General features: G+C 45.0%; 2 protein-coding genes and 1 long non-coding RNA gene across 3 annotated transcripts in view; all 3 read right to left on the bottom strand.

Annotated features, from left to right (window-relative positions):
- The window catches only part of cimap1b (ciliary microtubule associated protein 1B), a gene marked incomplete at both ends in the record, with an annotated part of 34180 nt that extends 26140 nt beyond the window's left edge, over positions 1-8040 (bottom strand). The window contains 4 exons of the mRNA XM_084335240.1: positions 1244-1347; positions 2900-3001; positions 5907-6113; positions 7923-8040. Of these exons, the coding sequence (XP_084191366.1) occupies positions 1244-1347; positions 2900-3001; positions 5907-6113; positions 7923-8040 (531 nt within the window). The remainder of the gene's footprint in view (positions 1-1243; positions 1348-2899; positions 3002-5906; positions 6114-7922) is intronic.
- Positions 8041-38382: 30342 nt separating this feature from the next.
- Positions 38383-97325, bottom strand: LOC311245396 (protein tyrosine phosphatase domain-containing protein 1; the record flags this gene model as incomplete). The annotated part of the gene is made up of 11 exons (XM_084335239.1): positions 38383-38439; positions 39490-39600; positions 39702-39782; positions 40455-40556; positions 41072-41188; positions 58195-58497; positions 63420-63691; positions 67187-67324; positions 87500-87618; positions 88740-88820; positions 97138-97325. 11 exons carry the CDS (start codon positions 97323-97325, stop codon positions 38383-38385), a joined length of 1569 nt encoding a protein of 522 aa, XP_084191365.1.
- A 40062-nt stretch (positions 97326-137387) lies between these two features.
- On the bottom strand, positions 137388-139094 carry LOC311245699. The gene is made up of 3 exons (XR_014620759.1): positions 139046-139094; positions 138765-138873; positions 137388-137851 (listed from the first exon to the last, which is right to left on the bottom strand). It is a non-coding gene; the product is annotated as an uncharacterized lncRNA (long non-coding RNA).
- Between the last annotated feature and the right edge of the window lie 5085 nt (positions 139095-144179).

Genomic DNA, 144179 nt, shown 5'->3' with positions numbered 1-144179 from the left:
CTCTCTGTGCACTTTGTGCTCTCAAAAGGCCACTGGCACTTATATGCATATGTATTGGGATTGCCCACCAGTGGCCCGCTTCTGGAGGTCAATAACTGACAAACTTTCAGACCTGTGTGGCTTAACTATCCCATTCACAGCTGTTACGCTACTCCTGAACGATATAACGACACTACCTGCGTCCGTTCAACTAAAAAGGGTTGTCCTAGCGGGTGTCACAGCAGCGAAGAAGCTAATAGCAATGAGATGGAAGGAGCCTGAGAAGCTTACAGTGATTAACTGGTCCCTAACACTATTGGATGTGATTTATCTTGAGATATCCACGGCGCGGGTGATTGGGGTAGGACAGGCTGGCATTGACCTGTGGTTCGCAGCAGCTGAGAAGGTAAGGACCGCCGTGTGCGGCTGAGCGGGGTTGGGGTGCTTGATCGGGGGGGTCCGGCGGTCTCTTGGGAGGGGGAGGAGGAAATGTTTTGTCTGTCTTGTCTTTTGTCTTGTCCTCTTGAGTTTAGCTGGGGATTTAATGGGGGGGCAGCTATTTAACTATTTCTTCACTGTTTGGTCACTTTTACACGGTCTCTGTGAGTCTATGGAACACCTCTACAGGTTTTTGTTTTTTCATGAAGGTTCATTGCTCTGTTTTCGGGTTGTGTTCTCAAAAAGTGGTCCTTGTGGTGAATTGGAGATGTACGTTTTATTAATATAAGGTCACACGGCCGGGAATCGGGGCTGAACACTGGGAAAGACCATTTATTAGATAGTACCCCTTGGATTTAGAAATTAGAAGGTTGAACTCTGTTTTCTTTTCTCTTTGTCTGTATAAATTGTTATTCTGTATTATTATTGTTTTTATTATTTTCTTGTGGAGTTCTATGTATTGTGATTGTGTTTAATGTGTTTTGTTTCATGTGAATAATAATAAAAAATTTGATCAAAAAAAAAAGAAAGACTTCGCTGTGGAAGAGAAATAAACCATTTGGATATCCTTGTTTTACACTGGAGCGGCTGTGGACATTATTTTTCTTTATCAACGAACGTACTACTCACGAGTAAGCAATTTTAACCAGTAGAGTGGAACGTCGGCCCTCATAAACACTGTTTGACGAACATTGTTACTCAGCTGAAAGAGTTGTACCCTTCCTGCTGACCTGTTGTACAGAACTTGTAAGTTGCTTTGGATAAAAGCGTTCAGCTAAATTACTAAATGTATGATTTTTGAAAGTGTCAGGTGGGTCATATTAACCTTCTGCAAGTCTTCGTTGAAGCTGCCAGTGGCGATGCGCCCCCGGAGAGAGAAGCTAGGGGCTTTCGGCCCAATCACAGAGGGCAGCATGTAGGCTGCTGGACCTGAGGGCCACAGGGAGAGAACAAGGGTTAGGGTTAGGGTTAGGGTTGAACAAGTCAAAACAGTCGCCCATTCCACACTTAACACACTCATTTTGTTTCCAGTCATTTGTACATTTGTTCATTTGTGTCAGTGTAGCGGTTGTGACATTGTCACCTTATACTTCGATGCCCCGAGGGAGTTTCGAACCCGGGTCTCCCACGTCGCGGGCAACAGCACAGACCGCTATACCAAGAGTAGAATTCATTGCTTTGTAACGTGTCTATGTGTCTTTTGAGGATGAGAGTGAGTTTAACCCATAGCACCACTACTCACCCCAGCCCTTCGTGACTGCGCTTCACGATACCATCCGTTACATCAGTATCTTTGTGAATACTCTTCTAATTCAGTCAAGTGAGTGTTCAGTAAACCAGAGCTTGAAATGAAAGGTGCTCTAAGTGGTATTTTCTTTGTTAAAATAACTGGTCTACATTTTTAAATAGCTCTACATTGTGTTTGGTCAGTAGCATGGGTCTCCCACTCCCTCAATAGATTGTCTGGTATCCTGTTCCCACTTTATAGTTTTAAGCAAATAATCTTCCAGCAAATTTGGCTTGGCAAGATTTCCTGAAATAAATAAAAAAATATCTAGGGTTCTCTCTCCTCCTGATTGAGTGTGAACGGGATCCCAGAACATGTATTTTGTGTTTACTGCAAAGCGGAGGGACTGGGAGACCCATGCTACTGACCAGACACTCTACTGCAGTGTTTCTCAACTGGTGGGTTGATTGATTGGTGATTGGTGGGCCATTTTGGTGGGCCATTTTGAGTGGGTCGCGGATGTGTGTAAAAAAAATTAAAAAAGGAAAAAAATATATATATATTTTTTTTTATATATATTTTTTTTTCACTACATATCTTTGTGAAAGTGGCTTCTCAGCTCTGGTCCAGCTGAAGACAAAGCAGAGGAAAAGATTGGACATTGAGCATGACCTCAGAGTTGCTTTGTCTACCATCACCCCAGACTTAGACTCTTGTCAGGAGCAAACAACATCCCCAGTTATCCCATTAGTTCCCTGGGATGTTAAGCTAAGAAGTCTGCTAAGAATATATTATTTATTATTATTATTATTATTTTATTTCATTGTGTTTTTAGCCCTAGTTGCACTTTTGTTGCAACCCCAGTTATCCCATTAGTTCCCCCAAACTTAGGTCTGTTATGTTAAGCTAAGAAATCTGCTAAGAAGCATATTATTTATTATTATTTTATTTCATTGGGTTTTTAGCCCTAGTTGCACTTTTGTTGCACTTTTTTGTGTTTATTTCATGTTTTTAATAGTGCATGAAAGATTGTGTATTACTGCAAAAAAATCATAGTGGTTCAAAAATGTGGGTCGCGACGTAATGACTAGGGAAAATGTTGGGTCCCGAGGCTAGACCAGTTGAGAACCACTGCTCTACTGTATATCAGTGATGGTTGTCGGAATGTATAGCTACTTAACACTTATTTGAACAAAAAAATATCACTTACAGCTCCTTTAAAAACTATAATAATGCAATGTTGAAGAATGTTACCTGGTGTTTTGTCATTAGGAAATTCTCTGTTCCTGGCAGACATGGAATAAACAGGAGCCATGTAACGGGTCGACATCCCTGACCGCTCAGGGGCGTATGAGCCTGGAACACCAACAAGAGAGTCAACGTTCATTATGTCACATCTACATTTTCCACGTCTTAAGAGTGTGTTTTTGATTGAGTGCATGTGTGGGCAAGGGTGGTCGCACATTAAAAGGTATTAAAAGGTTATTTCATCCCTAATACATCTGAACTCTATTTTGCCTAAGCCATAGACAATGGAATAATGTCAGCCGTCAATGTGATCGATTCTCCAGGAACGATTTTCATTATGGCCTTTCATTTACTACATTTGGTTGCACCTAAATAAGTCAAGTCAAGTGTTCCTTTATTAATCCGGTGTTAGGTGTCATAGCAACATGGGAAGGGTGGGTGTACAAGCAGAAAAGATAATGATAGCAATAGAAATAATAGAACATAGTAATAATAGTAGAACATGGTAATTCGACTTTTAGAAAGAAAAATGTATTGTAATGAAAATCATGTTTTTCAATCTTGTCACATTGTTTAACAGAAGGCCTGTCCTGAATTTCCCCAAGGGGATAAATAAAGGAATATCTTATCTTATATCAATGTACATTTACTCAAAATGTTATAACAGTGAGTATTGAATATCGAGTATCGCTACCTTCTTCAACACACTGAGTATTGAATATGACTAAATCCCCTTGAGAAACTATCCTCCTGGGTGTCATCACAACAAATTGATTTGTTGTTTCATTGATTTGTTTACATTTGAAAGCTTCGCGTATTATGACACTTCACATCTTGTTTCAATGAATGGAGAGTTTGCTGTGCTCAGAGAGGGTGCACTAAAACAATAACAATGACTCTCTTAACATTGACATTTTCACAATAAGCTTTTTCGGACTGAATTATCACCATTACGCTGGTTCTTTAAATAAATAAAAATATTCATTTGTAGGCGGCTGGGTGGCGCAGCGGACATTGGGCTCGTCGTCACCAACGCAAGAGACACCGGGTTCGAATCCGGCTGTCGGCGTTGCCTCCGGCTTGGGCCGGCCGTCATACTAACTCAATTGGCAGAGTCAGCAGGTGGAAGTCGATGGGTGGTAATCTGGACGTTGTGGACAGCGACTCCTACAGGTCAGTTGGGGGGCGCCTGCACAGCAGAGACAGGAAATGGCGGGGGTAGTGTGAGCCTCCCACACGTTACACCTCGCCAATGAGAGTCTGCGCTGGCAGGTGAAAAGATGTGACAGGCTGCCTCCTAGTGTATCGGAGGGGACACGTGATGCAAGGCTTCTATCCTCCCTACAACCGGCCAGTGGGGGGCATATGCGAGCAACGTTCAAGACAGGGGGGGGAGAATTGGCACAGTGAAATTGGGATGGGAGAAAAAGAGGAAAAAGAGGAGAAAAAGTGGATCAAAAAAATATATATATTCATTTGTAAACTATATTTTACTAACATTATTCTTTCATAAAACTTTGACCCGACATGATACTATTCTTACATCTACAATACTTCACTGAGCTGTAATTAACACAAAATATGATTGTGCTCCAATTACATCTGCATATAACCCATATAACTCTGTATGATAGCATGTACAATAATGCTGTATATACTGTATATACATATACATTTATTTATTCTTACTGTATATATATATATATATATTAGGGGTGTAACGGTACACAAAAACCACGGTACGGTACGTACCTCGGTTTTGAAGTCAAGGTTCGGTACGGGTTTTCGGTACAGTGGGGGAAAGTTTAGCTTTCCATGTTCCACTCAGGGGTGATGTAGTGTGCAGTAACTAATTGTACTTGTAGGGCTGTCAACGAATATTTTTTTTTTTTTATCAAATTTGTCTACCATCCCAATTTAGTCGTTATGCCAATTCCCCCCTCCCCTTCCTGGTCGTTGCGCGCATTTGCCCCCCACTTGCCGGTCTAGGGAGCCCTGAAGTCTATCACATGCTTCCTCCGACACATGTGGAGACAGCCAGCCGCTTCTTTTTTCACCTGACAGCGAGGACTCTCACTGGGGAGGTGTAACGCGTGGGAGGATCACACTACCCTCCCCAGTTCCCTCCCTCGCTGTGCAGGCGCCCTGACTGACCTGTAGGAGTCGCTGTTTACAACGACCAGGACCCACCCCACCGGCTTTCCCCTCGCTGACACCGCCAATTGTGTCAGTATGGACGACCGACAAGCCGGAGGCACCGCTGGCAGTTGGATCCGATCCCACTGTCTCTGCGGTGGTAGACAGACGCTTAGTCCGCTGCGCTACCAGGCCGCACTTGTCAACGAATATTCTATATTGAAATTAATCATCAACTTGTACATTTAAAAAAAAAACAATAATAATTATATTAGATTGTGAAAAAAAAAACGGCCCCCGGTGGGCGGTCGTTAGTGGTTAACATACCATTGTATTCTTTCGGTACACTAGCTGTTCGGTACGGTACGGTACACACTGACACAGTTCGGTTCGGTACAGATATGTGTACCTTTACACCCCTAATATATATATATATATATATATATATATATATCCACATATGTCTGTATACCTGCATATAATCCTTTTTACATATCTTACTTATGCTGCTGGCCAGTATGACTTACTACCATAGTGTCTTTATACGTGTATCACTGTACATACTACAACTCTGTACATCTGATTAGCACTATTAATTAACTATAAAATTAGTAGTACTAATTTATATATTTTATACCCAGTTTAATCACTTGTACATTGTATATCACTATTGCACTTTACTGTTACATTTGCACTCTGGTTGGATGCCAAACTTCTTTTTGTTGTACTGTATAATGACAATAAACTGTTTTTTAGTTTTAGGGATATGCGAGAAGTGAAAAAGACAGTGTTGACCGTGTCAGACCACCAACACTTCATTTGGATACAGCTTTTTTCTTTTGACTGGATTTACTGTGTGAAAATAGATGTTCCTGACCTGGTCCAGGGGTCTTGAACAACTGCGGGTCCTTGGGACGGCTGTACAGTGAGTATGCAGGAGTTCCATCTTTGCCCACCCTGGTGATGTTTGAAGGCAACAGATAGCTGCCTGGTCCAGGAGAGCCGTTGGAACTAAACAGGCAATGAAGACTCCCAAAACTGAATGCAGGCGCCTTCCTTTTGCTGGGGTCATGGAGGTCAAGACCTATATGAAGGAAACAAGCGCATTCGATTTGATTCAAATGTATTGTCATTATACAGCACAAGTACAGTACAACGAAAATAAGTTTGGCATCCAACCATAGTGCAAATGTAACTGTAAAGTGCAATAGTAATATAGAATGTTAAACTGGGTAGGAAATATATAAATTGGTACTACTGAGTAATAATAGTGCTAATCAGATGTGTACAGAGTTGTAGTATTAATATGTTCAGTGATACAGGTATAAGGTACAGGTAGTAAGTCATACTGGCCAGTAGCGTAACTTGTAAGAATAGGTAAGGGATATAGATATAGTATCTACAGATTCTCCTAGATCTATCTGCAGCCTTCGACACAGTCAACCATCAGATCCTCCTCGCGGCCCTCGCAGGAATGGGAGTGGCTGGCTCTGCGCTGACATGGCTGACATCATACCTCAATGACCGCTCCTACCAAGTATCATGGAGAGGGACCCTGTCGGCCACCCGCCCCCTGCGGACGGGTGTCCCCCAGGGCTCGGTCATAGGACCCCTTCTCTTCTCCCTCTACACTAAATCACTGGGTGTAACATTATCACGTCTCATGGCTTCTCGTATCATTGTTATGCCGATGATACTCAACTCTTCCTCTCCTTCCCTCCCTCAGATATCCACGTCTCTGAGCAGATCTCGGCCTGTCTGTCCAACATCTCCGCCTGGATGACGACCAACCACCTCAAACTGAACCTAAGCTAAACAGAATTGCTCCACCTGCCGGCCAAATCCTCCCCCCTGACAGACCTTTCCATCACAGTCGAGAATGCAGCTGTGACCGCGTCCCCGACCGCCAAGAACCTTGGTGTTGTCCTCGACGACCAGTTGAACTTCTCTGCTCACATCGCAGCGACAACCAGAACCTGCAGATTCCTCCTGAGCAACGTCAGAAGGATCCGCCCCTTCCTGACAAAAGAAGCCACCCAACTCCTCGTCCAATCAACAGTCATCTCCCGCCTCGACTACTGCAACACACTGCTCCCTGGCCTCCCGGCCACTGCCACCAAGCCTCTTCAACTCATTCAGAATGCAGCGGCCCGCCTGATCTCAAACCTACCGAAGTCGGCCCATGTCACCCCACTTCTTAGGGACCTGCACTGGCTCCCCATTGCTGCACGAATCCGCTTCAAGGCCCTCGACCTAGCATACCGTGCGGCAAAGGGAACCGCTCCCGCCTACCTCCGGTCAATGGTCTCTAACTACACACCCTCAAGACCCCTACGCTCTGCATCTTCTGGCCGCCTCAGACCTACTCCTATCCGAGCTCCGGGAGGGTCATCAAAGAGAAGAGAAGTCGCCTATTCTCAGTCCTTGCCCCACAATGGGGCACCCAGTTAGGACAGCCGAAACTCGTCCAATCTTTTGCCGTCGACTAAAGATGCACTTCTTCAACCATTATCTGAAAAAAAAATAATAATAATAATAATAATAATAATAATAATAATAATAAATAAAAATATCTAACCCTACTGTCATGCACTTGTCCTAATAAACTAACCTACACTGTAGCACGCAACACTTTGATGAACATTGTTACTCAGCTGATAGAGTTGTACCCTTCCTGATGACTTGTCGTACAGAACTTGTAAGTCGCTTTGGATAAAAGCGTCAGCTAAATGACTAAATGTAAATGTAAATGTAGATATGTAAAAAGGATTATATGCGGGTATGTACAGACACATTTGGATAGATATATACAGTAAGAATAAATATAGGCTATATACAGTATACAGCATTATTGTACTGCATTATATATATGATGACAGTTGATAGAAGTTACCTGTAAGTCCGGGCAGGCCATATTTAGGCCCTGGGCTGTTATAAAGGGCAGCTATGGGACCTCTGGGCTTGTGTGGTCTCCAGGTACCAACCCAAACATCAGCAGCGTTGTCTGTCATGCTAGCCTACTCTGAGAAAGACAGGATACTCGAGTTTGTTCCAGTAAAGTAGTCATTCGTTTGCTGAATTGTCAATTATATATAGCGCTATACATAAACACAGGCTATCAACAGTTCAAATATTAAATGTAACCTTAGGACAAGATAGACTATAATGGTTTTGCCTTGCACACCACAAAATGACTGCCTGCTATAGTTTCATATTATGTACAGTTTATTATGAATGTAGGCCTACTTACAGGTATTTATATACAGGTAAGGTAAACAAAATTTCGGAGAGATATTGGCACAATGCGAGGTCAAATGTATGTATTACACAATACTAAATACCTTACCGAACTCATCCACTTTGTTTACCTTACCTGTATATAAATACCTGTATATAAGTACATTAATATGAAACTGTACATTCATATTAAACTGTGGTACAATCACAATAACACTTTATAATACTCAGTGACTGACGGACGAACATTTCCCCATAGCAGCGGACCATTCACGCGAACGGTCACGTGGGGGCAGTCGGATTTCGGCAGGCAGTAATTTTGTGTGCAAGGCAAAACCATTCTCCAAGACACTGATGTCACGAGACCGCGGCCTTATTGGTATGAGGGAAAACAAACTGATTTCTACGATCAAATGTATGCAAGCTCTGTTTTTATTACATGTTTTATCACATTCTTGTTCATTTCATAAAACTTTCATACGATTTGTTTTGAAAATATTGAGGCCAACATGGCATTTCACTATTTCGAAAGCCTTTCTGGTGATTCTAAGGCGAGATATGAGTCAAAGAAGCTCGCCCTGATTGACTTGACATCATGTCCATACAAGACACCTGCAGACATGGCCATCTCTCGAATACCCAAATTGAAGCTGCTGTGTTACGTTTTGTACTAATAACAAACACAGAAATCCAAATCACAAGTTTTATATAATACCAGCTGAGGCATCACAGAGGAAAAAGTGGCTGGCGGCTAACGTTCGGCTAACTCCCTGGCCTCTGGTGTTGTGGTCGTGGTAGCTACATGCTAAGCTAACGTTAATTACATCATATCGAACCGATAGGAGCTTATCTTATCTAATCTTACGTGGTGGTACCACGTGTGCCAGTACCCGATCAAACATCCACGTAAGATTAGATAAGATAAGCTCCTATCGGTTCGATATGATATAATTAACGTTAGCTTAGCATGTAGCTATTTGTCAGGGTTAACGTAGCTAACGTTAGCTGCCAGCCACTTTTTCCCAATAGGGTCCAGCTGCATCCCTGGAGAATCCGCTCACTGGCAACTTCCGCCAGCCCCAGGACGCGCCTGCCAGCGAAGTACGTCTGCGCTGACATTGGGCCTAGCCCCTCCCCCTTGACCAAGCACGGTTGAGACGTGCGGTTGTAGAGAGTGATTGATTGAAAACTTTATTAACAGATTGCAGAATTGGTACAATACGGTTGGAGAGAGGGTCGCGGTCTGGAATTTATTGAAAACTTTATTAACAGATTGCAGAATGGGTATTTTTTAGCATGGTGTTATTCACAGTCAAAGATAACATATACAAAATAAATAGAATTGATATTCTCCTTTGGTTCATTACAATCAGTGATGCCACAGATTACTTGTAAAATGCCACAACATAAGAATGACAATTTGTTTTCTCTCTCTCTACCAAATCCATTCTGAGACTGTATGAATGAATGAATGAATGAATGAATGAATGAATGAATGAATGAATGAATGAATGAATGAATGAATGAATGAATGAATGAATGAATGAATGAATGAATGAATGAATGAATGAATGAATGAATGAATGAATGAATGAATGAAAACTTTATTTAACAGATTGCAGAATGGGTACAATACAGTACGGCTCAATACACACAATTGTTAAGGGGATACATTCCCTAAGATCCATAGATGTCCCTAGATAAGAGGTTAATGGTGTTACCCAGTGTCTCAAAATACTGAGGATAAGGTGTAACAAATACAAACATAGTTCAGTTATTGGGTTGTAATGCTAAAATGCGTTTCAAATCTAATGGCGTTACATAACTATTTACAGCTTTTAGGTAACACATATGTTATTGATCTAAGCGATAGTTATTTCAACATGTAAATGCAATAATAAACTGCAGAAGAAATCAGTCGACAGTGTTTTCAGCAATTTGTAAAACATTTTTTATTTCCATTGCCGAGAACCAGTCCCATGGCCAAATGATGGTTGAAGGCGTTATCTAGAAGAAAGCACAAACATAATTTCTGTTAGGCCAGTACAGCTCTTGTGCATTAATCTCTTCAAATAAGGGACAATAATAGGACAAGTAATATTTCTGTTGCACACAACTATTTGGCCGCGGATGACGTAATATTGTTCATGCAAAACCCTAACACCTCAATGCCTCATCTTCTCAAGTTGATTGATGACTTTGGCAATCTATCGGGATTTAGGATAAATTGGCCAAAGTCGGCTTTCCTTCCACTTAATGCCCCTGCAAAGAATATACTCCTTCCAGAAAAAATACCAATCGTTAAACACTTCAGATGTTTAGGAATTGAGGTATTCCCTACTATAAGCCAAACGGTGAAGTACAATTACACAAAATTCCAAGATAAGATCAAATATGACTTTGACAGGTGGTCCAAACTTAAAAACTCAGTACAGGCACGAGTATCAATAGTTAAGATGGATGTTTTACCTAGAATCAACTTCATTAGCTCAATGTTACCGTTACCCCCTCCTGATGGTTACTGGAAAAAATTACACTCCACCGCATATAAATTTATTTGGAATAACAAACCTCCACGAATACAAATATCCACCGCACAGAGAAACAAAGCCGATGGAGGTTTGGCATTTCCAGACTTTTACCACTATTTTAAAGCGTACTCTTTAAGACCACTGACAACCTGGTTTGACTCCCAAGCATCTGTATCCTGTAGAAACTTAGAAGAAAATATAGTAGCACCACATAGACTGCAGGACATAGTATACACCATATTATCAATTAAGCAATGCGAATTGAAATTTGGCCCCCTTATTACACATGTGATCCGGATATGGCGTGAAACACAAAGAAAATATTCTAACCAACATAAATGGCATAGCCATACTCCCCTATTCAATAACAATGCACTCCTTATTGGAAAACAACCTATAAGATACCCCAAATGGGAAAAGCAGGGCATACACACATTGGGAGATGTTTTCAACAAACAGGGTTTTTGTAGCTATCAAGATATACATAAAAAATGTAACCTCACCAGTTCCACATATTATTTTTACGCACAGTTATTGGATTGTTTGAAGGCTCATGAGTCCCATTAAGGATACCAATTGAGCACCACAGATATCACAAATTCTTCTATGAAAGAGAGACATCGAGAGGCTTCGTATCTGATTTTTATCATCACTTACTAACGTCTTCGTATGGAATCCTCCCCCTATACTCAGTCTGGAGGAGGGATATACCAGACTTGGAAATAGATTTTGATTGGCAAGAAGTCTGGGCAAACGTTCGAATTGCGTCACGTAACCCGGACCATCAACAAATTAATCTTAATTATATTCATAGGACATACCTGACTCCTATAAGATTGAACAGAATGGGACTTAAACAAGACTCCCTATGTTCCTTATGTACAAATGGGGATGAGGGTACATTCATGCACATGTATTGGGATTGCCCACCGGTTAAGATATTTTGGAAAGAAGTGTCCCAGCAATTATCAGTATTCTTATTTCTGAACATACCTGTACATCCCTCTGTCTTGCTGTTGAATGATGTATTTCAGTTTGTAGCCCCAATACAGCTAAAGGGACTAGTTTTATCCGGTCTCACAGCTGCTAAAAAGCTGATAGCATCACGATGGATTCAACCGGAAAAAATGTGCCGGAAGGTATGGGTTCTTACCTATGTCGATGTGATTTATCTAGAAATATCTACAGCAAGAATTTTAGGTGTCAGTGAAACCAACATTGCAATCTGGTTAGAAGTGGTGGAGAGAATAAAAGCTAGCATATGAAGTGTAGTGCCTGGTTAGAAACGAATGAAAATAGCTGGATTATCCAAGTGGGGGTCCGGGGGGGGGGTGAGCGAGCAAGAGCATATGTATGTAGGGTATTAGATAGCAAGTATTGGGTATATATCTCGTAAACTACATTTATAATGATTCAAATGTTGATTTCATTGGATGTTTACTGTTAATGCTTGTGTGTCTAATTTGTTGTTATGTTTATGTTTATGTTTAAAAAATAATAAAAAAAAATTAAAAAAGAATTGACCGCTCACCACCACAGATCAAACTGAGGTTGAGAAAGGGCAGGGACATCTCCACATTCTTAAAAGGTTATCATAAATCTGAAGTGGACCCAACACACAACTTGGCACGCATAACAACATGGCCTAAGCTAATATTCAAACCTATGATTGTGAAGGAAGTAGGCAAAAGCACTACCTACCAAATGTGCCATGGTCTCCCTTCCTTCTTCATTTGTTTGTTTATCCTCCGGTCAAATTCCTCCACCTCACCAAACAATACAAAAGGACAACATAATACATTTTATTTATATAGCACTTTATTAGAAGTAATCTCGAATTGCTTCACAAAAGATACATGCATAATATAATAATGAATACAATACATACATAATTATATAATTATTATTAGTAATAAATAGAAAAATACAAAATTATCATAGAATTAGCAGTAAGATAATGTACCACCAAGTTAAAAACCAAAACATATCACTGTTGGGTAAACAGAAATATTGTATTGCAATGTGTGAAAAATTTACATTCTCGATTCTTACCTGCGATCGTAAACGGGACCAGAGAGGAAGACCTGTTCTGCTTCCTGCAGTGAGACCGTCTTCAGAACAGCCAGGGCCTGTATGATGGACTACCAAAAGAAAAAGGATACGTTTAGAAAAACAAATACAATTTAAATATAACGTTATACCTGTGTAGGACAGCAAGTTATTATACACAGGTCTGTACACAAGTAGCACCATGGTAGGTGTATGTTCAGGTAATACTACAATGTATGCTTAGGATAGTGCAGGAGCAGGAACACACAAAAACAACAATGAAATAGTTAGGCCTACCTCCGGGAATAGCACATTGAGGATGAAGTTCACCTCATCCATGAAGCTTGGTTGTGGTCGAGGTGCTTTCTGCAGGACCGTCTTAAGGTAGTAGAAAAGGGCGTCCTGTTGTTTCTCACTGTCGAGGTATACAGGCACCTGGAAAGAGGACTTCTTCCTAACTAGAGTACATTACAGTACAGTGCGGGAGGGGAGGGGAGGGGATATTTTGGTTAATTAAGAATTGTGATAATTAATCACCAACTAACCATGTAGCGACCAGTAGTAATCACCAATAATCCCCTTAGCAACCACACAGGCTCTGCCATACCTAAACGTAATCTCACAAGTTGCAAAAACACTTCTCAAGAACAGATAATCACCCAGACACAAAAACCATGCTACATATGCATTACTGACATAGAAAGTCTAACAGAAAGACATAAACAGTCACTTTGCACAGGGTGTCCAGTTGTATGCGTTTATCATTTTGATTATATATTAGTGTCATGGTTCCTGCCAGGCAGCGGTTCCTCCCTCTCTCTCCATCTCTCTATATTGGGTTCCAAACACAACCGTGATAATTAGATAATTTAGGATTAGATTTAGACTATTGGATTATTAGATTATATATTGCAACTATATTTATTGTAGGGCAAAATAACTGATATACATACCCTCATCTCACACCTTGTTGATCATATGCACATGTCCAACCTGTTCCACCCCAGGTGAAAATCTGCATAAAATGTATACCTAGGTAAATGGAATATTGCTCCACTTCTACAAGGGCTATTTGCATATTCTTGGTATCTAGGAACATCTATGGACCTCAATGAATGTATTCTCAGTGTCAGAAATATTGTGTCTATTACTAGGCTTGCTTAAATTGTGATGAAACAAAGGAAAATATTAATTATGATTTTTCTTTTTATCTTTGACAGTGAATAAAACCATGATAATAATGACCAAACTTAAAAAACTGCCACTGAGCTCATTCAGTACCCTCTTGAGATCATGTGTACAAAAGATCTAAGGAAATTAATAAAGGGAAGATGATCAAACTGAAGGTTCTGTATATACAGTACTGAATTCTCCCATCCGGACCAATGCAATTTGAAATATTATTATAGAATATAGAATATATGCTTATACATTACCTTATTATAGCCAATTCGCACATTTATATATATATACATTATAGTATCTTTCAAATGGCCGAGTTCAATTTGGATATAGTATCACCAGGCTTGCATAATAACAGATACTGATATTTACTGTAATCGACTGTACTATTTTATTTCCCCCACAGTGTAACCATTTTTAAACTAATTTCAGATCTAATTGTTCCTACATGCTAACAATAGTGTGGAGAAACTGACTGCGTTTCAATATTTGTCAAAAACGTTACCTTTTGTAGCTTATTATCGCGAATCATAACAATTATTGATATGATTCATTCAGAACGCTGAACTTTGAACCACCATAGTATGTGACAGGAAGTGTAGATCGGAGAAATTTCAATGCTGGAAGATAGCTAGCGATCTCCTCTACAATAACTACAATTCCCATGGTTCAACATTTCCATTTCCGGTTCCGGGTCAAAATAGACGATCGCAAATAGAAAACTTAAAATGATATAAGTACACTTTTAACCTATTGCTAAACTATTGCCAACCTAACGTTTTACATTCTACATGTATTTGTGACATAGTAGTGATGTTTCTACTTGAAAACGGTTGATTTTAAAATCACAAATTATTTTCATCTTCATAAAAATATGCCTATATGATAATAAGGTCAAAAGGGGTCGGTACCGCCCCCGTCGAGTGGAACAGGTTTTAATAATAGTGTATATTGTTTACACTGCCTTTTTATTCTATTTTTACTTCTCCACTGTACTATAATTATGTGACCTGTACCTTCTTCTTCTGGCGTGTGTCTTTAGACCTGCAGCTCCGTTGAGGTAAGCCAGGCCAACGTTTCATCGTCCAGTTCCATCAGACCGCGTTCTCCATATGGTGGCCGGTGTTTGGGGCAACTGGTGATGATATGTTCCACAGTCTGTGCAGGGGCTCCACACTCACATGAGGCACTGTCCTTAAGGCCCCACCTCTTCATTGAGGCGCTGTAGCGTCTGACGCCGGTCCTTAGGCGGTTGAGGGTTGTCCACTGCTTCCGGGGCAAGTCCTGACCAGGGACGTCCAGAGGTTCATTGATGTAGAGGTGCAACCTGGATGGTTCTGCTGACCTCCACTGGTCCCTCCATCTCATCCTGACCCAGGAGGCCTTGGAAGTGTCAGATGGTGTTGTGTGGAGTAGCCTGTAGGCTTGCATGGAAAAGGGGCGCCGTGACTTTAGGCGCACACGTTGTGGTGTCTGCACATGTCCAGAGTTAACCTGTTCCACCCCAGGTGAAAATCTGCATAAAATGTATACCTAGGTAAATGGAATATTGCTCCACTTCTACAAGGGCTATTTGCATATTCTTGGTATCTAGGCGGTTGAGGGTTGAGGGTTGTCCACTGCTTCCGGGGCAAGTCCTGACCAGGGACGTCCAGAGGTTCATTGATGTAGAGGTGCAACCTGGATGGTTCTGCTGACCTCCACTCGTCCCTCCATCTCATCCTGACCCAGGAGGCCTTGGAAGTGTCAGATGGTGTTGTGTGGAGTTGCATGGAAAAGTGGCGCCGTGACTTTGGGGCGCACACGTTGTGGTGTCTCTGTGGTGGTATTGTGAAGGAGGTGGGATGCACTGATCTGTGCCTTGCGGGAAAGGGCCAGTGTGGCTGCTTCTCGTCTGATGGTAGCCGGGGCAATACCAGCGAGTACGGGCAGGTTTACCGGTGTGGCTTGTAGGCAACCAGAGACTGTCCGCAGACCTGTACCTGTATGTCTTCTACTACCTGTACCTCCCCTCCCCCCTCCCCATGCTGCTGAATTTATCTTATCTTATAAATGAATACAAGGTAATATAATAAGGCTAATAAAGGAATATCTTATCTTATGTTATAAATTAATACAAGGTAATAATAAGGCTTACCTTGTAATTGCATTTCTCCATCTTTGTTAAAGTTGTTTGCTAACGAACTGCGTGCTAACTAACTGCGTCTGCTTTTGACGTTCAATTAACGTTCGCTAACGTAGAGAAACGTCCGTAGTTTTACGCCAGACGTACTGCGAGAAACGTCCGTACTTTCCGCGAATCAGCGCGCGTCCTGTGGCTGGCAGGCGCGTCCGCGTCTATACTTTCCGTAGCCGCATTTCTGGCAGACGTTTCTGGTCATGTGACATGTGCGCCCAATAGCGTGACGAGCTGTGTCTTTGCCCATTTCCACGTCAAACAGCCTGCAAACTACCTGGCGTTCTATCGCCATGCTCTAAGACAAACTCTAACCTTAACCAACTTCGAAAGAGTGCCTAAGCTTAACCGTCGAAAGAACTTGCCTAACCATAACCAACTTCGAAGATTGTCTAAGCTTAACCAGTGTAGAAACTGACGTCGGCCAATCAGAGAGCGTCTGTCAGAAATGCGGCTGCGGAAAGTATACAGGCGGCGCGTCCTGTGGCTGGCGGAAGTTGCCAGTGAGCGGATTCTCCGGGGATGCAGAGCGTTCTTTTTTTTCGTAGCCGCATTTCTGGCAGGTCTGATTGGCCACTGACTGACGCTCCCTGATTGGCCACTGACGCGTTTGCCCAATCGCGTGACGAGCTGTGTCGCGTCTCTACTTTTCGTAGCTCCATTTCTGCAGACCCCTCTCTGATTGGTTGAGCCCATTTCTGCAGACCCCTCTCTGATTGGTTGAGCGAAGCCCCTCTCTGATTGGTTGAGCGAAGCCCCTCTCTGATGGCAAAAGGCGGATGTAATGTTATCATATCAAGAAGATAAAAAGAAATGTACTACCAGATTCGCGTATAACGTTATTTCGCGGTTTATTCATAACGTTATGCACATTTCACAACACAGCCAGCTGTCAGAAACTGTACATTGTAATGTTATATAACATTTATATAACATAACGTTATGTTATTTCGCGGTTTATTCACATAACGTTATTTCACGTGACAAGTTCAACACAGCCCAGCTGTCAGAAACTGTACATTGAGGGGGTTTGAATCACTGTTTAGTGTTTACACTCCCCACTTACTGTAACTGTACCATGACGCACTCCCCACTTACTGTAACTGTACCATGTTCTACATATAACCTCATCTCATCATGCACCTTGTTGTGTATCCTGTTTATTTTTCCTCATTATTATATTCAGAGTTAATTATATTGTTTACACTGTCTTTCTTCTATTATAACCCTGCCCATTTGATGTTCCCAAATCATATTCAGAAAGTATCACAGAGACTTCTCTCTCTGGAGCTTAACAGAGTTTCGATTCCTGGCTGCGTGTACCACTTCCGCAACGGATTTGATTTCCGGGGTTGGCCTGATTGGCCACTAAGCCCACGTGACCCTACACTAGCACGCCCCCCTTACTCCGCTTACGCCTGAGAGTCACACACCAGCTAACGGCAGCCACTCCAGAGAGCCTTGCTACTACTAGCCGAGTTATGAAAGAAGCTCTATCTGTTTCACCTAACAGCACTATTGCTCCGTGATCATAGCCATCCATCGCTAAAGCTAACCACTATTTGTAAAAGCCACAACCACGTTACCATATGTAATAATGTAAATCATTGTGTCGTTGTACATATTGTGTACACCGTTAGAAGCTAACGCAGCTTAGCCTGGTAGCTATTGTTGTGCTAACAACATCCCGATACCCAGCTTGTTAGCCAGCATGAATGCCCGATGTAGAAGGCATAGACGTAGGTCGCTTGTTGGCCGGCATGAGTGCCCGATTTGGGGTGGTTCTCTCCTCTTTGTGTGCCTTTGTCCTTGCGGGTGTTTTGCCGGGGGAGCTTGTGGACGCGACAATAGTGGTGGTTGTAGGGTGTTTGAGCTTGTAGCGCTAGTTAGCTCATAGCTACCCAGCTTGTTAGCCAGCATGAATACCCGATTTAAAATGGTTCTCTCCTCCTTGTATACCCTTGTCCTCACAAGTATTCTGCCAGGGAACTTATAGACAGGACAATAGTATTTATAAGGTGTTTGATCATTGTGTCGTTGTACATATTGTGTATACACCGTTGCGTTAGAAGCTAACGATAGCTGCGAGCTAACTAGGCTACAAGCTCAAACACCCTACAACCACCACTATTGTCGCGTCCACAAGCTCCCCCGGCAGAACACCCGCAAGGACAAAGGCACACAAAGAGGAGAGAACCACCCCAAATCGGGCACTCATGCCGGCCAACAAGCGACCTGCGTCTATGCCTTCTACATCAGGCATTCATGCTGGCTAACAAGCTGGGTATCGGGATGTTGTTAGCACAACAATAGCTACCAGGCTAAGCTGCGTTAGCTTCTAACGGTGTACACAATATGTACAACGACACAATGATTTACATTATTACATATGGTAACGTGGTTGTGGCTTTTACAAATAGTGGTTAGCTTTAGAGATGGATGGCTATGATCACGGAGCAATAGTGCTGTTAGGTGAAACAGATAGAGCTTCATTCATCACTCGGCTAGTAGTAGCAAGGCTCTCTGGCTGCCGCTAGCTGGTGTGTGACTCTCAGGCGTAAGCGGGGTAAGGGGGGCGTGCTAGCGTAGGGTCACGTGGGCTTAGTGGCCAATCAGGCCAACCCCGGAAATCAAATCCGTTGCGGAAGTGGTACACGCTTCCTGGCTAGAGGCGCTTGTCGCGGCTCATGCGCATGCGCGCGCTCGGCCAATCAGAGAGGGGTCTGCAGAAATGGGCTCAACCAATCAGAGAGGGGTCTGCAGAAATGGAGCTACGAAAAGTAGAGACGCAGCTGTGTCTTTGCCCATTTCTGCGTCAAACAGCCTGCAAACTACCTGGCGGCGTGAATCATAGATATCTATATAGAACATTAGATAGCTTACCCGTGCTGCCGGCCAATGTAGAGCGACGTCGTCGTAGGGCGGCCATCTTGCTCGAGGCAGCTCAGCTACTGATAACATTCATGTCTACTTTTTTTACTTAAAGGCAGTTTTTTTTTATTTATTTTTTTACAAACCGATTGAATCATAGCCACGTTAATAATGCTTGTAATAAACCAACCTGTTTGTAAATCCGTCAATATTTCAGCAAGTTATGAGTATTTTTGTCTGTGCAGATCACTCACCCTCACTCAAGGCTGACTCGAGCAAGATGGCGGCGGTTCAGTGACGCTGGTGACTCCGCCTTAAGCTATCTTTTAGTGTTCTATATAGATATCTATGGCGTGAATGCCATAGATATATATCTATGGTGAATGCCACCTACAACGTAACTGTACAGAACTGCGTTTCCGCAGTTGCTCTGATTGGCCACTGACCCCACGTGACCCTACCCTATTACACGCCCCCTTATCGACGCGTGTTATGCGACGCTGCACAGCTCTTTCGCTCACAGAACAGCTGTTTTCGTATTTATAATATTGGAAACGCCGCGCTGTGAAGCACCTCTGTATTAAATGCCGACTCATAAATCAATCAATAACAACATTAACGATAACGCCGCGCTGCAATAGTCTCGCGTCTATCTGCTAACGTATTTATAATATTGGAAACGCCGCGCTGTGAAGAACCTCTACTGTCTTTAACTATGAACAAACACAACACTCTAACTTACCATCTTTAGATAATAAAGTACTCAACCTCTACTGTCTAAAAATTGTAACGTCAATTAACGACTGATGGCTGTTTGTTGTAGAGGGCGCGGTGGCAGACTTTGTCCGATACAGAATGCAGGAAATTAAGTCTATGTAACAAAAGAAATCCTCGTGTGCCCCATGTAAAATATTTAAACAACCATTAAGCAGTGTTGGGCAAGTTACTCAGGAAGTATAGGAGTATTTTGTTTTTAGCGCCTTTGAGGTGCTTTGGTACCATGAGGTGCAAGCATAGTCATAGTACCCTTGAATGAGTGCTCCTGCCAGAGTCTTCAGGGTATTCTTGTTTACCAGAGAGGAGATCCGGTACAAGAATCATGTCAAAAGAGACACTGAAAGGGAGTTTTCTTAGGTTTGGACTTACATGTGCTATAGATCATTCAGCCACTCAATGTTGACCACTAGGAGCTGCCCAGTACAACTACAGTCTGACACTATTGACCACTAGGAGCTGCCCAGTACAACCAGTCTGATACTATTGACCACTAGAAGCTGCCCAGTACAACCAGTCTGATACTATTGACCACTAGGAGCTGCCCAGTACAACCACAGTCTGACACTGTTGACCACTAGGAGCTGCCCAGTGCAACCAGTCTGATACTATTGACCACTAGAAGCTGCCCAGTACAACCAGTCTAACACTGTTGACCACTAGGAGCTGCCCAGTGCAACCAGTCTGACATTGTTGACCACTAAGAGCTGCCCAGTACAACCAGTCTGACCCTGTTGACTACTAGGAGCTGCCCAGTACAAAGGATTTATTTTGTTACGTAGACTTAATTTCCTGCATTCTGTATCGGACAAAGTCTGCCACCGCGCCCTCCACAACAAACAGCCATCACTCGTTAATTGACTTTACAATTTTTAGACAGTAGAGGTTGAGTACTTTATTATCTAAAGATGGTAAGTTAGAGTGTTATGTTTGTTCATAGTTAAAGACAGTAGAGGTTCTTCACAGCGCGGCGGTTCCAATATTATAAATACGTTAGCAGATAGACGCGAGACTATTGCAGCGTGGCGTTTGCGAGCGAAAGAGCTGTGCAGCGTCGCATAACACGTGTCGATAAGGGGGCGTGTAATAGGGTAGGGTCACGTGGGGTCAGTGGCCAATCAGAGCAACTGCGGAAACGCAGTTCTGTACAGTTACGTTGTAGGTGGCATTCACGCTACCTGGCATTCTATCGCCATGCTCTAAGACAAACTCTAACCTTAACCAACTTCGAAAGAGTGCCTAAGCTTAACCATCGAAAGAACTTGCCGTCACGCTCTAAGACAAACTCTAACCCAATCTAATTAAAACCCAATGGAAAAACATGCACAACAACAGATCGCTAACGCTGTGGTGTCCTTGACGAAGACGGACAGGAGCACTTGGATTGGTCCCCGGGGCGCGGCTCACGTTGACGCCCTATCTGCTCCCGGCTGCCCATGGGGGGAAGGACGACGGGATGGGTCAAGCGCAGAGACTCAATCGCATCGGCGACTGAGGAAAGACAATGCATGTGTGTGTGTGTGTATCCCGGTGTGTGTGTGCCGCTCCAATTGCATGTCCAGTTCGTTGCATGCCGAATAAAGACGCCCCTAAAGAGGTCCTGCATTATTATATTAACCTTAACCAACTTCGAAAGAGTGCCTAAGCTTAAAGTGGAAATGAAGCAGTGCGATAAATACATATTCATAGCATCACATTAGTATTTAGATAAGCCACAGAAGAAATCACGTTATAAAAATAAGCAGTTTCTAAGAAAAAACGATTTGTTGTGTGCATTTCTGAAGCATTTAGCATTATGGGCGCGGCCATTTTGTTGCTGACGTCATGGAGCTTGTTTGGTGTATACACTGCTGGTTAGTTGCCTATAGTGAATGGGTCAGTCGGTAAATAAAATGTTGCCTACAAAACAACGGGACCGCGGTGGTTCTGTTTGTATTGCTCCTGGCTGTTCAAACTAATTTTACCATGTGAGAGAGAGGAAAGTTGGTTAATTTCCACAAACTACCAGTGAAAAAAACAGTGTTGTTGGCATGTTGGCTCAGGCTGGCTGCACTCAGGCGGCGTGATCAGCCTGTTGGACAGGGAATGAAGATCCCCAGAGAACACTTCATTGCCTCGGATTATGTTGTCGGGGGTGGAAGGTTTGTCCAGAAGACCACTAATCAGCTGAAGCCTGATGCGGTTCCCTCGGTCTTCGACAGACAGACCGGCGTTAGCAACCGGGAGCGTCGCGGAGCATTCAGCCTGCTGGCTACACAGCTTGTCGGTGTGCTAATAGCCTCTGCAAGCTAACGGTAGCTGGCTACACAGCTTGTCGGTGTGCTGGAGCCTCTGCAAGCTAACGGTAGCTGGCTCCAGGCTATTAGCACATCGACAAGCTGCTGGAGCTCCCGACGCTCGGCTGGTTGAAGTGGATCTAGGTAGCCAGCAGGCTGAATGCTCCGCGACGCTCCCGGTTGCTAACGCCGGTCCCCGGCTGGTGCTAACTAGCTAGCGATCGCTCCCGAGAGCTAACGCCGGTCCCCGGCTGGTGCCAACTAGCTAGCGATCGCTCCCGAGAGCTAACGCCGGTCTGTCTGTCGAAGACCGAGGGAACCGCATCAGGCTTCAGCTGATTAGTGGTCTTCTGGACAAACCTTCCACCCCCAACAACATAATCCGAGGCAATGAAGTGTTCTCTGGGGATCTTCATTCCCTGTCCAACAGGCTGATCACGCCGCCTGAGTGCAGCCAGCCTGAGCCAACATGCCAACAACACTGTTTTTTTCACTGGTAGTTTGTGGAAATTAACCAACTTTCCTCTCTCTCACATGGTAAAATTAGTTTGAACAGCCAGGAGCAATACAAACAGAACCACCGCGGGCCCGTTGTTTTGTAGGCAACATTTTATTTACCGACTGACCCATTCACTATAAGCAACTAACCAGCAGTGTATACACCAAACAAGCTCCATGACGTCAGCCATGACGTCAGCAACAAAATGGCGGCGCCCATGTTGAAAACAGGGATATTATATTTGATTTTTCAGACAAATAAGATAGATTTCACATTTGATTATAGAACCCTGTCTTACACAAGGTACACAACAAACAAACTAGGATCACATTGCTCACTGCTTCATTTCCACCAGTGTAGAAACAGGCGTCGGCCAATCAGAGAGAGTCTTGCCAGAAATGCAGCTACGAAAAAAAATAACGCGGATGCAGCTGGAGGCTACTCCTTTTTCCTCCGTGACTGATGGTATAAAACTTGCGATTTGGATTTCTGTTTTTGTTATTAGTACAAAACGTAACACAGCAGCTATTTGGCGATGCACTGAAGAAAATTACCCTCGATTGTGTATAATTTGCCGCTTTTCCGATCCATTTCTGCACTAAATGAAGCGTTCACAATGTAACCGGATGGGGCGTGTTTCCCCCACGCCGCAGTTGCGTAGCAACAACAGACAGGAAGTTGACTTCGAGAATTATAGTCTAACACCTGGAACTAGCTAATTGTTTGGCATAACTTACTGTTTGGTAGCGATCTTTCATGATTGTGAGCAGAATTTAGATGTTTACAATGTTTGAATGATCACATGCATTTAATCACTTAGCATTGCATTGACGCATCAGTAGAATATTGCTCGTTAGATTCAACTCAAGTACAGCGCAAGTGTCTGACCAAAATCTGTAGACTTCAGAATGTGGAAATGCTCGCCTGGAGTGCACTCTGACAAAGGCGTTGGTGGACATGGGCAATGCCTCTTTTATTTAGCCCCCTGCAGATAAAGTGAGATTGTTGCCAACAAATACACATATTATATTATTCTATATAGTAGCAGCTGGTTGATTGATTGATACAGTTAACTTGTCAAGCGCCAAATGCGCCATGCCCGTACAATATGGATATGGGATATATAGCAGGTGATCGCCTGGTCGGAGGAAATAAGTACCTCCAAACCCAACCTAATTTATGCAAATTACATCATGTCGTCAGCTTGTGACAGTGACTGCAACTTGTTCCTGTTTGCGGACGACTCAGCCCTGCTGGTCTCTCTGACAAGAACAAGTTACAGGTTGAAAAAACCCTCAGCTCGGAACTAGGCAAAATCTGCATATATGGCTCGCCAACAACAAACTATCATTAGGCCTACACATGGGCAAAACAGAGTCCATTCTCTTCGGTTCAAATAACAAGCTTCTCAGTTACAGTAGGTGACAATATTGTCACAACTAGAACATGAAATTACCTACCTAGCTGGGTTCTATCCTAGAGGCTAATCTTTCCTGTGACAAAATGGCATCCAATGTAATAAAAAAAAAGTCAACCAACGAACTCTATTCTTGTTGTACCGGATCTCCTTTCTGGTAAACAAGAATACCCTGAAGACTCTGGCAGTGAGCACTCATTCAAGTGTACTACAACTATGCTTGCACCTCATGGTACCAAAGCACCTCAAAGGCACTAAAAACCAAATTACAAACATCTCAAAACAAACTAGTCAGACTACTGCTTGACCTGACTCCTAGAACCCACCTCACCCCTGCCCACTTTGACAACCTAGGATGGCTTAAAGTAGACGACAGAGTACAGCAACTTGCAATGGGCCTGGTCTACAAGATACACTACACGACCAAGGTACCCATGTACATGTCAAAATACTTCCCAAAGGTCAGTGATTACCACGATCACAACACCAGAGGGAGCTCCACAAATCATGTTAAACCCAGATTCGGCTCAAACAAGGGACTAAACACGTTTCGCAATTATGCCACATCAATGTGGAACGCCCTACCCAAAGCTGTAAAGGAATGTGAATCACTACCCACTTTCAAAAACACTCTCAAAGAACACCTACGGGAGACTGCAATTCGAAACTGGCCCCTACAAATGTCCTAACCCAGTTGTACAGTAAATGACCAAGTATGGCTTTGTCAGTATTCCAATGTACAGTGTACAGTGCCCCCCCCCCCCTACCCAACCCCCCCCCCCCCCACCTCCAATGTACAGCCCCCACCCCCCCCCACCCACCCACCCAACCCCACCCCACCTACCCAACCTCCTCCAATGTACAGTTTCTACATCAAATGTATATACCCTCTTTTTCTGGACACTTTTTGTATCACAAACAATGTATTTGCAAATCTGGTATGTCATAAATGTATAGATGTAGCAGTACTGTCTATCTGTATGTCGTGTGTGTCATATTATGTTATGATGAATTGAAAATGGGGGACCCTGATGTAAACAAGACGAAAGTCTCTCTGGTCTGCATCCCCTTAACAATTGTATGTATTGAGCTGTACTGTACTGTACCCATTCTGCAATCTGTTAATACACTTTTCAATCAATCAATCAATCATATGCCATAAACTCTTTGTCATAAGAATGATAGTCTACTTTATTAACAATTAAAATCTCCGACCTGTTCTGTTGTGCAGCTGCTCCCTAAAACATCACATGGGCACTGAGATTGTTTTTGTCAAGCTCACTATGACAACGTTGCCATAGAAATTGTTTTAATGGACAGACAGTGTGTGTGTGCGTGTGAGTGAGATGTGGGGGGGGCTTCAAGCATAGACACAAAAGGAATTAAACGAGAAAGCTGCCGCTTGCATGTAGGAGGTAATAATACTGTAGATTTTAATAAGCACGTATATGGCTAATTATGCTCAATGGCAATTATATCCACCAACAGGCTATAGAAAATACACAGACGTCTTTCCATTTAAATTTAAATAAATCAAGTTTTTTTTATCACATAATAATGTACATTGCAGTGAAATGTTTGGTTCCGTATGAGCCCCCTGAGATTGTGCTTCATACAGTAAAAAAAAGAATAAAGACCAAACACTATACAAAATATACAATATACAAACTAAAGTACAAACTAAAGTACAACTAAATAGCAGGTTCTTTGCTTTTCAGCATTTTACTGTATTTCAACGTTGGCTAGGCATATTGTATGCTATGCTTTTCTACATCAAGGCCTTCTATTCAGTTCTAATTTGGAACGGTTTGGGTGGAGGCTGCTATCAAGCTTGCTGTCCTCGGAGGCTCTTGTGAGGGGGCTGTGGTGAAGAGTTTCCCTGAAAGTTCTTCAGTGTTTTCATCAAGGTTGCATGGTTCACTATGTCCTCTTGAGGGCGCTGTTGGGTAAAGACAGAATACTCAGATATGCAGAGAGTTGTAGTATTAAATGACAGTTATACAGGGTAAGGTACAGGTAGTAAGTCATACTGGACAGCAGCGTAACTAGTAAGAGTAGGTAAGGGTATATGTATAGATATAGTATCTACAGATATGTAAAAAGGATTATATGCAGGTATGTCATAACCTACAGCCAGGGGCGTAGCTGGGGGGGGGGGTAGTTTAGGATGATTCCAAGGGCCCAGCACTGGGGGGGGGGCCCAATTTTTTTTTTTTTTTTTTTTATTTTTATACTAGACATCACTCAGGTGTATTATTGATGCTCTCATTGATACTATGTTTCTTTCTGAAGTGTGCGTGTGTGTGTGTGTGTGTGTGAGATATATAGAGAGAGAGGGGGGGCTTTGGTAGACTATTGCATTGGTCCATTCATTGAAGATGAACGCAATGCGACATCCTTTACTAGGCTCACCCACCAACAATGCAGGTGCTGAACTGCTGATCCGAATGTATAGGTGAAAACCATATTATGCGTTTTCATCAATAAAAAAATTGCCAAAAAAATTCCCGCTCGCGCGCTTACGCGCGCTCGCATTCACTGGGGGCCTACAAATACATTCTTTCATGGGGCCCAGAATCTGGAACTACACCCCTGCCTACAGCTCCTGGCTCTAACTGAGACCTGGCTAACCCCCATTATTACATGGCGTTTTCACATTCGCCGAAATGCTTGCTTGTGATTGGTCAATAGCGCTCGTCAGAGGTCCGATATTACTCGATAACGGACTTCTGTGGAACAATAATGACCACTGTGCGCAGCTGTGTTCGCAATCAAGGCCACTGACACACTGCATCAGTGCAGCCAATCAGACACACCTGCTGGCTGCACTGACAGCGGAGTGTGTGTGACGATGACAGCGGAGCCAGAACAGAACTGCGTCTGCATTTGATCTCATCTTGTCGATGTAAAATGAATTAGGTATATTGTTAGTAAGTTTGCCATGTAATAAGCGGGATAATGTATAGCTATACTCGATCATTGTCGCAAAATAATTGACCTTCACTGATGTTTAAAACACCTCGGCGCTGCGCCTCAGTATTTTAAACTCCGTGTCGGTCAATTATTTTGCGACAATGACCTCGTTATCCCTTACTTATACGGCATGCAAATTTCTCGATTCTGATTGGCTGAAACAGTCAACTTACACGTAGTTATTTTTCATAATCCCACGCTCTTGGTCCCAGGACCCGCCCACAACCGAATTACTATCACTCCGCGTGCGACTTTTTAGAAAAAAACAAGATGGCGGACAATAATCTTTACGAATGGATATGTTGATAGCGTCATAACGACTAAATGGAAAACGATTCTGTCACGGTGAATGTCTTAGTTGCTTAAACAATGTTGGATGATGTAATTGATGGGTCATGAGTCATTGTGGAACAAAATAAAAATCGCGCGAATTGATTGATTGATTGATTAATTGCAACAAAAAAATTAATTCTTTCTATAGAAGCAGCTGGGAGGTGCGCTGTTTTAAGTGAACATGGACTGAATGGATATGTTGATAGCGTCATAACGACTAAATGGAAAACGATTCTGTCACGGCGAATGTCTTTGTCAGTTTGACTGCCCAAGTTTAATTTCTTATTAGTCCCTTGAATGCCCAAGGCCACTTCAATGTTAACGTTAATATCACCCAATCTATGTTTTAAATTATGGCTATGTGTCTAATCTGCCCGTCGCATTATCAATGACCTATTTCCAGTCAACATTGTCGAAGCAGATTGTTTTTTTATCGGTTAATTTCCGTTTCATAGCATTTAGAAAACCCCTCGTTTTCACGGAGAAAAAAGAGGTTTCCATGATAATCGCCTTTTACTGGAATATTCTAGAACGTTGTCATTGTTCGGCCTATTTATGAATCGTTTTCAAATAAACGCTAGATTATCGATAGTATATGTGTACGCATGCACGCTCGTGGCGCGCGCTGAAAATCGCTTCTCCTATTTCCTGACGGCGCGCATAGTCAAACAGCCATATCACATAATCACATAAAAGCTTATATATCCGTGAAAACGAGTCTGATTATCCTTAGACTTGTAACATAGATTCCTTACCTGAGATCAGATGGTATCCAAATGGATTATTCCAATTCCTGATCGCCATTCGAAAAAATCTATCTTTTTATTGATTCACCGTGTATACAGTAAAACACATATTCCCCGCGGCTCCGAGAGTCCAACATGAAGCTGGTAGATGCCTGCGTGAGTGAGAAGTAAAATGTGGAGTGCAGGTTTTTTTTTCTCATTCATTTCCATTGAGTTCAATCCAAAAGGGTGAATTACCACCTGGGAGACGATAGTGGGAGCTTTTTTCACATCTGAGCGCCTGAGGTAGTTGAATTTCCAACGGTAGACTTGGTTGATGAAATATGATTTCAGATCGCTAAAAAAAAATGTAAACAAAAAATATGAGAATTCTCGTGAGTGGGCATTCAACCGGCGGGGGGTAAACCCGAGAAATCTCGGGCGTGGCATGCAAAGTGTTAAACAATGTTGGATGATGTAATTGATGGGTCATGAGTAATTGTGGAACAAAATAAAAATCGCGCGAATTGATTGATTGATTGATTAATTGCAAATATTTTTTTTTCTTTCTATAGAAGCAGCTTGAGTGACACCTTCTCTGCTCTCCCCCAGATACAGTAACCTCCACCCTCATCTCAGCCCTCTCACCTCCTTCGACTCTGCTCTGTCCCCTCATTGAGAAACCTGCCCACCATTCCCCACCCAGTCCATGGCTGACGGATGCAGTGAGAGAACAAAGACAGGTCCTGAGAGCGGCTGAGAGGAAGTATAGAAAGTCACGCCTCACTGCTGACATCGCCACATATCACAACCTCCTGTTAACATTCTCCAAAACCATTACTACTGCCAAAGCTTCTTTCTTTCTCCATAGGGTTGAGGCCTCTGCCAAGACCCTTTGCAAACTGCATGCTACCATGTCCTCCCTCCTCACTCCCCCCCACCCCCTCCACCCTCATCTCTCTCTGCCGTAGACTTTGTGATCTTCTTTGAGGAAAAAGTGGAGAACATTCGCAACTCCTTCTCCCAACCCACGCCCATTCCAAATACTGAATCGAAAACCTCATCCTTCACTCTGTCATCTTTCTCTCCCATTACAGAAGCTGAGACCCTGACACTGGTGACGTCGAACCGTCCGACTACATGCCAGCTGGATCAGTTACCCTCCCCACTCCTCCAGACCATAGCACCAGACATCCTCCCATTCCTAACTGCAACCATCAACTCCTCCCTCAACTCGGGGGTGGTCCCCACCTCCCTAAAACAAGCCAGAGTCACACCGCTCATAAAAAAAAAACATGATTGCTTTCGCCTCTTTGTTTGTACCCCTGCTCCCGACTACTGTCAGCGACTTCGGGTTATTGAGAAGCGCTATATAAATTAAATGAATTATTATTATTATTATTATGAACCCCACCGTCATACGGCATCATAGGCAACTATCGTCCTGTCTCTTCTCTCCTTCCTTTCTAAAACGCTTGAACGTAATGTATCCAACCAACTTACTGCTTATCTCTTACAGAATGACCTCCTAGACCCTAATCAGTCAGGCTTCAGGACTGGCCACTCCACAGAAACGGCCCTCATTGTGGTCACAGAGGCACTTCACTTAGCAAAAGCGAAAGGCCTCTCCTCTGTCCCGATTCTCCGGACCTAGATCTATCTGCAGCCTTCGACACAGTCAACCATCAGATCCTCCTCGCGGCCCTCGCAGGAATGGGAGTGGCTGGCTCTATGCTGACATGGCTGACATCATACCTCAATGACCGCTCCTACCAAGTGTCATGGAGAGGGACCCTGTCGGCCACCCGCCCCCTGTGGACGGGTGTCCCCCAGGGCTCGGTCCTAGGACCCCTTCTCTTCTCCCTCTACACTAAATCACTGGGTAACATTATCACGTCTCATGCCTTCTCGTATCATTGCTATGCCGATGATACTCAACTCTTCCTCTCCTTCCCTCCCTCAGATATCCACGTCTCTGAGCGGATCTCGGCCTGTCTGTCCGACATCTTTGCCTGGATGACGACCAACCACCTCAAACTGAACCTAAGCAAAACAGAATTGCTCCACCTGCCGGCCAAATCCTCCCCCCTGACCAACCTTTCCATCACAGTCGAGAATGCAGCTGTGACCGCGTCACCAACCGCCAAGAACCTTGGTGTTGTCCTCGACGACCAGTTGAACTTCTCCGCTCACATCACAGCGACAACCAGAACCTGCAGATTCCTCCCGAGCAATGTCAGAAGGATCCGCCCCTTCCTGACAAAAGAAGCCACCCAACTCCTTGTCCAATCAACAGTCATCTCCCACCTCGACTACTGCAATGCACTGCTTGCTGGCCTTCCGACCACTGCCACCAAGCCTCTTCAACTCATTCAGAACGCAGCGGCCGCTTGATCTCAAACCTACCGAAGTCAGCCCATGTCACCACACTTCTTAGGGACCTGCACTGGCTCCCCATTGCTGCACGAAACCGCTTCAAGGCCCTCGACCTGGTATACCGTGCGGCAAAGGGAACCGCTCCCGCTTACCTCCGGTCAATGGTCTCTAACTACACACCCTCAGACCCACTCCTATCCGAGCTCCGGGAGGGTCATCAAGGAGAAGCCGCCTTTTCTCAATCCTTGCCCCACAATGGTGGAATGAACTGCCCACCATAGTTAGGACAGCCGAAACCCGTCCAATCTTTCGCCGTCGACTAAAGACGCACTTCTTCAACCAGGGCAGTGGTGGCCTAAAGGTTAGAGAAGCGGGTTTGTCACCGGACAGTCGCAGGTTCGATCCCCTGGACCGGCAGGAAAAATCTGGGCTGGGGAATTGAATGAATAACTCTCTCCCATACCCTTAACACCAACCGCTGAAGTGCCATTGAGCAAGGCACTAAACCCCCAACTGCTCCAGTGGAGTTGCTCAGTGGCCAATGGTGTCAGACTGTGGCTGTACTGGGCAGCTCCCAGGTGTGAATGGAACGGTGTGAATGGAACTGTGTGAATGTGAAGCAGGGTGTAGCTGAAAAAGAGCTTCCGTGCTCAGCAAACCTACCCTGGGTAAATAAAGGTTAAATAAATAAAATAATCTGAAATGAAAAAAAAATGTCAATAAAAAAAATCTAACCCTAACTAACCTTACTTGTCCTAATATACTTTTTTTTTTGATCAATTATTTTTATTATTATTCACATGAAACAAGACAACACATTAACCACAATCACAATACATAGAACTTCACAAGAAAATAACAAAAACAATAATAATACAGACTAACAATTTATACAGACAAAGAGAAAAGAAAACAGAGTTCAACCTTCTAAATTTAATTCCAAGGGGTACTATCTAATAAATGGTCTTTCCCAGTGTTCAGCCCCGATTCCCGGCCGTGTGACCCTATATTAATAAAACGTACATCTCCAATCCACCACAAGGACCATTTTTTGAGAACACGACCCGAAAACAGAGCAATGAACCTTCATGAAAAAACAAAAACCTGTAGGTGTTCCATAGACTCACAGAGACCGTGTAAAAGTGGCCAAACAGTGAAGAAATAGTTAAATAGCTGCCCCCCCATAATATCCCCAGCTAAACTCAAGATGACAAGACAAAAGACAAGACAGACAAAACATTTCCTCCTCCCCCTCCCAAGAGACCGCCGGACTCACCCGAACACGCACCTCAACCCCGCTCAGCCGCACACGGCGGTCCTGACCTTTTCGGCTGCTGCAAACCACAGGTCAATACCTGCCTGTCCCACCCCAATCACCCGCGCCGTGGATATCTCCAGATAAATCACATCCAATAGTGTTAGGGACCAGTTAATCACTGTAAGCTTCTCAGGCTCCTTCCATCTCATTGCTATTAGCTTCTTCGCTGCTGTGACACCCGCTAGGACAACCCTTTTTAGTTGAACGGACGCAGGTAGTGTCGTTATATCGTTCAGGAGTAGCGTAACAGCTGTGAATGGGATAGTTAAGCCACACAGATCTGAAAGTTTGTCCGTTATTGACCTCCAGAAGTGGGCCACTGGTGGGCAATCCCAATACATATGCATATAAGTGCCAGTGGCCTTTTGAGAGCACAAAGTGCACCGAGAGTCGGTTATCAGTCCCATAGCAAATAGCTTCCTAGGTGTAAGATAGGTCCTATGAATATAATTAAAATTAATTTGCTGGTGACGCCAGATTGTATCCAATGATAGATTTCTATACGTGGATTGAATTAAGAGCATATAAAAGTCTGAGACAAACCCTCTGGAGGTCGTCCTGTCCACTATGAGCCTGAGGAAGGGGTGTGGGTGCAAAGCTTGAGCCCACGGCACGCCATGCGCCCTCAGTGCTGACCTTAGTTGAAGATAAAGAAAAAAGGACTCGCCGGGAAGATCATAAAATTCTCTTAAGTCCTGAAACGCACGGAGGCCGTTCTTATCATAAATATCCTCCAAAGTATGCACCCCCCTCCTTTGCCATTGAGGAATATTAACCGGCTTGTGCCCAACAAGTAATTGCTGGTTATTAAAAATCGGAGAGTCCAGGTGCCATGGGCATTTAACCCCACACGACCTCTGTACATTACGCCACGTTTGGATCACGTGAGTTATGATCGGTCCATACCTCAGCCGGCATTTCGAAATAGAGACAGTGGAGTACACCACATCCTGCAATCTTAGCAGTGAGACCGCCGCCGCTTCTAAGGAGCGCCAAGATACAGCATCTACAGGGTCTAGCCAGCACATCAGAGGTCTCAGTGAGAAGGACCAGAAATAAAGCTTAAAATCAGGGATTGCGAGGCCCCCATCTTGTTTCCTACGTTGAGTAGTAGCTCTTTTGATTCTCGGGCGTTTGTTATTCCAGATAAACTTAGATACCATCAATTGTACCTTGCGCCAGTGGTCTATTGGAGGGGGCAGGGGGAGCATTGAGCTAACAAAATTTATCCTAGGCAGAACGTTCATTTTGATTATGGAAGCTCGGGCTTGTAAGGAGTTAGGAAGGGACGACCATCTGTCTAGATCCTGGCGTATTTTATCATAAGTACCCGTGAAGTTGTACTTAGTAGTTTGACTCAGCGTGGGGAATATCTCTATACCTAAGTATTTAAAATGTTCCACTATGGGGATATCAGCTGGTAATCGCACCGCCTTGGCCAGCTCATTAAGAGGTAGGCAGGCTGATTTGTTCCAGTTAATCTTAAAGCCTGACAATTTACCAAAGTCGTCGATTATTTCCAATAATTTTGTGGCCGACCGGGAAGGGTCATCCATAAAAATCAGTAGGTCATCCGCATAGAGAGCAATTTTGTGTGGTGTATTATTGATCATTATGGGGACGATGTCCTCTGATTGCCTAATAAATTGGGCCAATGGTTCGAGGGAAAGCGCGAATAGTCCCGGGCTCAGAGGACAACCCTGTCTAGAAGATCTGGAGACTGGGAAAAGTGTGGAACAGTTTTTGCCTGTCAGTATCATTGCCAACGGCGAGGCATACAGGACTTTAATCATATGAATAAAATTCTTTCCCAGACCCATGACCTCAAGTACCTTCCACAGGTATGACCATTCTAGTCTGTCAAACGCCTTCATGGCATCCAAAGACAGAACAGTGGACGGAGCTGTATTGTCTTTACTGTTATCGACTACATGCAACAGCCTCCTAAGATTATCTGCAGCCAGGCGCCCCGGGATAAAACCAGTTTGATCGCAGTGTACCAATACCGTCATAAATCTCTGCAGGCGGCGGGCCAGCACCTTGGAAAACACTTTTAAATCGGCCCAGAGAAGACTCAAGGGCCTATAGCTACCACAATCATTGGGATCTTTGTCCTTCTTGAGAAGTAAAGAAATCAGTGCCATGTTGACATCTCTTGAGAACTCCCCCTGTTCGATAGCGTAATTGATCATATCGAGCATCAATGGGCCCAGTTGGTCACAGAAAGCTAAATACACCTCGGGTGGAATACCATCCCAGCCTGGTGCCTTACCCCTCTGCATTTCAGCGATCGTCTCCCTTAGTTCCATAAGGGTGATCGGTTTCCCCAGTTCCTTAGCCTCTTCCTCAGAAATGTGGGGTATCTCAAGCCCGCCAATGAACGATTCAAATTTAGAGTCGTCGAGATTAACCTCTGAGCTATATAACTGTGAGTAAAACTCTTTAAAAGTGTTGTTGATCTTTTTCGAATCAGTAGTGATTGTACCCTGTCGCGTCTTGATCGAGGGGATATCCGAGAAATGATCTTTCGAACGTATTTGCATTGCCAATAGATGGCTAGGCCTGGAGCCGTTAAAGTAGTAATTTTGCCTTGTCCTATGTATCAAGAACTCAGACTGTTGTTTAAGTATGGAGTTTATTTCCTTCTTGACTATCTTACGTTGTGTGTTTAGTCGTTCACTATAGTTAGTTTGCAAAGATGCGTATAGATCCGCATATTATAATGTTTCCAGTCCTTCTAGTTTTTTTGATCGGGATTTACGTAAGTTGGAGGAGAAAAGTGTGACATGACCCCTGATAAATCCTTTCAGTGCGTTCCATAGGACCCTGGGGTCATCGACCGTGCCAACATTGATCTGCAAGAATTCAGCTAGTTTACTCCTGAACTCAGAGCAGAAATCATCGTTCTTTAATAAGGTTGAGTTAAAACGCCACCTGGGAGCTCTCGTGGAGAGCCTGCCAAAGGTTGCCACAAGGAAAATCCCCTTGTGGTCCGAGAGAGCCAGGGGAACCAATGAGACGTCGAAACTATCAAACAAATTAGGGGATGCGAATGCATAGTCTATTCGAGAGAAGGTTTTGTGTCTGGCAGACAGGTGAGAGTAATCCTTGAGGGTGGGATTGGATAAGCGCCATAGGTCTGCGAGCCCAGTGTCCTGGGCCCACATCCTGAGGGCCTTAGAGGACCGTTTTTGGTCGCTTGTTTCAGAGGATCCGGACCTATCCATCTCCGCATCCCAGCACGCATTAAAATCGCCACCCACAATGAGAGTGTATCCAGTAAGTTCCAACATATTCTTCGTGATTGTATTATAGAACGCTGAATCAAATGTGTTAGGGGCATACAATGCTATTATTGCCATCTTCCTATGAGAGAACTCAACTTTTGCTATAGTAATCCTTCCCTCCGTGTCCGACCACACATCCAGGACTTTGATATCAAGGTTACGTCTTGTAACTATGACGACTCCTTTCGTCTTATCATCGGCTGAGGATGAGGAGATAACATGATATTGTCGATTTGCTAGCCTTGACACATCACCCACCAATAAATGCGTCTCACTAAGGAGAGCAATGTCAATATTTCTTCTCTTCAATAACCAAAGGACACTGGCACGCTTGTGTGGGGCGTTAAGACCTCCTGCGTTCCAAATTAAAATATTCAATTTAGCCATGGTCGAGTTTGTCTAAATGCGTAGAGAACATACCAGTGCAGCCAGGCTGAGTACAGAGGCGCTGATCCAGGCGGGCCCAGACGGTCAGTCCCAGGAGTTCAGAGGAGGAACAATTACACACATATAAGACAACAGTACATAAAACACATAAAAATCCCACCCCAGTTACAACCCCCCCTCCTTCTACTCTAAACCCTAACCCACCCGTCCTATTATAAGTCCTCCTATACCCACTCTCCAATACCCTCCCTATGCCCCATCCACTAAGGATGGTCATCTTCCTATCATTTCCCACTGGAGTCATGGATTCAATAAGACGCTCCCCACTCCGACCCCCCTCTAGATAAACCCCTGATTAAACCCCCACTAGTCCAATAAACACAATTAATAATAATAAAAATAAAATTCCAATAAAGATATCGGTCGAAAACCACCTGAGCCTTGGCCCTAACATGAGATAACCATAATGGAAAAAATAGCCATTATTATATAATAACTCAACATCACCCCTGCAACCATCTATTTCCGAGTCTGCGCATCAACGTCGCAATGTTATAGCACAAATGGATAAAGGAAAATTCAAAACAAAATTAAATTAAAGCATACCAGCATATAGTCTAAGGCAGGATCGGATCACAGGTAAATTGTGCAGACAGATGTCATTTAAACAACGACAATAAAATAAAGGGAAAAAAGGGGGATTATGGTCAAAGTGCACACCTGTAAACAGCCCCTCTGAACAGGCACAACGGTTGGAATGACATAACCTATGTAAGAATAGAATTAAACACATTCATTAACCCGGGGATGGTAATGCAATACCTGACACAACCTGTTATCATATATTGTTTCAATAAAGATATCGGTCGAAAACCACCGTGAGCCTTGGCCCTAACATGAGATAACTGTAATGCAAAAAATAGTCATTATTATATAATAACTCAACATAACTTATGTAAGAATAGCATTAAACACATTCATTAACCCGGGGATGGTAATGCAATATCTGACACAACCTGTTATCATATATTGTTTCAATAAAGATATCGGTCGAAAACCACCGTGAGCCTTGGCCCTAACATGAGATAACTATAATGGAAAAAATAGTCATTATTATATAATAACTCAACATAACCTTTGTAAGAATAGAATTAAACACATTCATTAACCCGGGGATGGTAATAAACAATACCTGACACAACCTGTTATCATATATTGTTTATATATATATTCAACCGATCTTCTCCTACCGGAGCCCAAAGCTCAAAACAACCTGGATATAAAAATAAAAGCATACAAGAAGTTAGTTAGGGACCCGATCACCGTTGAATTGTGCGAACCGATGACACTTAAACAGCAACAACAACCAAAGTGTGTAAATATTAACGGGTCTCGAATGTATCAGCGCAGACGTTAGACGCAGCCCGCTAGCTAGCCCGAGGCTAGCGCGTAAGCTAGTGATGAATCCGGATAGCACGTTAGTCTATTATGTACATTGTTCAGCTAGCTCGTTAGCTTCCAAAGAGGCGATACACAAGTACGACCATGAGGTCAGCTTTAGCAAGTAACAGAAGTCATTGGGAAGCCCCGCTAGTTGGATGGGCAGTTAGCAGTTAGCATGTCTGGGCATGACAGCAAGTGTTTGTGAATAGCCGGCCCTAACAATGTATTCCGGCCCACATCGCCAAGTCACTCACCCGATATAGTTATCAAGCTACAGTCTCGGGTATCCCCTCGAGATATTCCTTCGCTTTAGCCAACGACCAAAATGAACGCCGACCATCGACCTTATCCAACACAGATAATTTCGCGGGAGCGAATAGCGTGGGCCTCAGGCCTAGTTTCCATAGCTTGGACAGGACCACTTTGTATTCGCCTCTCTGTGCTTGAACCTCTGGTGTAAAGTCTTCGAAAATGGCCACTTTGTGATCGCCAAGCCTTAGATTACCCCTTCTGGCCCGAGCCGACCGCATGATGAGTTCCCTCTGCTGAAGCCTGTTCAGCTTGACGATGATGGGCCTCGGCTCCTTGTTCACACCAGGAGTGGACCTGCCCGCTCTGTAGGCCGACTCACAGACGGGAGGGGAGGAGAGGACGTCATTCCCCAGTATTTTTTGCAGCAATTCCGGCATGGTCTCAGAGAGACGGCCTTCCCCGTTGCCCTCCGGTACTCCAACAATCCTGATGTTGTAGCGTCTCTCCCGGGACTGCATTTCCACAATTACCGACTGTAGTTTGGTAACTTCAGCCTGCCTAGCCAGCAGGGAGGACTCTAGATCCACCATCTTCTCGCCCTGTAATGATACCTCCGTCGATAGCGCAGCTAGTTCGATAGCATTAGCCGAGGAGACAGCGTGCAGCGACTCCATCTTGTCAGCGGGACGACCGCCAATCTTATTTCTTCTGATATCTCTCGATGAAGGTTATCACAAAAATCCGCCAGCACTTTCTTTTGTGCTTCAGCGAAGCGTGTCTCAGATTCTGCATGGAGCTTGGTCATGACCAAGAGCACAGCTTCGCTTATCTCACCGACACCGGGCGATGGTGCGGCCAGGCCCGGTGGTGGTTTGCCGGCTGGGGCGCTCATGGATCTGGTTTCCACCACCGACATCGCAGAAAGTCGAAAAAAGTCGACTACAGTATTTGAAACACGACGACTCAACAAGCAGACAAAAAACAAATAAAAATAAAATAAGGACTAATGGGGAGAAACGTATATTCTGCACGGTAGAAGGGAGCTCACGTGAAACACGTCTACTCCATGATCGCTCAGCTCCGCCCCCCCACTTGTCCTAATATACTAACCTACACTGTAGCACTCAACACTTTGATGAACATTGTTACTCAGCTGATAGAGTTGTACCTTTCCTGATGACTTGTCGTACAGAATTTGTAAGTCGCTTTGGATGAAAGCGTCAGCTAAATGACTAAATGTAAATGTATTAGTTCTTCAGGGTTTTCATCAAGGTTGCATGGTTCCCCATCTCCTCTTGAGGGCGCTGTTGGGTAAATAATAATAATAAATTCATTTTGTAACGCACTTTATATTTGTGACAATCTCAAAGTGCTACAGGAGATAAATATAAAAAATTAAATGAAATAGATAAACAATTAAAATTAATAAAACAACCAATGAAATGGAAGAAACATACAGATCAAAATCTAAAAAAGTAAAAATAAAAGAATAATTCAGGCAAATGCCTTGTTAAAAGGATATGTTTTTAGGCCCTTTTTATTAAAAACCTCAACGGACTGTGGTGCTCTCAGATGGTCGGGGACGGCATTCCACAGCTGAGGAGCAGCTGAGCAGGTGTGTCCTGTAATAGGTTGGAGTGTGTTTGAGTGTCCAGAGCCGAGGGAGCGGGTAAAGACAGAATAGCTACCGTATATCTATCCACATCTGTCTGTACATACCTGCATATAATTCTTTTTACATATCTGTATACTATATCTATATCCTTATCTATATCTTATATCCTTTTACATATCTGTAGATACTATATATATATGGGGCAACAGTGGCTCGGGAGGTAGAGCAGTCGGAGGTTCCCGGTTCAATTCCCATTCCCCTTGGGCAGCGTGTCTAAGTGTCCTTGAGCAAGACACTTAACTAATTGCTCCTGATGAGCAGGTTGGCACCTTGCATGGTTGCCTGCACTGTGAAATGTGAGGAACAAATTGTAAAGCGCTTTGGATAAAAGCTGCTATATAAATGCAGCCATTTATATCTATACATATCTCTTGCCTACTCTTACCACTTAGTTACGCTGCTGCTGGCATCATGATCAACCTCTCATAATATACCCGTATGTTTGTGGGTTTGTAATGACACACACACACACCACACACACACCACACACCACACACCACACACACACACACACACACACACACACACACACACACACACACACACACACACACACACACACACACACACACACACACACACACACACACACACACACACACACACACACACACACACACACACACACACACACACACACACACACACACACACACAGTATACTCGCTCACACACTTACTCTGGTAAGTGCCCTTATGAGGCGTCGCAGCACACCGTCTTCTCTGTGGGGACACAGGCTGGTCACCGTGGCAACACAGCTCAAAAGACAAGCGGTGGTGTGACGCTGGGGCTGTAAGGAAGCAGATGACTTCAGGTTCTTTGCCACTGAGGTTCCCTCAGCAGAAGGCCACAACTCTAAACATCTAAATATTACCGACTGGGCATCGCTACCTTCTTCAACACACTGAGAGGACTCTGATGGTTTGCTCCTGAAGTCAGCCTGTCGGAATCCTCTGCACTCAGAACAGGCTCCTGGAAAAGAGGAAGGCGAGAGAGGTTGAAGAGACAGGTAAGGTGAGATAGGTAAGATGTCCTATATCACCTCTGGAGTCCTGATGAGATAGGTTAGATGTCCTATATCACCTCTGGAGTCCTGAGGAGATAGGTAAGATGTCCTATATCACCTCTGGAGTCCTGAGGAGATAGCTAAGATGTCCTATATATCACCTCTGGAGTCCTGAGGAGATAGGTAAGATGTCCTGTATATAACCTCTGGAGTCCTGAGGAGTTATGTAAGATGTCCTATATATAACCTCTGGATTCCTGAGGAGATAGGTAAGATGTCCTGTATATAACCTCTGGAGTCACACGACAAAGGCCACAGGCCGAAACGTTGTGTTAAAGTAAATTAAACTTGGGAACGCGGCAGACGGTGTGCTGACTTTTTTTCCACAACCTTACATATCTATTTGAGTCGAGCACCCGTGACTATACTTTGGATGTGCGTGAGTCTTTTCTACTAGAGATAGCTAAGATGTCATAACCTCTGGAGTCCTGAGGAGATAGCTAAGGTGTCCTATATCATCTCTAGAGTTCTGAGGAGATAGGTACAATGTCCTATATATAACCTCTGGTCCTCTGGAGTCCTGAGGAGATAGGTGATGGCTGCGGTTATGGCACTCTATATAATCTGATCCTACTAACCTTTAGCTTCTCCAACCAGGTCCACAGTAAAAAGCTGAGAACCTGAGGATCTGACTCTGTGACTAGCAGAGCCCACCCGCACTCACTGCTGTTCAACTCCTCCTGTTAAAAAACAAAACAAGGGAATATATACAGTAGGTCCAGTCGTTTTGAAATGTAACTAAAAGTCAGTTATTTATTAATCTTCTGTGAACTCTTTTTAAAGGCCCCATGAAATAAAAATAGATGTTTGTATTTTCCTGGAAAACGAAATCCAATGGATGAGTCATCCAGCACAGGGGGGCATATACTAATTTAGCATCCAATGAAATGCTTTCTAGAGTGACATTTACAGCACACTGTAACTGACACTGTAACTCTGCCTCTTTAACTAAAATACAAATGTTCAATGTTAGCTTGCTAGCTAATGTTACCAATGTTGCATCATGTTGCTAACCTATGTTGCTAACATTAGCTTGCTCGACCGTAATGCACATTCAGCACTATTGGCGACTGTAAATGTGAATCAATATCCACGACAAGTCCCTCCCTAGCTTCCTGTTTTTACAGGAAACACATAAATATGTGGAATCAAATAGTATTCTGCTAGCCGTTTCATGGGGACTTTAAAAGTTAACCTGCAGCAGTGTTGTCCTCTGTAGAATGATCTCTCCTGGAGGGTCATGGTCTGCCATCGCCTTGGAAACAGCAAGGGCTACTGTGGATGGTACTGATCTGTGCTGGTTTCTGTGCATCTAGAGAGAGATCAGTGTTCAATCAGTCTGTAAAGCATTCTATCATTGCCTCTTCTTTAGGTAGAAGATAAGATATTCCTTTATTGATCCCCTTGGGGAAATGCAGGTGTCATAGCAGCATGGGGTGTAAAAAGTACCCATAAATTATACTTAAGTGAAAGTATGGGTACTGTCTCAAAATCTGACTCAAGTAAAAGTCAAAGTATCTGGCTAAAAACACACTTGAGTAAAAGTAAAAAAGTCCTACTTTTAAATGTACTTAAGTACTAAAAAGTAAAAGTAATTTTTTTTAAAGGGATAGACCAGGGGTCTCAAACTCATTCCATCGTGGGCCAAGTTTTCATTTTAACTACACATTACACCAGGTGAGTTAGTTGAAGAGGTGAGCCAATTAGTGAAATCATCAGCTAGTGTTTAGGCAAGGCTGGAATGAAACCAAGCATACACTCTGCCCACAATGGAATGTGTTCTGCGATAGACGATTCTGAAATGAAAGAACAGAGGACACTTTTCTTTGCATTTAAATTATTTAATGCACTTCTCCATTGAAGGTAAACTAACATGGACGGCATTCACATCACAGCATGAATAATATCACAATATTAAAAACAGAATGGTGTATCCTGAATAATATCACAATATTAACCACAGCATACTATCCTGAATAATATCACAATATTAAAGACAGAATACTGGAGTACCCTGAATAATATCACAATATTAAAGACAGAATACTGGAGTACCCTGAATAATATCACAATATTAAAGACAGAATACTGGAGTACCCTGAATAATATCACAATATTAAAGACAGAATACTGGAGTACCCTGAATAATATCACAATATTAAAGACAGAATACTGGAGTACCCTGAATAATATCACAATATTAAAGACAGAATACTGGAGTACCCTGAATAATATCACAATATTAACCACAGCATATTCTTCTGATAGCAGGTGTTTAATCAAAGATCCCCGCTTTCTAGTCTTGCACAAGGACCAATCAGCATGGGTATGGGCGGGTTCATTTTCCATTGATTGGCTGTTTACCTGCGGTCGCAGGATTAATAACGTTAACGATAGGTTATGACTATAACCAAGTTCTGTTAATAGTGGTGACGCTCGGCATCACTCATGCACTGTCCTCGCACACGTGCACGCGCACTGAATAAAGACCACAATGTACCTTTATATCCCAATATTTGCCTGACCACACCCCTATCAGCCTACCTACATAAGCAGGTGTGTGGTCACCTGCTCTCCTCCTTCCCAAGCTTTCACCACAATATGAGATCAAGGGCCGCAGCGGCATCGGATGCCGAGCGTCACCACTATTAACAGAACTTGGTTATAGTCATAACCTATCGTTCTGTATCATAGTGGATCCGCTCGGCATCACTCATGCACATAGGGAGGCCGAGCGGAGCCACCGGCCGACAAATACACCCCGCTGAAGGCCCCCCACAACCATCAGAACAGGGAGGGCCGAGCCCCCCCGACCCCCCCTAATGGAGGGCACCCCCCCTATTGGAGGTTTCCCGGGAGGGCGACGGACCGGACCGTGCGAAGAGGCACTCAAGCAACTCAACGCACAGGGTGAGCAGACCGTGGCCTGACCCCACGACTACACACACGCACAACCCGCATGCCACCCGGGAACGAACGGAGGGAACAACCTCGTTACTGCCCCCAGAATCACGGGGTCAAGGGCAAACCCAACCCCGTGGCAAGGCCGTAGCAGCGGAGCGCGAAGGAAGGCCCAGACCCACCAAAGGGACTGGACCCCCTGGAACGGGGGCCCGGAGAGGTCCATGATGCCAGCATCAAGACCCCACCAGGTGGGCACTTAGTGACCCCGCCCCCCACATCGCCAGCGTATTCGGACAAAGGCCCCTCAGCCAAGCGGGCCCTGTCCCTCCAATAGTACACCGCCTGGCACACTGACCCTGCAGAACAGGCAGTCAGCATGGCCGTAAGCACACAAAAAAAGGTTAACCAACGGAAGCAGGCAGCGCACCGGGGAAAAACCAGGCAACAGGCTGTTAACCCGAGCCTGGAGACTGCGGACGAGACAGGCGCCAGAGGGGACGGCTGAACACAGCCGCCCCGGCGGAAGGGGCGTATGCTGGCGTTGTTGCATGACCAAGCCTCCATTTAAAAAAAACCCACCCAGAGGGGTTGAGGCCGAGAAGGCTGACACGATTGGCAGACGTCATGAACGTGCAGGGGCACCCTCAACCGGGTAACCCGGGAGTTGACACTGCTCCAACACACCAGGGAATCAACCACCTTGTCGTTACCCAATGCGGTGGTTGTTCCTATAACCCCTCAAGAAAAAACTCCAAAACACACCTGCGGGTATACACAGGCTATACCGCAGTACAAGTGTTTCAGTTTTCAAAAAAGGGTTATCCCAGGCCTACGGGTCGACAAAACATTACTTCGGACCGGGCCCGGCGATACGGGAAGCACAGGGTCACCAGAGGAGGTCAAAGACCACCCCAACAGGCCCCTCTTCGCCATGCGTGAGAGAGGAGCGAAAATAATGGAGAACCAGCCCCAAGCACACCGTACTTGGTATTCCCAGGCAGTCTCCCAACCAAGTACTAACCAGGACCAACCTGTGTAGCGGCCGAGATCTGACGAGATCGAGCGTGTACAGGTTGGTATGGCCGTAAGCCATTACGACAGTGCTGAGTAAAAAATGTACCCAACCAGGGTCTCCATAGCGCTTAACCCTGTGACACCCGGACCGACCTGGCATTTTCCCCCCTGAAAAAAGCCCAAGTCCCTCAGGGTACCAGAACAGCAGATCTGCATCCCCGGCGGACAACGGGTTTAACTGATCCGGACCAGCGTGACCAGAACCAGTCCCGTGCCCTAACCACGCCGACATGCCTACTCCAGGAGAAGGGGCAGATATGCGTGTTGATCTTAAACATGAAAAGAAGGCGCCACCCAGACGTTCGGGGCGAACCGTGCCCGGTGGCCCACCCCCAGGGCGTGAGACCCCTCTACATATGTTCAGATCCATTCCGTCATCATCCCCCAGATATGAACGAGAATCCATCGACAACCAAACAGGTCGTCGGAAGAGGAAAAACCTCCATCCCAGTTGCTTTATAAAAACGCCGTTTTAACCCCAAGCAACCAAGGCGTGCCAGTCAGTCGCCTGATTACAGAACACCCCGAGCTAGCACTATGCGTGCGTCGGGACACAACCACATCAATGAACAGGCTATTTAGACCTGTCATTGAATCCCCAAGGCGCCCAGGGGAATGACAAGAGGGGTGTGATACTTCCTAACTCCAACTCTTTTTAAAAAAAAAATTTTATTGATCTTTTTCCCCCTCCATTTTCCTCCGATTTTCTCCCATCCCAATGTTAGTCGTATGCCAATTCCCAGTCCCTTCCTGGTCGCTGCGCACTTACCCCCCACAGTCAGATCATCTGGGAGAGTGGAGGCTACCACGTGCTTCCTCCGACACACGTCCAGCCAATCACCGCTTCTTTTCACCTGGCAGCGCGGATTCTCATCGAGAGGGCGTAGCGTGTGGGAGGACCACACTATCCCCCTCAAGTCCTATCCGCGCTTAGCAGGCGCCCCGACCGAACTGTAGGAGTCGCTGTTTACAACGACCCGGACCCACCCCGCCAGCTTCTCCCACCCTCTAATACAGCCAATTGTATTAGTGCAGACGGCCAGCCAAGCTGGTGACAACCCCGGAGCTGTGAGCTGGATTCGAACAGGCGAATCCAGCTCACAGCTCCGGGGTTGGTGACGAACGCAATCTCCGCTCGGCCACCTAACCGCCTAACTCCAACTCTTTTTAATAGAAAAGAAGGAAGCACCAACAGTATGTATCCCAGTCTACACAGCCGGGGGTAAATTTTTTTTACATTTTTACATCCCACCACCCTCCCATAGGAAGGAGACGGAAATCCCCAGAGAGACTTCCCACGCGAGCTGTACAGATTGAAAAGAATATATTGCACCTTGAGCCATGTAAAAGATTGGTTTTAGGGCTCTCCGGGGAGGAGGCACTGAACCCATACGCACTCAATAATCGAATTGAATCGAATACACACACAATAGAGTAGGACTCCTTCTTGAGGTTCCACTCACCTTGACAATCTGAGGAGGAGGCTCTGTACTCTGAAGGAGGCTCCCTCACATGGAAGGAGAGTCCCAACTCACAGAAGGCCCGAATAGGAGCTTCGTGAGGAGGAGCCCTGACCACCCCCCGAAACAGATCCATCACATGGACCTGAACAGCACACGGAAGTCCTACCAACAGAGACGCGCACAGTGACGTACTCTATGGCGGGGGAATTTCTGCGGTGCACACGCCCAATATTCCAGGGCATGGGACCAGGAAACTCCCTCCCCCCCCCCCCCTCACCCTGTAACGTGCCGAACCGCAACGTGACAGGAACCTTGAAGGACAGGTGGGTTTACCCCTGACCAACAGAAAAAAGGGGGAGGAAAGGTTACCAGTTCACCCCTTTACGACCCCACACCCATGATACGATGTAATGACAAAAAGAGAGTATGACACAGTCATAGTCAGCTCCATGAAGCGTCTAACAGCTTCACACAGCGCATGTGCTAACCTGCTATCTGATTTTTACTAAGGAAAAAACACAGAATAGAGAGGGCTCTCCAAGAGCCCCGGTACCAAACTTACACATGTGCTTCTGTGGCCAGCCCAACCCAGTTGTAGGTCACATGACACACACAACCCATCATCACCTACAAAAAATGGCAAAAACACTCTACAGAGGAACGCCGTTTTTCATAATGAGAGAATACATAATTCTCGATTAGTATCGGCCACAGGCCTTGCTAAGCACACACGAAAAGCGACCAAACAATCTTTTCTTTTAGGAAAATAAAGTTTCTCAAGCTGTTTTAGCACAACCTCAGCAATCAAGCTAAGGGTTACATCGTATCCCTACCACACAGTGACACAATGTAGTGTAACAACATGTCTGAGAGGAGGATGAAGAAGTCCCCAGGGAACCGGGGGAAACACAACCCTCCTACTTTACCCTTAATACGGCCAGTTAAACAGGTAAAACCTGTTAATATGTGAACACTGTTCATTGTCATTACAGGCTGAGAAAATAATAATTCTTTACTCATATGTCACTAAGCATAGCTTTATAGGTTAGTTTAACCCCCTTAGTTGTGAGTACACGGTACATAAACACACATGATGTTTCTCAACACAACAAACCAGATTATTTTCACATCTGTAACAAACAACCCGATTTGCATGGAGAAGCTAAATACCAGTGACAAGACAATTCACACATAACTCGCGTCGTATCCTAAATGTAGTGCAGCAACACTCGTTTTGGAAAACATCATTATTTACAAAACATTTAAAAGGGAAAGCAAGAAGAAGTGCTCAAGGTCTGGTCAGGACCTTGCCTACCTTGAGCGCAGATCAAGCGAAACTGCAGTCTCTAACAAGGCACCGTAGTAAACACAGCCGTTCTGTGTTGTCGACCTGGGCAGCGTCTCCGCTCCATCCCGCCGCTACGGTCCCCCTTGTTGACGCAGTCCTTGCCGTCCTGGCTCAGGGCAGGTTCGACGAACATCCTCTGTCAAAGATGACGTCGTAGTCAAGAGTGTTTAAAACATGTTATAATCAAAGCACGTTCAACAGTGTAGCATTAAGCTAACGGCCGCCCTCGGCCGATAGCAGCAAGCTAACGTTTCCTAGCCTAGCCTAGGTAGGCCACAACTAGCACGCAAGCTAACGTTTCCTAGCCTAGTGATCACAACAGGCTAGCGCCGCAGCTAACAGCTGACTGGCTAACAGTAGGCCACCACTAGCACGTAAGCTAAGCAGCTATCACCTGAATTTGTACACAATGATATAACAATCACTCAGACAGGCCGCCGTTCTGAAACCCTCCTCACTGTTTAAGAGAGAAGAGAAACGAGATGTTAACACAGTTTTACAACGGTGATTTTACCAACACCCGGCGGGGCCAGCACAATTCCCATCTGGGCTGTAGCTGACTTGAACACAGATCTTCCACTAACGAACATCCATGCCCATATTTCCTCGTGAGGGAATACTCTCATTTGTATATGAAAGACGGGGCCTCACGGTGACAGAGAAACATCCACTCGTCCAGAAAACACAGGGATCACCAGTGTTACTGGTCGTGGCCCACTAGTTAACTATAATGGGCTTCAGACCAAGGTCCTCTGCCATTGCCTAAGAGGCTTGAACAAAGGACCCTTAATCTGGGGCCGGTGTTCGTAAACATTGTCAGCTAGCCCCCATAGCACTAACAGACAAGTGGAGTTTGCAAGCAAAACATTACTCACCAACCTGGAACGTACCGCTTCTCACAACAGCGGCGCGTCCTACAGTCCAGCTGTGTCGCTGAAAGGTTTTACCGCAACCAGCCACAGCAAGGAACTGCAGTTGGGAGGCATGCAGCGGCGTGCTCCCAATACGAAAACCGGTGGAGGATTTTTAGAATGATCATCATCTTCCAGACACTCCAGTACGAAGACAATATCGCCGTATTTTCTCGAATATAGTGAGAGAGAAAATAAAGATATGATGTCAACGCATCTCTTGTTTTCCAATTCTTCTCCTATCATCACATCCGTCAAGTGGGGATCTACCGAGGCACTTCCTTGTGGTGAAAGCGAGAAGGAGGAGAGCAGGTGACCACACACCTGCTTATGTAGGTAGGCTGATAGGGGTGTGGTCAGGCAAATATTGGGATATAAAGGTACATTGTGGTCTTTATTCAGTGCGTGTGCACGTGTGCGAGGACAGTGCATGAGTGATGCCGAGCGGATCCACTATGATACAGAACGTTAGTTCGTCCAGATAAACAATTAAAATATACTAATTAAAATGGTTGGACCTGTGAGATTTGTACTTTGTAGGTCTGCATTTTAAATGTAAGGAGTAAAAAGTATGTTTTTTTTCTCTGAAATGTAATGGAGTAAAAGTACAAAGTATACAAACCTAATAATACTCGAGTAAAGTACAAATCCCCCAAAACAGTACTTAAGTATTGTAACGAAGTACAATTACTCAAGTACTTTACACAGGTATGGGCAGGGTAATAGTAAGAGACATAAATATAGGCAATACAAGTATAGTAAAGATACAAATAAGCAGTGTAAACTCTAATTAACTCTGAATATGAGCAAGTAAACTGTGATCAAAGGTGCAGATGAGGGTCTGTATGCCCCATCAGTTATATTATACGTTACAAAAAATATGGTCAATAACACTTATAATCTGAATATATACTATGAGTTGCAATATTGCAATTACCTCACTGATGGAGCAGAACTTGGAAAGTGCCCGTGGTTTCTTAGCTGTGCACTTTGACCTCATAACATAGTTGTTCTTGACTGTTGTAGCGCCTGCTGGACTTTTGAGTTTGCCCGTGTCCTCTCTGCTGGTATGGTGGTCTGCTGAAGGCGTGGCGGGGTTTGGACGGACAAGTCTCATATCAACTTTTATCAGGTCCTGTCCACACCCGTCTCTGCTATTCCCCAATACCGAAGTGCAGTATTGACCCAGCCCCCCGTCCTTGAAGAAGGAAAGCATCAAAAACATTAAGTAACATTTAAGTAGACGTACTTGCACTGTTAGTGTTCTGTAACAATAATTCAGAACGTCTGCTTTAATTACTCTCTGACCATGGGAGCAAGTTAAAGAAAGACCCCATCTGTAGAGATGCAGGGGGAAAGGCATGAGAGAAGGTATGAGAAAGACCTACTGTATGGCTCTGACTGTACTAATACATCTAAAATACTGCTGTGGAGTATATGAGAAAGACCTATGGCTCTGACAGTACTAAACTATCTAAAATACGGCTGTGGAGTATATGAGAATGACCTATGGCTCTGACAGTACTTGTTATCACACACATAATAAACCTCTCTATAAAACAGGGACACGTCCCCAAGGACTTCAAAATTGCGAGAGTGACCCCTCTGCACAAAAAAGGCAGTAAATTAGACCCAGGCAACTACCGCCCTGTTTCTATCCTTACCTCCATCTCGAAAGTCATGGAAAAAATTGTATACGAACAGGTCGAAAAATACCTTGCGGAAAAAAATCTAATCTACGAATTCCAATCTGGCTTCAGAACATCCCACTCCACTGACACATGCCTTCTCTATTTAAACGACCACATCAAACAAGAGGTGGACGCGGGCAAATACTGCGGCATGGTCATGCTGGACCTACAAAAGGCCTTCGACACTGTCAATCACACCATTCTGATTGACAAGCTAAAAGCAATTGGTTTTGATAGTCTATCAGTGAGCTGGATGCAATCCTACCTGGAGGGGAGAGAGCAGATGGTGGAGGTAAACGGTACCCTATCCCCCCCCCTCACAGTAAACTGTGGTGTTCCACAAGGAAGCATACTAGGTCCGCTACTGTTCCTAATTTATGCAAATGACATGTCGTCAGCTTGTGACTGCAACTTGTTCCTGTTTGCGGACGACTCAGCCCTGCTGGTCTCTGACAAGAACAAATTACAGGTTGAAAAAACCCTCAGCTCAGAACTAAGCAAAATCTGCATATGGCTCGCTGATAACAAACTATCATTACACATGGGCAAAACAGAGTCCATTCTCTTCGGTTCAAATAAACAAACTCAGCAAGACCGACGGCTTCTCAGTTACAGTGGGTGACAATATTGTCACAAGGAAAGAAGATATTACCTACCTGGGTTCCATCCTAGAGGCAAATCTTTCCTGTGACAAAATGGCATCCAATGTAATAAAAAAAGTCAACCAACGAACTCGTTCTTGTACCGGATCTCCTCACTGGTAAACAAGAATACCCTGAAGACTCTAGCAGGAGCACTCATTCAAGGGTACTACGACTATGCTTGCACCTCATGGTACCAAAGCACCTCAAAGGCGCTAAAAACAAAATTACAAACATCTCAAAACAAACTGGTCAGACTACTGCTTGACCTTACTCCTAGAACCCACCTCACCCCTGCCCACTTTGACAACCTAGGATGGCTTAGAGTAGACGACAGAGTACAGCAACTTGCAATGGGCCTGGTCTACAAGATACACTACACGACCAAGGTACCCATGTACATGACTAAATACTTCCCAAAGGTCAGTGAATACCACGATCACAACACCAGAGGGAGCTCCACAAATCATGTTAAACCCAGATTCGGCTCAAACAAGGGACTAAACACGTTTCGCAATTATGCCACATCAATGTGGAACGCCCCTACCCAAAGCTGTAAAGGAATGTGAAACACTACCCACTTTCAAAAACACTCTCAAAAAACACCTAAGGGAGACTGCAACTCGAAACTGGCCCCTGTAAATGTCCGAACACAACCCCCGCCAACACCCCCCCCCCCCCCCCACTCCCTACCCCCCCCCCCCCCCCCCCCCCCCCCCCCCCAACCACCTCCAATGTACAGTCCCACCCCCACCTACCCAATCCAATGTACAGTTTCTACGCCTAATGTATATACTCTTTTCTGTCTGGACTCTTTTTGTATCACAAATACAGTACTGTAATTGCAAATCTGGTATGTCATAAATGTATAGATGTAGCAGTACTGTCTATCTGTATGTCATGTATGTCATATATGTTACGATGAATTGGAAATGGGGGACCCTGGTGGAAACAAGACGAAAGTCTTTCTCTGGTCTGCATCCCCTTAACAATTGTATGTATTGAGCTGTACTGCACTGTACCCATTCTGCAATCTGTTAATAAAGTTTTCATTCATTCATTCATTCATTCATTCATTCATTCATTCATTCATTCATGTGTACTTTCACATGGTGGAGGGTATACTTACTGTCTGTGGTGTATATGCACATTGTGGTTTTGGTGTCACTAATTGGTGAGGTGTGATTCACACACTGTTGTTTTTCTTGTAATTAACCTGGTTGCTTTCTATGTAATTGATCACAGGTGTGGTGACGAGGCTCCACACCCTACTAAGCAGACCAGAGTGCAGTCACAGTTGTCGCTCGTCACATGTCTCACCAGAGTGCTCTCAGAAGTGCTCTTTCACCTGTGCTCTCACTTTTGTGACCATTTGCTCTTTATTCTATTTTTGCTCCTTGCTATATTTTTGTCCATGTGCTTTCTTTTGTTATATCCTGAACCATGGAGGTTGGAGCACCCAGCTCTCCACTTTTTGTACCTTTAGACTAGCTGTTCAATAAAGTTATTTTTTGGTAAAACGTGTCCGACTTCCTTGCTGTCGCTACAATCAAGGCCTACTGGGGAAACTAGTCATATTACCTGTGACTGTGAAGGCCTTAGTGCAAGTCACTTATACTTGATTGTAACAGTACTAAACACAGAAAATACTGCTGTGGAGTCTATGAAAAAGACCTCTGGATCTGACGGTACTAAACATCAGTGCATGTGAGCGGATCGGAGCGTGAGCGGCGCGGGGCGCGGAGCGGCCGGTTTTGACGTGAGCGAGGAGTGGGTTTTAAAATGAGTCGGCGCGACGTCCGGAGCGAGAGTTCTCCTCCGCTCCAATCCACTCCAGGCCGCTCACAGTGGTTTAACACTGTTGATGTAATATATACATGCAGTACAATGCCAAAGCAACAGATGGCGATGTACAAACATGAAGGCCATTTTCAACCAATGAGAAGGGTGAACCTGTGATATCCCGTTCAGGCTTTGTCACTGTAGAGACGCCCACACTCACTCCAGTTAGAAAAAGTATCGACGCCATTGTTGTTGACGTTAGCTTACATGCTAACGTTAATGGCAGTGACCATAGCATTGTGGCTCGGCTAGCCTATCATCGCTTAATAGAGCTAGTGAATGGATAAACAACGTTATTTAACATTGCAGAATGGCTACAATTACAATGCGGCTCAATAGAAACAATTGTTAAGGGGGTGTAGACTGTTGTAGTTTGAGCTAATTTACACCATGCTCCAAAAAAAAAAAAAAAAAACTGCCGAGCGATCTGGCGCGGGGAGCGGGGAGCGCTCGATTCAAGGTGAGCTGGGAGCGAGCGGAGAGCGACTTGGGGGCGGGGTCAACATGAGCGATTAGCGGAGCGGACCAAGCTTTAAAGAGCGAAGAGCGGATTTCTCGGCCGCGCCGATCCGCTCACGTGGCCTGCTAAACATCTAAAATTCTGGGTTGATAAATGTGGATTTCCACAAGGGGGATAGTTTTCACTGAATATGTTCAATCTTATGATTTTATATGTCTTTTATGCCAATTTTATGTGCATCTGTGACAATCAAACCATAAACAAAGAGGCCTATTAGATGTTAGATCCTAATATGAAAAATTATGTGATTTAATATGTTCTATGCCTTACCTCGACTTTGTCTATTTTGCTGCTGTCCATTTTATACCAGATTTTCTATGTCTGCACTTTATGCATTGCTCTTGATCTGCCAATTTTGTGCTCATTTTATACCCGTATTTCTTACTGCTGTGAAGCACTTTGAGCTGCAATTCTTGTATGAAAGGTGCTACAGTATACAGTGAGGGGTGACAGTGACTCAGAATAATCAATAAGGGTGGGAGAAATAATTGATTCAAGTAATAATCGTGATTCTGGCTTTTGTTGAGTCCAGTTGTTCAGGTGTGTTGGAATTGTATGTTCATTCAACCGTGTAACGGCCAAAATGGACTTAATGTGCAGTGGATTTATGTGACCAGGGGGTGGCGCTTCTTTTATTTAAGCGTCAGGTACACCTGTAGGAGGAGGAGTTTTGACCCGGAAAAGGGCAATGGTTTTTGACCGCACGCACGACGCAGCCCTCAGGTCGAAATGTTTGTATCTAATTAGTTATTGTGTTCATTATTATTTATCAGTTTATGAAGACATCCTGTTTGACGGTGAGGGAAAATAAACACCATTTTCCCAGTAAAGCTGCCTGCACGTATCATTGGGACAAAGGACTGTTTTGGTATGAGATCAGGAGTATAACGGCGCGTCAGCCAGTCTAACTACAGGATCAAAATTGCTCAGTAGCTCCGTATAAGACGGGAGCTCCTTTAATACCTAGTAATCCGGAGGTTCCCGGTTCGATTCACGCTCCTCCCGTGCAGTGTGTCAAAGTGTCCTTGAGCGAGACATTTAACCCCTAACTGCTCCCGATGAGCAGGCTGGCACCTTGCGTGGTTGCCTCTGCCATTGGTGTGTGAGTGAATGGGTAAAATGTGAGGCATAAGTTGTAAAGCACTTTGGATAAATGCACTATAGAAATACAGTCCATTTATAATATTCATTAATCAGATGGATCAGATCATGATGGCGTACGTGGGTTGGTCATTATCATTATTACTGTGTTTGGAAGACCATGTGAACATCAGATTAGTATCATTTGTATGTGTGCGTGTGTGTGAACATGAGAGCTAATGATATCTCTTTTCTCTCCCTGTCAGGTGCTGCCCATTCCTACTGAAGAGTGCTGATTGCCTAATGAATGACAGCTGATGGCAATCACATCAGGAGGGATGGGTAGCCAAATACCTGACAGCACACACACGTCGGGGCGCGTCATGGTGTCATTTTTGCAGTAGTCTCATTGCTGGAAGTCACTTGCCTTATGGTGGAGTGGGGAGGCTGCTGTCTCGCCTGTCTATGGCCTAAAACAACACTGTGTGGCACGGTGCCATTTTATCACATGGAGTGTGGGTTAGACTCCACAGCTGTGGTGGCCTAGGATGGGCCCAAGGTTGTATCGTAACTACTAAGTGTTTGTTTGTGTACCTGTATGTATTGTTTGTCCTCCCTTACCTTTTCCCCTTCTTGCATTATGGTGGAGGTTTGAATTCCTACCACCATAAATATATACTTTACTAATTGGAAAACGTCTTGTGTTGTGTCTTCTTTCACCTACACCTGGGATCTTGATTTTGAACATATTTACTGAGAGGGGCTGCTTTTGCTCATGTGCCGCCCTCCAGTTGTTATTATCAGACCTGCGTACATGACATGGGGGCTCGTTAAGTTTGCGCAATTGTATGGTTCCTTGTTGGTAAAATAACGGGGTGACTTGTCGATTGAAGCATATCAGGTGTAATAAGATAGCGTTTTCTAAATTGGTAAGTTAGTGGGTTCCATTGTTCGTGCTACACAGTTGATTGATGTAAACCATTGTTGTTGTGATGCTCTTAACCATTCTATTTTTCTGCCACATAGGTAACAGGGGGGGGTCACCTGCTTGGCTAGAGGGTGGGGGGCACGAGTCGTGATTCCGGTGGAGCGCGCAATGAAATCGGTAAGCGACTGAAGATATGTGTAGCCTTTATCCAGGTAGTGGAGTAGTTTATCTGGGATAGGCTAGAGTGACACAGGTGACTCCTAGTTGAGTGGTTAGGACCATTTGTTATTGTTTTCATTTGGTAGATGTGGTCAGTTGGATTGTTTGGTTAAGAGGTATAAAAGCAGAAATGTGTCTATTATTATTGCGCACGGTCATGGTTAATTAAGTGAGGACGTGATATATATATATTTTTTTGGTGTATCATAGTCACGCATAAAAACATATTATGGCTGCGTCGGCGTTTGTTTTTGAAGTCTTCGTGGCGGATCCAACAGAGGATCAGGTGGAAGGTTGCACTAAGGCGGAATTATGCCTTATTGCTAAGCATTATAATATTACTGTGCAAAGTTCCCAGTCCAAGGCTGATATGAAGGCGGCTGTAATATCGGGGTTGGTGGAGCAACGGGTGTTCAGCACGGCTCGGGGAGTAGTGAGTCATAGTGACCAGGAGGTTGAAAACACTGGCGAATGGGTTGACTCTCCCTTGCGTGATCTTAACCCAGAGGGTGGTGCTATTAGGAAGAATGGTAGTACGCCCAGAGCTGAAAGTGAGGGCGCGGGGGATTCAGATAAAGAATCCACGTCTTCTGGCCATACGCGCTCTAGTCTGTGTTTTGCCCGTCTCCAGATGGAGGAGAGAACGCTTTTGCGCAGGGAGGAGCGAGACAGAGAGGACAGAGCAGCTGTACAAGACAGAGAGGACAAAGCGGCTGTACGAGACAGAGAGGAGAGGGAGAAAGACAGGGAAGAGCGAGGAAGGGAGAAGGAGAAGGATAGGGAGCTCCAGATTACACTAAAGAGGATGGAACTGGAGAGTGTTGTCTCTTCTTCGCCCTCATCTGAAGGTTACCAAGGCAGTTTTAATGTTGGGCAGCATATTTCGATGGTTCCTGTTTTTCGAGAGTCTGAGGTGGAAGCATTTTTTGTTAATTTTGAGCGGGTAGCGTGGGCTTCGCATTGGCCGGAGGATCAGTGGGCACTATTATTGCAATATAAGCTCACGGGTAGGGCTCAGGACGCATGCCAGTTATTATCGAAGGAGGACAGCATGGTATATGAGAAAGTGAAGGGTGCTGTCTTGCGCGTATATGAACTGGTGCCGGAGGCGTATAGGCAGCGGTTTCGGGGACTAAGTAAAGCTCCCTCGCAAACACATGTGGCATTTTCCCATGAACAACGGACGATGTTCACTCGTTGGTGTGAAGCGTGTAAGGTGGATGGGGTCGAGGCTTTGAGCGAGTTAATCCTCATTGAACAATTTTAAAAATGTGTGCCCGAACACATGATAATACAGTTAGAGGAGCGAAAGGTTTCTACCCTCCAGGAAGCTGCAGTTTTGTGTGACGAGTTGGCAATGATCCACAAAAATGTTTCTGTACGAAATGGTGTGTATGTAGGAGGGGGCGCGTTTTCTCCGTCGGGGCCGCCGTATCGCGGAGGTGACGAGCGACCATTCCGACCTCGCTCACCGCCGTCTCGAAATGCCTTGGGTGACGAGCGAGTGTGTCATTATTGTAAAAAAGAAGGGCATTTTGTGAAGGACTGTCATGCACTAAGGGATCGACAGGAGACCAGGGAGTCAGCCCAGGAACCGAAAGGGGTGGGGTTGATTGGTACGGTGTCATGTCCTGACCAGCATAGCTCTTTTGAGCCCTTTTTGTTTGATGGTTGTGTGTCCCTGTCGGGTAAAGTTGGGGACTACCAACGGGTGAGAATACTCCGTGATACAGGAGCCTCTCAATCGTTCATCCTGGCTGATGTATTACCATTGGATGTGGACTCCTGTCGGTCGAGCGGATTGGTGAGAGGTATTGGCATGGGGTGTGTGCGTGTGCCGTTGCATAAGGTGCATGTACAGTCTGCACTGATCACAGGTTGTTTTCCGGTCGCGGTTCGCCCATGTTTTCCCGTAAAGGGCGTGGATTTCGTCATGGGGAATGATATCGCTGGGGGTAAGGTCGTCCCTGTGTTGGAGGTTGGAGACGCTCCATTTACGAACTTATTGTGTGATGCATTGATTAATAATCACCCCAATGTCCCTTCTATTTGTGCTGTCCCTAGTGCACAGGAGCGGAAGCGAGACCAAGGTCTAGCGTTGGGTGACTCGGTCTGTGGTGAGTTTTGCAAGTTGGCGGTGACGCATTTTGAGGCGGGGGATGAGGTGTTGATTGTGCTGCCCACGCCTAGTACGGTGCTCACTGCCCGGTTCTCAGGACCTTATGTGGTAAGGGGAAAGGTCTCTGCCACTAAGTATATGTTGCATACGCTCGGGCGGCGGAGGAGGACACGCTGGTGTCATGTGAATAGGCTAAGGAAAAGTCCTGCCCGCGTCTCGTCGGAGTTGAGATGTGACAGGACTGTTGTTTCACATGCTGTGTTGTGTTCTAATGTGCCTTACAGGACGCACAGGGTTGATGTTGGGAGTGCGAACACCATTGAGCAATCCGCGTATGGTTGACTACAGTATACCGTCATGGCCTCGGTATGAGGAATGTGCCAGCCACGTCCGGCGGCTGATGCATCTGGTATTGGGTGAGGTGGTGGTTGACCGTGTGGGCCCAACATAGGGGCATGTGGCCTATATGGAGTGTGATTCTATTTATTTTTGTTCTGTTGGTACTAATCGGATGTTGGTTGATAATAAGTGATAATGTTTTGCTAACCCTGCGGGTTCGCTCTTATGGGGGGAGGTGTGACGTACGTGGGTTGGTCATTATCATTATTACTGTGTTTGGAAGACCATGTGAACATCAGATTAGTATCGTTTGTATGTGTGCGTGTGTGTGAACATGAGAGCTAATGATATCTCTTTTCTCTCCCTGTCAGGTGCTGCCCATTCCTACTGAAGAGTGCTGATTGCCTAATGAATGACAGCTGATGGCAATCACATCAGGAGGGATGGGTAGCCAAATACCTGACAGCACACACACGTCGGGGCGCGTCATGGTGTCATTTTTGCAGTAGTCTCATTGCTGGAAGTCACTTGCCTTATGGTGGAGTGGGGAGGCTGCTGTCTCGCCTGTCTATGGCCTAAAACAACACTGTGTGGCACGGTGCCATTTTATCACATGGAGTGTGGGTTAGACTCCACAGCTGTGGTGGCCTAGGATGGGCCCAAGGTTGTATCGTAACTACTAAGTGTTTGTTTGTGTACCTGTATGTATTGTTTGTCCTCTCTTACCTTTTCCCCTTCTTGCATTATGGTGGAGGTTTGAATTCCTACCACCATAAATATATACTTTACTAATTGGAAAACGTCTTGTGTTGTGTCTTCTTTCACCTACACCTGGGATCTTGATTTTGAACATATTTACTGAGAGGGGCTGCTTTTGCTCATGTGCCGCCCTCCAGTTGTTATTATCAGACCTGCGTACATGACAACTTGGTATTGGCCGATTGGATAAAAGAGTTATATAAATGCACCATTTGGGGCGCCCAAGTGGCAAACCACGTAACGTGCTGCGTTGCGGCACGGCCGACCCGGGTTCGATTCCCGGACCCGGCGTTCCTTGCCGAATGTCTGTCTGTCTGTCTGTCTGTCTCTCTCTCTCTCTCTGCCCAGTAGTAAAAAAAAAATGCACCATTTACCATTTATACAAATAAAGTGTATCGGTAAGAAAAGGCTAATTGGCCTGATAATAACAAATGTGGCAATGAGAGAAATGTGACTCAGGTCAGGGTTTGTAAAGGTGACCTGGTTGACTGTGATCTTGCCGAGGTCAGATTCGCTGTAGCTTCGTTTATCCAGCAGCACGTCTCTCTTCCTCTCCAGGAATCCCAGCGGCTCGTCCCAGGAGGTCACCGACCCTGACCTCGCCCCGGAGCCCCCGTGTCCCTCCCTCGACAGGGGCAGGTACCGCTGGGCCACGAGGGTCTCCCTGACCGCCCTGCCAAGGCTCCTCAGTGCCGATCTCCTCTCCAGCTCAGCTCGCACCTCCCGAGGAGCAGGGCGTCCCAAGGCCAGGCAGGACAGACACACACACAGCAGGTACACCACCTAACACCACATATAACAAGAGTATAAAGAACACACACACAGCAGGTACACCACCTAACAGGACCACATAGAAACAAGAGTATAAAGAACACACACACAGCAGGTACACCACCTAACAACACACACAGCAGGTACACCACCTAACATGATCACATATAACAAGAGTATAAAGAATATCAATAATGCAACAATCTATGCAATACTAACCCATCCATCTACATTCATTGCACACACATCCACACACTTTAAACACTCCCCTTTAACATTCACTTAGACACTTTAACACTACACCATATTTGTATCCATTAATAAGCTAAATATTTGCACTACATCCCTACCTCATTTTGCATTTTAAAAAGTTAGCATTTTGTACTTAATTGTTTGCATTTGTACTTAATTTGTACTTTAGGTTGTACTTTAGTTTGTGTTTATACAATGGCATGCAAATTTCTTGATTCTGATTGGCTGAAACAGTTGTTTCAGACGTTGTTATTTCGTATAACGCACTCCACGTGACCCCAGAACCCGCCCACAACCTAATAACTTTTTTTTCGAGTGAATCCGCCGTTCATTCTTTCGTGAATTAAACCAAGATGGCGGACAATAATCTTTATGAATGGATGTATTGATTTCGTCATAACGACTCATTCAAAAAATATACAATCACCTGGAATATGTTAGTTGGTTTACACAATGTTGGATTATGTAATTGGTTTGTCATGACCCATTGTGAAACAAAATATAAATCGCGGGGGGGGGGGGGGGGGGGGGGGGGTTCTGAGTGCTCTCTGTGTCGGTGTCCGTCGCGCAAAAGCTGTCTGAAAACGTATACAGCAGGAGAAGCCAGAGAAGGAAAAAGGACATGCTGACATTGACGAAAACGAACTTATCATTGTACATTTTAATCTATGTACATGTATGGTGTTACCCCGAATATGTAAAGCCGCGGGCACCAACACGATTTACACCAATCATTGTTTAAGAAGCACAGTGAAGTTACCGGTTGTTATTTGATTGATTGATTGATTGATTGATTGATTGATTGATTGATTGAAAATGTTATTAACAGATTGCAGAATGGGTACAATACAGTACAGCTCAATACAATTGTTAAGGGGATGCAGACCAGAGAAAGACTTTCGTCTTGTTTACATCAGGGTCCCCCATTTTCAATTTATCATAACATATATGACATACATGACATACAGATAGACAGTACTGCTACATCTATACATTTATGACATACCAGATTTACAAATACAGTACTGTTTGTGATACAAGAAGAGTCTAAAAGAGAGAGTATATACATTTGATGAAGAAACTGTACATTGGAGGAGGTTGGTAGGTAGGAGATTGGTAGGTGGGGTGGAGGGGGGGGGGGGGGGGGGGGGGGGTATTTCGTATAACACACTCCATGTGACCCCAGAACCTCAATGTAAATAAACCATAATCACCCTACAAAAACAGTACTGTATTTGTAAATCTGGTATGTCATAAATGTATAGATGTAGCAGTACTGTCTATCTGTCATGTATGTCTGTAAACTTGTGCATAACGGAGTGTGGCTCTATAGCAGAGTAATTTTATATGAAGTTTGTTGTTAGATGGCATGCTTTGTAGCAACCTCCCTCTGCTGCAAAAGGACACTGTCGCACGAAGCGATTTCACTGGCTGTCCCGGACACAATGGAAGTATGGATATATTCGTAACAAATAATTAAAAAAAGATAGTCAACTGGAATATGTTAGTTGTTTACACAATGTTGGATTATGTAATTGGTTTGTCATGACCCATTGTCAAAACAATAATACATTGCGGGATTTATATGAAGTTTGTTGTTAGATGGCATGCTTTGAAGCAACCTCCCTCTGCTTCTAGACACGGAGGCAACATTTATTTTTTTACCTACTTTTTCTGCGGATGGTTGTGAATAAATCTCCATTATGCTTCAATTACTGTGTGTTTATTCTATAGCAATAAGGTTGGGTGAATTCGGCCATTGTATAAAAGTATTACACAACTTGAAGTTGTGTGTTATAGGAATTAGATCACAACTATGGGGGTCTAACGACCCTCGGCTGCGCCTCGGGCCTAACAACCACCCATAGGTGTAATATAATTCCTATAACACACTCCGTCGCGTGATGTAATGCTTAAATAGTGTTTGGCCTTTATTATTTTAACTTTTTTACTGTATGAAGCACAATCTCAGAGGGCTCATACAGAACCAAGCATTTCACTGTTCAATGTACACTATATCACTTTATATGTGATAAATAAAACTAAACTTGACTTAACTAATGACTGGTTTATCCTTTTTACATATCTGTAGATACTATATCTGGAGTACATAGTTGGCTGTGCTCAGAGATGGTGCACTAAAACATTATAACCATCAAATCTAAAGTTGAAAGATTACTCTCCTAACATTGACATTTCACAATAAGCCTTTTCTGACTCAATGATCAATGATAAAAAAAAAGTTTAAAACATATTCATTTGTAAACGATATTTTACCAACATTTTTCATTCATAAAGCTTTGACCCGACATGATGCTATTCTTTACATCTACAATACTTCACTGAGCTGTAGTTCAAGTTCAAGTTCAAGTTTCTTTAATAGTTGTCATACAGAAGTACAGAATACTTTTATACAAAATGCTTCTTACTGTTACACTCCAGAGACTGTGCAAGACAAGATAAGATAAGTATGAAATAAAATAACAATGAATTGTCCTCCAATTACATCTGCATATAACCCATATAACTCTGTATGATAGCATACAATAATGCTGTATATACTGTATACATATTTTTATTCTTACCGTATATATATATATTATATCCACATCTGTCTGTACATACCTGCATAATCCTTAAAATATCTGTAGATACTATATCTCTGTACATATCCCTTACCTACTCTTACTAGTTACACTGCTGGCCAGTATGACTTACTACCATACACCAACATAATTATTGCAGTGTTCTGTAAAGTAATTCAGAACTGTTCTGTAACGTAATTCAGAACTGTCCGCTTTAAACTACTCTGACCATAGGAGCAAGTAAAAACAAGACCCCATCTGTAGAGATGCAGGGGGAAAAGGTATATGAGAGTATGAGAAAGACATATGATTCCGACTGTACTAAACTATCTAAAATACTGCTGTAGAGTCTATGAGAGACATATGGTTTCCGACGGTACTAAACATCTAAAATACTGCTGTGGAGTCTATGAGAAAGACCTATTGCTCTGATGGTACTAACTAATCATCTATAATATTGGGTTGATAAATGTTGATTTCCACAAGGGGGATCGTTTTCACTGAATATGTAACATTTCATGATTTTATATGTCTATTTTATGTGTATCTGCCAATCTCATGATTTTATATGTTTATTTTATGCGTATCAGTGACAATGAAACCGTCAACAAAGAGGCGATAGTGGCTCTGGAAGTAGAGCGGTCGTCTGGTAATCGGAAGGTTCCCGGTTCGGTTCCCGGTTTGATTCCCGCTCCTCCCAGGCAGCGTGACGAAGTGTCTTTGAGCGAGACACTTAACCCCTAACTGCTCCAGATGTGCAGGTTTAGTCAGTGAATGGGTCAAATGTGCGTAACAAAAATTGTTAAGCACTTTGGATAAAAGCGATATATAAATGCACCATTGACCGTGGCGGCTACGTGGCGTAGTGGGCAAGGCGCTCGCCACGAAATGCTGGAGACGCTGGGCTTGTCAGTTCGAGCCCAGCGCTCCACATTTGTTTTCAGTTTAGCTGGTCGTCCGTACTAATACACATTGGCCGTATTAGGGGGTGGGAAACTGATGGGTGGGGATCGGGCGTTGTGGACAGCGACTCCTACAGGTCGGTTGGTGCGCCTGCGCAGTAGAATCAGGAAGTGTCGGGGGCAGCGTGAGCCTCACACGCGTTACTCCTCGCCACTGAGAGATCGAGCTGCGCAGGTTAAAAGATGCGACTGCTGTTACCTCTTGTATCGGAGGGGACTCGTGCTATGTATGACTTAGTCCACATTGCAGCCGGCTTGTGGGAGGCAAGAAACAGCGTTCGTGACAGGGGAGGGTTGAATTGGATGATACGAAATTGGGATGGGAGAAAATATAGAAAATGGGAGAAAAAGTGGATAAAAAAAAAATGCACCATTGACCATGTTTTATTAAGATCTTAGATCCTAATATGAAAAACGATTTGATTCAATGTTCTATGCCTTATCTTGACTTCGTCTATTTATACTGGCAGGCTTTGAAATTACGTAAAAAATAAGGCGGAGAGGAAAATAAAGGTTTCTTCGACACCTTGGGTGTGTATCTGAGGGTGTGTGTCTGACACCTTGGGTGTGTGTCTGAGGGTGCGTGTCTGACACCTTGGGTGTGTATCTGAGGGTGTGTGTCTGACACCTTGGGTGTGTGTCTGAGGGTGTGTGTCTGACACCTTGGGTGTGTGTCTGAGGGTGTGTGTCTGACACCTTGGGTGTGTGTCTGAGGGTGCGTGTCTGACACCTTGGGTGTGTGTCTGAGGGTGCGTGTCTGACACCTTGGGTGTGTATCTGAGGGTGTGTGTCTGACACCTTGGGTGTGTGTCTGAGGGTGTGTGTCTGACACCTTGGGTGTGTATCTGAGGGTGCGTGTCTGACACCTTGGGTGTGTGTCTGAGGGTGCGTGTCTGACACCTTGGGTGTGTATCTGAGGGTGTGTGTCTGACACCTTGGGTGTGTGTCTGAGGGTGTGTGTCTGACACCTTGGGTGTGTGTCTGAGGGTGCGTGTCTGACACCTTGGGTGTGTGTCTGAGGGTGTGTGTCTGACACCTTGGGTGTGTGTCTGAGGGTGTGTGTCTGACACCTTGGGTGTGTGTCTGAGGGTGCGTGCAGCAGGAGGGCCTGGCGGTTAGGGAGGGTTAGGGTCACCTTGGGTATGTGTCTGAGGGTGCGTGCCTCCTGCCCGTGCAGCAGGAGGGCCTGGCGGTTCAGGTGGTGCTGCAGGGTGAATGGGGCTCCGTGGCGCAGGCCGAGGCATGGGTACTGTGCCAGCTGTGTGCCCAGCAGACGGGCAAAGTCAAACACCAGACTGATCTGGGCGCGGGTTTGGATGGAGCGTGGCCGCTTGGTGCGCACGTAGTGGACGGCCTCGCTGGGGCTGACGCGCAGGGTGTAGACCAGGTAGCAGGCTATCAGCACGCCTGTGGAGCGGGAAAGGAGGAAGTCAACTCAGGCAAATAGTTTAGTATAGAATGAATGTGCATATTACCAGAATACGTAGACATAATACGGTACAACCTAATTTTATTGCCTATATTTATGTCTTTCTACTACTACCCTGCCCATACCTGTACCTCCCCTCCCCACTCCCTCATGCTGCTATTGACGCCCAAATGTCCCCAAGGGGATCAATAAAGGAATATGTTATCTTATCTTATCCCATTGAATCTTATCCTATCGTGTCGTGTCGTGTCTTGGCTTATCTTAAGACCGAACAGGGTAGCGGTATCAGAGAAGTTCCGCAATGCTAAAATACAGGTGTAATATGTCAGAAATCAAAGCAAAGTGACTTTATGTTTTGCATTTTGAGAGAAGGTTGATAGATTGTAGAATCTCTTTTTTAAGAATAATATGAGAGAGAAAATCCGCCGGACTCCGTTGGTGCATTACAACAAAACCGTATTGATATATACACCAAAATCACCTTTAAAAGATGATGGGACACTGGCAGAAACGTGGAACCTCTCTTGAGTTGTCTACTGTCAAATGCTCTGACCATTCCCTCTATACTTGTGAGACACAGCCCCCAGCTGTCATGAAGTTAATTTCAGTCTCTTTGTTCTTTTCTAGGCAAATTCCTGGCTCTTGGAAAAGAAGTTTATGGTGCATACAAATCACTTAACATACTTAAGTTGAACCTACAGGTTAAAGGAAGGATAGTTAATGTAAGTTCACCACTTCCTCACCAGATGCCCAACAGATAGCCTTGAAGCAGCACAGGCCTGTTGCTTTATATAAATAATACCAACTCTCAAATGGTGTCTCAACACCCCACCCACAAAATAGAACCGGAGTCCTATCCCATTATTCCTAGCTGCAGTATTCGGGCGACCGGGCCTGCTTTGAACACTCACATTTTTTCAAAGTAAACGCTTCGGACCCCGCGAGACACTCAGCTAAGAGCATCGAGGGGCCACCAAGAGGCAGGGGCTGAGACAGGCGGTGACTCGCCTTGCGGCGGACCGCCAGCTCGATCCCGAAATCCAACTACGAGATTTTTAACTGCAGCAACTTTAAGATACGCTATTGGAAATGGAATTACCTGGTCTTGACTTAAACTCAACTGGACCTGGTCTTGGACTTGACTTGGACTCAACTGGACCTGGTCTTGGTCTTGGACTTGACTTAAACTCAACTGGACCTGGTCTTGGACTTGACTTGGATTCAACTGGACCTGGTCTTGGTTGAACTCAACTGGACCTGGTCTTGGACTTGAACTCAACTGGACCTGGTCTTGGACTTGACTTGGACTCAACTGGACCTGGTCTTGGACTTGAACTCAACTGGACCTGGGCCCTCATTCATCAATAGTGTGCGTAGAACATTTCTATTTCCACACGTAAGCACGGAATGTAGAACTAGTGTACGCACAGGGAAGTCGGGATTCATCACACGGTGCGTACGCAGGCTCTATGCTCCTCCGTGTTGATGAATACCACTTTGTTCTACCGTCAATGCTCGTGCATGATTATCCATATATGGTCATGAAAATGAGGAAACACCCCCCATGGGATGTGAAATAATGGACTGACCCGAGCGGGACTCTGAGAAACTCCACGAAGATTGTTCACTGCTGTCGAACCAAGAAGACACTATCGCGTATTATGGGATAAATAAAAGGCGGACTCGTAAACGGTGATGTCAGATATCAACGGCTCCCTAAGACCATTGCTGCAATTCTGCCTGGACAGCTCAAAATACTAAAAGACCGTTCGTTGACCACTGTTTGGCGTTGGTTGTGTGTCATTATAACCGTGCTGTAATATGAATGCCTTTATTAGTTGTGTTCGATTGGCTATATGATTTTTAGAGGCATCTATTTTGTTGTCGGCTAATAAAGACCGCGCTGGAATATGACTGCCTTTTCCCGTGTTGTTTGATTAATACCCAGGGATTAAAGTTCTCCTCAATTTTATTCCAAATCGCGATGGATCTCCCGTCAATTTTCTACCTGCTGCATATGATTTCTAGAGGCATACTACAATCTATTTTGATGTCAGTATTGGGTAGCCTATATAAACAATAATAGAGAGTATATACAAGAACAATGAATCTCACTGCATGTATGATGTAGCCTGCCTTTCAATACATGAACTTGAATTCCATCATGTTTGTGTGCGGGACTCACAAGGCTGTTGTCACAATGGGTGGTACCGGTACAGTAATAATTACAGTCCACACAATATCACGATCCATGCCATGGCCTATGTTCTATTAGGACATGATCTGTGACGACAAATGTTCTAGAATGTTTGATTAAGATATCATACTCTGACAGCATGCCTATGATCAACAAAAACGCGAACTTGAATCCCATCATATACATAGTCTGTCCACTATAGTGTCATTGCAATGCGTTTTCTATTCTTTCTTATACAGTAAAAAGGGGGAAGAACACTATATTCATATGACTTGTATTCTGCTTACAGCTTCGAAATTCCACTTGTTTCGTTTAACGTAAAGCCTTTTAAATATAATCAAACCGTTCCCGTGTTTCTGCGGTCTGCGCAAAATAATAACGAGTTGAGCTTTATGATTTATGATGAATTGAAAATGGGGGACCCTGATGTAAACAAGACGAAAGTTGGTCTGCATCCCCAATTAACAATTGTATGTACTGAGCTGTACTGTACTGTACCCATTCTGCAATCTGTTAATAAAGTTTTCAATCAATCAATCAATCAAGCTACGCGGAGCGCAGTCAGTCAGTAGCCTACACCCCGTATATTCCGATAACGCTATATAAACCATGCTGCATTCATTCTGAGAGAAAGATCTATTATTCCAAATGCTATTTATAGGGTTTTGACCATAATTACACTACTGTTGCTATTTTACAATGAACTATAATGAACTACGGTTCGTAGAGAACATGCCAGTGTTATTATGCACAGAAGCTCATTTCCTTGTTGTAATAATATATTCTACCACTGGGCGCCAGGTACGCCTGACCTGTGCGTAGATGTAAGCACGGAGTCAAGTTCAAATCGAAATTGATGAATCCCACTCTTTGCCTAGAAATGATCGTACGCACAGGGTAAGCACAGATCTGTGCGTAGAACACGTTGATGAATGAGGGCCCTGGTCTTGGTCTTGGATTTGAACTCAACTGGACCTGGTCTTGGACTTGAACTCACCTGGACCTGGTCTTGGACTTGAACTTAACTGGACTTGTTCTTGGTCTTGAACTCAACTGGACCTGGTCTTGAACTTAACTGGACTTGGTCTTGAACTCCACTGGAACTGGTCTTGGACTTGGTCTTGGACTCAACTGGACCTGGTCTTGGACTTGAACTCAACTGGACCTGGTCTTGGACTTCTTGACTTGGACTGAACCAAGGTGGTCTTGACTAATAGGCCTGTGTAGACATAACCACGGCACGGCACACACACACATAATATACACCAATCCTTACCTGTCCTACCCAGGCCTGCATGACAGTGAACAGCCACTCGACCCTCCTTCACCGCATAGGTCAACACCTTCACTCCATCAATCATACCGACCAGAGAGCAGGCAGCGTAATCTGGCATCCCAAAGTTGTAAAAGAAGACTTCACACACACACACACACACACACACACACACACACACACACATATACACATACACACACACACACTTTGATTTAAATACAGTGTAATGAAGCGCATTATACAATATGTAACTGAGGGGTACAATTCCCTGACTGTATTGAGAGTATGGTATCATTAAACCACTACTTAGTTATGTACTTTAATTACTGGCCATACAGTACATGGTATATCTGGTGAACACCCACACAAGAATACGGCAATGACAAAGAAAGTTCTAGTTAGAGGTATTTATTATTAGAGCAGCAACGGTAGGTTACAGATTGAGAATTATGATTGCGCTTGTAAAGCGAAGAACACTTAAAGTAGGTCAAGAGCGTAAGTCCATGAGAATAGTAAGATGGGTATAACTGACGCCACCTGTAGCATAATAATTACATAAGGCACACTCGTAGTCAGCTGGAGACACTAGGGGGTTCCCTCCGGTTGTAAGCCGGCAGGGTAGAGGAATGTTCGGGAGCAAAGTCTGGATCAACGCGGAATAACGAGGCTCCAGATACAGGAGCCAGTGCAATACTCCCTTGGTCCGTAGACAAAGCAACAGCTATACTCCAGTATGCACGACAGCATGGATGAAAGCTAGCCAGCCTCTGTGGTCCTAGAGGCAGGCTCGATGGTGCTCCTCACAGGGTAGATCCCACACAGCAGTGGGGTAGACGGTTCTCTGCTCCAGCAGCCACAGTACCAAAGCAATATAATCCAGCCGGAAAAGGCTCTGCATTCGCCGGTGTAGGTTCTCCGGTGTACATATCCAACGGTTCTCGTCTAGGACTCCTCGGGTGGTGGCGCGAGTTTAGGCCGCCCAGCCTGGATAAGTGCACTAGCTAGAGGTACGACGAACCGGTGGTAATGATGGTCACGGAGAACGGTAGCCGCACGATACACTATAAATAATAGACTATTACTTCACAATAGAATAAGTCGAACTCGACGATACAGCGTTAAACTCTGACACTTTAGCTATCTATTCGCACGCGGTTCTCAAGGCTCTATTCAGGGGCAAAGAGGCCCACTTCACGGCACGTTGTATCGTGGTGAAGGCTTCAACTTTTTGGATACTCTACTGCTGTATCCACCTGCGACGTATTTATACGTAAGGTGAATAATCTAGTGCCAACCTCAGTTCTGTCTCGTATTACTGCGCAAACCTGGACATGTTGAGACATGCCTTGGCGGTGGCTTTGAACTTGCCATTGGGGGTATGGCCGTTGGCGCCTAGGGGTCGCTGTCCAATAGGAGAACGAATATTATGGTCTGGCTTGTACCTAGGTAAAGGGATATTCCGTGTATATATACAAAGAATATACAAGGGGTATCAGACGATATACAAATATTATACAAGGTATCTCAAGTAATAAATATATATATTCGGTTTAATCTGACCCTTTGTAACACAATAGGTATGTAGAATAGCGTGGATTTTGTTCTACTACCCATCAAAGCATTTTCACTAGATGAACAACATACATTGTGTTCTCCACCTGATCTGAAATCAAATGATTGGCTGCATGTATGCATTCCATCATGTACTCTTAAAGGGGCACTTCACCCCGAGAAACAACTGTGGTTTATTTAGCACATAATCTCACACGTATCCCAAGACTCTAAACAGTTTGGCACACATTCATTTAGTTTGACCTGTGATGTCATCCGAGGACACTGAATCCTTGTGTTGTGTTAAATTACAGTTCAATGAAATGATTGTTACATCATTTAATCGAACTGTAATTAACACAACACAAGGATTCAGTGTCCTCTGATGACATCACAGGAGGAGATATTCAAACTCATTAACTCTCAAGCTAAATGAATGTGTGCAAAATAGTACCAGTGCAGAGCCTTGGTTGGGACATGTGTGAGGTTGAAGTCGGTGAAGTGCCCCTTTACGTTTTGGCGCCGCCAATGGAATGCTGAGCATCTTTTGAAAATTCCTAAATCAAACATAGACCGTTTATTGCCAATTTTTAGTCTTGGACTTAAATATAAATTGACTCGCTCAAGACTTGGTTTTGACAAGGGATGCACCGATACCGATTCTGGTCAAAACAGGGTAGCGGTTGTCATATCTATCTCTATCTCTCTATCTCTCTATCTCTCTGTCTCTGTCTCTGTCTCTGTCTCTGTCTCTGTCTCTGTCTCTCTCTCTCTCTCCCTCTCTCTCGGTCTCTCTCTCTCTCTCTCTCTCTCTTCTATACTTATTGTGTACATTGAAAGTATTTCCCATGCACCCTACATCTACCCGGCCACGCCCACTCCCGGTCACGCATATAACCATGCGGCATGGCCGTGCTTCACCCTTCCGAGTCTGAGTTTCATTCGAAAAAGTGCCGCGAAGCAAGACTCTTGCCAGAACTCATATAACTAGGGTTATAGGATAACCCCCGTTATATTTCGTTTGGCTACACATCTTGCTCGCTACTGGACAAGTGGGCAGAGCAAGGCGCGTAGGCCCGATACATGTACCTGCTGAGGCCCCCTCTACGACCACCAATAAAACAGGGAGGGTCCTGGCCCTCACACTCGTCCTAACGAGGAGCGGATGGATAGAACACCGACTATGCAGAAAAAGGGTGCAGTACCCAAAAAACGCATAAAGAGAGTAGACCGCATGAGAAAACCTGCGTCTACCTCACCACGCATCCCGCCCATCTAGCGACGGGATGCAGGGGAGGTTCCAGCCCCATGGACCGGACGAGAAACAGGGCTCTGTGTCAGGTCTGATTGATTGATTGAAAAGTTTATTAACAGATTGCAGAATGGGTACAGTACAGTACAGCTCAATACATACAATTGTTAAGGGGATGCAGACCAGAGAAAGACTTTCGTCTTGTTTACATCCGGGTCCACGAGCTAGAACCCGCCAAAGGGACCTGGCGAGGACAACAAAGCCACGGCATACGTGACCTCCCCAGGCGTTGCTTACGACACCACCTCCCCTTTGTCAGGATCACAGAATTCCATATTGCAAGGAATCGTTGACTGGAAGGTGGGGGTTCAGGATGAGCCCTGAGTCTCTGACGCAGCCGCCCTCCATCACTGGTGACAGGTTCCTTAGCAAGAGCAGAGCTCGACCGTCGCCTGGTGGACATCGGGCTGGACTGATCCGGTCCGGCGCGACCAGAATGAGTCTTGGGTCCCCAATGCTGCCACACCTCTTTTAAAACCAGTTACCCCAGGCGGGGAGGTACACGTTTTGACCGTAAACCACAGGGGGCACTACCGGGACAGACTGCCCAAAAGAAGCTCCACGGTGGCCCACCCGCAGGGTGGGGAAACCCCCCTGTGACGTACGATCTGTCTCGTCATTTCCCCCGAGAAATGTAGGAGACCCTCAAGCTGGCAGATTCCTTAACAAGAGCCTCAGCGGAGCAGAGCTCGACTGCCGCCTGGCGGAGACGCACTCCCTCCCTCCTGACGGCCTGTAGCTGTTCCGCAACCGTTCCTACTTCCGGGGTAGGCCTGATTGGCCGCGACGGCCACGTGACCAGGCGCGGCCACGCCCCACGGCAGAGGCCGCTGTGTTGACGCTAGGCTGCTGTGTTTCCTGGTTGTCGCGCTGCGGTAGTCAGTTAGTTCTGTGTTCCGTGTTGCAATAAACGTTCAACGATGTCAACAAAACGGTATCTTATTACGGCTTTCCTCCCGACGACAAAGAAGAGAAGGTGGCTGAAGCCTGAAGTTGATACAGTAAGTTTGATCGCGGTCTCGTGACCAGAATACAAAACATTACCTGTTGTTATTGTTAAGTCGCTATCTTGTGATAGTAACATGGTCGTTCTTAATGTAGCCTACTGTATATATCCACATGTGTTTGTACATATAACTGCATATAATCCTTTTACATATCTGTAGATACTACGCTATCTATATCTGTACATATCCCTTACCTACTCTTACTAGTTACGCTGCTGGCCAGTATGACTACCATAGTGTCTTTATACCTGCTGCATCAATGTACATAATAATACTACAACTCTGTACATACATATGATCTGATTAGCATTATTACTCAGTAGTACTGATTTATATATTTTAAACAATATAATGAATTAAGGTTTTATTTGTCACATAAGGTACATTACAGTGAAACACTTGGTTCTGTATGAGCCTCCTGAGATTGTGCTTCAGTTTACAATGTATTTTCTTTTTGCAGGCATGATGACTTCACCCCATCTGTACAGTCATTACAAAGGACGCACCACACTTACTGCTCTGATCGGTGTGGCTCCCAATGCAGTTATAACCTTCACCAGTGACCTAGGAAGTACCTCAGACAAGGCGATCACAGCTGTTCTCCCTGTTGTGTGTGTCTTTACAGGTTTCATTCCCCTTCATATAATAAATATCATTTACTTTTGGAAAACGTTGTTTATTTCTGCCGGGACCTGTCCTGTGCTTAAAGCACTCACTGGATGGGCTGGCTTCACAACAGCCCCGTCCAGGTATGTGTTATTATAGACCTTTGTTTGTGACAGTCTGCCACAACATTTTAAAGTGTGTGAAGAAACTTTGTGATTCAAGTGTATTGAATATCAGGTGGATGAGCCTAGATTTGTGAATGTCTTAAGATGCCATGTTTACCTGCACTTCAAGAGGTTTAATCGTCACATACAGTACATACACAATACATAAATGATGATAATAGTGAAATGAAGGTGGCCATGCCTGCCTTCGATTGTGCAAAAATACAATACAAAAATAGAATAGATTGTGGAAGTTAATAAATGAGACGAGCAGAAGAGTATGGAGTCTGCGCTTTACTTCAAAACAACTACTTGGCGACTGGCACGGCAGCAATTAAACCTCATAGCAAGGTCTAGGATGCCACAATTCAGTCGGAGCTTCATCAAAGTCAGGAGTAGCTGATCGATTAGAGGCATAATTCAAGCACCACAACACATGAAGTACTAGGGGTCTGTGTAGCAATGTCAAGGTGGTTTGGGCCTTGTTCAGCTCTTCGTTCATCCTCCACACTCGCAGGGAGCATTTGTTTTTTCCATTTGGTGGGAATGGGATAGCTGATGTGGTCGGGGAAAGCAGTGTTGGCCCAGCTGCTTTGCCATTGGGAAAATGCCACCCACAGACCCGTGAGTTACAGTTTGGGGTGAAGTCATGCCTGCAAAAAGAAAATAAATTGTAAACTGTGATATGAAGATGTAGCAGGTATATAAAATATACTAATGTTGTATTCCACAAAGATCCCTCCCTAACGTTATTACTTTAATTTGTTTATTATTATCTTTTATTCATAGTTTTTTATTTTGAAGCCGTCGTCACTTCCTGCCGAAGTGACGTATTTCCCCTTGCACTTCCCCTTTCGCGCCAGACTATCTGGAATGCTGAAAGGGCCTGCTAGCTGTTTTGGCGCCATCCTGTGGACAAATGATAATGGTGTTATCTGTATTGCCAACAGAATTAAATACTGAAATGGCCACGACTGAGTCTTCACTTCCAATGCACGACGACGACACAGAGGGTGACCTTAGACCAGTTACAGTGGTACCGTTGACCCGGATCGGAAGCATCAACACCAGCTTGATCACCGGAGGTTGCTGCGGACGTCAGAATCACAGAAGAAAAGGAGCTGAGTCATTGGAAAAATGCTGTGATCACTATAAAAAAAATTTGCAATGAGGATCAAGACTAGCTTGATTACCGGAGGTCGGAGGAGGAAGAGGAAGAAGAAGAAAAAAAAGTTCCCTTGGGAGGGTTGTGTCGAAGTGACTGTGTCACAGTTGAAAGGACATTGTGTTCTTTCTGAAAAAGGGGACATTGTGTTCTTTCTGAAAAAGAAGAGGATGTCCAGTGAATGTCCATTTTTCTGTCTCTGTTCTAGAGGACAGTGGAGGTTATTGAAGAGGACTGGTGATCAGTTTTTGTTTTTCTGTTTTTGTTAGAGGTGCTGAAGCATTTGGAGAATTTTTTTTGTGATTAATGGGACATGTATAATTTGTTTCCCTTCTTTCCTGATAGCTCGTTTTGTGGTGAGAGAAGGAAGATGGATCCCTATGTCGTGGAGGGGAGTTCATACATTTTTTTTGATATTGGTTTATATACATGTACATAGTATAATTGGGAATATGGTTATATGGCAGTGAGCAGAGCCTGGAATTTTGTTGTCATGTCACTGGAACTCTCTGCTTTGGTGCAGAGCTGGTGCCCTACAGTACAGAGTCGGGAACTCTCTGTCATGTCACAGGAACTCTGTGCTTTGTGCAGAGGCCAATTTTTTATTTTTTTTGATTTCACGCTCCTTGATTTCCACGTCCTGTGTTTGTATCTTACGTGTTTAGGTTGGAGGGCAGGTTGCCGTAGTTGCTGCAGTTAGCTCACACCGTGTGGTCAAGGGGCAGTATACTATAGTGACTGCGTTAGCCTTTGCAGGGCAGTGTACTGTAGCGGCTGCAGTTAGCTCACACCGTAGAAACCGACGTTGTCTAGGTCAATGGGCAGTATACTGTAGTTGCTGTAGTCAGTGCATATTTGTTTGGTTTGTGTACACTTTGTCTTGCACTGTGACACTGTAAGTGGCGTATTTGCCACATGTGTTCACAGATGAGGTATGGGATTCGAGTGGGCCGGGTAGGTTTGGTGTATAAGGCACCAAGCGATTCTAGGAGGAACATAGGACTGTACACCCTTTTGTTTTCTCTGAACCTGTTTGACAGGTAGCTTCTAGCTGATTCTGAAGATACGTATCTTCAGGTAAACCCGTGCCGGTTCTGACGTGGTGTTGGAGGTCCCAGTTAGTGTGTCCTGTAGGTTCGGGATTTTAGCGGAATTCAGGGGGGGAGTATGTAGCAGGTATATAAAATATACTAATGTTGTATTCCACAAAGATCCCTCCCTAACGTTATTACTTTAATTTGTTTATTATTATCTTTTATTCATAGTCTTTTATTTTGAAGCCGTCGTCACTTCCTGCCGAAGTGACGTATTTCCCCTTGCACTTCCCCTTTCGCGCCAGACTATCTGGAATGCTGAAAGGGCCTGCTAGCTGTTTTGGCGCCATCCTGTGGACAAATGATAATGGTGTTATCTGTATTGCCAACAGAATTAAATACTGAAATGGCCACGACTGAGTCTTCACTTCCAATGCACGACGACGACACAGAGGGTGACCTTAGACCAGTTACAAAGAAACAAACAAATAGATTTCTGTCTACTACAAGCTAAACATGTGATTGCTTTAAAATGGAAGGAGATTCAGAGACCTGACTCAGGTCATTGGATCAAAGAGATGTCTAACTTCTAGAAAGCACAATCTCAGGAGGCTCATACAGAACCAAGTGTTTCACTGTAATGTACGCGTACCTTATGTGACAAATAAAACAAAACCTTAATTCATTATATTGTTTAAAATATATAAATCAGTACTACTGAGTAATAATGCTAATCAGATCATATGTATGTACAGAGTTGTAGTATTATTATGTACATTGATGCAGCAGGTATAAAGACACTATGGTAGTCATACTGGCCAGCAGCGTAACTAGTAAGAGTAGGTAAGGGATATGTACAGATATAGATAGCGTAGTATCTACAGATATGTAAAAGGATTATATGCAGTTATATGTACAAACACATGTGGATATATACAGTAGGCTACATTAAGAACGACCATGTTACTATCACAAGATAGCGACTTAACAATAACAACGGGTAATGTTTTGTATTCTGGTCACGAGACCGCAATCAAACTTACTGTATCAACTTCAGGCTTCAGCCACCTTCTCTTCTCTTTGTCGTCGGGAGGAAAGCCGTAATAAGATACCGTTTTGTTGACATCGTTGAACGTTTATTGCAACACGGAACACAGAACTAACTGAGTACCGCGGCGCGACAACCAGGAAACACAACAGCCTAGCGTCAACACAGCGGCCTCTGCCGCGGGGCGTGGCCGCGCCTGGTCACGTGGCCGTCGCGGCCAATCAGGCCTACCCCGGAAGTAGGAACGGTTGCGGAACAGCTACAGGCCTCCTGACGGGTGAGGGGGGGTAACTACATTGGATTATCGATGAAACCTTACTTGGTCCCAAGAAGAGGGTCTTGTGTATTATTGGGTTAGGACATTTACTGTACATTGGAGGGGGTTGGGTTAGGACATTTACAGGGGCCAGTTTCAAATTGCAGTCTCCCGTAGGTGCTCTTTGAGAGTGGTTTTGAAAGTGGGTAGTGATTCACATTCCTTTACAGCTGTGGGTAGGGTGTTCCACATTGATGTGGCATAATTGCGAAACGTGTTTAGTCCCTTGACCTTTGGGAAGTATTTTGACATGTACATGGGTACCTTAGTCGTATAGTGTATCTTGTAGACCAGGCCCATTGCAAGTTGCTGTACTCTGTCGTCTACTCTGAGCCATCCTAGGTTGTCAAAGTGGGCAGGGGTGAGGTGGGTTCTAGGAGTAAGGTCAAGCAGTAGTCTGACCAGTTTGTTTTGTGATGTTTGTAATTTTGTTTTTAGTGCCTTTGAGGTGCTTTGGTACCAAGAGGTGCAAGCATAGTCGTAGTACCCTTGAATGAGGCGCTGGTCTGAAGAAACTCTGTGACGCGCGACAAGCACCAAGCACCAAGCACCCTTGTTTTCCCTTAGACCGTCTGGGGAAGAGAGAATAAGCTTGGACTGTCTCTTTTCCTCCAGAGTTGCGTCTCGCAGGGTCGTGGCTTGCACGAGAGGGGCCCGCCACGCCGCGAGGGCTCTCATGCCAGGCAGGAGGGGCGCTGGTGGAGCCCTGAAAAGGGCTGCTTCGTGGGTGGTAATGCCATTACCAAACTCGACACGACAGGAACACTATACTAGATATCTGTCTTAGAAACTGCAGTGAGCGACTTCCGGTATGAGAGCAGACGGGTAACACACGGGTGGAGCTCCTGGTCAAATGAGTGAAAAAACGGATAAATAGAGACCCAAAAAGTGATTAAAAATAAAAGATGCACACGAGAAGTAAGGAAGAGATAACGATTGTGAAGGAAAGAGAAATGGAGAACACACGAGAAGAGGAGAATTTGAAGAAACAGAGCCCCCGAAGCGAAGCCGAGAAGGGACAGGCGGAAGAAGGGGGAGGTCCCACTGAGGCAGACACGGGAATGACAGGATGAGACCATAACAGCGGCGATAAAACTGAACACGGACACGATAAGGAACGATATTGGGAAGTTACGGGATGAATTGAGGAAGGAACAGGAGGACTTCAGAGGTGAAATGAATACAGAACTCGAAAGGGTGTATGAGAAGATGGCGGAACAGGACAGAAATGTGACCGAGTTACAGACTAGAACGGCGCAAGCGGAGGAATGGAACACAGAGATACACGAGGTATTAACATGTGCGATTCAAAAACAAGAACAGATGGAGACAAAGATATTGGACATGGAGGGGAGGTCACGGAGAAATAACATCAGAATATGGGGATTGAAAGAAGGAGTCGAAGGGGAATCGGTGACCCAATATGTGGAAACGCTTATCAAGGAACAACTGGAGGAGACGGGACTGGAAAAAATGGAGATACAGAGGGCCCACAGGGCGTTGGCTCCGAGACCGAAACCGGACAGACCTCCGAGGGCGGTGATTATTAACTTTCTGAGATTTGAGATTAAGGAATTGATACTCAGAACCGCGTGGACCAAGAAGATAGAAATTGAGGGGATAAGACTGTCGTTTGATCACGATTACTCGACAGCGGTAGCAATAACACGCATGTCCTACGCGGGACTGAAGAGAATTCTGAAAGAAAACGGAATGAAATTCCAATCACCCATGACCTCGCTAAGGATTCACTGGAAGGAAGGGACGGTGACGTACGCGACGGCGCGGGAGGCGGCGGAGGAGATGAGGCGACGGGGGATGCAGATGGAGGAAGGACGGAGAAGGAAGGGGACAGGAGGGACAGACGCTGAGCCTGCAGCAGAGATTGGAGAAAGCACGCAGATGGACCAGAGTAGGAGATCGAAACCCGGGAGAGGAGGGAGGAGAGAGGAGAAGGCCGAGGTGAGACGTGACAGACCGAAGGCGGAGACGGACGAGGAGGCCAGAGACGGAGAAGGAGGGGAGAGGAGGCGGGAGGAGACGAACGGATGAGTACACGCACAAGAGATTGAAAAAACTATCCAAATAGAGACAAAATATAGAAACTGAAATAACATATACATAAACACACATTCCCAGGTAGAGGCAGGATATAGGAACGAACATAACGTATACATGGACACATAATACACATGCTGATGGAGGAAATAAATGGAAATATAATTAGGTATGATAGACGGAACACAGAACATACTGAAACAAATACACATGCTGCGAGTAACACAGTTGGAAGGGATTAAGGGGATAAATGGACATCACATAGAAAATAGAGGGGAGGAAAAGAAAGTAAAAAGGGATACACAGAAGACACCACACACGGGTTTGGGAGGAAGGAGGGACATTGGAACATATGAGCCACATTGAGAGGGACCTAGGAAATGGGGGTCTTTGATCAGAATGAAGGACAGAGCGCTTTTGACCAGGAGCTCGACCGCAATAAAAACAGTAAGAAGGCTGGACAAATATGACGAGCGGTTGGGGGTAAAGGTTTCAAACCCCCAAGCCGTCAGGAGGAGGCCTCTCACTAGGAGAGCAATTACTCCTCACCCACCAGCAGGGGACAGGGGGGGACACAGGGACCCCCCGAACGCCTTGGGAGCACTTTATGTAAAGTTTATGTTTTTTATTTATGTTAATCATTATATGTATTCGGTGAAGAGAGCGGAGGCTACAACCGGAGGGGGGAATGAATGTGACATGGGGGGGACTGACAGACGAAAGAAGAAGAAAGATGACAATGGTTAAAGGTATAAAAATGATGTCGTTAAACGTTAATGGAATGAATAATACGATAAAGAGGGGCAAAGTTATGTTGAAGTGTAAAAAAAGTGAGATGGAAGTGATTTTTCTGCAGGAGACACATTTGGTAGCACAGGATCATGAGAAACTGAAGAGATTTGGATATGAAAATGCATACTATAGTTCCTTTAAACGGTGCCTGAGGAGGGGAGTAATCACGTTAATCAAAAACAGTCAAATTTGAATTGATCAAGGAAGTAAGAGACAAGGAGGGAAGGTTTGTTCTGGTGAAGGGAAAAATGGAGGGTCAAATGATTACGTTAGTGAATGTTTATGCACCCCCAGAGAGTGAGAGGGATTTGTATGAGACCATTTTTGATATGATAGTGATGGAACTAGAAGGGATATTGATATGCGCGGGAGATTTTAATGTAGTACTGAATCACGACCTAGACACCACGAGTACTAGAAAAGGACGGGCACCAATCAGTAGATATATGAATATTCAGATGACGGAAATGGGAATTACAGATGTTTGGAGGGGGATGCACGCCATGGACAGGGAATACACACATTACTCACACCCGCACGTGACATATGCGAGAATAGACTACTTTTTGATGATGACGGGGGACAGTTACAGGGTACGGGAGAGCAGAATAGGAGTAGCGGACATATCGGATCACAGTGCCATATATCTTTTTTTTTTGATCAAATTTTTTTTTATTATTAATTACATGAAACAGGACAACACAATAACCACAGTAACAAAAAACATAACTTCACAGGAGAATAACAACAATAATACAGAATAATAAATTATAAGACAAAAAGAAAAAGAAACAGCGTCCAACCTATCAAATATAGGTGGCTACTTCAATAACAAAAAGGGGTCTTCAAGACATGGCAACCTTTCCCCACCTTTACAAAGTGGAGTGACTTAAAAGATTGTTTATGAGAGTGTTGTCGCAGATTTACTGTAGATAGCCTAGGTCCCTTACACATGTTCAAGACTGCCAAACTCGCAGACGGTAAAGTGTAAGAAGAAAGAAATTCCTCTTCCAAGTTGGTTGACAGGTCAATCAGTCTGCCAATATTAGTCCCTTGGGGAGATGGCATGTGAATTGACATATAGCGCAGAATAGCTAAATACCAACCCCCCCTAAAATCCCCCCAGCCAAAGTTAAGAAGGACAAGACAAAAACCAAGACAGACAAGACATTTCCTCCTCCCCCTCCCCAGAGACCGCCGGACCCCCCCGATCAAGCACCCCAACCCCGCTCAGCCGCACACGGCGGTCTTTACCTTCTCAGCTGCTGCGAACCACAGGTCAATGCCAGCCTGCCCTACCCCAATCACCCGAGCCGTGGATATCTCAAGATAAATCACATCCAATAGAGTTAGGGACCAGTTGATCATTGTCAGCTTCTCAGGCTCCTTCCATCTCATTGCTATAAGCTTCTTCGCTGCTGTGACGCCCGCTAGGACAACCCTTTTCAGTTGTACGGACGCGGGTAGTGTCGTTATATCGTTCAGGAGTAGCGTAACAGCTGTGAATGGGATAGTTAAGCCACACAGATCTGAAAGTTTGTCCGTTATTGACCTCCAGAAACGGGCCACTGGTGGGCAATCCCAATACATATGCATATAAGTGCCAGTGGCCTTTTGAGAGCACAAAGTGCACCGAGAGTCGGTTATCAGTCCCATAGCAAATAGCTTCCTAGGTGTAAGATAGGTCCTATGAATATAATTAAAATTAATTTGCTGGTGATTGGGGTTGCGGGAAGATAATGCCACATTTGCCCAAACATCATCCCAGTCAAACTCGGGGTCCAACTCCGGGATATCCACACGCCAGATTGTATCCAATGATAAATTTTTATACGTGGATTGAATTAAGAGCGTATAAAAGTCTGAGACAAACCCCCTGGATGTCGTTCTGTCCACTATGAGCCTGAGGAAGGGGTGTGGTTGCAAAGCTTGAGCCCACGGTACGCCATGCGCCCTCAGTGCTGACCTTAGTTGAAGGTAAAGAAAGAAGGACTCGCCGGGAAGATCATAAAATTCTCTTAAGTCCTGAAACGCACGGAGGCCGTTCTTATCATAAATATCCTCCAGAGTATGCACTCCCCTCCTTTGCCATTGAGGAATATTAACCGGCTTGTGTCCAACAAGTAATTGCTGGTTATTAAAAATTGGAGAGTCCAGGTGCCAAGGACATTTAACCCCACACGACCTCTGTACATTACGCCACGTTTGGATCACGTGAGTAATGATCGGTCCATACCTCAGCCGGCATTTCGCAATAGAGACAGTGGAGTACACTACATCCTGCAATCTTAGCGGAGACACCGCCGCCGCTTCTAAGGAGCGCCACGATACAGCCTCTACAGGGTCTAGCCAGCACATCAGAGGTCTCAGTGAAAAGGACCAGAAATAAAGTTTAAAATCAGGGATTGCGAGGCCCCCATCTTGTTTCCTACGTTGAGTAGTAGCCCTTTTGATTCTCGGGCGTTTGTTATTCCAGACAAACTTAGATACCATCGATTGTACCTTGCGCCAGTGGTCTATTGGAGGGGGCAGGGGGAGCATTGAGCTAATAAAATTTATCCTAGGCAGGATGTTCATTTTGACTATGGAAGCCCGGGCTTGTAAGGAGTTAGGAAGGGACGACCACCTGTCTAGATCCTGGCGTATTTTATCATAAGTACCCGTGAAGTTGTACTTAGTAGTTTGGTTCAGCGTGGGGAATATCTCTATGCCCAGGTATTTAAAATGTTCTACTATGGGGATATCAGCTGGTAGTCGTACCGCCTTGGCCAGTTCATTAAGAGGTAGGCAGGCTGATTTGTTCCAGTTAATCTTAAAACCTGACAATTTACCAAAGTCGTCGATTATCCTCAATAATTTTGTGGCCGACCGGGAGGGGTCGTCCATGAAAATCAGCAGGTCATCCGCATAGAGAGCAATTTTGTGTGGAGTATTGTTGACCATTATGGGGACGATGTCCTCCGATTGCCTAATAAATTGGGCCAAAGGTTCGAGGGAAAGCGCGAACAGTCCCGGGCTCAGAGGGCAACCCTGTCTAGAAGATCTGGAGACTGGAAAGAGTGTGGAACAGTTTTTGCCTGTCAGTATCATCGCAGACGGCGAGGCATACAGGACTTTAATCATATGAATAAAACTCTTTCCAAGACCCATGACCTCAAGTACCTTCCACAGGTATGACCACTCAAGTCTGTCAAACGCCTTCATGGCATCCAAAGACAGAACTGTGGATGGAGTTGTATTGTCTTTACTGTTATCGATTACATGCAACAGCCTCCTAAGATTATCTGCAGCCAGACGCCCCGGGATAAAACCAGTTTGATCGCAGTGTACCAATACAGACATAAATCTCTGCAGGCGACGGGCCAGCACCTTGGCAAACACCTTTAAATCGGCCCCGAGAAGACTCAAGGGTCTATAGCTACCACAATCATTGGGATCTTTGTCCTTTTTGAGAAGTAAAGAAATCAACGCCATATTGACATCTCTTGAGAACTCCCCTTGTTCGATAGCGTAATTGATCATATCGAGCATCAATGGACCCAGTTGGTCCCAGAAAGCTAAATACACTTCGGGTGGAATACCATCCCAGCCTGGCGCCTTACCCCTCTGCATTTCAACAATAGTCTCCCTCAATTCTACGAGAGTAATCGGTCTCCCCAGTTCCTTGGCCTCTTCCTCAGAAATGTGGGGTATCTCAAGCCCGCCAATGAACGATTCAAATCTAGAGTCATCCAGATTACCCTCTGAGCTATATAACTGTGAGTAAAACTCTTTAAAAGTGTCATTGATCTTTTTCGAATCAGTAGTGACTGCACCCTGGCTCGTCCTAATCGAGGGGATATCTGAGAAATGATCATTTGAGCGTATTTTCATTGCCAATAGATGGCTAGGTCTGGAGCCGTGAAAATAGTAATTTTGTCTTGTCCTATGTATTAAGAACTCAGACTGTTGTTTAAGTATGGAGTTTATTTCTTTTTTGACTATCTTACGTTGTGTGTTTAGTCGTTCATTATAGTCAGTTTGCAAGGATGCGTATAGGTCCGCATATAATGATTCCAGTCCTTCTAGCTTTTTTGACCGGGATTTTCGCAAATTGGAGGCAAATAGTGTGACATGACCCCTGATGAATCCTTTCAATGCGTTCCACAGGACCCTAGGGTCTTCTACCGTGCCAACGTTGATCTGCAAAAATTCAGCTAGTTTACTCCTGAACTCAGAACAGAAGTCATCGTTCTTTAGCAAGGTCGAATTAAAACGCCATCTGGGAGCTCTTGCGGAGAGCCTGCCAAAGGTTGCCGTAAGGAAAATCCCCTTGTGGTCTGAGAGAGCCAAGGGAACCAATGAGACATCGAAACTATCAAACATATTAGGGGACGCGAATGCATAGTCAATTCGAGAGAAGCTTTTGTGTCTGGCTGACAGGTGAGAGTAATCTCTGAGGGTGGGGTTGCATATGCGCCAGAGGTCTGTGAGCCCCGTGTCTTTGGCCCACATCCTGAGGGCCTTAGAGGCCCGTTTCTGGTCGCTCGTTTCAGAGGGCCCGGACCTATCCATCTCCGCATCCCAGCACGCATTAAAATCGCCACCCACAATGAGAGCGTATCCATTAAGTTCCAACATATTCTTCGTGATTGTATTATAGAACGCTGAATCAAATGTGTTAGGAGCATACAATGCTATTATAGCCATCTTCCTATGCAAGAATTCAACTTTTGCTATAGTAATCCTTCCCTCCGTGTCCGACCATACATCCAAGATTTTGATATCAAGGTTACGTCTTGTAACTATGACTACTCCTTTCGTCTTATCATCGGCTGAGGATGAGGAGATAACGTGATATTGCCGATTTGCCAGTCTTGACACGTCACCTACCATTAAATGCGTCTCACTAAGGAGAGCAAGGTCAATATTTCTCCTCTTCAATAGCCAAAGGACACTGGCACGCTTGTGTGGGGCGTTAAGCCCTCCTGCGTTCCAAATTAAAATATTCAATTTAGCCATGGTCGAGCTTGTATAAGTGCGTAGAGAACATACCCGTGCAGCCAGGCTGAGTACAGAGGTGCCGATCCCGGCGGGCCCGGACGGTCAATCCCAGGAGTTCACAGTGCCATATATCTGACAGTAGATCTAGAAGGGAGACGGAGGAACACGATCTGGAGACTAAATGTAGGAATATTAAATAACAAGGGGGTGGTGAGTCAGATCAAGGAGGAGATAGCCAGGTATAAGGAAGAAAATGACAACGGGGCGGTAGATCCGAACATTCTATGGGACACACTGAAGGTGGTGATAAGGGGGAAATTGATGGAGAAGACAGCAATGCTGAAGAAGGCCAGAACGGAGACATATCACAATCTGATAGGGAAGCTGAAGAAGCTAGAGGGGAGACACCAGATATCAAAAGAACAGGAAACGCTCGGAGAAATCAAAGAAGTAAAGGCCAGGATAAATAGGGAATTATTGACGGAAATAGAAAAGAAAGCGAGGTTCATGAAACAAACGTACTATGAAGGGGGACCAAAAGCGACCAGACTGTTGGCTAGGAGAATTAGGACGCAACAGAAGTTGAACACGATACACACAATAAGGGATACAAAGACTAATGAAATATTGAGAGACCCAGCCGAAATAGAGAGGACATTTAGAGAATACTATGAGAAACTATACACACAGCCAAAAGCAGCGGGAGAAGAGGAAATAGAAGCATATCTGGAGAAGCTAGAGTTACCATCGATAGGGAAAGAACAGAATGAAGAATTAAATAAAATAATTACGTAACGAGAACTGGAAGAGGCAATTAGTAGAGCTAAAAACAACAAATCTCCGGGGAGCGACGGATTCCCATCGGAATTCTACAAGACATTTAGAACGGAATTAGCACCCATGTTAGGGGCGGCGTTCAGACACACGATGGAAGAGGGAAAAATGCCCCCCTCGTGGAAGGAAGCCATAATCACCACGATACCGAAGGAAGGGAAGGATAGAGAATTATGTAGTAGTTTCAGACCTGTGTCCATACTCAACGTGGATTACAAGATGTATACATCGATAATATCAAAGAGATTTGAGACGTTTATGCCAGACATTATAGATGAAGATCAAACTGGATTTATTAAAGGGAGACAGAAGCAGGACAACGTGAGAAAGACATTACACATAGTAGAGGAGATACAAAAACAAGGTGGTAGCGCGGTACTGATTAGCCTAGATGCAGAAAAAGCATTCGACAGTGTGAGCTGGACATTTTTATATAAAACATTGATGAGGTTCGGACTGAACGGGAGGGCGATGAAGATGATCAAGGCGCTATATCAAGAACCGACAGTGAGGGTTAAGGTGAATGGCAGCCTGACGGATAGAATCAGATTAGAGAGGGCTACCAGACAGGGATGTTGTCTCTCACCAACGCTCTTCGCCGTTTTCATAGAACCACTGGCACAACTGATCAGACAGACCGAGGACATTAAGGGAGTAAGGATAAAGGGAACGGAATATAAACTAGGCCTATTTGCGGACGACGTGATAGTATACATGAGGCAACCAGACAAGAGCTTCCCGGCACTGATGGATCTACTGAAGGAATATGGCCACTACTCAGGATACAAACTAAACGTGACAAAGACACAGACCTTAGCATGGAACTATACCCCAACGACGGAAATTAGGGAACAGTACGGGATAAGATGGGACATGGACAAGATTAAATACTTAGGGGTGAACATCACGAGAGGGGTGGGGAAACTGTTTGAGGCGAACTATACACAGATAAATCAGAACATCAAGAGAGACTTGGAGAGATGGACAGTAATGCCCTTGGACTTCAATTCAAGAATAGAGGTCATTAAAATGAACATACTAGCAAGGTTACTGTACCTGTTCCAATCACTACCGATACAAATACCACAGAATCAATTCAGGGAGTGGGACAGACTGATATCGAGGTTCATATGGGCGGGGAGAAGACCACGGGTCAGATATAAAACACTACAACTACCAAAGGAAGAGGGAGGGATGGCAGTACCCAGCCTACAAGATTATTATTATGCAGCGCAACTGAGAGCAGTGACGTGCTGGTGTAACGACAAATATGAGGCAAGATGGAAAGACATTGAAAAAGAAGGGGAGGGATACAAGGTACAAGCTCTGGTGGGAGATAGGGAACTGTTCAAAGAAAAAGAGGGACTGTTAGATCCTATCACCAAATGCACCTTGACCATATGGAACAGAGTAGTAAAAACACACAAATTAGAGAAGCAGTCAGGGGTTCTGAGATGGATAGCACATGACAAGAGATTCAAACCAGGGAGGCTGGACCATGGATTCAGGAGGTGGGAGAGGGGGGGGCAACAGCGATATGCAAAATGATAGAGAAGGGGGAAATGCAAACACTACAAAAATTAAAGGAGAACTTTGGACTAGAAAACAGGGACCACTTCAGATATCTACAGATTAGAGATTACTATAATAAAGAAATAAGAGGGGACAAGGAAGAAGAACAGAATGGAATAATTAGGATGATAGTAAGGGCATACGAAGGAGGGAAAGGAAGGGTAATATCAGCACTGTACCGGGCTATAATGACCAGCAAGGGACACACGACCGATTATATAAGGGAGTAATGGGAGAGAGAACTAGAGATAGGAATAACAGGGAAGGAATGGGGGAACATATGCAAGGTGCAACATTCAACAACAGGATCGAGGATATGGAAAGAGTTTGGATGGAAAAACATAATCAGATTATTTATAACCCCAGAGCTGAAGGAAAAATATGCACCAACACAAAGAGCATGCTGGAGGATGTGTGGGAAGGAGGGGGCAAATCACACACACATATTCTGGGGATGTCAGAAGCTGAAGGGGTATTGGGAGGAGATAGGGGAGGCAATGATCAGAATATTAGGATACGGGTTACCACAAACAGGACTGGTGCTTTACTTTGGAGACCTGACACACGAGGGAATACAAGGGGGGGACAAATATTTAATAAAGATAATGTTGATAGCGGCCAGAAAAGCAATAACAAGACTGTGGTACAAAGAAGACCCACCGACAATAGCACAATGGGTAGGAATAGTGGAGGAGATACAGGATATGGAGAGGATAACACACATGCTGAGGTTACAGGAAGAGAAATTTGGAGAAAGATGGGAAAAGTGGGAGGATTACAAGGGGAACGAAAACGACATCACAGAGGAAGAACCAAATGCATCACAAGAGGGCGAAGGGTAAAGGAGGAAAGAGGTTCAAGGAGGGTCTCTGAACCCATGTCACACACTTTTGACTTAGTTAGCATTTTCTGATTTAATTTTTAATTTTTTGGGGTATTACAATTGTATTATATTTTTTGTACTTTATCATTTATGTCTGTTTAACAATGTTGTATTATGGGTTCCATTTTTGTGTAAGTGTTGTTTGTCTATAAATGTTAATAAAAATGTAAGTTTAAAAAAAAAAGAAACTGCAGTGAGCATATGAGCAAACCCTTTCGAATGAAAGAACGAGGGAGGGTGAAGCACGGCCACGCCGCATGGTTATATGTGTGACCGGGCGTGGGCGTGGCCGGGTAGATGTAGGGTGCATGGGAAATACTTTCAATGTATACAATAAGTATAGACAAGTTCGTCCAGTAGCGAGCAAGACGCGTAGTCAAACGAAATATAACTGCTCTGCCTGTCTGACGATTCTCTGTGCTCTACTCCGTCGTGACACCTGCCTGGCTGACTATCCCGTACCTGCTCTGACCCCCGTCTGTCTGACTCTCTTGCCCCCCTGTGCACACCCTGGTCAATTTTGAGTATCTCCCCATGTGTATCGACCCCTGCCTGGACATTGACCATCCTTATTAAAGCCATTTGCAGGGCGCCCCAGTGGCAAACCCGGGTTCGACTCCCGAACCCGTCGTTATTTGCCGAATGTCTCCCATTCCTCCTCTGTCTCTCCCTACTGGACTGCCCAGTAGAAATAAAGCGATAAAAACGCCAAAAAATAAATCTTAAAAAAAAAATATATATATACCCATTTGGGTTTTATCCAGACCCGTCTGCCTTTTCTCTTTGTCTGCATATTGGGTTCCAAACTATCAGGTATCAGAGAAGTTCCGCAATACAAAAATCCAAGAGCCAAGAACCAGGTGTAATATGTCAGAAATCAAAGCACTTTAAACTTTATGTCATTTACTTGTGTTGTGTAAATGAATGATGAATTAAATTATGTAGATGTAAAAAATAGGTATGTAGAATAGTGGGTGTCAAGTCTTACTGTTGTTCTCCATGAAGGTCTGTGGGGAGTAGGAGAAGCCGCTGCCTGGTTCCAGCGGGGGGCCACAGTGGGCGTGCTCCCCAGGGAACTGCATGTTGAGGACGGACCTGACGTTCAACCTGGAGGAGAGGAGATGAGTATGGTGATGGCCGTCAGAAATGTGCATCATGGAAATAATTCAGATTCTAAGTGTTATTGGCCATATTTATTGTAATGTATAATATAACTGATAGGGCATGCAGACCATTATCTGCACCTTTGATTACACTGCCTACTTGCTCACATGCATATATTCAGAGTTAATTACATTGTTTACACTGCCTATTTTTTACTTTCCTACTTTATAATAAATGTATTGCCTGTATTTATATCTTCTACTATTAACATGCCCACACCTGTACCTCCCCTCCCCCTACCCTCTCCCCCATGCTGCCATGTTGCCTGAATTTCCCCAAGGGGATCAATAAAGGAATATCTTATCTTATCTTACTATTTGTTCCTCACATTTTAACTGCATGTTGAGGACGGACTTGATGTTCAACCTGGGAGGAGAGGGTCGTATGGAGATGGTTGTCAGGAAAGGGGGGGGGGGGGGTTGTTGAACAGGACGCGTCTATACTTTCCGTAGCCGCATTTCTGGCAAGACGCTCTCTGATTAGCCGACGCCTGTTTCTACACTGGTTAATTTTAGGCACTCTTTCGAAGTTGGTTAACAGTGGCCAATCAGAGAGCGTCTGCCAGAAATGCGGCTACGGAAAGTATCGACGCGAACAGGACACACATGTACACATAATTATGCACTGACAAATTGTGAGTAGGCAAATCCTAGGGGGCGACAGTGGCTCAGGAGGTAGAGCAGTCGTCTGGTAATCGTAAGGTTTAAAAAAGGGTCTGACAATTGGGTAGAGTGGAGGGACTGAGAGACCCATGTTACTGACCAGACACTCTATATCAGTGTTGGCTGTTGGAATGTAGAGCTACTTTAACAAACATATACCACTTACAGCACCTTTAACTTACGTGTTCTTACGTAAATGTAATGCAGTACCCGTTGCTTTGTTTGTAAGGGTATATAAGACACCACCCTATGTCATTTGTTACCACTTCTTTCCTCTCCTCTTCACTTCTCTCAGATATCAATTAAGTATCCCTTTCTCATATCAAATAAGATATCCTCGATAGAAAACCATCATTACACAAAAACATCATCATAACAGCAGAAATATTGTATAGTAATTACCGTTGAAACTGCTTTATGATATTGTATTTCTTGATAAGATGAGTAGACGGTCGCGCCATGGCAACAATGTCATCAGTCACCCTGTGATAAGAGCAGGTTCAGGATCAGTAAATACCCCACCCCACAAACCATTGTTGACACCTCAGACAGCACATTACAGAATACAAATCAATAGGGGTGGGCAGGGGAGGAAATTAGGCCACTTTACTCGCCAAATGCGAGTATTTTTTACGTTTGGCGAGTGATTCATGAAGACCACTCGCCAGTCTGGCGAGTATACAAAAAAAAACATTCTGCAATCACTGCACTGGCAAACGGTGCGCGTCTTCTGAGTGCTCGCTTTAGTTGACAGTGCCACGAGAGCACTGCACAAGACCACCCGCGGACATATAACGTTTAATAAAAGTTTGCGCAGTACTGGCCAACCCGCGGACATATAATGATAAAAGTCCTGCGTTACTAGGCTAGCCATCAGGAGCACTCTCAAACGGATAACGTTAAACACAGCAGAAGATGGAAAACAGACAGACTGACCAACGGGGAACTGCATCCAACCCTAGTACAACCCTCGAGTATAAGTTACTAAGGACACATTTAAATCACAGAGGTGTAATGTTAGTCTACTGGAACTGTATACAGTGGTTAGCTTCTAGTTAGCGTTTTAGCGATAGCTGCTTGCTAGCTAATGTTAGCCCTGTGTGCTCAAAGCAGCCAGCTAGGTGTATCTGTTATGACTATAATGTTTCCAAAAAAGCACCGGACTACGACGTAAGGTTAGACATTTTATTTCATGCTCAAAAGCCCCTGGCTTGCACATCGCAGTCACGAAAGGGGCTAGCTCAACCAGTGCACTGTGCACAACAGCACACCAACCCAACTGACGTTACCACAACACTTGACGGTACTTCACAGCACTGTCGTAAGACCACCGTGCTGTCTTAAACATAGATATCTATAGAACATAGTTCTATATATATCTATGGTCTTAAAGGCACAGTGTGCCTACCCAGATGCATACACAACATTGACGAGGCTTGACAACCGAGGTTCAAAGTTAACTTGATTGATTGATTGAAAACTTTATTAACAGATTGCAGAATGGGTACAATACAGTACAGCTCAATACACACAATTGTTAAGGGGATGCAGACCAGAGAAAGACTTTCGTCTTGTTTACATCAGGGTCCCCCATTTTCAATTCATCATAACATATGACATACAGATAGACTACTGCTACATCTATACATTTCACATCTATCTATACACTTCACAACATACTTCGGTGTTTTTCTTTCACTGCCCAACCCAGTCCAACGCAGCATCTTTCACTGCCCAGTTCAGCCCAACCCAGTCCAGAATAGATACCTCTTTCATGTTAATATGTTTTATGCTAATATTGTGAAGAGTAGAGATTAATGTTTTATGCTAATAAATATTTTAAAGAGTAGAGACACTGTGTGATTATTTTACTATGATTGAAAATCAATTTAGACGAAGACATACAAAGAAGTAATTATCACAATTAGCGATTTCTTTTGTCTGGTAAAAAATCTGTTTGGCTGGTAAAAAAAATCAGATACTCGCCAGTTGGCTGGTAAGCCAAAAAGTTAGTTTCCTCCCCTGGGGGTGGGAGAAATTATCGATTCATGTAATAATCGTGATTCTGGCTTTTGTTGAGTCCAGTTCTGAGTTTTGGGTGTGTTGGAATTGTGTGTTCATTCAACTCTTTCACTGCCACACTACAAAGGGTTAACACTTTCATTACCACAATGCAGTTGGTTAACAGTCTGTAGTGAGGTAGTGAATGGTTAACAGTTTGTAGTGTGGTAGTGAAAGGTTAACCGTCTGTAGTGTGGTAGTGAAAGGTTAACCGTCTGTAGTGGTAGTGAAAGGTTAACCTTCTGTAGTGTGGTAGTGAAAGGTTAACGTTAGGTTATGGCTATAACCAAGTTCTGTTAGTTAGGGGTGACGCTTGGCATCACTACTGCACTCTCGCATATGTGCACGCGCACTGAATAAAGACCACAAATGTAACTTTAATCCCAATATTTGTCTGACCACACCCCTCATCAGCTTACCTTCATAAGCAGGTGTGTGGTCACCTGCTCTCCTCCTTCCCAAGCTTTCACCATAAGGTGAGATCAAGGGCTGCAGCGGCCGTCTGATGCCAAGCGTCACCCCTAACTAACAGAACTTGGTTATAGCCATAACCTAACGTTCTGTTCCGTTAGGGGCTCTGCTTGGCATCACTACTGCACAAGGGGAGGCCAAGCGGAGTTGCTGGCTGACAAATACACCCCGCTGACAGCCCCCCACAACCATCAGAACAGGGAGGGCCGAGCCCCCCCGACCCCCCCTAATGGAGGGCATCCCCCCTATTAGGGGCTTCACGGGAGGGCGACGGACCCGACCGTGCGAAGAGGCACTCAAGCAACTCAACGCACAGGGTGAGCAGACCGTGGCTTGACCCCACGACTACACACACGCACAACCCGCATGCCACCCGGGAACGAACGGAGGAACAACCTCGTTACTGCCCCCAGAATCACGGGGTCAAGGGCAAACCCAACCCCGTGGCAAGGCCGTAGCAGCGGAGCGCGAAGGAAGACCCAGACCCACCAAAAGGACTGGACTCCCTGGAATGGGGGCCCGGAGAAGTCCATGATGCCAGCATCAAGACCCCACCAGGTGGGCACGTAGTGCCCCGCCCCCCACATCGCCAGCGTATTCGGACAAAGGCCCCTCAGTTACTGCACCTGGTATTCCCAGGCGGAAAACCCATCCAAGTACTAACCAGGCCAGAACCTGCTTAGCTTCCGAGATCGGACGAGATCGGGCGTGTTCAGGTTGGTATGGCCGTAAGCCGAGCGGGCCCCGTCCCCCCCAATAGTACACCGCCTGGCACACTGACCCTGCAACAGGCAGTCAGCATGGCCGTAAGCACACAAAAAAGGTTAACCAACGGAAGCAGGCAGCGCACCGGGGAAAAACCAGGCAACAGGCTATTAACCCTAGCCTGGAGACTGCGGACGAGACAGGCGCCAGAGGGGACAGCTGAACACAGCCGCACCGGCGGAAGGAGCGTAAGCTGGCGGTGTTGCATGACCAAGCCTCCATTTAAAAAACCCCACCCAGGGGGTCGAGGCAGAGAAGGCTGACACGATTGGCAGACGTCATGAACGTGCAGGGGCACCCTCAACCGGTGAACCCGGGAGTTGACACTGCACCAACACACCAGGGAATCAACCACCTTGGTGTTACCCAACGCGGTGGTTGTTCCTATAACCCCTCAAGAAAAAACTCCAAAACACACCTGCGGGTATACACCGGCTATACCGCAGTACAAGTGTCTCAGTTTTCAAAAAAGGGTTAACCCAGGCCTACAGGTCGACGAACATCACCTCGGACCGGGCCTGGCGATACGGGAAGCACAGGGTCACCAGAGGAGGTCAAAGACCACCCCAACAGGCCCCTCTTCGCCATGTGCGAGAGAGGAGCGAAAAAGAATGGAGAACCAGCCCCTAAGCACACCGCACCTGGCCTTCCCAGGCGGTCTCCCAACCAAGTACTAACCAGGACCAACCTGTGTACAGCGGTGCAGTCGTAATATGTGGATAGAGCGCATCTTTGTGCGCGCGTACTGATCATCTAGTAACACGGCGTGTAACCGCGTGTGACCACGACTGCACCACTGCCTGTGTAGCGGCCGAGATCCGACGAGATCGAGCGCGTACAGAATGGCATGGCTGTAAGCCATTACGACAGTGCTAAGTAAAAACGTACCCAACCAGGGTCTCCATAGTGCTCAACCCTGTGACACCCGGACCGACCTGGCATTTTTCCCCCTGAAAAAAGCCCAAGTCCCTCAGGGTACCAGAACAGCAGATCTGCATCCCCGGCGGACAACGGGTTCAACTGATCCGGACCAGCGAGACCAGAACCAGTCCCGTGCCCTAACCACGCCGACATGCCTACTCCAGGAGAAGGGCAGATATGCGTGTCGATCTTAACATGAAAAGAAGGCGCCACCCAGACGTTCGGGCGAACCGCGCCTGGTGGCCCACCCCAAGGGCGTGAGACCCCTCTACATATGTTCAGATCCATTCCGTCATCATCCCCCAGACATGAACGAGAATCCGTCGAAAAACCAACCCAGGTCGTGGGATTTGGTCGTCGGAAGAGGAAAAACCCCCATCTCAGTTGCTTTATAAAAACGCTGTTTCAACCACAAGCAACCAAGGCGTGCCAGTCAGTCGCCTGTTTACAGCGAGCTAGCACTATACGTGCGTTGGGACACACCCCCATCAATGAACAGGCTATTTAGACCCGTCATTGAATCCCCAAGGCGCCCAGGGGAACGACAAGAGGGGTGTGACACTTCCTAACTCCAACACTTTGTGAATAGAAAAGAAGGAAGCATCAACAGTATGTATCCCAGTCTACACAGCCAGGGGTAAAAATTGTTCACATTTTTACACCCCACCACCCTCCCATAGGAAGGAGACGGGGATCCCCAGAGAGACTTCCCACGCGAGCTGTACAGATTGAAAAGAATATATTGCACCTTGAGCCATGTAAAAAATTGGTTTTAGGGCTCTCCGGGGAAGAGGCACTGAACCCATACACACTCAATAATCGAATTGAATCGAATACATATACAATAGAATAGGACCCTTCTAGAGGGTCCACTCACTTTGACAATCTGAGGAGGAAGGCTCTGTACTCTGATGGAGGCTCCCTCACATGGAAGAAGGAGTCCGAACTCACAGAAGGCCCGAATAGGCGCTTGGTGAGGAGGAGCCCTGACCACCCCCCTGAAAACAGACCCATCACATGGACCTGAACAGCACACGGAAGTCCTACCAACAGAGACGCACACGGTGACGTACTCTATGGCGGGGGAATTCCTGCGGTGCACACGCCCAATATACCAGGCCGTGGGACCAGGAAACTCCCTCCCCCCCCCCCCCCCGTAACGTGCCGAACCGCCACGTGACGGGAACCTTGAAGGACAGGGGGTGTACCCCTGACCGACAGAAACAAGGGGGAGAGGAAAGGTTACCAGTTCACCCCTTTACGACCCCACACCCATGATACGATGTAATGACAAAAAGAGAATATGACACAGTCATAGTCAGCTCTATGAAGCGTTTGACAGCTCCACACAGCGCATGAGCTAACCTGCTATCTGATTTTTACTAAGGAAAAAACACAGAATAGAGAGGGCTCTAAGAGCCCCGGTCCAACATACACATGTGCTTCTGTGGCCAGTCCAACCCAGTTGTAGGTCACATGACACACACAATCCATCATCACCTACAAAAAATGGCAAAAACACTCAACAGAGGAACGCCGTTTTTCACAATGAGAGAATACATCATTCTCGATTAGTATCGGCCACAGGCCTTGCTAAGCACACACGACAGCGACCAAACCATCTTTTCTTTTAGGAAAATAAAGTTTCTCCAGCAGTTTTAGCACAACCTCAGCAATCAAGCTAAGGGTTACATCGCATCCCTACCACACAAAAGACACAATTAGTGCACAACATGTCTGATAGAAGGATGAAAAAGTCCCCAGGGAACCGGGGGGAAACACAATCCTCTTATTTTACCCTCAATACGGCCAGTTAAAACAGGAAAACCTGTTAATATGTGAACACACTGTTCATTGTCATCACAGGCTGAGAAAAGAACATTCTTTTACTCACTTGTCACCAAGCATAGCTTCATAGGTTAGTTACCTTAGTTGTGAGTACACGGTACATATAAACACCATGATGTTTCTCACACAACAACCAGATCATTACATCCCGATTTGCACGGAGAAGCTAACTGCCAGTGACAAAAACAGCTCACACATAACCCGCGTCGTATCCTAAATGCATTGCAGCAACTCACGTTTCGGGAAAAACATCGTTATTCACAATACATTTAGAAAAGTAAAACCAGAAGACGTGTTATAAGGTCTGGTCAAACCTGATCCTACCCGGAACGTAGATCAGCGAAGTGCAGTCACAGACACCGTAGGAACACAGCCGCTCCTGTGTTGTTCGAACTGGGCAGCGTCGCCGCTCCAACCCGCACTACAGTCCTCTTTGTTGATGCAACCTTGCCGTCCTGGCTCAGGGCAGGGTCGACGAAACATCCCCTGTCAAGGATGACGTCGTAGTCAAGAGTGTAAAACATGTTAAAATCAAAGCACGTTCAACAGAATAGCATCAAGCTAACGGCCGCTCCAACCGTTCGGGCGCTACTGCTCCTGCTCGCGAGACGCCGAGCTAACGGCGCACGCGACCAGAAGCGAGCTCACGGCGGCGCGCGAGAAGCTAAAGCTACCCCGCGCCAAGCCATGGCCTATAGCAGCAAGCTAACGTTACCTAGTGATCACGACATGCTAGCCCCGCAGCTAACAGCTGACTGGCTAACAGTAGGCCCACTAAGCAGGCCATGCAGCGATCCCAGCAGGCTAACGCAGCAGTTAACAGCTGACTGGCTAACCGTAAGCTAAGCAGCTATCACCTGAACATGTAAACAATGACATAACACTCACCCAGACAGGCCGCCGTTCTGAACCTCTCCTCACTTTTTAAGAGAAAAGAGAAAACAAGATGTCAACACCGCTTTACAACAGTGATTTTACCAACACCCGACGGAATCAGCACAATACCAAATGGCCTGTGTAGCTGACTTGAACATGGATCTGCCGCTATCGCACATCCATGCACATATCCCCTCGTGAAGGAATACTCTCATTTGGATATGAAAGATGGGGCCTTAACACGGTGACAGAGAGAAGTCCACTCGTCCAGAACACACAGGGATCACCAGTGTTAATGGTCGCGGCCCACTAGTTAAAACTATAATGGTCTTCAGACCAAGGCCTTCTGTCGCCTAGGTGGCTGAACAAAGGACCCTAGCCTGGGGCCGGTTTCCATAAACATTGTCAAGTAGCCCCCATAGCACTAACAGACAAGTGAAGCCCGCCAGCAACAGTACTCACCCAACCTGAAACCCACCGCTTCTCACAACAGCGGCGTGTCCGACAGTTCAGCTGTGGCCTGACAGGTTTCACCCCAACAAACACAGCAAGGAACTGCAGTTGAGAAGCATGCAGCGGCGTGCTCCCAATACGAAAACCGGTGGAGGATTTTTAGAATGATCATCATCTTCCAGACACGACTTCCAGTACGAAGACAATATCGCCGTATTTTCTCGAAAATATTGAGAGAGAAAATAAAGATATGATGTCACCGTATCCTTGTTTCCCAAAGCTGCTCCTAAACCTTTCTTCCATCATGGTGTCAAGTGTGGGGATCTACCGAGGCACTTCTTCCTTGTGGTGAAAGCGAGAAGGAGGAGAGCAGGTGACCACACACCTGCTTATGAAGGTAAGCTGATGAGGGGTGTGGTCAGACAAATATTGGGATTAAAGGTACATTTGTGGTCTTTATTCAGTGCGAGTGCACATATGCGAGATAGTGCAGTGTGGTAGTTAAAGGGTTAACAGTTTGTAGTGTGGTAGTGAAAAGTTAACCATCTGTAGTGTGGTAGTGAAAGGTTAACCTTCTGTAGTGTGGTAGTGAAAGGTTAACCTTCTGTAGTGTGGTAGTGAAAGGTTAACCTTCTGTAGTGTGGTAGAGAAAGGTTAACCGTCTGTAGTGTGGTAGTGAAAGGTTAACCGTCTGTAGTGTGGTAGTGAAAGGTTAACCTTCTGTAGTGTGGTAGTGAAAGGTTAACCGCCTGTAGTGTGGTAGTGAAATGGTTAACCGTCTGTAGTGTGGTAGTGAAAGGGTTAACAGTCTGTAGTGTGGTAGTGAAAGGTTAACGGTCTGCAGTGTGGTAGTTAAAGGGTTAACAGTGTGTAGTGTGGTAGTGAAAAGTTAACCGTCTGTAGTGTGGTAGTGAAAGGTTAACCTTCTGTAGTGTGGTAGTGAAAGGTTAACCTTCTGTAGTGTGGTAGTGAAAGGTTAACTTTCTGTAGTGTGGTAGTGAAAGGTTAACAGTCTGTAGTGTGGTAGTGAAAGGTTAACCTTCTGTAGTGTGGTAGTGAAAGGTTAACCTTCTGTAGTGTGGTAGTGAAAGGTTAACCTTCTGTAGTGTGGTAGGGAAAGGTTAAACGTCTGTAGTGTGGTAGTGAAAGGTTAACCTTCTGTAGTGGGGTAGTGAAAGGTTAACCTTCTGTAGTGTGGTAGTGACAGTGGCTAAGATAAACTATATTAACTCAGGTTTCAACCATAAAGTATAACAAAAACACTTAAGAGGTATTATGCAGTGAACTGGTGTAAAAGAAAAAAAATCACAATGTATTGAATGGGATGGAAACAGAAATCGGGAGTCAGAGCGTGAGGTGATTCCCACCCCTAATGTTTACGAAGCAACTGCTGTAAAGATCTCACCAGGACGAGTAGAGGCCCAGGATGGCCTGCTGGTTGGCCCTCCAGCAGGCGGGTCCTTCATAGCGGCAGCCTACTCCCCCGCAGGCCAGTATACAGAGGACCTTGGGTGGGATGGCCCTCACCAGCTTCTCCCTGGCCTGGGAGTAGGAGGGCCCTGGTACTGGTATGGGCAGGGTTAAGGTGGGCATTGTGCTGCACCCATGGAACACCAGACAGACAGAGGTCTTCTGGCGTAGATCTGTAGCAGTAGTTGAGGTGAGCCTGCTCAATGAATGCTACCTCATTCTATAAACACTTTAAACACTTTTAACACTACACCATATTATTTTTTTGCATTTTGTACCACATTGTTTGCATGTTGTACTTTGTATAGTGTTTGGACTATGTTTTTCTTTACTGTATGAAGCACAATCTCAGGGGGCTCATACAAAACCAAGCATTTCACTGTAATGTACATGTACCTTATGTAACGGCAAATGTTCACCTTCCAATGTCCTGTTTTCTCTTGCACGTTACTTCACACATGTATGGTATGGGAGTGATCCTACGCAGTAGACACAGAAACAAACAAAGATGGATGTCCAGTCGTAATTCCAGGTGTAGGTGTATTTATGCATTGAAGTTGCAGTTGTAATGATGAACATACCATTCATAATGCCAGTGTGGGTTCTATAGTGATTCTCTGTTCTTCTGTATTTCTATCTGTCTCTGGCTGCTGGTAAGAACGGTGTGGCTCCTCAGTCCTCGCTACCTGTGTCCTAGCTCATCACTGCACCTGTGACCCTCGTCTAAATACACACACACCCAGTGCTGTCAATCTAAAGCCTGCCACCAGGTGTCCAATAATAATGCTACAAATAATAAATATTTGCCACCATCATAATGGCTCCTACACCTTATGTGTGACAAATAAAAGAAAACTTGAACTTCAACTACCTTATTTTTTAGTTTTTAACATTTTCGTTTTGTATATTGTATATTTTGTATAGTGTTTGGTCTTTATTATTTTACTTTGACTGTTACTGTATGAAGCACAATCTTAGGGTGTTCATACAGAACCAAGCATTTCACTGTACATGAACCTCATATGTGACAAATAAAACAAATATTGAAACTTGAAGGTGGGTACTCTTGCATCCAATATATTTCAGTGGTAATTAGTGCTGACATATCACACAAGAAAATAGTCAAATACTATTTCAAATTGTATTGAAACAGCATATTTTGGTAAGGGATATTTGAACAAATGTAGAAACTAATTTTCTTTATGTTTTTCAAATGTGATGGTAAAAGTGAGGTAAATTATGAATTATGAGGTAAAATACAGTTAGCTGTTACATTTGGTGTGTATGAACAAATGTGTGGGCATATAGTTGTGTACAGTTAAGTATTCTTAGCTATAATATTTGATTATTGTATATTTGAGCATGTCTGTGTGTGTGCTAGTCCAAGTCTCTAGTCCTTTGTCATGTTTACTTGTAATGTAATATGTTATGATGTAAGTATTACAGTATGTCTGTGTGTGTGTATGTGCACTAGTCCTTTGTCATGTTTAGTTGTAATGTAATATGTTATGATGTAAGTATTATATCTGTGTGTGTGTACTAGTCCTTTGTCCTGTTATGTTATGAACTTATGATGTTAGTATTATGTTGCACAGTCACAATGTATGTTTTTTTGTTGACCCCAGGAAGAATAGCTACTGCAATGCTTTAGCTAATTGGGGATCCTAATAAACAAAAAATGTAGAAGTCTTATTTCTCACTGAAGACCCTTGAAGATGGCACAGCTGCGAAATGGTCATCATTGTGACAGTATATCATGAAATGGTCATCATTGTGGCAGTAGATCATGAAAATGTGGCAGAATTTCAGTGAAAACTCACATTCAGCACATGAAAGATCTTTGTACTGACGCAGTAGAGGCTGATTATTTATAGCAATTGCACTAACACACTGGCTCTGCAAAGAAAAGAAAACGAACTATACACCATTAAGACACTTAACAATAAATAAAACGAATGCAAAACAATGCAGGATAATGAAATCAATTATAAAATGATGTATTCATTTTTTTTTATTTAATCTTTCCTTTTTGGCTTACCTTTATGATTATGTTGTAAATTCCATTGTAGTGTATTTCCACGGACCAAAAAATACAGTAAAAAGGAGAGGAGGCTGTATAGCAGTGGAATACACACATGTAAGCTCCTCTATGATATTGCTGACCCAGGGCACCACTTACACACACAGCTACTCTGACCCACCTTCTCTAATCCTGATAAGCTATCATAAATATATTAGAGCAGACAGTCACAAACCACCAAAGCCCTATCTAATACCTACTGATATAACACATACATATCAATTACCATCTGGAATCATACCTTCGTTTACTCTGATTATCACGTTAAGTAGGCTATAAAACATACCATAATAATCAGGGCATTGTCCAACCGGAAGAAGGATTCAGCGTTGCACCCATTTGTAAATTAAATGTAACCTGTTGTTAGACATGATCGAAAACACATACTAGGTTCATTCAAATTTCTTTTAATTTTAAACATTTTATCTGTGGCTTAGAGGGAAGATGCTGACTTGCTGTCAGAACACAACCCTTACCACAGAATCAAGCAATGCAGAAATCCTATATGCAATACATTACAAATACAAATCTCCCCAAGGGGGTCAATAAAGTTCATCCTTATCCTTATCCTTACATAACATTTTCAAATATATTCTTAGAATACATCTTGTTTGTCTGGCACAGTTTGTGCGATACATGTGTATGACAGGGCCCAGTAGTTCAAAACTTTGAATCCCTACCCGGATCAGATTTGGATTTTGGGTAGTTCACTTTGATATCCGATCAGATCAGAAAATCAAATCCAAGCTTTAATCTGGATAAAATCTTCAGAACGGGTAGTTCAAACCGACAACACAGGATTGGGATCAGTTTGATCCCAAAAAACTGGATTATCCAGCTGTCTTTGAATTCATGTTTTTTTGTTGTTACCCTAGTGGGAGTATTTTATTTGTATTACAATTCCAATATGATTTTATGTTCTTAAACTGATTTTTATGTATTTAAAAATATAATTATTAGACATTATAGATGTCTCTGCAATGTGGACTCTTGTCTTCCTGGTATTATTTTTCATATCCACTAGATGGAGATCGGTAGGATTAAAGCACCGATATTCAGGATCTAGTCATCTTGAAAAGTCTGGATCTGGATCAGGGGTGATCCTATCCTGGATTGCTTTGAAATACCGGGATCAAATCTGGCAGAGTTGTCTGATCCTGGATCACAAAAATGGGATTTTTCAAATCGGATCGGATCCGATTGAGATGAAAGGTTTTGAACTACTGGGCCCACATGTCTTTGCTGGACTCATGGGCAGGGGTGCGTTGCTCATGGGACGGGGTTGCACGCCGAGCAACCGGCTCTGTGAGCAGAAGCATGCGCACACACATGGATGGATGTGCACGCGCGTGCACACAGGAATGCGCTGCACTCGACTGATGCGCCAACTCGCCAAGTACCCACCTGGCTACTTTGTATAACAATAGCTCAGGTCGTCAGGTGTGTTCAAATACGTTCTCAGATACATTCACACAAAACCTGTGAATGAAATGTGTTACATTCCATTCCTAGAGGCAATTAGGCATTGTCTTTAGTCTGTGCGCACGCGAGGGAACATTTATGCGCATGCGCGTGCTGCGTGCACGTGGTGCCATTAAGACACAGTGCAACCAGCTTTGAAATCACCAACGCACCCCTGCTCATGGGTGATCCCAGGGGCGTCCATTTGGTATGGCAAGGTATGGCACTCGCCATACCTTGGCAAATAAAAATGTAAAAAAAAATAAAAAATAAAAAAATTGTCAATTATCTCACTTTTACTAGGTGACTTTTGTTGTGACTAACTGAAATATGCCAAAAAAAGGAAAATGGACATAGGGACGTTTTTTTTTTTATCAAAGGGCAGCAGAGACAAGTGATACATGGGACACAGGTAAGGTCTGGCTTAGTGATTATAATAGTGCAGTTCAGCATTCAGTAACCCATACTTTTTGTGAATGTGTTTTTGATACTACATTCTGTTGAACACACACCTCAAAACCGTACCTAAGGAAAATTGGCTCAATTGCAAGAAAAGTAATAGACAGTTATGATATTACATTCTGCATAATTCGTATGCAAAATATTGTGGTTCCCTGCTTTAGTCTGTTGACACATTTCTATACTAAAAATGCTTGTGTAGTCCTGTGTCATACCTAAATGTCATATAACTGAACTGTATAGAAACAACTCACCAAAAGTGACTATTGCACAACTGATTTGACAAAAAAAATCCACCAAGGGGAGGAAAGCCCCCCTTCAACCCCCCCCCCCCCCCCCCTCCTAGCCATACCTTGCCTTTTAGTGCCAGATATCTTTGCTGGACTCATGGGTACACATTTTTGTGTCTGAGCTCGAAACACAAAAATGTCATTACCTGCAATGCCCCTGTATTGTTGTGTATTTGACAAAATTATAAAGAACTTGAACATGAACATTGTCTTCAAGAGTTTGAGCGATAAATGCGTGTCATGAACAGCATATTTGCTCAGTGTCTCGGTCTTCTGTTAGGCCTCCATTCTGAAGGACATTTATTCTTCTCAACATACAGTAATCTGTCCCCAGACTTCCTTGCTGGATTCATGGGTGACCCCAGATGTCTTTGCTGGACTCTTTTTATAACTTTTGTTCTTCCTACTTTTGAGTTGAAGAACAAAAGTTCTCTGGTCTTCTTCACATTGTCTTCAAGAGTTACGTCAGGATCTGGTGCTTCTGAAGCGTCTAGAACACATTTATGCGTCCTGCTTAAACGTTGGTATTTTTAGGAAGCTGTGGCCCCTACCCTTGGAAGTAGGATTCTTTAGAACAATATAAAAAAGTTGAAGTTGAGTTCATAATTTTCTGGTCATCGTCTTCATCGTCATCTTAATCCTCTCCCTCTGCTGCTGCTGCTGTCTGTAAAGAAACGTTTAAGGTTGTGCATGACTTAGCTTAGCTATTCCTTTTATCGCTGTGTGTGTGTGTGTGCGTGTGCGTGTGTGTGTTTGTGTTTGTGTGTGTGTGTGTGCACATGCAAAGTACATTTTCGCTGATGAATATTTGTGCAGCAGCCAAAAAGGCAGTCTGACTTATTATTTATAACTCATGTAACAACATTACAGCATTGTACAGAGGAAATTGAAAATCAATATCAAATCTATATGTATATTTATATGTACAGACTATCATTGTCTACATACCTGCATATAATCATTTTAATATCCTACATATCTGTGGATACTATATCTATACATATTTATAATTTACAATTTAGTCATTTAGTCATGCTTTTATGCAAAGCGATTTACAGGGCAAATATTGCGGCATGGTCATGCTGGAACCTACAAAAGGCCTTCGACACTGTCAATCACTCCATTCTGATTGACAAGCTAAAAGCAATTGGTTTTGATAGTCTATCAGTGAGCTGGATGCAATCCTACCTGGAGGGGAGAGAACAGATGGTGGAGGTAAACGGTACCCCCCCCCCCCCCCCCTCCCAGTGAGCTGTGGTGTTCCACAAGGAAGCATACTACGACCGCTACTGTTCCTAATTTATGCAAATGACATGTCGTCAGCTTGTGACTGCAACTTGTTCCTGTTCGCGGACGACTCAGCCCTGCTGGTCTCTGACAAGAACAAGTTACAGGTTGAAAAAACCCTCAGCTCGGAACTCGGCAGAATCTGCATCTGGCTCGCTGATAACAAACTATCATTACACATGGGTAAAACAGAGTCCATTCTCTTCGGTTCAAATAACAAACTCAGCAAGACCGACGGCTTCTCAGTTACAATGGGTGACAATAGGCTTGTTCGAGATGGGATAGGCGGACGCAGATCTGCGCAGGTTTTACTACGGCCTCGCCAAGCGCGTTGCATGACGGTTAGAATGTTGTCCGATTTGCTCTGAAAATCTGACGAGGCGAGGCGCGGAACTCCCGCGGGAGCGAGCCGCGCGCAGCATTCAGAGCGAGGCTCCACAGTACCTCTCCGGCTGCTCCCGGCTGGGAAGCGACTTGCTACGGTCGCGCAAACCGCCTATTGGCTCAGAAAAGTTGTCAGTCACCAGCCATGTGACAGCCCGGGAGTTATGAGACGTTTGATTGATTGAAAACTTTATTATGTTATGCGTTGTCAACTTATCATCATATCATCATGATAAACTTCAAGCTGTCAGACACACACACACACACACACACATACAGCAGTGTGTTGTGTGTGCGTGCGGCCAGGAGCGCGCAACAAGATGGTATACATTATGGTATATGAATAGTATATTCCACTGTAGCAGTATATGGTGTGCTGTACATTTGAATCTGATCTAATTTTGCACACGGCCATCGCATTATAATGAGCTGGACAGGTGTGTAATGTGTGTGTGGTGACGTGAAAACGTCTCTGCCGCGCGAGACTAGGCGAGAGGCTCTCGTGAAATCGGCAGTGTCCGCCCTCTTAACTCCTCCCCCGGCTTCACTCGGCTACTCTCGTCTACTAGTCGAGGCAAACCGAAATCCATCTTGAACAAAGGCTTGTTCAAGATGGATTTCGGTTTGCCTCGACTAGTAGACGAGAGTAGCCGAGTGAAGCCGGGGGAGGAGTTAAGAGGGCGGACACTGCCGATTTCACGAGAGCCCCTCGCCTAGTCTCGCGCGGCAGATACGCTTTCACGTCACCACACACACATTACACACCTGTCCAGCTCATTATAATGCGATGGCCGTGTGCAAAATTAGATCAGATTCAAATGTACAGCACACCATATACTGCTACAGTGGAATATACTATTCATATACCATAATGTATACCATCTTGTTGCGCGCTCCTGGCCGCACGCACACACAACACACTGCTGTATGTGTGTGTGTGTGTGTGTGTCTGACAGCTTGAAGTTTATCATGATGATATGATGATAATGTGATGTGAATGGGCCGAAGTGATGACGTCACGAGCAGGGACTCAAGTGGCTCATTATTGAACGCAGGTGTTTTTTGATTGTGTGCTGGATGAGACGCTGAGACTGTTTGATAAGCCAGTGGGTCTCAGAGATCGAGGTTGGAGCACGCACGCAGTAACCAGACTCTGTTAGGGCCCGGGGGGTGGGGTCGATCGTGGAGAGTTATCCGCCGGCGATGAAGACAAGCTAGATAGCCGTCCATAGTTCCCGGTAGCAAGAGGAGGGGAGGCTTACCCTCCTGGAGATAGGTAGGGACGGGACATAGAGGGTCTGAGTTACATCGCTCCCAAAAGACTTTATACTCGGCTCGTCCTCGCGGACACCGAGTACGTTACCAGGTTACCAATCCAACTGTATCCTGGAGGACCACCGTGTGCCGGAACATTCGTCCGGAGAGTGGACGGGGTCCAACGCTTCGACCCTCGGGGGGGGTCGCGCCGTGCGGCGAGTTAAGTCCACTGTTACCCACACTTGCACTTAATATAGGATTTTGTATTACAGTCTATTTTTATAACCGTGTAGGCCTACTGTATATATATATATTGTATATGGGATATTGTGTAATTTCTATTTACCTTATCTGTATGATATCGTGCCCTTAATTAACCTGCATATTCGACTAGTCCTTTTATATGCCCTATTTATTATATAGCCCAGGCTGGTATATATTGTATAGATATTGTGTGACCCATTGAAGGGGAACAGGGGAACCAGGAGGGAGGGGTAATTCGGACCTGGGGGAGTCTGCTATAATTAGTGTGTTCAATTGATCCATTTTCTACCGGTGCCTATTTGGGAGTGTGATTAGCGGGCCGTGTGTGTGAGTAGGCATCCCCTTTGTATAAACGTGCCGTGCCTCTTAAAGAGGGTGTTTTGACGTGGGTTACTGTAATAGGATGTATCTATGCATGTTCATAATTGCGTGCCTCATATCAGAGGGTGACTGAGTTACGGTTGCAGACGACCTTTACGTGGTCCGATTAGTCCCCCCAATTAGAGACCCCTAGTACCTGTATGAATTAGGTGTTGTAATAAAGTGTCTTATTAGACGTGAGGCCGTACCAAGTGAGAGAGGTGGCGGAGGGTACAGCGAGAGGGTGGGCTGATAGCGGTAGGCGTGCCCTAGATATTCACATGGACCAGAGCTGGTCGGATAAAGTGTGTGTGACTATTATTGTACAGTGTGCATGTACTGTACCTCGTTCAAACTAAGGGTTGTTGCCCATATATAAAGTGTGCTGTGAGATGTGCTCCACCTAGAGGTGAAGGGTTTACCTATAGATGTGATAGTGCTGTAATGTATAGAGTGATTAACTTAGAGGTGATATAAATTTACCTAGGGGACGTCTGTCTATACCTGCTGCATTCTCTGGTCCTGTTAAACCCTGCATGTCACAGAAGGGAAAGATGTATTGGCTTCGTGGCTCATAGGTTTTAATTAATAGCTCAGATCATTGTTTAGCATAGGACTTAAATAAATAAAGTTGGTATTCCTTGTAAACCCGGTTGTGATGTTGGTTATTTCAGGCATCTGGATAAATAGCAGTTTCCCTGCTAAGTAGCAGTTTCTCCTGCTACTGGTATAACTCACGTATTTATTACATTGGTGACAGCGGTGGGATATAGAAAAAATATGCCTGGAGATAACCAACCGCCGGCTGAGGCCGGCTCAAGTCGATCAGACGCGTCTCCTTCCCCTAGTAGTAATCTGGCTATGTCCCGACCCATTTTTATGCCTGAGACTTTCACTGGTGCCGGCCGGGAATGGTCTGATTGGGCTGAACAGTTTGAAATGGCCGCGGGGGTTAATAATTGGAGCGAAACATTGAGACTAAAATTTATGAGTCTTCTCTTGTCAGGTCGAGCCCGAGAGGTATATGGTGGGTTATCGGCCGCCGCTAAAGCTAATTATGCCTTACTCAAAGAAGCCATGGGTAGATGCTTAGAACCATGTGATAGTGATGATTGGAGCAGGGCCACCTTCTCTTCTCGTAAAAGGTTACATAAGGAGAATATCCGAGAATTTGGTATTGCGCTTCGGAGGCTGGTTGTTAAAGCGTACCCCTCAGCGGACGCCCACACCCAAGATTTATTGGCTAAGGATCATTTTATTTCTAATGTTGGGAATGGGGAATTGCGAGTTAGCCTTCGCAGTGCCAAACCTACAACCTTAGAGGATGCCATTAATCTTGCTGCAGAATTGGAGCTGATTAGGGAGTTGGAGGGCAGTAAATTGGCCTCTGATGCACAGGTGCGTGGAGTCACTGAGCAATCTGGGCGTGACAAACAAATGGATACGCTGCTGGGGGTCGTAGAGGGCCTGCGGCAGGAAGTTAAGTCTCTGAAAACCACTGTACAGACTATAGCCAATTCAAGCCAATCTGTTCCTAAACCTACACCTCCCGTGTCTGCTCCCCTTCCATACTCTGTTAGTGCCCCCACTCCCCAGACTAGATGTGAGGGAGAAAGAGAGAGGGGTTGCTGGGAATGTGGGTGTAATCGTCACTTCAGACGCGACTGTCCTTATTTAAAGGGAAACTAGAGGGGGTGTGCACAGAGGGTCCAATGCCCGCCCCCATTTCTGAGTCTACTGTGGCCCCTGACAGCTTGAAGGGTGGTTCGGGATATCTCCAAGCTAAGATAGGTGGGTTAGACTGTCATGTACTTGTAGATACTGGAGCTTCTAGCTCTGTCATTCCTAAACAACTGTGGCTCTCTGCTACAAAAGGGGGATGTGATCTGTTAGATTATGTTGGCCAGGCTACAGCAGCTAATGGGGGGGGGATGAGCATTCTGGGATGCTGGCAGACGGTATGTCAACTGGAGTCACTCGCGCTGGTAGCAACATTTTTGGTTGCTGATATTCCCTCTGATGAGATTTTGCTTGGATTTGATTTTCTTTCAACATATGGTGCGGTGGTTGATTTGGGAAAGAAACAATGTCAGATAATGGGCAGGAAATTTCCCCTGGTTGACCCTAACCCCTCATTAGAGCCTCAGGCTGTGACAGTGTTGTCTGACACCCTGGTGCCCCCACGCAGTGAAATAATTATTTTGGGTCAAGTCCAGAGCAGATGGGGAGATTATGCAGCAGCAATGCTGGAACCCTCCACTTCCATTTCCAAACAGTGTGATGTTTTGGTAGCTCGGGTGGTATGCAGAGTCCAGCAGGGCACATTACCAGTGAGGGTTATTAATGTCACTAATGAGGAGATTATGCTAAAACGTGGCATGAAAATAGGCACCCTATTCACTGATATTGAAATAGAGGAAGGGGGGGCGGAGCTGCATGACGAGAGGGAGGGGGAAAAAACCTTGCAGCCTTGGACAGTTGATACACTCATGCGTCAGTTTGGCGTGGAGGAGCGGGGTCTTGCCTCTGACGAGTTAAAGGCAGTCAGGGAGATACTGCACAAGAACCTCACTGTGTTTAGTCAGGGGGAGACTGACTTAGGCAGGACTCCTCTGACCCCGCATGAGATTGATACAGGGGATGCAAAGCCAATAAAAATGCACCCCAGAAGGGTTCCCCTCCATTTACAGCAAGAGGTGACGAGCCACTTGAAGCAAATGCTAGATAGTGGGATAGTTCGGCCATCTTGTAGCCCCTGGGCGTCTCCCATTGTACTGGTAAAAAAGAAAGGGGGTGGGCTCCGGTTCTGTGTTGATTATAGGAAACTCAATGAGGTTACTAGAAAGGACGCATACCCCCTCCCTAGGATTGATGATGCCCTGGACAGCCTTTGTCATGCTTGTTGGTTTTCCACCCTGGATTTAGCGAGCGGCTATTGGCAGGTGGAAGTAGACCCGAAAGACCGCCATAAAACTGCATTCACCACCCGTCAGGGGCTATTTGAGTTCAATGTGATGAGTTTTGGCCTTTGCAATGCACCCAGCACTTTTCAGAGGTTGATGGACCTAATTCTGGCTGATCTGCAGTGGACTACCTGCTTAGTGTATTTGGATGATATAATTGTGTTTGGGCGCACTTTCCATGAACATCTAACACGTCTGAGTGGTGTGCTGGAAAAACTTCAGCAGGCCAACCTTAAGGTTAAACCATCCAAGTGTGACTTGTTTTCAACGAGAGTCCAGTACCTCGGACATGTAATCTCTAGTGAGGGGGTGGAGCCAGATGCTGCTAAAGTGGAGGCAGTCAGAGAGTGGCCTGTTCCTACCAGCCAGACTGAGGTTAAGAGTTTTTTGGGATTAGCCTCCTATTATAGGCGCTTTGTGAAAGGGTTTGCTGACATTGCCCGGCCTCTGCACCAGTTGACAGAAAAGGGGAGGCACTTTCGCTGGAGTGAGGACTGTCAGGGAGCCTTTGAGCAGCTCAAGTGTAGTTTGATTACCACCCCTGTGTTGGCTTATCCCGACCCCAGTAAACCATTTATCCTGGATACGGATGCAAGTGACGTGGGGATTGGGGCAGTATTGTCGCAAGAGGAGGGAGGACTCGAGAGAGTAATAGCATATGCTAGCAGGGCTCTTACAAAACAGGAACGTAAATATGCCACCACTAAGAAAGAACTTCTGAGTATGGTAGCGTTTACCAAATACTTCAAGCACTATTTGTTGGGTAGGGAATTTGTGTTGCGAACTGACCACAATTCTCTCCGTTGGCTTCATAACTTTCAGGACTTGGAGGGGCAGTTGGCTCGTTGGCTTGAACAATTGGCCAATTTCCAGTATAAAATTGTGCATCGTCCAGGCAAGCTACACAGCAATGCTGATGCCCTTTCTAGGCTGCCGGCTTTTTTGGAAAAAGAAAAATCTGACCAGAAGGCCTCTCAGGCAATAACAGACAGGGCTGCTGTAAGGATGTGCGCAGTACAGGAAGCTCTGCCTTCTGTAGTGTCCAGTGGGGAAAAAGAGACTGATGAGTTAACCGATGCACAGATGGCCGATAGTGAGTTAAGACAAATAATTCATTTTAAAAATCAGGTTGGTTCTGGTGCAATACCGGTAGACGCTGGCCTGCAGAATTATGCTACTGTGTGGAGTCAGCTCCAGGTGCAGGGGGATAGGCTGGTGCGGATTCCTCCTGCAAATTCCGATGCAGCCTCTCGGGTACAGGTGGTGCTCCCGCAGTCAATGGTGCCTGGGGTTTTAGAGCAGCTGCACAATGTCTCCACCGGGGGCCACTTGGGGGTGCAGAAGCTGCAGGGGAAAGTTAAAGACCGGTTCTATTGGCCAGGCTGGTTTGGCGATGTCAAGAGATGGGTTAGAGAATGTGTCGATTGTGGTTCAAGGAAGAGTCAGGGGAAGCGGCCATGTGCACCCTTACAGACCTCCAGGGTATCTAGGCCTTTTGAACGGGTGGCACTCGACATTCTTGGCCCCCTCCCCGAGACCCCTGGGAAAAATAAGTATATTTTGGTTGTGGGGGACTATTTTTCCAAATGGACAGAGTCTTTTCCATTGCCTAATCAGGAAGCACGGACAATTGCCAAAGTCTTGACCGAGGAGTGGGTGTGTCGTTTTGGGGCGCCAAGGAGTATCCACTCCGACCAAGGTCGTAACTTCGAGTCAAACCTATTCAGGGAGTTATGTAGGCTTCTGCACATGCAGAAAACAAGGACATCCCCCTACCACCCCCAGTCAGATGGCCTGGTGGAGCGCTTTAATCGAACCCTTTTGTCCATGTTGGCTCTCTTTGTGGAGGACAATCAGTTAAACTGGGACACACTGTTGCCTTATGTTATGTTGGCCTATCGTAGTAGTGTGCATGCTAGCACCTCCTTCACCCCATATAAAGTACTGTTTGGACAGGAAATTGTTCTGCCAGTAGATATTATGCTGAAGGTGGGCAATCAGGAGTCCTGTGACTCGGTGGACAATTATGTGTCTAGGTTGCGGGATACATTGTCCACGGTGGTGGAAGCAGTTAAAAGGCACCAGGCCAGGGCCTCGGAACAGCAGAAAAAGTCCTATGACTTTAGGGCCAATTTTCAATATTATTCCGAGGGGGAATTGGTTTGGGTTCAGAATAAGGCCAGGAAGCGTGGGGTGTGTCCCAAGCTCCAGAGGCGGTACAAAGGTCCCTTTAGAGTGGTGGAGAGGGTGACCGATGTGCTTTATAGGCTAGTGCTAGTGGAGGGAGGGCCAGAGAGTGTGGTTCACTTCAACCGACTCAAACCTTTCACCTCTTCTTTGACAGCCCCGTTAAATCCAGTACCAGCATCCAGGAGATCTAATCCGAGGAGTGGGCCAAACCTGGCCAGCCGGCGTCAGTCCTCGGGGTTTCCGGTTGGTGCCAGTTGGGTCGGCCATCGATCGTCCAGCCGGGATGGCTCTGTGGGGGGGAGGCCACCACCGGAGGACCAGACAGGCGTTGATCGGGGGCCGGAGGACGCAGACGGAGCACAGGAGGAGCCAGTGGACCGGATCGGCGGCGAGGGTGGACCGGAGGACGCAGAAGGGGCACAGGAGGCCCCAGGAAACCAGACCGCCAGTGATCGGGGGCCGGAGGAAGCAGAGGGGACACAGGGGGCTCCTGCGGCGACTGAAGCTGCGCCCCAGTCGGAGGTGGTGGTGGCCAGTCCGGGGCTGCAGGAAGGTCGGCCTGCAGGGTCTGTCGAGGAGGGACGTCCAGTACGCCAGCGGAGGGTACCCCGTTGGTCTTTAGACTACGACATGTCGGCATAGGACTCGAGGACGAGTCCTTTCTTTAAGGGGGGGGGAAGTGTGATGTGAATGGGCCGAAGTGATGACGTCACGAGCAGGGACTCAAGTGGCTCATTATTGAACGCAGGTGTTTTTTGATTGTGTGCTGGATGAGACGCTGAGACTGTTTGATAAGCCAGTGGGTCTCAGAGATCGAGGTTGGAGCACGCACGCAGTAACCAGACTCTGTTAGGGCCCGGGGGGTGGGGTCGATCGTGGAGAGTTATCCGCCGGCGATGAAGACAAGCTAGATAGCCGTCCATAGTTCCCGGTAGCAAGAGGAGGGGAGGCTTACCCTCCTGGAGATAGGTAGGGACGGGACATAGAGGGTCTGAGTTACATCGCTCCCAAAAGACTTTATACTCGGCTCGTCCTCGCGGACACCGAGTACGTTACCAGGTTACCAATCCAACTGTATCCTGGAGGACCACCGTGTGCCGGAACATTCGTCCGGAGAGTGGACGGGGTCCAACGCTTCGACCCTCGGGGGGGGTCGCGCCGTGCGGCGAGTTAAGTCCACTGTTACCCACACTTGCACTTAATATAGGATTTTGTATTACAGTCTATTTTTATAACCGTGTAGGCCTACTGTATATATATATATTGTATATGGGATATTGTGTAATTTCTATTTACCTTATCTGTATGATATCGTGCCCTTAATTAACCTGCATATTCGACTAGTCCTTTTATATGCCCTATTTATTATATAGCCCAGGCTGGTATATATTGTATAGATATTGTGTGACCCATTGAAGGGGAACAGGGGAACCAGGAGGGAGGGGTAATTCGGACCTGGGGGAGTCTGCTATAATTAGTGTGTTCAATTGATCCATTTTCTACCGGTGCCTATTTGGGAGTGTGATTAGCGGGCCGTGTGTGTGAGTAGGCATCCCCTTTGTATAAACGTGCCGTGCCTCTTAAAGAGGGTGTTTTGACGTGGGTTACTGTAATAGGATGTATCTATGCATGTTCATAATTGCGTGCCTCATATCAGAGGGTGACTGAGTTACGGTTGCAGACGACCTTTACGTGGTCCGATTAGTCCCCCCAATTAGAGACCCCTAGTACCTGTATGAATTAGGTGTTGTAATAAAGTGTCTTATTAGACGTGAGGCCGTACCAAGTGAGAGAGGTGGCGGAGGGTACAGCGAGAGGGTGGGCTGATAGCGGTAGGCGTGCCCTAGATATTCACATGGACCAGAGCTGGTCGGATAAAGTGTGTGTGACTATTATTGTACAGTGTGCATGTACTGTACCTCGTTCAAACTAAGGGTTGTTGCCCATATATAAAGTGTGCTGTGAGATGTGCTCCACCTAGAGGTGAAGGGTTTACCTATAGATGTGATAGTGCTGTAATGTATAGAGTGATTAACTTAGAGGTGATATAAATTTACCTAGGGGACGTCTGTCTATACCTGCTGCATTCTCTGGTCCTGTTAAACCCTGCATGTCACAGAAGGGAAAGATGTATTGGCTTCGTGGCTCATAGGTTTTAATTAATAGCTCAGATCATTGTTTAGCATAGGACTTAAATAAATAAAGTTGGTATTCCTTGTAAACCCGGTTGTGATGTTGGTTATTTCAGGCATCTGGATAAATAGCAGTTTCCCTGCTAAGTAGCAGTTTCTCCTGCTACTGGTATAACTCACGTATTTATTACAATAAGTTGATAACGCATAACATAATAAAGTTTTCAATCAATCAAACGTCTCATAACTCCCTGGCTGTCACATGGCTGGTGACTGACAACTTTTCTGAGCCAATAGGCGCTTTGCGCGACCGTAGCAAGTCGCTTCCCAGCCGGGAGCAGCCGGCTGAGAGGTACTGTGGAGCCTCGCTCTGAATGCTGCGCGCGGCTCGCTCCCGCGGGAGTTCCGCGCCTCGCCTAGTCAGATTTTCAGAGCAAATCGGACAACATTCTAACCGTCATGCAACGCGCTTGGCGAGGCCGTAGTAAAACCTGCGCAGATCTGCGTCCGCCTATCCCATCTTGAACAAGCCTCAAGCCTCATATTAGGCGTGTTCGAGATTGGCGAGGCGGACACAGATCTGCGCAGGTTTTACTACGGCCTTGCCAAGCGCGTTGCATGACGGTTAGAATGTTGTCCGACTTGCTCTGGAAATCTGACGAGGCGAGCCGCGGAAATCTCACGGGAGCGAGCCACGCACAGCCTTCAGAGCCAGGCGCCACAGTACCTCTCACCCGACTGCTCCACGCAAATCCACGATGGGAAACGACTTGCTATCGTTGCGCAAAGCGCCTATTGGCTCAGAAAAGTTGTCACCTGGTTGTCACCACCAACCACGCCCACAAGAGGAAGTTATGAAACGTTTGATTGATTGATTGAAAACTTTATTAACCGATTGCAGAATGGGTACAATACTCCTGTATTATTGGATACAGGAGTATACCAATAAGAGCTTCTTCAAATAACGTTATCTTATCCATAATTATTCCAAGATAAATGTCATGAACTGTACGGACATTCACGCTTTACAGATTCCTCATAAATGCTGTCTTAATAACCATATCTCTGCAATGGAGTTCATATCAAAATAACAGTATCAACCCCCCCGGAACCAAATTCAGTTCAAGTTCATTGCAGAATCTCTTGGTACATAAACTCCAATTATAATAATAAATTAAGACTTGATCCACATCCATTTGTGTGCATGAGTGACTGTTATAGTATTTCTGTATACCTGCTCTCATTATACCCCCCACATAAAATCCAAAAGATAATTAGCTGGCCAAACATTATCAGTGCTCTCGAAATTATAATTAGCCAAAACTATAATATATAGGCCTATATCTCGTTGCACATCTTACATGATAAAGCGTTTGCTGAATTATTCAGTTTTGCCTCAATATATATATATATATATATGTGTGTGTGTGTAAAGAAATTAGCTGGCCAAACAGTCCTCTCTCCGAGCAATTCAAACTTCTCCTCAGGCCGCAGGTACAGGCTACCAAGGGCACAGTGTAACAGGTACACATTTTATTTTATTCCACGTGCAATAAATAATATAATTTGCACACAGTGTGAAATGCTGCACTACCCACATTTGCATGGTTGCTCACTTCAGCACGTTATCTTAGATTCTTTAAGGACCACACAGCCAGGCTGGTGGAATTTCTTTGCAATACATTAAGCAGGATCCAACATTAAAACACCAGTACAACATACAATACAGGACCCACATCACAGCACAGTAAACATAACATATTACACATTCCATGTCCACAGTAATAAATAAATGAATCAGAGACATAGTATTATACATCTACCTCTGTATGCATTACACTCTGTATTAGCACTCCGAGATTGTTTCACAATGAAAAGTGCTTTATAAATAAAATTATTAATCATTTTCTTCTTATTACATGAACTGACACTCATTCCTGTCCACTGTATTGACCTTTATTGTATTTTAGTGTGCCTTGCTGCAAGCTAAGTTTCCCATTGTGCAACAATAAATATCTGAACTTAACTGATCATTAACACTTTCACTGCCACTCACGAGTATTCTCGGAATTATTAATATCTCGTTGAAAGCCACTCACGAGATTTCTGGGAATTCTTTTATTTAATTTTTTTTGCGATCTGAAATCATATTGCATCACGCGAGCCTACCCTAGTATACCCGAGTGCCGCCGGCGATCAGATGTGGAAAAAAGCGTCCCCTATCGTCTCCCAGATGACATAAGGGATTTTGGAATGGACTCAATGAAAATGGATGGGGGAAAAAATCCTGTACTCCACATTTTCCAGTCCACCCATGCAGCCGGAGTACCAGGGTTCATTCAGGGGGCTCTCAGCCCCATGGAATCATGTGTTACACTGTACACACATTGGATCTATACACTTATCGATTTTTTCGAATGGTGATCAGGAATTGGAATATACCAGTTGGATACCATCTGATGTCAGGTAAGGAATCTATGTTATCAGTGTTAGGATAATCAGACTCATTTTGATGAAGATATAGGCTGTTTTGTGAAATGGGCTCTATCGGTTTTACTGAAAAAATCCATGAGGAAATGAACACGGCTATTATCAGCGCACGCCTCGAATGGGCGTGCGTGTATGTATAATATTGATCATCTAGCGTTTATTTGAAAACGATTCATAAATAGGCCGACAAATATCAACGTTCTGGAATATTCCAGTAAAAGACGATTTTCATAGAATGCCCCAGAATGGACTGTTTTTTACCTCAAAACGGGTGCTTTTCAAAATGCTCTCAAACGGAAATGAAGCGATAAAAAACCAATCTGCCTTGACAGCACTGACTGGAAAAGGATTCTTTGATAAGCGACGGGCAGATTAGGCACAATTTAAAACATAGATTAGGCGATATTAACGATAACATTAAAGTGGATGGTGGCATTGAAGCGCTAACTCTGGCGCCACCTCGTGGCATAGAAAGTGTGTTAAAGTGGGATTAGTGGTGCATGGATATAGACAGATCACCTGTACATTGGCCATTCGAAATAGTTCAACATGTGTGCCGGCTACTTAGAACCACTTAATCCCAATCCACAGTCACTTAATACACATGTGCCACTCAGAATCATTCAATCAAGCAGGTGTGGTTTCTCATTATAGGCTTACCTATATAAAGCTACTAAATGATCACCTTTCTCTTGGACAAAAATGGCAGCTCTTACTGTGACACTCAAGGAGCGATAACCTTCAGTTAACAAAAGAGGCAGCAGAAAGACTAAGAAAATGGTGAGTAAACAAGTGTAAATCAAATGTCATGTAACAATTATTACTGTAGGAAGGGACTTGTTATTTGATACATCTGCTTTTTCAGATAAAACGTATGCGGCTCAGATAATGATGCAAGCCAGAGGTATGAGAAATCATTTAAAAGCAAATAAATGACTCATTCAAATGTTTATATCAATAACACTTTTATTGTGTTTCTCCATTCATGTAATCATTTGCAGCTACAACCCCACGAGCGCTCACTCCATGCCCCCTAGTAGCCAGGCCAGCCCCCACCCAGTACCCATTCCACCTTCAGCCCCCACCCAGTAACCATTCCACCTTCAGCCCCCACCCAGTGCCCTCCAGTGGCCATTCCATACCTCACACCTGCATCTCCACAACAGTCAGGTCTGTACAAACAAGGTACATTAACCAAAATTACAACCTAAATAAAGCAAAGGAAATTTGTTTGTCAACACTTGTCTTTCACACACACAATAATGCTGCTCCTGGAGCTGACTAGGACCCACCAACACCTCTACTACCGCAATAACATATCATTCTACAAGAAACTGGAAGAATTCAAGAACCATGGCTACAACTTCACAATTGTAAAGCTGCGGAAAAAACTGGGCAACATGCTCCTAACATATAAGAGGGCTAAGGACCGGAGTCACTCTACAGGAGAGGGGAGCATAACATGGGAATACTATATAGTATGTGCAGTTTGTTAATGCATTTCCAGTTGGTGGTTTTTCTTAACAACTGTGCTCTTCCACAGATAATGGATGACTTATTTGGGTCCTGTGGGGTCGGGAAGGCACCATTGTGTCAAGCCCTCTATTCCCCAGGAAGAGGGGTTAGAGTGCCACTGCTACATCCTCTGGGCAACTCCCCAGCCAGAACCACGGTCCTGCCCAGATCGATGAGTCGGAGAGGAGTCCTACGCATTAGTCGTCCGCGTTTCGCCGAGACGTATGATTCTCATGCGGAGAGACGGACGGTGGTGTTGGAGGCCATGGCGATGCCCGATCAGGACCGATGGAGAAGGACATAGGAGAGGAGAGCATTTGAGACACAACTTTTACTTCTCACCCAAAACAAGAACACTTTTAACTAGTCTCAACCACACCATCACCCAACTCACTAATACACTCTAAGAAATCAGTAGCCAGCAGAAAACACTTATAACACAGTCACCAGGTAACTAACATTTCATGGATGCCACTTTTGAGTTTATTTTCATCACAGTCACCAGATAACTAACATTTCATGCATGCAGGGGCGTCCATTTGGTATGGCAAGGTCAGTGTTGCGTTGTTATTATGGACTGAGCCGCCACGCAGGATAATGACGCCGCGCGCACGCGCATATGTTCCCTCGCGCACAATAATACACTTTGTTTGTATAGCCTTTCATACAGAAACTGCAGCTCAAAGTGCTTCACAACAGAATTAAGACAGGCATAAAATGAGCACATAAAGTGCAGACATATAAAATCAGTTTTTCACATTAGGATCTAACATCCCAACAGGCAACCTTGTTTATGGTTTGATTCAGTTTTAATATAAATAATAAAAATAAAGAGAAGATTAATTAATTATCTACTCAGTCCCAAAGTTTGTGATGTAGATATGGAATGTCCCGGGTTGCTGCTGTTTGCAGAGTGTGTTGTTGTCCGGGGGTGAGTGGTGGTGGGTGGGGGGTTGAATCAAAACAGTTGTCAATTCGGAATTGACGGCTGTTTTGATTTGGCCCTTCGTTCGCCGTCGTTCACCTTTGGACGGCGGTGCACTCTGTGGGCAGCGGCAACTTGGGACGTAATAATAATAGTAGTAGTAATAAAAAAAGGATAATAATAGTTTGTGTTGTTATTTGTCATGTATAACACTGTCACGGTCATCATATTGTATGAATGCATTGCTGTGGCTTGTCCAGGAGATGGCGCAGCAAGACAGTGTGTCAGCAAGTTGTGTGTGTGCGCGTGAGAGAGAGAGAGAGAGAGAGAGAGAGAGAGAGAGAGAGAGAGAGAGAGAGAGAGAGAGAGAGAGAGAGAGAGAGAGAGAGAGAGAGAGAGAGAGAGAGAGAACGCTGTCCACACAGCAGCCAGACTGACTCTGACACTCGGCAGCTGAGATCCTCTAACTGAGTCTAACAGCAGTGGAGCTGGAGCAGCAGGCGGTGGATTCATATTTACATCACAAAGAGTCCAGACGTGTTGAAGACACCAGCCTATAGCGGCTATTGTTATGATAATGCGAGGTAGCGCCGGGGCCCGGGAGGCAGGTAAACACGAGCCGAGCCGAGCGCAGCGCGTTCTCGCGAGCGCGTGCATGTGCGTGCACGCGCTTCTGCTCAAATCTTTAATACTCAGTGAGGTACCACTGAGTGGTACCCCGTGCCATGAACAACGCATGCCTGGGCAAGGTATGGCACTCGCCATACCTTGGCAAATAAAAATGTAAAAAAAAAAAAAAAAAAAAATTTACAATTTTTTATGTTGATTTAGAATTCGAATGTCAACATTATGAACGAAGCTTCGAACTATTCGGTACAGCCCTAGCATGTTTTGATATTGTCAATTATCTCACTTTTACTAGGTGACTTTTACTGTGACTAACTGAAATATGCCCAAAAAAAAGAAAATGGACATAGGGATGTTTTTTTTATCAAAGGGCAGCAGAGACAAGTGATACAGGGACACAGGTAAGGTCTGGCTTAGTGATTATAATAGTGCAGTTCAGCATTCAGTAACCCATACTTTTTGTGAATGTGTTTTTGATACTACATTCTGTTGAACACACACCTCAAAACCGTACCTAAGGAAAATTGGCTCAATTGCAAAAAAAGTAATAGACAGTTATGATATTACATTCTGCATAATTCGTATGCAAAATATTGTGGTTCCCTGCTTTAGTCTGTTGACACATTTCTATACTAAAAATGCTTGTGTAGTCCTGTGTCATACCTAAATGTCATATAACTGAATTGTATAGAAACAACTCACCAAAAGTGACTATTGCACAACTGATTTGACAAAAAAAATCCACCAAGGGGGGAAACACCCCCTTCACCCCCCCCCCCCCCCCCCTTCACCCCCCTCCTCGCCATACCTTGCCTTTTAGTGAAGGGACGCCACCCATGTCATGGACAAAGGTCTGTTGACCACACAAAATAGTAACTGGAGCCGGCTGCACATGAACAAAAAACAGCCTCTCTCAGTAAATGCAAAACAGTCCCGGGCAGGTAGGTAATAAACACAAGGCGTTGTTCCAAAAATAGTAAATTATATTTATTAGGCAGGGTAGGGATTGAAACCTCCACTGCTTTATTATGGTAACAAAGGGAAAAAACAACCCACAAACAATTAACAAACAGGGAGAAGGGTAATGGGAGAACACACAAGGTAAGGATAATACAAGTGAAACACTAAACACACAACCACATGCCACGTGGTTGGCAATCTGGGAACCACCCAGCAATAAGATAATTAGGGCTATTTACAAATAACCATAAGTGCCATAAGACACAATCAAGCTTAACTGGTTATACAAAGAAACACCACTCTAACCATGTAGCTCACAGTGTAGGATGAACACCACTTTAACCCCAATGTTTAGAGTGTAGGATGAATCACCACTCTAACCATATAGCTCACAGTGTAGGATGAATCTAAAAAGGCCAACAATATCTACATATATATACTTAAAGGTACAAGTCCACACTCAGTGGAACTAGGCCTAAAGCCAACAAGAGAATACTCACAATCCCAAGCACAATCACAAGCACAATAATAATCCCACACAACAGTGGAAAACAATGGCAACCTCACTCCACTCTGGTCACTGGCAATTGACAGAATGAGGCGCCCAGACGTGTGTGTGCTGTCAGGTATTTGTCCACCCGTCCCTCTTGAGGTGATTGCCATCAGCTGTCATTCATTAGGCAATCAGCACTCTTCAGTGTAGGGACGGGCGGCATCTGACAGGAAGAGAAAAGAGACAGCATTAGCTCTCATGCTCACACACACACACACATCACATACAAAACACAACACATTAAATATACTAACCTGATGTCATAAATACAGTAATAATGATAATGACCAACCCACGTACCCATGTACGTCACACCTCCCCCCATAAGAGCGAACCTGTAGGGTTAGCAAAACATTATTACTTATTACCCAACATCCGATTAGTACCACATACCAGGGAGAACAGAAAATCATCTCATCGCGATTAACAGGACAGCAACAGGGAAACAAAAATCAGCACATGTCCCTGGCACCATCACAGCGCCCATCTCCTTTCAAAATGGCGTCACAAAAATAACATGATCAGGATCCAAAATGGAGTCACTCAAATTAGACTCACATTACTACCAGCATACCTGGCCGCTGCCACTCGTGCCAACCAGCTTGGTAGGGAGGAATCATTGTGCTGAGTAGTGATCAATGCTTGACGTCCCAGTGGCAATGGTACGTCAGCAACCTCGGGAATTACCAGCTCCCCCTGAACGCTACTTACAGCAACCTTTTCCATCTTTCCAATAGATGCCCCCCCCCTGTCCTCAGTGAGAGCCTCGCCACAGACAGTCACTCAACGTCAAAGCTTGAGTTCGCTTCCTCTCCTGTGCCTTGGTTACAACACAAGCAGAAAAAACATTGGGGTGATTATTAAGCAATTCATCACAACACAAGTCAGTCAATGGAGCGTTTTCAACCTCCACTCCTTTTGGTTCCTGGACTGACCCTTTTCTCTCCTGTCGCTTCCTCAGCATATGACAACTTTTTACCATATGGCCCATCTTTTTACAATAATTACACACCACCGGTCTCGGCGGTGAGCGTGGCTGGAATGCTGACTCACGAGGAGTGAATGAGCCACCTCCACCACATACATTAGGACGTACAGAAACACGTTTGTGTGACCATTCAAACTCATCTGCCGAAATCGCAGCCTGTTGGAGTGTTGACACCCCCTGCCCATGTAAATGCCACTTTTGAGTTTCCTTTTCTTTTTTTGCAATGTTTTGGTTGTCACAGTTCCTGCCTGGATGTGCCCTCTCTCTTTCTCTCGTCCTTCCCCTGCAGGGCCACTGGAGGGTACTGGGTGAGCACTGAAGGTGGCCTGGCTACTGGAGGGCATGGAGTGAGCGCTCGTGGGGTTGTAGCTGCAAGAAACACAATAAAAGTGTTATTAATATAAACATTTGAACGAGTCATTTATTTGCTTAAATGATTTCCCATACCTCTGGCTTGCTTCAATATGTGAGCCGCATACGTTCTATTTGAAAAAGCAGATGTATCAAATGTCTGTATATTGGGTTCAGTACAAACCGTTATAGTTGTAGTGTCTGTGTCAAAGCATTTTTTATTCCCTGCTAGCCAGGGAATTCTAAACAAAATGTATTCAAGGTTTCTAGCACTAACAATGTTGTCTCACAACAAATAGGGCAGTGGTTGGTTGGCCACTTTCGTCCCCTTGACGTGACTCAGTACCTCTGGGGACCACTGATGCTCCGAGATCCCCTGCTGGTTTAGCCTGGCTTTTAAATCTCCCAGTTTCCATGAGCTGCCACATGGAGGCACAGCAGGAGTCTTGATGATGAAATACACTGTACAAAGTCAATGCATGTAATTCATGCCTGGTGACAAATACTCAATATGTGCATCACATCACCCTGTGGGATATGGCCCACCAGCTCACAAATAAGGGGAGGGTGGGGGGCAAAAAAAAGGGGGGGGGGGGGTGGGGGGCTAAAAAAACAATCAAGTGTGTGGCATTGGCAGAGGTGATGTTTACAAACTGAGACAGATTAGATCCCTACGATGATTTGCACCTCTGTCCTGGTCTACTGCTGGTGGCTCGTGATCGGCTTCTACCTCAATATCCTCTTCAGCTTGGTCAGTGGGCTCTATGCATATATTGTGCAGGATGCAACAGGCAAAGACTGCTGCGCTGATGTTTCCTGTATCCTTCATATGCAAGCATCTAAGCCTCCTGAACTTGTTCTTGAGGATGCCAAAGGAATGCTCGATCACCACACAAGCAGTATTCAACCTCTTGTTATACCGCCTCTGCCTAGCACTCAAATGCCCGTTGTCCCTGTAGGGCTTCATGAGCTGGGGCATTAGTGGGTATGAGTTCCCAATGATGTGCATCCCATCCGGCACCAGGGACTGGGAATCTGCTTCTAGCAGCCGGCCAACCTCCGACACCCGAAATGCTCTCGCATCGTGCCAGCTACCAGGGTCGCCCACACTGACGTGACAGAACCGCTGCTGGCTGTCACAGTACCCAGTGAGTATGACTGAATAGAACCCTTTCCTATTCAGGTACACCACTGGGTTCTCGCAGTGTGGCCTCACAATGGGGATGTGGCAGCCATCCACGGCACAGACCGTGTTGGGGAATCCTGCTGCTCTGAATCCTAGCCCGGTGGACTGTAGGGCTTCCCCTGTGGGCCAGGAAACGTGATGGGCTGGCCCATTTGTGCATTCACTAGTGCAGGCGTTTGCACACGGTGGATTTCGTTGTGTTGAGTCAGTCTGCAACACCCCTATAGGACTCTTGATTAGACAGAGTCCACAGACATGCAAGCACACTGCGATTCAGTGGCAACTTTGTGTGCCGTGTGTTATTATACACAGGGCCATAGGCAGTCATCAGCTCCTGAATGGTTGAAGAAAGAGCAAAAGGGAGTGAATGGTGTAGCAGCATAGGATTTAAAACTGTAATAGCCAACATAGAATGTCTGCTGATTGTATACATACCTCCACGTGCCCACGGGAGAGTCTGAAGTTACTTCTGAAGTCTGAAGGGGTATAGCGTGGGACCACCTCTTCGACAAATCTTGGGAACCGATCTAGAACAGAAGGCAACTTCGGCATAATGTTTACTTTAACTACTACTATCTCAGTGTAGGCTAATACAAATGGCAACGATGTAATGGACCTGCATTGGCGACATTTTAAGTAGCCTTGCTTGGACCTTGTTGGAAATGCATTTACAAATATCATGCACCATTTGATTGATCTGTGAAGTGAATCATTTAGGAAATGTGTCGTGATTGTACTGTGTAAATACACCACTATCTTGTCGATAGGGCAAAGAATATTATAAGGAGGGGGGCAAATGTGTAGGAGTTGACTATATTTATTAGACTTGATCAAGTGGAGCAAGATTGGCCCCCCCATTTCTTAAGAGGGGTGTATTATTACATGATGTAGAATCTACCCATTACTAGAAATGCTTTGTACAACCACAACACTAGATTAAAGCATTTTTAATTTAATTGCAAAATCACTGAAATAACACTTGTACTGCTACAGCAGATGAATGAAAGCTTTATAGATTGCAGAATGGGTACAATACAGTACGGCTCAATACACACAATTGTTAATTACCTAGTATGGTTGTCAATATCCCAATGTACAGTTTTGCTTGTACAGTTGTACAGTGTTTCCCCCCCCAACCCCTCCCTACCCAACACAACCGGTGCAGTCATGAGCAGTCGCATTACTGAGAACTCTCGCCAAAGAACCAAAACAACAAGGTTTTGTGCACATTTTCTCCTCCTGCTAATATGGATTACGGACTCATACCTCAATTCATCAATGAAGCAACATCAAACAGAAGTGGAGAGAAGTGAAAACAGATTAAACGAGACCCACAGTGACTTCTACCTTCTCAATGGCTCGGAAAAGAAACATCTAGACGTCGGAACGGCGGCTATACACACGTTACTAACAGCGAGCCCGGTACGTAAAAACGTATCCCCGACTGGCAGATTGGACCGTAGGACCATGATCATCCTGGTTCTGCTACTTTCAGGAGACATTCATTTAAACCCAGGCCCGGTTTTGACCAGAACTCAGGCTATAAGACTTGGTCTGGCAACGCAAGAAGCGATGGAGGTTCCCATCGTGACCAACAGCATCAACAACTCAACCCGTGGCTACATCCACAGCGCGGACGGCGACTCTCCCCCAATGACGCCGCAGCAGATGAGCACACGTGAGGCAGAGACGAGAGGAGGTGAACCGAGGGTCGAAACCATGACGACCAACTCGACGCGGGATTTAAACATCTCGACGCCCGATAGCCGGATAGCCAGCAGAGCTAACAGCGAAAACATCCAGGAACAAGGAACGAGTCCTTTGTTGTACCAGCACGGCGCAGGACCCGACCCCCCCCCCCCTCCTCCCTTCCCATCCACGACAACAAAGCCCCCCCGCCCCACTCAGAGGAACAGATCACAAATGAACAATACTTCGAACCTGACAACATCAATGAAATAACCAACACCAATGGACTGAACATTTTCCACCTTAACATAAACAGCCTAAAAAACAAATTGGATGAAATCAAACAATTATTCATAAATGGTAAGGCAAACATACTGTGCTTCTCAGAAACTAAGCTTGACGATTCTGTAAAAGATCCAGAGATAGAGATTGAGAACTACTCAATAATCAGGAATGATAGAAACAAACATGGAGGTGGCGTCTGTATGTACATACACAAAGACACCAAATTCATCAACAGAAATGACCTGAATCATGAATCAATTGAAACTGTATGGGTGGAAATCCTATTCGAAAGGGCGAAATCCCTACTGGTTGGCTCAATCTACAGACCGCCAGATCATAGTGGCTTTTATGATACACTTGACGGGTGTTTAGCTGGAGTTGAGGATGTAGACAAAATTCTTATTGGAGACTGGAACACGGATATGCAACGAAAAGATGCACCCGTCTTCAAGTCATTCAGTAGGCTTTGTAATCTGCACGGCCTCAGCCAGCTAATCACCCAACCCACACGTGTATGTGAATTAACTCAGACTACCATTGACCTCATTCTGACCTCCGACAAGTCCAAGATCTCCAATAAAGGGGTTATAGCATGCGGGTTAAGTGATCATTATATGATATTCTGTAACCGCAAAAAGCTAAAACAAAAGGCTGGCTGCCACAAAACAGTCACATCTAGAGACATCAAAACCTACTCTAGTGAGGCCTTTAACCTTGAACTGGAGAGTCTGGACTGGTCAGATGAACTCAATGGTACACTGGTTGAAGAAACATGGCTTGGTTTCAAAACCAAATTTTCAACAATACTAAACGACATGGCCCCCCTAAGAACCACCAGGGTAAGAAATCGCGCTGAGCCGTGGATGCACTCAGAAATACTGGCCGATATGAAAACCAGAGACAAAAAATGCTCTGAGTTTCGTAAAAGTCAGTCAAAGCTTACCAAAAGCACGAGCAGTGAACTCCAAGCCCACGTGACTGAACTCAAACTAGAAAGAAACAGACTAAGAAACGACGTAAACTCCAGGGACCTGGGCTTGAACTATGACCTCTGCCAGTGGGTCCTGGACTTCCTGACGGGCAGACCCCAGGTGGTAAGAGCAGGCAACTGCACCTCCTCATCCATCACGCTCAACATAGGGGCCCCCCAGGGCTGTGTTCTGAGCCCCCTCCTATACTCCCTGTACACACATGACTGCGTGGCACAGCGGAACAACAACACAATCATCAAATTTGCTGATGACACAGTAGTGGTGGGCCTGATCTCTGCCAACGACGAGAGGGCCTACCTGGAAGAGGTAGAGAATCTGTCACAGTGGTGTCAGGAGAACTGCCTCTCCCTGAACGTCAGCAAAACAAAAGAGATGATTGTGGACTTCAGGAGGTCGGGGGTCAAGGACTACAGCCCCCTCAGCATCGACGGGGCACCGGTTGAGAGAGTGAACAGTTTCAAGTACCTCGGAGCCCACATATCCGAGGACTTGACATGGACCACACACATTGACAGTGTTGTGAAGAAGGCACGACAACGCCTCTACTTCCTCAGGCGCCTAAGGAAGTTCCAAGTCAGTCAGAAGATCCTTAGGAACTTCTACTCATGTACAATAGAGAGCATCCTGACTGGCAACATCACCTCCTGGTTTGGGAATAGCACTGCACAAGACCGTAGCAGACTACAAAGAGTGACACGTTCAGCCGAACGCACAATTGGAGGGGGGCTTCCCACCCTCCAGAACATTTACAACAAGCGGTGCAGGGGGAAGGCTAAGAGAATTATTAAGGACTCGAGCCTCCCGAACAACTGCCTCTTTGAACTGCTGCGGTCAGGCAAGCGATACCGGAGTCTTAAGGCGAGCACAGAAAGACTCAGAAGAAGCTTCTATCCCCAGGCCATCAGGCTGCTAAACGAACAATAAACACTATGCAACAACCATCAAATGCACACAGCACACACACCCACACGCACACACTCACTTAAACCACACAAACACACTTTATATTTATTGATAAAGGATTTGCACTACAACTCGTACACCTACTGTAAATTGTACCTAAATTGCACCTCATCCCATTTCTGCCTTGCACTATATAGTATTGTATATTAGTACACTGCATAGTATTGTATATTATATGGTAACTCAGTTACGTCTATTCTGCATCGAACATTGTACATATGTCTATACTGAACACTGTGACCTCATTTTTTTACTTCTAATTTACATGCTATACTATGTTATTTTATTTCATACTTATATTGTCTTGCACAGTCTCTGGAGCGTAACAGTAAGAAGCATTTTGTATAAAAGTATTCTGTACTTCTGTATGACAACTATTAAAGAAACTTGAAACTTGATGATCAAAACTGCAAAAAAGAATTTCATCAATGACAAAACTGAGAAACAAAAACAAACCACGTGAACTTTGGAAATTACTCAATAATCAACTAGGATGCAGTAAAAAACGTAACCAGATTCTCAAACATAAACATAAAAACGGACAACACGCTCATCACAGACAAGCTGGATGTAGCCAATTACTTAAATATTTTCTTCACAAACATAGCCACAACACTGGTAAACAAACTACCCTCCCACTCAGGGCTTTATGGGGTAGAAGTGTAGAACACATAGTAGCTTACTACAAAAACCTAGTGGTCCGCAAGGACGACTTCAAGCTGGAAATGGTAACAACAGATGAGGTACTAAAAAAACTGAGCGCCCTCCAACCTAACAAGGCCACTGGCCATGACAACATCCCCTCCAAATTCCTCAGAGACTCAGCAGCCGCCATCACCCCAGTCATCACACACATAATAAACCTCTCCATAAAACAGGGACACGTCCCCAAGGACTTCAAAATTGCGAGGGTGACCCCTCTGCACAAAAAGGGCAGCAAATTAGACCCAGGCAACTACCGCCCTGTTTCTATTCTCACCTCCATCTCGAAAGTCATGGAAAGAATAGTCTACGAACAGGTCAAAAAGTACCTAGCGGAAAAAAATCTAATCTACGAATTCCAATCTGGCTTCAGAACATCCCACTCCACTGACAAATGCCTTCTCTATTTGAACGACCATATCAAACAAGAGGTGGACGCGGGCAAATACTGCAGCATGGTCATGCTGGACCTACAAAAGGCCTTCGACACTGTCAAACAAGCTAAAAGCAATTGGTTTTGATAGTCTATCAGTGAGCTGGATGCAATCCTACCTTGAGGGGAGGGAACAGATGGTGGAGGTAAACGGTACCCTATCCCCCCCCCCCTCACAGTGAGCTGTGGTGTTCCACAAGGAAGCATACTAGGACCGCTACTGTTCCTAATTTATGCAAATGACATGTCGTCAGCTTGTGACTGCAACTTGTTCCTGTTTGCGGACGACTCAGCCCTGCTGGTCTCTGACAAGAACAAGTTACAGGTTGAAAAAACCCTCAGCTCGGAACTAGGCAAAATCTGCATATGGCTAGCTGATAACAAACTATCATTACACATGGGCAAAACAGAGTCCATTCTCTTCGGTTCAAATAACAAACTCAGCAAGACCGACGGCTTCTCAGTTACAGTGGGTGACAATATTGTCACAAGGAAAGATGAAATTACCTACCTGAGTTCCATCCTAGAGGCTAATCTCTCCTGTGACAAAATGGCATCCAATGTAATAAAAAAAGTCAACCAACGAACTCGATTCTTGTACCGGATCTCCTCTCTGGTAAACAAGAATACCCTGAAGACTCTGGCAGGAGCACTCATTCAAGGGTACTACGACTATGCTTGCACCTCATGGTACCAAAGCACCTCAAAGGCGCTAAAAACAAAATTACAAACATCTCAAAACAAACTGGTCAGACTACTACTTGACCTTACTCCTAGAACCCACCTCACCCCTGCCCACTTTGACAACCTAGGATGGCTTAGAGTAGACGACAGAGTACAGCAACTTGCAATGGGCCTGGTCTACAAGATACACTACACGACCAAGGTACCCATGTACATGTCAAAATACTTCCCAAAGGTCAGTGAATACCACGATCACAACACCAGAGGGAGCTCCACAAATCATGTTAAACCCAGATTCGGCTCAAACAAGGGACTAAACACGTTTCGCAATTATGCCACATCAATGTGGAACGCCCTACCCAAAGCTGTAAAGGAATGTGAATCACTACCCACTTTCAAAACCACTCTCAAGGGACACCTACGGGAGACTGAAATTCGAAACTGGCCCCTGTAAATGTCCTAACCCAACCCCCTCCAATGTACAGTAATTTACCTAGTATGGTTGTCAATATTCCAATGTACAATTTTGCTTGTTTGTACAGTGTGTCCCCCCCCCAATGTACAGTTTTGCTTGTTTATACAGTGTTCCCCCCCCCCCCCCCCCCAATGTAAATGACCCAGTATGGTTGTCAATATCCCAATGTACCCAACCCCCCCCCACACAACCCCACCCAACCTCCTCCAATGTACAGTTTCTACGTCAAATGTATATACTCCCTTTTCTTGACTCTTTTTGTATCACAAACAGTACTGTATTTGCAAATCTGGTATGTCATAAATGTATAGATGTAGCAGTACTGTCTATCTGTATGTCATGTATGTCATATATGTCCCGATGAATTGAAAATGGGGGACCCTGATGTAAACAAGACGAAAGTCTTTCTCTGGTCTGCATCCCCTTAACAATTGTGTGTATTGAGCTGTACTGTGTTGTACCCATTCTGCAATCTGTTAATAAAGTTTTCAATCAATCAATAAATCATGCAGACCAGAGAAAGACGTTTGTCTTGTTTACATCAGGGTCCCGCATTTTCAATTCATAGTGATAGATTACCTCCACAGACGACGTCCATCGTGTCCATCATCATACCCATCGTGTCCATGGTCATGCAAGAGTTGTCGGACTTCAATGGCATCTAACTCGTCAGCAACGAAGAACATGCGTGCGATGTGTTGTTGTGCCATTACGACTAGGCGAGCAGAACAGTCACCTGCAGGAAGTGTCCGCCTTTTTAACTCCTCCCCCGGCTGCACTCGTCTACTCTCGTCTTTTTTCGAGGCGAGCCGAAAGCATGTAGCTTTTCTCCAACGCGTCCGTGTTTCCGGGTTCCCATTTTGCGCTCTGATTGGCCAGGTCATGTGACATGTGCGCCAATCGTGGGACGGCAAGTTCTGCGCCTATTTCCGGGTCGAACAGCCCGCAAACTACCTAATGCCTAGTTTATCACTGGTTAAGCTTAGGCGACTTTTTCGAAGTTGGTTAAGGTTAGAGTTTGGAATCAGGGCAGGCGTTCTATCGCCATGCTCTAAGACAAACTCGAACATTAACCAACTTCGAAAGAGCGCCTAAGCTTAACCAGTGTAAACTTGCGGTCCCACGATTGGGCGTACATGTCACATGACCTGGCCAATCAGATCACTCTCTTTTTTAGACTCTTCTTGTATCAAAAACAGTACTGCATTTGTAAATCTGGTACGTCATAAATGTATAGATGTAGCAGTACTGTCTATCTGTATGTCATATTATGATGAATTGAAAATGGGGGACCCTGATGTAAACAAGACGAAAGTCTCTCTGGTCTGCATCCCCTTAACAATTGTGTGTATTGAGCTGTACTGTATTGTACCCGTTCTGCAATCTGTTAATACAATTTTTAATCAGATTGTGACCAACAAGTCAGCAGGAACATCTCTGGTGTGACCGGTGTACTTCTGACGGCGTTGTGTATTAAAGATGACAGACATAGATGACTGTTGGTTGTCTTTATTTTCTCCTGTTAGGTTACAATGCAACACAATGCACCAGCATTAGGAATAGTCATCTGCAGCACGTGAGCTCTCGGAATCCCCGGAGAGACTCTGACTCATAAGAATTACACATAATAATTACATTAGAAAAATAAACAATTGAATACAAAACAGACCAAAAACATGGGAGCTACTGTACACACATACCTGTTAGGTTACAATGCAACACAATGCACCAGCATTAGGAATAGTCATCTGCAGCACGTGAGCTACAATTGGGAAAAGACGTGACTCCATTAACTAACATGTCACCAGCGCACGTGTGTGTGCAAACCTCCTTACATGCTAGGCTACTAATGTGCATTTATAAAGTTCCCTAACCCAGTCAAACCTCCCACGAATCTGCACAGGTACATATTAACAACAGGAGTTACATTACAAACTCGTTTTACAGTTTAGGAATGTAACATACAATATTTAACAACTTTTAGACCGAAGTCTATCATGGAACATAAGAGCTAGAACCTCACCTCTCGGTTTCCCCGGAGAGACTAAGGTATAACCAGGAAGCAGGCAATATGTGTGCACCGGAAAGGAAGGGTGTCGATTTCAAAATAAAAGCCTTAACTCCCAAAAGTGTAATAAAATAGAACGAAAGGAATGAAATCAAATAAAATCAATAAAATAAAACGTTAAGGATTATTAGTGGAATGTATTAAAGTGTATTTTGTGATGGGTGTAATTATCCATACAAGGCAACAAGGCACTTGTTACATTCACCCCCCAGAATTACACCTACATCGAAGAAAAAAACTTGTGCCTACCTCGCGTCACACTAGTCACAAGCTTACTATGAGAACCACACAATGCGGAACAATCCAACGATACCTGTCACCTAATAAAAGGCCAGGAGGGAACTAGGAGTGGCCAACTCCCACCATACCTCCAGGGATAACGACGGTGCCTTATACACCATCCAGCTACACTTGACCATACCATGACGAGGGCACATACACATAAATAAAAATGTTACTCCTTATCACCACAAAGGACACTGTATCAGGCTGTAAGTGCTATACACAACACTGTAGCTAACCTCTACACATGTTTGATAGAGGCTTGTGGCTCCAAGCCCATCATACTCTCAAGCTGGACCATTGTCTCTATCAGCCGAAAGACTGGCTTGATGACCCTACCGAACCTGGACGTGTAGTGTTCAGTGGTCTGTGGACCCTGGCTCTGACCAGGCACACTGACACTCATTAGCTCAGGAGTACGCCCAAGTTGTGTGGACACAACACTGTCCTCATGCTGGACTACAGCAGGGGGGGAACTCGGTGGAGCAAGCAACAGTGGGGGACTGGCGGCACTTGCCACTGGAAGCTCACTCAGAGCAGGGGACATCCCATGGGGGGAATACGGACGTATCCCATCATCCTCACTCTCCACCGAAGACTGCTCTTGCACCCATGATGCGGTGCGATCCCCATCATGTCCATCCCCCATGGAAGGTCCATCTCCCATGGAAGGCTCTGCTGCCACACTGTCCGCGTCTGAGGCGCTAGCTTCAGGCATGACTGAGAGGGAGGCTTCACCAGGCGCACAGGTGTCGCTGTCCGCGGCTAGACCCTCATCATCAAATGACCCGTCGAAGGGGAGGAAGTTGACCTGAAGCAGGAGGTTCCTGTGGACTGTCTTCTCCCGTCCAGTCCGGTCTCTGATCCGATATATGTGGCACTGTGGTCTGGAAGCGATGACGGTGTAGACGTCCGGCTCCCATTTGTCCACCAGCTTCCGCTTCCCTCTGGCGCCCTTGTTCGCCACCAGGACCCGATCACCCACGAGAGGGGCAAGCCCTTCATCTTTTTGTTGTACTGGTCAGCCTGATGCCCCTGTTCCACTGAGGTGTGCCTCTGGGCCAACAGCATAGCAGACTGGAGATCGGCCGCCAGGGACTTCACATAGGCATCATAGTCACAGACCACCTCGTCCTGGAGCACATTCTTAAACAGCAGATCAACTGGCAGACGCGGGACCCTCCCGAACATCAGGTAAAAGCGGGCAAAGCCAGTCGTCTCATGCTGTGTACAATTGTAGGCGAAGGTCAGGCTCTGGACCATCTGGGGCCATCTGTGCTTAGACTCCGATGGCAGGGAGCGCAGCATTCCACCCAGGGTCCGATTAAATCTCTCAGTGCCACCATTCCCCATAGGGTGATAGGGAGTGGTCCGGGACTGCGTGACCCCTGCTAACTCCAGCAACTCCGCCATCAACTCACTCTGGAAGTTCGCTCCTTGGTCCGAATGCAGGCGCTGTGGGAAGCCATACACACAGAAGTAGTTGTCCCACAGCTTTTTAGCAACCTTCTTCGCGGTTTGGTCTTTGCAGGGGAAGGCGTGGGCCAGCTTTGTAAAGTGGTCAGTTATGACCAGAACATCCACAGACTTGTTGTTATTATCTTCAGCTGACCAGAAGACGATGCACACCAGCTCCAGTGGTGCAGAGGTTGTTATGCTCTCCAGAGGGGCTCTGGCTGCCGGCTCTGGAGTCTTGCTGAGTACGCATCTGGGACAGTTCCTCACATGGCCCCGCACATCCTTCTCCATATCATACCAGTAGAAACGCTGACGTACGAGAGACAGTGTTCTAGGTTGACCTTGGTGACCAGCCAAGTCATGCACTCCAGACAGCGCCTCCGACTTCAAGGACTCAGGTAGAACATACTGGAACCTCTTGTGCCTGGTCATGTGGTCCTTCGTAACCCTGTACAAGATGCCGTTTTGCATAGCGAGCCTCTCCCACTGCTTCAGCATCCTCAAGGCGGGCTGATCTTCATAGCAGCGCTCGCGTCTGGAGGGTCTGCGGCCCCTTTCGACGTAAAAGATGACTCTGGAGACGGTGGCGTCTTTTCGCTGGCGGGCCTGCAGATCGGCCAACGACAAGGAGGAGACTGTGTCGTGGTCGGCAGTGACAACAGTGGACAGGTGGCCCGCCATAGATACTGCCCTGTGTCTTGGCGCAGAGTCCCAGTCTTCCTGGGAGGAAAGCACCGTGGAGGTCTCATCTGCCGACATGGACACATCAGCAACCGCACATCCAGAAGGGGTCTCTAGAGCTTGGGGCTGGCATGTTAGACGGAAGATTTCCTGCACCCCCCTGTTTTCCACATCACACACTTGCTCCAGAAGAGCAGAGTAAGGCTCGGTCAAGAGACACCGGCTGAGTGGCCTCACGAAGGGATCTCTACTCAGCGCATCGGCCACTGTATTCAGCCTCCCAGGCACATGCTTGATGTCGAAGCAGTAAGGGGCCAGCTTGGACACCCAGCGCTGTTCGCATGCGTCATGTTTAGGCTTGGTCATGATGTATGTGAGTGGATTATTATCAGTCCACACAGTGAACTTGTGACCCTTGAGCCAGTGACTGAATTTGTCACACTTGAGAGAGCACTGCTCCAATACCGTCCAGCGACGCGTCAGTAGAGAGGATGAACGGCCTCTCAAAGTCCGGGTGAGCCAGCACTACACAGTCGACGAGCGCCCTCTTGAGCTCCTCAAACGCAGTCTCACAGGCGGGAGTCCAGTCCTCAGGAGTTAGCTTCCGGAACGTACCAGCTCTCGTATGACCAGCACTGGTCTTCCCTTTTCTCTTCTGGCCAGCTGTCAAGGCAAAGAGGGGCTTGGCTATACTGGAGCAGCCATGTATGAAATTTTGGTAATACAACACCATGCCGAGGAAGGATCTCACTCTCTTCTGAGTGGGAGTGCGGCCATCCGACTCCATCAGATCCTCTTTCTGGAAGCCAGAGATGACGGAGACCTTCTCTTGGTCGACAGAGACTCCACTGGCATCGACCACATGACCCAGGAACCTGACCGACCTCTGTAAGAAGTTACATTTCTTCTGTGAGAGCTTGAGGTTGTTCACTCTGAGTCTGCAGAAGACCACCTCCAATCGCTTCAGCGCCTCCTCCTCAGACGGCGCAAACACCAGCAAGTCGTCCAAGTAGCACAAGAGGCTGGAGTAGTTGAGGTCGCCAAAGATGCCGAGCATCATACGCATGAAAGATGCCGGACTGTTGCACAGGCCTTGTGGGAGTCTGTTGTACTCGTACAAGCCCAGTGGTGTTGTGAAGGCAGTGTACGGCCGGTCAGACACATGGAGAGGGACGTTGTAGAACCCTGAGGTCAGATCCATGGTGCTAAAGAAAGTGTTCCCACCAAGGGCAGCAAGGCAGTCGGATTGATGGGGCAACGGATGAGCATCTTTGACGGTCTTTGCGTTGAGCCAGCGGAAATCCGTACAGATCCTGAGGTCTCCATTTTTCTTCCACACCATGACCAGAGGTGAGGCATACTCGCTCATCGACTTGGAGATGATCCCCTTCACCTCCATCTCAGTCAACACCTCTCTCAGTTTGTGATAGTCAGCTGGGGGGAGACGCCTAAAGGGCAGGCGGAATGGACGGTCGTCTGAGAGGTGGATACGGTGCACAAAGTCTTTGACCTCTCCACAGTCCAGCTTGTCCTTGGAGAAGACATCTTGATACGTCACCAGTAGGTCAGCTAGCCTCTTCTTCCCATCAGGAGACACCTCACATGACTTGATGTTCACGTCCTCCAGTCCAGTCCACAGTCGGCCAACATCTGCTCAGCATCTAACGAGGAGCCAGGAGAGGCGGAGGAGCTGGAGACACCAGCCTGCTGCTGACACAGGCCCTGAGTGATGGACAGATCTTCAACAGCAAGACAAGGTGAGACATCAGCCAGTTTGGCATTACGACGGAGCGTGATGGGGCTCTGTGTCGGGTTCAAGACCTTCAAGGCAACAAATGGCCGATGATTCTGACATCTGAGGTAATAACCTGTTGACCTCATGATCTAATTCAACTCAATGTCGAGCGAACGGAAAGTTTGTGGTGTAATGTGTAAAAGGAGGTGGTGTATAGGATAATGCAGATAGTTTCAATTTTAGTTTTATTGGTCACATAGGTCGTACATGTACATTACAGTGAAATGCTTGGTTATGTATGAGCCTCATCATCAGATTGTGCAAAATATACAATATACAAACTAAAGTACAAAATGCAAACAAGTAAGTACAAATGTAAGTTCAAATAATGGAGCGTTCAATAGAAACCACCTGATTCCTTTGAAGTAGGATGATGAACTGCAACGCCCACTGGAAAAGCCCCCGACTTTCCTTAAACCTGCTTGTGTGTAATGCGCGTGCGCATACACGAGCACGTGTTTTGTTGCCTCCGTGAGTTTCGTTTTCCGCTAAATTCGTTTCATGTCTGCTCACTGTTGCCATACCTGACTTATCATTCGATCATTTCATACCCGATTTAGAATCAAAAACCAGAAAAACAACCACCACCTGTTATTTCATTGTTCGTCTACAAATAAAAAAAAACAGAAAAACAATAACGACCTGTTATTTCATTGTTCGTTTACAAATCAAAAATCCAATAACGCGCTGTTTTTCTTATTTTAATTTAGTTTTGAAGTTAAACAACATTTTTAAAATAAATTGGGATCGAATGATACACGGATACTGACTGACTCTTCAGGGTTGAAGGGAGCTACTAACTATCAAAACGTACACGGACCCAGCTGCTCTGTTTGCTTCATCTCATGCTTGTCTGTTTAACCTGCTTGGAGAGTATACCCTGATAAGTGGCGTGTCATATACCGCTGGGACAGGTACAATGAGTTCAGGGGTTGTTCTAGAACATTCCAAAAGGTCAATATAGTTTACCTTTCTCACCTGACACTATGAAGATTACGTTGACAATCACACAAGACAATTACAATTTGTGGGTTTCCTCCCCCTCGTATATGTATATATTTTCTGTTAGGATAACAGTACTGTATATTATTATTTGCATATCTCGTATGTCACAAATGTAACAGTACTGTATACCTGTATGTCAGAAATGTCAAGATATATATCTGTATGTTGCGTATGTCATTAATGTTATGATGAATTGAAAATGGGGGACCCTCACCCTGATGTAAACAAGACAAAAGTCTTTCTGCATCCCCTTAACAATTGTTTGTATTGAGCCGTACTGTATAGTACCCATTCTGCAATCTGTTAATAAAGTTTTCAATCAATCACCTTGACAACATCCTACAACTTTATCTCGTACTTTGTTTTTTGTATGTTTTTATGCTTTGTCTCATAGCATGATATGCTTCACTGCCTGCCTGTTTCGTTTTTGTTTTGTGGAGACTTGAAAACTAGCATCCTTGCTAAATCTGGTGTATTTACACTACATTTATTTGTAGTGTCCATTAATATGCTCTGTCCCATCTAAATAAACGAATAATAAATATATAAACACCTTCTTCAGAAAATGGCTTGCATCAAAGTAAAATGATGCAATAGTGCAGTGCAGTCAAATTGTTCTGAATTACTGTTTAACAGTTTAAAACAGTCTTTACCTTCCCTGTTTGAAATCCAGTTTAGAACCAGACAGTCCTTCCCGTTTCATACCCACTTTGACCCTTCGAACCTCCTTCTCAAGGCACAGTTTTAGGCCTGGGTCCTACAGTTTTAAAAACCGGACAGTCTTTCTTCCTGCTTGATACCCACACAAGGCAAGCGAGGCAGAGGAAGAGCCGGAAGCCAGTGCAGGGTAGCTAATACTGGACCGATCCTCTTGGTTCTAGTTAGTAGCCTAGATGCAGAGTTTTGAATGATTTGGAGTCGTTCTGTTTTTTTGGGGGAGGCCGGTGAGGAGTGCATTACAGTAGTCAAGTCGGCTTGAGAAAGGCATGGATCAGTTTTTCAGCGTCTTTTTTATTTATAAACAATGTCTATATTACGATCTCTACTATGTACTATCCCTATACTACTACATTACCATGCTGATACTGTATGTCTAAGGCTGCACACACTGCAGACACACTGCTGTTCACACTGCAAGCCATAGCGCTTATTTCTGAATTAATGATCATATCAGATTTTTTTGTTAAGTCTGTTCATTATTTTTTTTTATGTGGCCAATATCAGATGGTCATGTTCCTGAACTGACCTGCATGTGCAAATGAACAATAAAGAAGATGGATGTAAAAATGTTGACAAATGTCAATCTAGACTGAGTGCAACAGAGGTTGCATTGGAAAAAATCAGACCTGTATCTGATATACAGTATGACCACATATGAAAGTGGCCCAAATCAGAATTGAAAAGATACATTTCACGCGATTTATGCTGTTCACTGTTGTGAAAAAATCTGATCCGAGTCACATGAGCAAAGAAATCAGATTTGGGCCACTTTCGTCTGCAGTCTGAACGTATAGCACTCAAGTTCGACACCGTTTCACAAATAATCTCTTACGTACCCTTCCTGCTGACTTGTTCACAATTTGTAAATCGCTTTGAATGAAAATGTCAATGACTAAACATAAAAACATGACGAAAACAGTTTACATATTTGTCAACTAATTGATTAGTCACTGACTAGTTAAAAATGTTTAGTCAAAGACAGCCCTAGTCACCTACAGCAGTTTGGGGTTTAGTGCCTTGCTCAAGTGCACTTCAATGTAGGTTAAATGCCAGCTCCCCTCCAGTTGAAGGATAATTTTTGTTTAACATCTAGAAAGGAATGGTTTTTTAATTGACTTATCTTTTTAACCTGAATTTACGACAACGCTATCACCACCTAATAAATTAACCCTCTATATGTAAACACAGCATTTAAGTATAAATATAAAAAAAAAAACAGACCAACCACATATTGTTTTAAAACGTTTAGTTTTTATAGGATTTTTTTTTGAATTTTACAAGAAAATAATGCGAACAGCATGTAGAATGTGGAAGTAAATCACGAGGCCTTCCGTCCGATTCCCAGCCATGCAGACAAACAGTGTCGTCTCGGTTGCGCATTCTTTCATTTCTCATTCTCTTGACAGGAAAATATGCAAAGAGCTCTATGTGTAAATCGGCAGGCCCTCGAGCCTCCGACCCCAGCAACGCAGACAACCAGGAGTTGTCCATAGGAGTAAGTTGAGTGGTTGTCTTTTGGTTAGCTTAAAGTAGTCTGGGTTTTTGGGGTCGTAGTTTCAAGGTTACTGCATTTCTGCAGCAAACTGGCACTGCCCACATCTCCCCCTGCAGGGCTGCCACAGTATGACAGGACTACCAAGGGGAAGAAGGGACCACACCCTTGGGTTAGTGTGGATATAAGATGTCTTTCTCCTCCTGAAAAGTGGAAAAGAGATCATAGTTAGAGGGGTGCGGGGGATCCACGGTTAATGCAAAAAAAACATTGTAGTACGTTTAAATATTCCATCCCACTGTATTGCCATTTTTATTCTAATTAGTGTATATACTCGACCGCATCGTGCACAATTGTACAGCTCTGGCCTATTTTATTATTCCATTATATTATACTTCTATTTTAAATTAGTTTATATTCATATTTTTTATTTTATTCTACCTTAATTGTCTGTCCGTTAATATCGCACCAAACGACCAAATCAAATTCCTTGTATGTGTAAACTACTTAGCAATAAAGACCTTTCTGATTCTGAACAATACAGATGCATTGCATGTACGATTTCTAGCCATGGCTCATTTGCAACGGGGTCAGCCCTATATGTTCCCAAGATTATTCTCAAAATTAGGCCCAATCATGTTCCCATACATAGTCCTATGTTTCCGGACGAACCATCTACTACCAGAGGACAATTGGATAATAGGTTGGGTGTAAACCAAATTAAGAGAAAATCAGATAAAAATGTATGGAAAAAAGGAAATGTGGGAACATAGGGCTGTGGGATCATTGGCATGCTCCCTTTGCAACCCCTGTCCCCGTTTAGGCTTTTCTACTTAAGTCATTACATACTGTATCATAATTACCAAAAGTACATGAGTTCAAATGAGCACATAATAAAGTGCGACACATGATGATCATACAATAATTGCTTCACATTGAGTTTGACACGTGTGTTGTGTCCGTGTGCACGTGTTCTGGCAACGGTTGCTTTGTGTTCCATCGTCCCCCTTCAGTCTGAATATGAGATCTGTTTACGATTCGAGTCTCTAGGACGACGTCCCGTGTGGTTTTAGAGACACACACAACTGAACGTGTGGTAAAGAAGGACTTTCTCACCGATTTGACAGAAGATGAGACACCGGTCACATAGCTGAGAGCAAGCAGAGAAGAGTGAGGCACCATGGAGGGAAGGCTCCAGTGGCGACCTGGAAGCAGGTCACACGTCCTGAGGGAACAAGCAGGAAGAGATCTCAATGGTTGTACTTACAAGTAGAGTGAGGAGGAGGACTAACGTTTAACAAAATGCTGTGAATGCTGAAACGATCTCATCTACACAGGTTTTAAAATGTAAAATTAAATGAAATGACCGTAAACCTTGCAAAGCAACAGCAACTCACCTCAGTATCCATGAGTGGACGGCATAGAAAAGACAGATCAACCTTGAATCCTGGTTTTATAGTTTAACAAAGAGTTACGCCCCTCAGTACCGCCTGCCCGTCCAGGAAGTGTGCGTGTGTGCGCGCGTGCGTTTGCGCGTGAGTGTGTGTCCATCCTTGCCTGTGTTACTTTCGTTTCTTCTAAGCACCACCCCTTCTCAGATAAGCATGTCTGGTTAGAAACCTTACACACAGGGATGTACATGGTGCATAGGAGGAACCAATAAACACAAGCAAAATTAAGCTAATTCTGTTTTCAGTGTCATTTTCTCCTTCAATAGCTATAGTGACGTTGTAGACAACCTACAGCATACATTTACAATATTACCATGTTTCTTCTTCACCCTAAAGCATTGAAACTAGCAGTGCAATTATCTTTTTCACAACATGATCAATACCCACTCCCAATGTCAAACATACTAGGTCACTAGGAGTTACAAGGTCATTAGGCCTACTCCTCACTGGTGGAACTTGATATCTAATGGCGCATAGTGTATGCTTTTTCATGTGGAAATAAGGAATACATCTCTATATGTTGGGCAGGGAGGTTGAATTCACCATTCCTTCTATGCTTGACCATGTTGGGGAGGGGGGTTGAATTCACCATTACTTCTATGCTATTTTATTTATTTACCATTTATGTTTGACCATGTTGGAGAGGGGGGTTCACTTGTTGACTTGTTGTGTTGCTTTTTGTTTGGGGCCATGGTTGAGAACTTAAACTCATTATCTCTATAGAGTTATGAGAAGTATAATAAAGGACTACAATAAAATCACATTCTGGCCTTGATGCAATCATACAGGACACCTTCTCCCCCTGGTGTATCCAAATATTACTGCAGCAAATCTGTGATAGTGGACTTTAGGCGTATGTCCTTGTATCCTGTGGGGACCACGGAGATTCAATTTCCAGGAAGAGCAATAGAAGAGCTATTCATGACGACACATGAAAGATAACTACTCTGCACACAACTGGAGGCCATCCCCAAGTTTACAGATCATCAACAGGAGCTGTGGCAGGATGCTTGTATTTTAAATAAACTTAGTGAGATGCCAGAGACAAGTTGTGTGTGCTAGAGTTCAAGTTCAAGTTCAAGTTCTTTAATAGTTGTCATACAGAAGTACAGAATACTTTCATACAAAATGCTTCTTACTGTTACGCTCCAGAGACTGTGCTAGACAAGATAGTATCAAATAACATAATAACATAATATAGCATGAATTTAGAAGAAGAAAATGAGGTCACAGTGTTCGGTATAGACATATGTACAATGTTCTGAGTTACCATATAATATACAATACACAATACTATGCAGTGTACTAATGTACAGTACTATCTAGTGCAAAGCAGAAATGGGATGAGGTACAATTTTAGGTACAATTTACAGTAAGGTGTACGAGTTGTAGTGCAATCCTTCATCCATAAATATAAAGTGTGGGGAGTGGGTGCTACAGTGTGTTTGTTTAAAGTGGGTGTGTGCTATAAAGTGTGTGGAGTGGGTGCTACAGTGTGTTTGTTTAAAGTGAGTGTGTGCGTGTGGATGTGTGTGCTATGTGTGTTTGGTGGTTGTTGTTGTGTAGTGTTCATTCATTGTTCGTTTAGCAGCCTGATGGCCTGGGGATAGAAGCTACTTCTGAGTCTTTCTGTGCTCGCCTTGAGACTCCTGTATCGCTTGCCTGACGGCAGCAGTTCAAAGAGGCAGTTGTTCGGGTGGCTCGAGTCCTTAATAATTCTCTTAGCCTTCCCCTTGCAACGCTTGTAGTAAATGTTCTGGAGGGTGGGGAGCCCCCCTCCAATTGTGCGTTCGGCTGAACGTGTCACTCTTTGTAGTCTGCTTTGGTCTTTTGCAGTGCTATTCCCAAACCAGGAGGTGATGTTGCCGGTCAAGATGCTCTCTATTGTACATGAGTAGAAGTTCTTAAGGATCTTCTGGCTGACTTGGAACTTCCTTAGGCGCCTGAGGAAGTAGAGGCGTTGTCGTGCCTTCTTCACCACACTGTTAATGTGTGTGGTCCATGTCAAGTCCTCGGATATGTAGGCTCCGAGGTACTTGAAGCTGTTGACTCTCTCAACCGGTGCCCCGTCGATGCTGAGGGGGCTGTAGTCCTTGACCCCCGACCTCCTGAAGTCCACAATCATCTCCTTTGTTTTGCTGACGTTCAGGGAGAGGCTGTTTTCCTGGCACCATCCCGCCAGGACCTTGACCTCTTCCAGGTAGGCCCTCTCGTCGTTGGCAGAGATCAGGCCCACCACCACTGTGTCGTCAGCAAATTTGACGATTGTATTGCTACTCCGCTGAGCCACACAGTCGTGTGTGTACAGGGAGTAGAGGAGGGGACTCAGAACACAGCCCTGGGGGGCCCCTATGTTGAGGGTGGTGGATGAGGAGGTGCAGTTGCCTGCTCTCACCACCTGGGGTCTGCCAGTCAGGAAGTCCAAGACCCACTGGCAGAGGTCATAGCCCAAGCCCAGGTCCCTGAGCTTGGCTATGAGTATGGAGTTTGACAGGTGTGCGTTAGTTGTAGGCCTTCACAGAATCTTCTCAAGCTCTGAAGGCCACTAATTCTTCAATAGAATGGTTCAAATCTAGGACATCAGCTGAGAGAATTCTTTAGCTGAGCAATCTAGATAATTACATTTAGCGGACGCTTTTATCCAACGTTCTGTACGGCAAGTCAGCAGGAAGGGTACATCTCTGGCAGTAACATTGTTCATCAGTGCCGAACTTGAGTGCTACAGTCTATACAGTATCTTATGTTTAATACAGTAAGATACCCTGTGACTAGGGGCATCTGGGTAGTGTAGAGGTCTAAGCACTCGCCTACCACCGTGGAGACCTGGGGTTCAAATCCGATCTTGGTCAGTCGTCCCTACGAACACACAATCGGTGTTCACAGATGGGTAGCCGGTGGGGTACACGTCCTAGTTGTTGCAACAGCGGCTGGTGTATCGGAGGAGGCGTGTGGTAGTCTACTCTACACACTCCCCAGACCAACAGTAGGGCAGCACAACGACCGGGAGATAGGCATAACGAGATAGAAGGTAAAAAATAAAATAAAATAAAAACATCTTAAACAAAAGTTTAAGTAAAAGAACTGTGACACCAACAGCCTGGTTTATTCCCTTTATAAATAGAGCACATACACCAGGGCTATTCAACTGGCGGCCCGCGGGCCAGATCCGGCCCGCGGGATGATTCTGACCGGCCCGCCAAAGATTACATGATAATAATTTTTTTTTTTTTTTTTTATATTTTTTTTTAATATTTTTTTTTTTTTAACTTTTTTCTTTTCATGTCAACGTTAACACGCACAATTGAGCCAAAAGTCACTCAATTAATGACAGATTTCATTGATAAATTGAGGGAAAACTTTGCAAGTCGATTTGATGAATTTGACATGTCCAGAGAATTGATGCATTTTGTGAGCAACCCATTTGCCAATGTAGCTGCTATTTCCACAAAAGGACAAGAGTTCCTTGCATCAGTTCACATTGATGAAGGTCTCCTGCAACTTGAAATAATTGACATGCAAGCATCATCTGCTCTGAAGCAGGCACTTGAGAATGAATCCACCACAACATTTTGGATAAAGTGTATTCATGTCAAGACATTCCCCAAAATAAAAACGCTGGCAATATCTGTGCTAACAATGTTTGGCTCAACATACACCTGTGAATCCAGTTTCTCTCACATGAATGCCATTAAAACAAGCAACGTGCCTCCTTGACAAATGAGCATTTGCATCACTGTTTGCGGGTAGCCCTCACTTCCTATGAACCCTCTTTCTCTGCCATTGCCCAGTCAAAGAAGTGCAATCGCTCTCATTAGATGTGTGTATGTAGGCTAGGCCTGTCTGCCCCCCACCCCCCTGATGTTTGAGAGTTAAGAGTGGACAATAAGTGCTAATAAGATGCTGTGATTTGCTGTTGTTGCACAGACATGAAGCACTTTTTCATAAGCTCAGCTGCACTATAAATGTGTTTTTTTGTTCAAGTGTCAATGTTAGAATGTTCAGATGCACATCATGCACTTGTTTGTTTTTTATTTTATTTTTATATTGAAATGTTGAGGAGGAGATGTTGCAGTTGTTGCACAGTCATAAATGAAGCACTTTTTGCAGGAGATGTTGCAGATGTGGCACATAAATGAAGCACTTTTTTGAAAAGTATACTACTTTTGCAATGTAGTTAAATTAAAGTTGTGAAAATGTGGTTGCGTGTTGTGTCAAGTGTACATATATTCATAGCACGGGGAGGCGCCGTGGCAGTCCGGCCCCTGGCCCCTTGGGTTTCTGACAATGTGGCCCCCTGAACAATTTAGTTGAATAGCCCTGACATACACAGTGAAACCAGGTGCATGGGGGGGGGGGGGGGGGGGGGGGGCTTCAGTTCTTCTAAGATGACACTTGTTGTTTCCAACAGTAATAGGAGTTAGCCAGGGTTTCTTTTAACTGTGAATTTCTTTATTTAGACATTTTCTGTAAAATATTATTCAGCACATAATTTTAAGAGTGGCAGCTCCATGCAGCGTCACAAAGCCCAGGTCTGGAATGTACACCCCGCTGGGTGGGCAGGTGTTTGTGTGCAACGGGGACAAGGGGGGGGCAGTTTGTGTGCGTCCAACCCCCCCCCCCCCCCCCCCCTCCCGGTCGTTGTATATTTTCTGGAAGGAAGGTAGCCTTTGCAGTGACATTAAGTGGAAGGAAGGCCGATTTTGGCCAGTTTATCCTAAATCCCAATAGATTGCCAAAATCATCGATCATCTTGAGAAGATGAGGCAGTGAGGTGGTAGGGTTTTGCATGAACAATATTACATCATCCGCATATAAACGAATATGCTGTGTGCCCCTAATTGAGATCGGCTCTATGGATTGGGATTGTCTTATATCTTATATATAGTTTACCTTTCTCACCTGACACTATGAAGATTACGTTAACAATCACACAAGACAATTACAATTTGTGGGTTTCCTCCCCCTCGTATATGTATATATTTTCAGTTAGGATAACAGTACTGTATATTATTATTTGCATATCTTGTATGTCACAAATGTAACAGTACTGTATACCTGTATGTCAGAAATGTCAAGATAT

This window comes from Notolepis coatsorum (assembly GCF_963971535.1).
Source record: "Notolepis coatsorum genome assembly, chromosome: 18".
Lineage (NCBI taxonomy): Eukaryota > Metazoa > Chordata > Actinopteri > Aulopiformes > Paralepididae > Notolepis > Notolepis coatsorum.
Note: the sequence above shows the minus strand (reverse complement) of the source record. Positions and strands in the feature narration are given on the sequence as shown.